This window comes from Pogona vitticeps, chromosome 13, assembly GCF_051106095.1.
Source record: "Pogona vitticeps strain Pit_001003342236 chromosome 13, PviZW2.1, whole genome shotgun sequence".
Taxonomy (NCBI): domain Eukaryota; kingdom Metazoa; phylum Chordata; class Lepidosauria; order Squamata; family Agamidae; genus Pogona; species Pogona vitticeps.
The window spans coordinates 9384295-9528473 of record NC_135795.1 but is presented as its reverse complement, the minus strand read 5'-3'; the positions used below and the strand labels follow the sequence as shown (position 1 = coordinate 9528473).

General features: G+C 45.1%; 2 protein-coding genes and 1 long non-coding RNA gene across 3 annotated transcripts in view; 1 reads left to right on the top strand and 2 right to left on the bottom strand.

The window, feature by feature from the left end:
- Window positions 1-54645: 54645 nt before the first annotated feature.
- Window positions 54646-109012, bottom strand: PDGFA (platelet derived growth factor subunit A). The gene is made up of 6 exons (XM_020813996.3): window positions 108797-109012; window positions 106008-106104; window positions 73917-74021; window positions 71747-71934; window positions 58020-58146; window positions 54646-56383 (listed from the first exon to the last, which is right to left on the bottom strand). Exons 1-6 carry the CDS (start codon window positions 108857-108859, stop codon window positions 56373-56375), a joined length of 591 nt encoding a protein of 196 aa, XP_020669655.1. The 5' UTR covers window positions 108860-109012; the 3' UTR covers window positions 54646-56372.
- Window positions 109013-114528: 5516 nt separating this feature from the next.
- LOC144584722 (uncharacterized) lies at window positions 114529-123785 on the top strand. Its single transcript, XR_013539153.1, has 2 exons — window positions 114529-114699; window positions 123037-123785. It is a non-coding gene; the product is annotated as an uncharacterized LOC144584722 (long non-coding RNA).
- A 16290-nt stretch (window positions 123786-140075) lies between these two features.
- Window positions 140076-144179, bottom strand: part of PRKAR1B (protein kinase cAMP-dependent type I regulatory subunit beta) — a 95668-nt gene continuing 91564 nt past the window's right edge. Inside the window, exon 11 of the mRNA XM_072983003.2 lies at window positions 140076-143831. Within this exon, the coding sequence (XP_072839104.1) occupies window positions 143659-143831 (173 nt within the window). The 3' untranslated portion in view covers window positions 140076-143658. The remainder of the gene's footprint in view (window positions 143832-144179) is intronic.

Below are 144179 nucleotides of genomic sequence, written 5' to 3'. Positions count from 1 at the left end.
CCCTTGCCAGAGTTTCCAAGGTCTATTCAGAAGTGGGTTTTCCCTTCCCTGGGACTATCCAGCATACACAAGGCTACACAGGCTGGCTCTTGTTCTGGGAGGTACAATTGATCAGACTCCTGACTCTCCTGATTCTGCTTCAACTCACTGAGATACCCAGCCAAACAACCTTAGGGCAGATTAATAGATGCTTCTGGTTTAAACATGGATCTGGTGGCTACAGGGTCAGCGGAGCAGCTGATCTACTCTGGATTTTAGTGGGAATAGCCAAAGGTTCAAACTAAAATTCAGTGTACCTTCACTTCCCCATTGTCATCAAAGCCTTAAACTATTTTGGGTATGTCGTCATCGTCGTTTAGTCGTTTAGTCGTGTCCGACTCTTCGTGACTCCATGGACCAGAGCACGCCAGGCCCTCCTGTCTTCCACTGCCTCCCAGAGTTGGGTCAAGTTCATACTGGTTGCTTCAATGACCCTGTCCAACCATCTCATCCTCTGTCGTCCCCTTCTCCTCTTGCCTTCACACTTTCCTAACATCAAGGTCTTTTCCAAGGAGTCTTCTCTTCTCATGAGATGGCCAAAGTACTGGGTATGTACAGATCAGCAATGACCTAAAACGAATGACTAGACCCAACTAGAGTAGGCATCCTGAAACACAGAGATTTATATAAGTGTTGACTTCACCTTCTACAATCAAGTCAACAGATCCACTGGAGGCAAGACTAGCAGTCAACACAGGCCCATATTCATGGTGCTGTAGTTTTGCTTCTGCTCCGTAATAAATCCATTTCTTCCAATTTCTTTCTGCAAATATTTTGTCAACAATGTGAATGGGAGCAGGAGGAGGAGCTTCATGGCACAGTGGTCAAACTGCGGTACTCTGCATCCTTCCTGAGTTGGATCTTGAGTGCAGGTAGCTGTCTTGAGGTTGACTCAGCCTTCCCTCCTTCTGAGGTCAGTAAATTTGGTACCCAGTTCACCGGGGGAGGGCCGCAATGTGTAGCCTGCATAATAGAATTGTAAACTGCCTATAGAGTGTTTTAAGCACCATGGGGTGGTATATAAGCAGCACGCTTTGCTTTTGCATTGTTAAGATTAAGAATTAACGTTAAGATTAAGGATTAGCATTGAAATTAATGTTAAGGAACCGGTGGACCCCACAGCAGTTTAGATATCTGGCTGAACATTGAGAATTAATGTTAAGATTAAAGATTAACATTAAGATTAACATTAGGGAAACTGCTAGATAGCTCAGTGGTTTAGGCATCTGGGTGTGGAGCAGATATTGAGATTTTGATTCCACACTTTATCTCCTTCACAGGGGCTGGATTTGATGATCCATAAGGTCCCTTTGAGTTCTGCAGTTCAAAGATTATTATTCAAAAATGCCAAGCATGGTTAATCAAAATTATCAGACATTGATTGGTATTATCTGACAGATAGAAGTTTTAACCAAAAACCTAAGTACGTTACATAGTGGCACAGTATGCATGCTGTTCCCAATATTGCTGTTTTCTGAGATTTGTAACTGCTTATAATACTATGTGAAATTTCTTGCTATTGTTCTCGAAGCCCCAATGACTAAGGTGACCACTGAAGTGTGTTTCATACACAAGTGAGATGTTTTCTGTATTTTGATAGTCTTTCCAGTTCTTTATTTTCATCTCTGGCTCCCCCTGTTTTTTATTTTTGTTGTTGTTGTTGTTGTTGTTGTTGTTGTTGTTGTTGTTGTTGTTGTTGTTGTTGTTGTTGTCATTGTCGTTGTCGTTGTCGTTGTTGATCTTTGTGTACCCAATTTACAAATATAAACAATATTCCCTAAAATACATATTTTTCCAGTGAACATATTTTTTAAATGTCCATTGGGTTAGCCTTCTTCACAGCCCAGAACTGTTGCACAAAATTCAGAGAATATAGAATTATCGGGAGAATCGTGGCCTAGCCTCCACTTCTCTGAGAAGCACGGATTAGGTTCTCACGAAATTAAAATTGTCCCAGCCAAACACCAGGCCGTGGAAGGTTAGTGTGATAACCTTAATTTCTGTCCACCTGTCCATGGCATGGAAGAATCAAATAGATGTTTCCCGGGCTGACTGGGATTCCCTGAAATAATTAGCAGTTGTCACCAATTTGACAGAAGCAGCGGAATATCTTGGCTCCTTTCCAACCACAATAAACCATTTCAGATGATTCCTGGATCCTGGCCAAGATCTTCCCCACCCAAGGGGGAGGGGCAGAAAGAATTTAGCTAGCCCCCCACCCTGCTCAAATCCAGCCAAGTTGGCTGCTATTTTCATGCAACGGGTTCACCCTGCTTCTTAGGTCAAGTACAGGTCTCGATTAAATCGAATCAATGCAAAGACCTGAAAATTGGCTTTGTCCATGATTTAATATAAAACCATCCACCGCTGCTTTTAGCATATGGCTGCTGTCAGCAAAGGCGTCACCTCCATCCAGTTCACTCTTTCGTGAAATGGAATGACAAGTGTGTCCTATATATATGTGCCAAAGACCGTCTCCGTCTCAAAATAGACACAGCAAAGCAGAAACACCGACAGATCCTGTGGCTCGTTTACATTTAGAATGAATGGTTGCAGTAATAGAAAACCAGTTTCTTCCAAATTTGCAGATACCGTATTTTTCCATGGATAAGACTATACTTTTGTCTAAAATCTTTAGCCTAAAAATTGAGGCTCGTCTTATACACAGAAGTAAGCTGAGGAGAGAAAAAACACAAGTGGAGGGGAAAGCAGGGATCAAAGCGATCCTGCAGGGCTTTGATCCCTTTCCCCCTACACTTGCTAAGCTCCGCTTAAGATTTCTTAATTTTGCATTAGAAAAGTGGGGGTGTCTTATACATGGAGGCATCTTATACACAGAAAAATTATTTGAAAGAAGCTATCAGATCCCCTCTTCCATGTGTTCTGTGTAGGACAAACAAACCATTCTCAACACACCACCTTTTATATGTTATTATGTGGCCTATTCAATCCTCATTTGGCCAATACAGTGGTGCCTCACACAACGGGCGCCTCGTAGAGCGATGAATTCACTCTACAAGGCCGGTTTTGTGATTGCAAATGCGATCGCAAAACGGTGCCTGCATAGGGCGAAAATCGCAGAGCAAAGGTCGGTAAGCGGTCCGCTTACCAACCTTCGCTTTGCGACCCGCCGATCAGCTGTTAGGCAGCTTCAAAATGGCTGCCAGAAGCCACAAAATGGCCACGCGCAGCACTTTCGCGCCCTCGTTAAGCAAGGGGAGGGCGCGAAAATGGCTGCCGGCCATCGGAGAAACATCGCTGTACGGTGAGTAAAGCTGCTATTGGAATGGCTTTTTTTGATCCGTACAGCAATGTTTTCACACAGCGAGGATTAATCCGGAACGGATTAACCTGGTTGTGCGAGGCACCACTGTATTTCTTTCATACTGTGTTCATGGCTGTGGCCAAAAAGAAAAGGTTAATAATGGCTGATTGGATCAATGGATCTCTCCAGTAGATTCTGGTGGGCAGATCTTCTTGTACTTTTTTCCCAGCCTTGTCAAACTCAACAAGCACTAATTATCTTTTTAAAGAAACTTGTGTCTCCTTGTCATTTGCACAGGGTAGAGAGGGCTTCAAGGCATTCCCGAAGGGAGGCATCATCCAGCAGACATAAATTAAGCGGGAAAATTACGACAGATTAGAATTAATCACACTGTTAAAAGATTGAGGCAGGCTGATACAGAACCTTCCGAAAAGCTCATCCGTCCTGTACGGGGATCGCATGTCGCCTGAACGTAAAGAGTGAAATTCCTGCTACCGTAAATTGTATAATTGGGAAATTAGAAAGAATACTCAGAAGTCCTTCTTTTACTTTCCTCCCATCCCTCCCTTTCTGTGTAACAAAGCAGCCAGTGTTTAGGCTTCTGACAACAAAGGCAGAAAAGACTGAATGATGAAAGTCATGTCTGTGGGATTTCTTTTATGGGTAGATTTGGTTAGGAGACAGTGTTCCTGAAACGGTCTTTTCCCTGAGCGCCTGTAAACTTGAGAGGGGAAAATTCTTGGGAATTGACAAGAAGGTGGCTGAAAAGCGGGACGTGCATGTAGATGCAGGCTGATGCTGTACAATTTTGAGGGAGCAGGACAGGACAAGCTGGGATAGGTCCCTCGCAGGATTTGGGGTCAAAAGGCTGAGGGGATGACAGCCAAACACAAAGAGGCAGGGAATATAAAAACAGACCAGGTGAAAATCAGTACGGCGCCAAGATCTGAGAGGAATTGCATGGGTCTGAACAGCATCGCTTGGGTTATACAAGGATTTTTTTTCAATGAACCAACAAATGAACGAATGAACGAACAAACGAACAAACAAGCAAACAAATAATCAATAAATAATATTCAATAAATACTGTGCCCCTGGCCACTCATGAGGTCAACACTGATGGTCCACCGCTGATGGTCCTCTGAAGATGCCAGCCACAGAGACTGGCGAAACATCAGGAAGAACAACCTTCAGAACACGGCCAAAGAGCCTGAAAAACCCACAATAACCATTTCTCTTGGTTGTTTCTTAATGGATAGTATATATATTACTTCTCACTAGAAGTGTCAACTGGATTTGGACTGAATTGGTTTGATTCAGAAGGATTCATACGAGAGTTTACAGACTCTGAGATTATAGCGGAGTTTGTTAAGTTCAGTTTTGGTCAAAGCAACATAAATTTACAAATACATTTGGATCCCGGGCCCAAAAAAGAATCATATAGGATGCAAACTGCTTCTGCGTAATGATTTTTTAAAGCCACTTTTAAATATGCCTGTTTGCAAGGCTATTACGTAGCTGGTTGGATTACTCAGTGGTTTAAGTATCTGGCTGTGGAGTCAGAAACTGAGAGTTCGATTCCCCACTGTCTCTCCTAGGAAAAGAGCCAACCTGGGTGGCCTTGGGCCAGCTGCACCGTCCCAAGGTTGCCCCCTAGAGGAAGGGAACAACAAACCACTTGTGAGTATTCTCTCCCTGGAAAACCCTGGAAAGGGTCATCATAAATCAGAATCTACTTGACGGCGCACAATTGTTGTTATTATTCGCAAAGCCTCTGAAGCAACCTTTATGCTGAATTTATTCCCCTCTTTAGGATCTGTGGTGTCTCCAAAGTTCAGGTATACGAGCATAAAAACAAAACAAAACAAAGTTGTTGCCATTTTGGTTTTTTAACAGATGTCAACAGACTGCGTTGAAAATTTGGGAACTAAAAACCCAAAAGGATTTGCGCGGGACACAAACTGCTCTGGGCAAAATCCAGATGCTCTCATTTTTGCACAGAATGCTGTGTTTTTAAAAAAATCTGTTCAACTGTGAGTAAATGAAATGATTTATTCTTTCTCTTACCAATGTTTCAGACTGCCAGTGCCAGTTGGCCTCCAGACCAGACCAGGTAGCCCAGGTGGTCTCCTCTTTTCTTTCAGACCCTCTGCATGTGTGATGTTGATATAATCTGCTAGCTCACTCAAGCCATTCCTCTGGCGGTGCACATTTGATGAGATCCTTGGAACAAAACCAAACTTATATAGACTGGTGGTCCAGAGCACAGCTGGAATCTAGATATATAAAAGACAAAACAGAAGGTTTCTACTCAGAACAAACGATGTTCGATAAGCTTTTACTAGGTTCAAAAGATAAAATAGTTTAAAAAATGTATAACTACCTGTTAGAAATCAAAATGCAAGATGAAATGGTTAAAGAATGTATGATTAAGTGGGCACAAAACATAGGGCATAATATCGATATTGATCAATGGTTGAAAATATGGCAAAATAATATATACAAGATGTTTTACAGGTGGCATATGACTCCAGAAAAATTGTCAAAGATGTATACAGATGTATCAAATGTGTGTTGGAAATGTGAAGCACATGTGGGAAGCTATTATCATATGTGGTGGTCATGTAGAGTAGCGAAACAGTATTGGAAAAGAGTACGTGCTGTGTTGCAACAAATATTGCTCTGTAAGGTGCCATTGACCCCAGAACTGTTTTTATTGAGTATGATACCTGATAACATAGATAAGACAAAGGAGTATATAGTTATATACATAGTCACTGCAGACAGAATTCTTTATGCCAAAAATTGGAAAAGTCCGACGGTACCGAAACAAGAAGATCTCATAGAGAAGATACAGGAAACAGCGGAAATGGACATGTTATCAGAAGTGATGAAGGACTGTCCTTTACAAAAGGCAACTGAAAGATGGGACTTATTCTATAAATGGATTGAGTCAACAGACATCGCATACATTGAAATGAGAACTTAAATTTGGAAAGCAGAAAATAGTAAAAAGAGTAATTTGGAATTTTGACATGGCAATATGTATAGAATGGATGTTAATATGTCATTGTTTCTCCTTTTCCCCCTTAACCTCAATCCCCTTTTTTCCTTTTTGTCGCCCTTTGTTAAAAATAAAATATATTTTTTTTAAAAAAAGATCCTTGGAACAAAACCAGCCCCCTTTCCCTGCCCTGAGCCTCAGCCCCCCCCCCTTTGCAGTTTTGCTCCATACCCCTTCCATCTGTTCATGCTCAGATCCTTGGAATTCTAGAGCAGCATATCACGGGTGGGTGGGGAAGTCCATGATGACTTCATAGGTCAACCCTATCTTTAAGTTTGCTATTCAAAATAGAAGCTGGTGCTTGCCAGGCCCTTCTGAAAGTTGCCATTGTGAGCAAAAAAAATGGGACAGGGTTCGCTAACCTTTCCTTTTCTCGGGGAAGTTTTCCCCAAGAATGTGTCATCGGAATATTTAAAGCGATGCAATGTGACAGATGCAGAGACTTGAGCCATCAGGAAAGGTCATAATCCCCCCTGGTACAGAGAACACCGGGTTTTCGAAACTCTGCTGAATCCCTTATAGTGTATTTTGGTTTTATTTTAATTTTAAAAAACACACACTCCTTTTTTATGTCAAGGTCCACCAACCAAGCCAACAATATTGCTGGAATCTTTCTTAGCTCCTTTGCCATATATTATTAAAGACAGAGATATGGACCCTTATTGCTTGTATCTAATTGCGTTTGCTAAACTCAGAAAAGGACAGACAACAAATATGATTATAATCATACTGCAAAATCATCATCAGCATGTGCTGTCAAGTCAATTTTGATGGATGTCAACCCTTTTCAGAGTTTACCAGGTAGAGAGTACTCAGAAGTGGTTTCCCCTTCCCTTTCCTCTAGGGGGAGCCCTGGGACAGTGCAGCTTGCCCAAGGCTACCCAGGTTGGCTCTAATCAAAGGAAGCCCAGCGGGGGAATCGAACTCACAACCTCTGGCTCCACAGCCAGATATCTAAACCAATGAATTCCTATGCATAAAGCATAACATAACAGACCTGATGAAAATAGCTGGCAGTTTCTCAAGATGCAGCCAAAAGTATATTTGCTTGGGGTAATGGTGCCTTACAGTACTGGAAACCAGGTCTGACGGCGCAATGAGATAGCAAGACAAGATTGTATCTTATCGCACTGCTTTAAATATTCCAATCGGATCTCCTTTTCAGCAGCTCGTCTGTCTGTCTGGGAATCACTCCAGCCTGGTCCCCCCAAAAAGAGTATCTTTGCCAGAGTGCTGTCCTCTGAAGACGCCAGCCACAGAGACTGGCGAAATGTTGGGAAGAACAACCTTCAGAACACGGCCCAAGAGCCCGAAAAAACCACAACAGCCAGTATCTTTGCCACTGGGCCCAAAATGTCCAGCTTGGGCACAAATCAAGGTTGGGTTGGAGCGCTATTAAGTCTACATCATGCGATCGTCAGGGAATAGCTTGCATTGGACCGTGCCACAAGCGGGACAAAATGTGAAGCATTTCCTCCTCTAATCGCACCCTGATGTTGAATTCTTTCCCGTTTGATAGACCCTGTGATAAACCCTAAGATGCAGCTGGAAGCAGAGTAGCACAGTCTTTGGAAATGCATTGCTTCTCCCACTCTCCAGGTCGGAGACAAATCTCGGAGCGCATGTTGCCAGAGCAAGAAAGGGTTTGATTTTATCCCCCATGGTTTGCTGACACCAGGGCTCACGGACTGGACATGAAGATTTTTGTGTGTATGATATTCCAGATGGAAGGCTGAACTGAAATGCAGCTCTCCATTAGCTCTATGCCCATTGTCCGTCACCCTTGTTCCTTGTCCTGTGTTAGAACTGCAGAACAAGAAGGGATCTTAAAGATCATCATGTCCAGCGCCTGTCAATGAGGCCCACGGAGGAATTGAACTTCCAACCTCTGGCTCTGCAGCCGGATACTTAATAAAAAAAAAAACCCACATGATGGCCCATCTTCTCTTACCATTTCTCACCCACCACCCTGCCCACAAGGTACCATTGGAAACGAAGATGGCAGCCAGAAATCAAAGCTTCCTTCCATACGAAGACTATTTTTTAAATTATTATTAAATGTCCATCTTCCCTTTGGAGAACACAAAGAGGAATGCTTGGCTGTCGTCCTTCCCACTTCTCATGTGCGACAGCCCTGTGATGTATCTCAACCAGAGGAAGACTGGTTGTTTCATTGTACCAGCCCCCTTGGTGCTCTTTTGAAGAAGAACAGGTTTCCGTGTTGCAACTCCTGAGCCTTCTTGTCGCACGAGTGACAGTGATATCAAGCCTGGATGCCACCTCTTTCTCCTTTGCTCGCCTCTGTGTCATCCCATAGACCCACCCCTTGTCTCACGCGTTGGCTCTCAAATCTCAGGTCTGGCTTGGCAACCATAACGGGAAAGAATAAATGCGAAACCCAAAGAAGTCCAAGAGCGTTGGAGGTCATCCTCTAATCAGCTGAAATGGCTTTACAGGAAGGTCTGTGTCAAGAACACTACCTTAGCGAGAGGGACACTTGTTTATTCCTCTGGACCCTGTCCACATCCTTCCCCGGGGGGGGGGAGAGACGAGCACTGACTTTACGTACCACTCAAGCCAGATGGATCTCAGTTGGCAGAGAGACAGAACTGGCAAAGAGGAATACAGGTTGGCAATGAGCCTACATTTCAGACAACAGGGCGAGAAGGCACATTTCCAACTGAGGTCAACATTCGGTCAAGGGGGGAGGAGGGAGAGAAACCAGTTTCTAGAAACGCATTAGCAAATAGTTACGCCAGTGACTAAATTAGCTTCCTCATCCATCACCAGACCCAATGGCAGCAGCCTATTCAACTTACAGAAGAAGGCAGAGAGAGATGTTCTCCGGAGACGTCTTATCCAGCAGAACGAACAACAGCATCTAGTGGTGACGTTCTGTTGTTGTTATGTGTCATCCAATTGCCTCCAACTTATGGTGACCCCATGGAAGAACGATCTCCAAAATGCCCTATCCTCAATAGCCATGATCACCTCTTGCAAACTCAAGTCTGTAGCTTCCTTTGGGGAGCCAGTCCATCTCACATTTTGTCTTCCTCTTTTCCTGCTGCCTTCAACTTTTCCTACCATTATTGTCTTTTCCAGAGAATCCTGCCTTCTCATGATGTGCCCAAAGTACATTTACATTTCTAAGGAATAGAAAAGGTTGCTTTTCGAATGAGGACGCCCATAATAGTCCAGTGGGTATAAACATGAATCAGATGGCTAGAGAGATTCTGGAAGCTACCATTTTTTAAAAAAAAAAGACTTTTCCATAGAACTGTTCATTTAAGAGATCCTGGTTTAATGTTCCTTCAGTACATCTGTACTTCTATCATGGTTTGTTATTTAAATTTTAGTTTTATGCTTAGGTTTTGTCTCCAAGAATTTTAAGAAGTGTGTTTCGGTAGACTATTTGCCAGAAAGACAAATCAGTATGTTCTAGATCAAATCAAGATTGAATTCTAGAAGCTAAAACTGAAGCTACTGTATTTTGAATATATCAGTGAAGAGACAATATTCGGGGGAAGGGGGGCAATAATGCTAGGAAATGTAGAAAGCAACGGGAGAAGAGGTAGATTAAACATGGGTGGATTGAGTTAATAAAATGAGACCTATAAAACGTGCCTGTAAAACCTGTTCCTCTGAAAGCAAAAATGACTAAATCGAGGCTGTTGTACTTAGGCACATTGTATTTCAGGAACAAGAGCAAGAGTTGTTGGAAGAGATAATAATGCTAGGAAAAGTTGAAGGCAGCAGGAAAAGAGGAAGACCAGATATGAGATGGATTAATTCTAAAAAGGAAGGCACCATTTTGAGTTTAAGGGAGCTAAGCAAGGTTGTGGTGTACAAGAAATTGTGGAGGTCACCCATTCAAAGGGTCACCAAAAGTTGGAGGAAACGTGATAGTACAGAACAGCAAATCCTCCAGGCTTTCAATACTTGGGTCTTCTAAGATTAAGATTTATTTTAAGATTAAGACTAAATTTTAGCTTTGTAGGACTGAATGGGGGGGGGTGTTAGAAAAACATTTCTGCAGGGTAGCTGTTTAAGTTGGTCATCTGTTCCAGTGAAAACAGGTGTCTCGTGGCATCCTAAAAACCATGTTTTATTGGGCATCCTCTTTCATAGACTGTAACCCACTTCTTCAGATACATGTGTCCGAAGAAGTGAGCAGCCGCCTGCAAAAGTTTCACATCTGATAAAACCTGATCAGACGCTGAGATGTCACCAAGACTCTTATCGTGCAGAAAGAGGGATCCATAAGTAGGAGCAGAGCAATTCATAATTCCCTTGTCCATTCCATTTAACCGTGTCTTGTCCTCTCAGCCAGGAACGGCAGCTAAAATGTAAGAAAACACAGCCCATCATCCGCTGAGGCAGAAATGGCCTGTGGGGAAACCAGTGGACGCAGAAGAGCACAATCTAGTGTATGCGAACAGCTGTACTGCACTTGGAGCTGCTGCTGTTAGCATTTTTCAGCCCAGTACAGTACGAGTCCCTAAACAATAGCAGGCCATTAAAATAGGAGGCTTTTTTGAGAAGTGGTGTCGATTACCATTCTTCACAGCACAGTTGGCACAAATGACCTCTGAGGGACCATCGTCTACCTGATGAAGCAGCAAAATATGGAGACACCGCAGCATCTCCCTCATCAGCTTCTTCTCCCTCTCAAATAATAATAATAATAATTTTAGAACTGCAGAGCTGTTCTTTGGCTTTGTAGCCTAAACTACTGAGTTATCGAAGATTATTTGGAGTTGGGGGGGGGTAATATGTCGTAAAAGTTGCTTTTCAGTTGATCCTGTCCTTCCCCTTCCTTTTCTTTTGAACAACGAGCCCCAGTTTTATTATTTTTAATATCCTCAAGACAATGAGGTAAACATTGCATTTTTGGGGGGTACCAAATAACATTTGCTTATTACTCGGACACGGTTTGTGGGGTATGTGACAGGGAGTGGTTTAGCATGGCTAACCCTCTCCCATGAGTGTGCATGGCCATGTCAGGATTTGAACCCAGGTCTCCAACTATACCATACCAATTGTCCTGTTGAATAGTGTTTTAAACATTAATGGTAATATCAGTTCTTATTAACATGTCACTGATGAGTAATGCAGATATCCAGTGTGGTTGGGGTGAATAGAGTGAAGTCCTGGGTTTGAATCTCTGCTCAGCCATGGATACTCACGAAAGCTCACTGGTAAAATCACTTCTTGAATACATTGCTGCCTCGCTAGAGAGTTACCCCGCATGACAGTTTTTAGCTAGACATTGGTTTTTTGCGATCGCTATAGCGATTCGCAAAACAGTGATTCCTATGGGGGAATTTCGCTGGACAATATTTGGCCCCTGCTTCGCAAACCGATTTTCGCTAGACGACAATTTTGACAGCTTCCTCCGTGCTCGCAAAACAGGTGTTTTCGGGACCTAAGCTTCGCAAGACAGCGATTTAAACAGGGGATCGGCGGTTCGCAAAGCAGCTTTCCTATGGCCAATCTTCACTAGACAATGACGATTCTTCCCCATTGGAACACATTAAACAGGTTTCAATGCATTCCAATGGGGAAATGCTTTTCGCTAGACAATGATTTCGCTAAACAGAGATTTCAGTGGAATGGATTATCATCGTCTAGCGAGGCACCACTGTATCTCATTTGTCTTGAAATAAAGTCACTATAAGTTAGTCCCACCTTGAAGGCACATAACAACAACAAATAACAAACAAGGAGCAACATGCTACCTTTTCGCCAGGTACTAACTCACCCATAACAAACTCCCCACACACACACTTTTTAACACATGGAGATGCTTTCGCTTTTGAAATACTTCCAAGCTGTCACTCTGCCAGGAGACAGAGGCAAGCTGGCATTTCTGGATGGGCAGTGCAAACCCTGTGGGCGTGTAATTACAGAATCGTAAAAAGGATCTAGACAAGCTAACGACCGAGGAGAAGAAAAATGGGATGCCTTGTGGATTCGTATCAAAATAAAGAGCCTTCCTGGATCGGGTTCAGGCTCTGCTTAGAGACTAACATTATCTGCCCGCAGCAGCCAACCGGATGCCCATGGGAAGCCCGTCGGATAAGGCTTCAGGGCAACAGACATCTCCACCCGTCCTTCCCCAGGAAGCGACATTCCTTTGATATCTGACTTCATTGACTGCTGGGTAGCTCCGTGTTTTAGATCTCTGGCTGCAGATCCTGAGGTTGGGGGTTCGATTCCCCGCTGTGCCTCCTTGGCAGGGGCTGGACTTGATGATCTACAGGGTCCCTTCCAGTTCTATGGTCCTAAGATGGTTGTTATTGTTGTCTTCCTTAAACACACATGCACACACATTCCCAAGACTCTGAATCAATGCTGAGCCACTCTTTGATTTAATTATGTCGCATTCATTTCCCGTCTTTATTTATATCCCATCTTACAGCGTACAAGATCCTATGATGACACCCCATATTTTAATTTATTTCTGAATTACAATTTTTTTTAAAAAAATGGGGTGATCCCTGATCCTGATGTAGCAGATTGAAAGTCCATTTAGCCAAACATTCTGTTTCCCTCCCTAGCCCGGCTGGGTGGACTCCTGGTTTTGCCCCTCTAATGCTACCCTCGTTCAAAAAGGTAAAGGTAAAGGTTCTCCTTGACAATTTTTTGTCCAGTCGTGTTCGACTCTAGGGGGCGGTGCTCATCCCCATTTCCAAGCCATAGAGCCAGCGTTTTTGTCTGAAGACAATCTTCCATGGTCACATGGCCAGTGCGACTTAGACACGGAACGCTGTTACCTTCCCACCGAGGTGGTCCCTATTTATCTACTTGCATTTGCATGCTTTCGAACTGTTAGGTTGGCGGGAGCTGGGACAAGCGATGGGAGCTCACTCCGTCGCGTGGATTCGATCTTACGACTGCTTGGTCTTCTGACCTTGCAGCACAGAGGCTTCTGCGGTTTAGCCCGCAGCGCCACCACGTCCCTGCGAAATGGAATTCCTAAGAGGTAAACCCTCGTTTACCTCTTAGGAATTCCATTTCGCAGCTAGCCATCAGGGTAGGGATCCATTGAAACCAAAACATAGAGCAGTGCTTCCATTTATTCTACCTTTCTTACACAGCCGTCTCCCCAACTCAGATGCCCAAGTCTGGTAGCTAAGACAGCCACATTGCTGCCCAGGAAAGCGATAATTCTGGGATATAAAGTATGCATTTCCTGAATGGTCAAGAAAGTGGAATCCAGGGAGGGGAACTCAAGTTCCGGGACTTAATGTAGAGTCGGACTTAAGTAACACTGGCAACATGACTCGAACTCAACATGGGGGGCGGGAGTGTCTCCGATTTGACTCACAACTCACACCCATTTTCCAAGTCACGTTTTCAAGTCCCTATCCTTTTTAATGAAGTACTCTCTAAACCCAGAAGGAGCTGGTCGGCGAGCCTCGAACCTCCACACACCCACGCCATACAGAACCCACCCACCCCATCCCTTTTCCCCCCCTAATAAAGGAACAATTTAAGAGTCGTTTAAAGACTTGGCTCTTTAGGCAGGCCTTCCCTCCAGTCAACACCTGATTCTCTTAAGTTCTCTTTTTCCTCCATCTTGAACTTTTAAATGTATTGATTTAATCATGTGATTGTTTCACGATATATTTTGATAGTTAGAATGATGATTTTATATTATTATATTTTATGATTTATAACTGTTTGTAAGCCACCCCGAGTAGACTCTGTCTAGAGGGGTGGGGTAGAAGTCAATCAATCAATCGATCATTGATCGATCGATTGATTGGTTGGTTGGTTGGTTGGTTGGTTGGTTGGTTGATTGGTTGGTTGGTTGGTTGGTTGATTGATTGATTGATTGATTGATTGATTGATTGATTGATTGATTGATTGATTGATTGATTGATTAAAATATAAATAATAGGGACTCAGACTTGGGGCTTGGGGCTTGGTACCCAAGACTCAGACTCAGAATCGGGACCCCAAGACTTGCCAACAGCTTGGTGGCATTGAAGGAGGGCTGAGCTTCTTCTCTCCCAAAGGGAAAAGCTGCAGTAGGAAAGCTGCAGTTGGGCAAAGCTCACCGTTTTATAATTGTAAACGTTTCACACAGGCTATAAGGCCTGAAATGGATTTTGAGATGAAAGAAGGTTTGCCGTTACAGAGGCACAAATAATGTCTGCTTGTTCGCTCGCTCTGACATTTTGCTTAACAGCGTCTTCTTGAATGGGTTTTTCCGTGCCTATCGGAAACAGTTTTCTGCAGAGACATCTTGATTCATACGACGTTTTTCAGAAAATGAGTCTATGGAGGAAGATTCCCTCTGCACCAAGCTACCCCCTTTTTTTAAAAAAAAAAATGTATTGAGAGTCGTCTGGAGTCTTGAGCAATCGCGTTATAAAATTTAATAGTATGAAAAGGGATTGTATCTGTAGCTCATTTTCCACTGCGGTAAATATTATATCCGCAGGTAGCAATTGAACAGCCATGAACATCTTATTTCTCATTCAAGGAGCGGGGAAGGGGGGGGGGAGCTTCCGAAACTCTCTGCCACCTGCTGCAGTTAAGATAGCAGAAGGAAATCCGCATGCCGGCTACCAACACAGCAAGGAAGTCTGTAGTAGTATTAACAACATGGTCCTAGTAGAGATGAAAAAAGTTACCTTTTTGGAATTTCGAGAATCTCCCACTGAGGATGGCGATTGGGGGGTTGTGATGCCGAAAAAGTAACTTTGCCCATCTCTGAAGGAATGACTTGTTCCAATGCAAGACCCACTGTTTCCTGTTGGGCTTACTCATTAGCAAGTGACCATGCATTGCAACCACACACAATCAAGGGATTATATGCACGGACAGATGGTTGGTTTGTTTGTTTGATTGATTATGGATTGATGAAATGTGTTTTGATCAATGGAATTCAGCTGATTCCCGAAAGTGGTCAAGGTAGATTGTTGGTGACCAAATGCCTTGTTTTACAAAGTGCAGTTCTCAACCTATAACAGTCTCTTACTTGAAAAATTATGGTCTCCACTGGGATTTGGAGGAGACTTTTGAAGCCTCTGTCCCTCCTACCTCTACTTCTTCTTTTTTGCCCCATCTCATGGACCTCCCATTAATGCATAAATGCCCCCGATTCAATGCCCTTGTACACATCTGTTTGAAGGTACACCCCCACTTTCTCTTGCTGTCCTGATTTGACTGAGTTAAACAATTCTTAAGTGGAAATGGACTTGACATGGACCAGAGAGCCACACCTCTCTGCTAAAGTGTCCTTTTCCCTCCCCTTTGTGTCAGTTTGCAGTTTGTCCGAGTAGAATATAGTCTGTAGGAGTCTATTGGAGGCAGGCCATGAGTCTATTAAGGTCTGTTGCTGAATGCAAGCAGTCATTTTTTAAAAAAACAGTGTGCTGTTGTTTAATTTAACTGTGAGTAAATGAAACCTTTTTATTCTTTCTCTTACCAGTCTTTCATAGTGAGCGACTGAGACTGTAAGCGCCAGCTGATGAGACAATAAGGGCCGATCTACTTCAGGGAGACATGAAGCCAATTCTGCTCTGTATGTTTCTGTACATCTGCTGTTCAACTACAAGTTTTTAACCAAAATTCAAAACTCTGCAACAGACTAGTTTCAGAAGAAATCTGGCTAACCGAATCCTGGTGCTGAAGGGAAAGGATGATAATTTTTATTGTGTGCGATAGCTTTCATGTCTAGGCAGTCATCTCCTCCTCACTCCTACAGGGTTCATACACAATATTTCTTTAGGAAGCAGTGTAGGAAATCCACACCGGCCATCTCACCCTGTCGTGCATTCACACAGATCACGGAGGAACGCATGACTGCATATGGATGAATGCTCCAATGCTGGAAGCATTCAAGAAAAAAAATTGGACAACCCTCTGCCTGATCTGCATTGATTTAGATGCCTGCACAGAGCAAGGGGTTGGGCTCAATGGCCTTATAGGCCCCTTCCAACCCCATTATTCCATGATTATTTTTCACTTGTTACGCAGCACTTCCCACAGTATCAGAAATGTACATGCCCACCCCCAACCTGATCTTGCAGGGAATGAGAAACTGCTAACCTAGCAACCCTGAATACCAGCAATTTTAAAAAAAGGTCTGTGATGCTTCTTAATCTATTGATATGTAGCTATTTATGTAAATTCAATTTACCCCTTTCATCTCTGTCTTACAAAGACGTTGTTGCTGTTTCCCAGGAAAAAAAAGCCCAATGAAAATTGACTCACAATTGACTCAGAAGGAGCAACAGCCTTCTGATCTTGAGAGACATTCTCCCTTCCGGGAGAAATTGCACCCACAAGGACTGGCAAGGGATGTGCTTGATCTGAGAATACTTATCAATGGGCAGAATGTGTCTCCAACCATTTCATTTGAAGCTGGAAGCAAAGGAAGCTCCCCCCGAACACCACCAGATCTCCTGATGCCTTATATGGCAAAATGTTAGAGAAATGGGGAGTTATTTATATCGCTCTCCCTTCCCCCTGTTGTGGATTTTTAGAAGGGAAAGCTGGAATGTTTGCAGTTCAACTGAAGTATCACAAATGAAATAGAAATCTTCCAACAGCAGCTGCTCCTACAGCCCTATAACATGGTGAGCTGCCATCTCCTTGGTCATTAAAATGTTTGTGGTCGTGGCATTGCCGTCCTAGGAACAGACTTTAAAAGCACAGTTCATAGGAGATACAGTCAGTCATGGTACATGATTTATTTGCATGCTTTTTGGGAAAGGATTGTGAGAGATACTGGCCAAGGCCTTGCTTGTTTCATCTTTCACTACATTCCCGGGTCCCTTGTAAAGATAATATAGGCTCTCTTGCAAAATTAGGAACCAGCCTAAAGGACGCAAGCTCTCATAACACTGACAACTTCTCTCTTTTCCTTGTTGATCTAAACCATGGTTTAGTGTCACCCCTGTGCCGATGCAAACCATAGTTTATTTGCGCAAACCATGATTCGTCACTTTCTGTCTTGGCCAAGTCTAATTGACAAGGTTGCCACGACAGTTTTGCGAATTTTGAAGTTTGTGCTTCAAAAGGCAAAAAATGAGGTTAGTTTTAATGGGGGGGGGGGTGTTCCCACACAGGTTCTAATCAGCACAGAGCAGCTAAGTCTTGGATGCCCTGTGTTTTCACTGTGTCCATGGCCTGGCAGAGAAGTAAAGCACTATGGGAATTTGAAATGAAGGCACTCCATTCCTCCATTGAAGGCTACTGCCGACATTTCTCTCAGTGTATTGTGGAGACATTTCCCAAAATATCTTTGAGAAAATTTAAAGCGGTGGTATCCATAACACCACCCAGTGCTGTCAAGAACAATTGGGAGGAAATATACTTAAAAGTGGTAGATGGGAGAGGCAAACTCTGGCAACTATACAAGGTTCTTAGTTATTCCTTAAAACGAATCCCATTTACAGTACTTAAATAAAAACGCATGACCTTTTTTCCCCTTAATAGCAAGAAGGTTATCCAAGCCAAGGACATGTCTCAGAAGATTCTAGAAACCCTTGCCCGGTTACCCTTTCCAAACGTCAGCTACTTTTCTGCTCACTCTGAGACACAATTCATGATTCTGGCAATTTTCTTCTGAAACTCTCCTCGGTTTTGGTGCAGAAGCTTAGCTGAAAAAGTGATTTTCTCCATGCTCCATGATGTAGTGGACCCTGGGCTTCCAGGGTCAAAGGCCTCAGACATTCTGAGATGTAGGATCTACGGCATCAACCAACAGTCCCTCACCTTTCCAACAACCTTAGTTGCAATCCTCAAAGGAGATGGAAGAGAAACTGATTTTCCCAAAGTATTCCTGCAGAAATGCAAAGTATTCGAGGGCAGCTTGGTCTTGAACAGGCAATTAAGTGCCGTTGACTTTACAAAAGACTTGTTCCACAAATTGTTCATGCACACCAATCTAGCTGCTTGCATGTTTGAACTCTCCCTATAGGGTGGAGCAGCTGTGGAGACTATCAAAGGGAACATTCAAACATCCAAATTTACTACTACACCCCTATCTCCCCCCCCAAATAAAACCCCATGTCTATAGAGACCTACAGAGGAGGCCCTCCACCAAAACCCATACAGTGGCTAGTGAACCAAACAAGGTATGATGTATCCCCACATTTCAGGGTGAGACATCTTCCTTATTCCCCCCGGTCCCTCCCACCACCTTTATCCACTTCAGTGGGTTGGACTGTTAGATCAGGCAGATGAATCTTACCATGGCTGTCTTGTTAGTCGAATTTTCTTAAGGGACTGGCCACAAATTTATAACATGACAAATGAAACATCACCACACATATTGGATTTATATCCAACAAGGGAGACTTGGAACAAAATGCTACAAGAGAGAGTATTTCTGTTCAGAGTTCATTCTAGGGGGTGTTCCTATGGACCTTCCATCTCTTCACCTTTCCACTTCATTTCCAGTAAAATTGTCCTCTTGAAAAATAATGGGGAGATGGTGTGCAAAAATAAATATTTCATGGAGGAAGGAAGGCAAAAAGCTTGAAAGGGTGCTTTTAATAGTAACTATGGATGAAAAATTTCTTAGGTGATTAGACAGGCACAGAGTGAAATTAAGGTTACCTTAAGACCCTGATGTTGGGAAAGTGTGAAGGCAGGAGAAGAAGGGGATGGCAGAGGATGAGATGGTTGGACAGTGTCACCGAAGCGACCAACACAAATTTGACCCAACTCCGGGAGGCAGTGGAAGACAGGAGGGCCTGGCGTGCTCTGGTCCATGGGGTCACGAAGAGTGGGACACGACTTAACAGCTAAACAAAAACAACAATCATAACCTGTGGAAGCTATTCATAAATGATCAGGAATGGGACGATGCTTTGAATGCCACAGTCTCATCCTCAGAGTGCCATCTAACCAGAGTTATGAATAGTTGTTGCGGGTTTTTTGGGCTCTTTTATGTTATGAATGTTACGATGAGACAAGACTCTAGAGAGAGTTGCAGCCTGCCCTGGAAACCCTTTTAACCTCTCCAGGAACCATCACCGGGCTGAAGAGAGGAGCATGCCAATGGATAAACTTTTAAAAAAACCACTTTCCATTGCTCACCTCGGAACATCAGTGGTAGGGCACCTGCTTGGCGTGCCCCAGGATCCATTTTCAGCCCTCAGCATCTCGCTGGAGGCCTGGATAATCTCGTACCTCAGTAGTTGCTCACCTTGGGTCCCCAGACGTTCTTGGACAAACTCCCAGAAGCCTTCCCCACTAGGTATGCTGGCTAGTGTTACATACAGCACTGATGTTACCTGTCTGTCATGGGTTTGGAGGGAAAGTTCCATCCTATGGGGAGTGGAAGGCGGGACATCAGGAGGAGGGGCTGTACTGTATATATATGTGAAGCGTGTGTGGAGAGATGCTGAAGAGACGCTGAGAGACACTGGGAAGTGACGAAGCAGCAGCTGGGAAGAAGAAGCTGTTGTGGGAGTCTGTGTGTCAGACAGGGTACTACTGTGTGTCAGAGTACCAACCTGATAGGTTCAGGTGTCTGTTGGTTAGCCAGAACTGATAGGTTCAGGGTCTGTGCTTTAAGTTAAGGTTCTGTGTGAACCAAACTGTGTGTATGTATGAGTGAAACTAAGCCACGTTACTTTATTTTATTCACCTGATCGTTTTATTTTGCCTGTGTGTATTTAAAATAAACCTTAGTCTTTTTATTGTTTGAAAATCCATCCCTGGTCTGTGTGACTTCTTAAAGGGAATGGTTGGTGGCAGCTTAGTAACTGTGTGACATATCCCAGTAGGTCTGGGTTTGTCACATTGATTGGTGTCCAGCGTGTGGGATACGACTGGTCCAGTTGTCCAGCGGTCCAGCAAAGCCTTGGCAAGTGTGCCCAGAGCAAGGGGGGTCTAGTCAGGGACAGTCTGAGGCGCGTAGGTAATCTTCTAGGTGTACCTCACGGGGAGGTGCGCTAGTAGAAGAACGTGCCAACTGGGGAGACTTAGATTAAGGTGCTCTGAGGCAGCCTAGTTTTGGCGGGAAAAAGCTGAGGCAAAACTGCGTAGTAACAGCGAGCTAGCTTGCCAGCTGAGAGGCCCAGCAGAGGGGGGTAGGCTCTGACTCGATACTGTTGCAAGTTAGTGCTGAAGAACAGCAGCAATCTCTAGGGAAAGCTGGTTCTGAGGCAAGAAGGAAAAAAGTGGTCGTTTTATTTTGAGGCTTGACTTTTAAAGCAGCCTGTTCTGAGGGGGGATTATGCCCTTGACTCGAAGCCAGATGGCCGAAATGAGTGAAGTGAAAGACCCCCAGATTGAACAAGGTTCTGAGGATGAATGTGGCTCAGTGCAGGGTGACAGCACAGGAGAGCAGGACCCAGAACTCAGAAAAATACTCCTAGCCCAACAGCATGAACTGAGGGTGAGGGAAATGGAGGAAAGATTAGAGAGAGAGAGAATGGAAAAGGAAGAAAGATTAGAGAGACAGAGAATTGAATTGGAATTGCAGAGAGAGAAAATGGCGTTTGAATTAAAAAAACTGGAACTGATGAACCAGAACAATAATAACAATAGGGATTCTGAGGGAGGCCAATTGTCTAAGGCTGACCTGAAGAAATTCCCTGTGTACCACAAGGGAGATTGTCCTGAGGTGTTCTTTTCCTTAGTGGAAAGAGCGTTTGTGGACTTCTCAGTGAGGGAAACTGAGAAGATGACCATCATGCGATCTTTAATCAGTGGTAGCCTGGCTGAGGTTTATGCCGAGATGCCTGAGGAACTGATGAAAGATTTTGCAGAGTTTAAAAAACTGGTGTTTGCCAGACATGGGATAAATGCAGAGCAGCTGAGACAAAGATTCAGGTCCCTCACCAAAAAACCAGAACAGACTTTTACCCAAGTGGGGGCCCAATTGGTGAGGTTGCTTGAGAAATGGCTATCGCAGGAGGGGACAGAGACCTATGAGCAGCTTAAAGATTTGATAGCACTGGAACAGTTCTATTCAGTCCTGCAAGGGGAATTGAAATTCCAGGTGAGGGAAAGGAAACCGAAAACTGTGGCAGCAGCCGCAGAGATCGCAGATTTTATTTCCCAAATAAGAAAGCCCTTGGGTGAGGGGAAATCTGTAGGTAAACCCAAAGAAACCTACAGCAAGTACTCTCAGGGACCAGGGAAAAGCCAGCAAGGGGGAGGGGCCCATGGTGAAGGGAAGCCCTCAGACATGAAACTAAGACCTCAGATTTTGGAGGGAAAACCAAAACAAGATGAGAGAGAATCAAAATACACCAGAAAATGTTATTTCTGTCAGGGAAAGGGTCATCTAATCTCAGAGTGTCAGAAATTAAAGCAGCTAAAAGGAATGGTGCCTCAGGAGTCTAGTGGGACCAAGCCAAAAGCTGTGTTCTGTGTCCAGAAAGAGCAAGGCTCAGTGTCACTGAGGGAGCCTGTTGCCATGGCTACTCAGTCGGGAACAGCTACCTCTGCTGATCAGGCTGAGGAAAATGGTCCTCTTATAGAGGTGAAGCGCTGCTTGCTGGTGAAAACAGATTCTCAGTTGTTTGAGACAGCCGGAGTGGACGTAGGAATACTTGACCGTCAGTATAGGGGGCTGCGGGACACTTGTTCCCAGGTAACCCTGTGCCATCCAGATATTATTCCTCGGGAGTTTATAATCCCAAATGAGAGCATGAAGGTAGCAGGGATTGAGGGGCAGGTAATCTCTCTGCCAGTAGCAGAGGTACCTGTCAACTTTCAAGGCTGGAGGGGAGATTGGCGGCTAGCGATTTCATCGACTCTGCCAGCAGCCGTGCTCGTGGGAAATGACCTGGCTGAACATGTGAAACGGGTGCTAGTGATTACACGCTCACAAGCCACCACAGGGACAGTTCAGGGGGGTAATGATGAGCCAGAGACGGAAGCAGAGGGGAGTTCAGAAGCTGTGGTGGAAACCTTAACCACAGACAGCAGATTTGGACAGGAGCAAAAGGCAGACGCCACTCTCCAAAAGTGTTTTGAACAGGTGACTGACGCCCAGCTAACACCTGAAACCCCAGTGAGATTTCTGGAGAAAAAGGGGATTTTATATAGAGAGACCCTGAGGAATATCTCAAAAGGGGGAGATGGGATCAGAAGTCAGCTGGTGGTACCTGAAAAGTATCGCCCCATGATCTTACAAAGGGGTCACTCTGACATGTTTGCTGCACACTTAGGGGTGAAAGGGCCCCTTGATTTGATCAAACAAAATTGGGAGCAGATCACCCAGGATGACCCACAAGACGTTGTGACATACATAGACACCTTGATGAATGACCTAAAGAGAAATCTAGAGCTGGCAGCAGAAAACCTGCAAGCTCAGAAGGTCAGACAGAAAACATGGTATGACCACAAAGCTAGAGAGAGGCACTTTGACCCAGGGGAGGAAGTGCTTTGGCTTAGGCCCTGCAGAGAGAATAAACTGCAGCTCAAATGGGCAGGACCATATAGGGTCATTTCCAAGATGTCAGACCTGAACTACCTAATAGAGCAGGAGGAGATCCAAGCAAGGAGGGTGGTTCATGTGAATGCCCTAAAACCCTACTACAGAGGGGAACAGAGGGTTTTATTCGCGATAAAAGCAGCTGAGAGTGAGGAAGCTGAATTACCCTTCTGGGAGGGTAGAGGGGAAGTAAAATACAACCCAGAGGAGGTAAAGATCAGTCCTACACTCACCCAAGACCAGCAGCAAGAACTAAAAATGCTGCTTAGTAAATATCAACAGGTGTTTTCTAACAAGCCGGGGATAGTGAAGGGAGTGATGCATCGGATCCACACAGGGGATGCACCCCCGCAGGCAGTATCCCCATACCGAGTAACGGGACCCTATAGGGACAAGGTGCGGAAGGAGCTGGACGAGATGCTGAGGGAGAACATAATCGTCCCCTCTTCTAGTCCTTGGTCCTCTCCGATAGTCCTTGTGGACAAGCCTGATGGGAGCATTAGGTTTTGTGTCGATTACAGGAAATTAAACCGTGTAACCACTCCTGATGCCTACCCAATGCCCAGGCTAGACAACCTGATTGAAACCATAGGGGGTTGTCGGTTCATCTCATCATTGGACCTGGTGAAGGGATATTGGCAATTAAGAATTGATCCCAGGGATCAAGAAAAGACTGCTTTTTGCAGCCCTTTTGGTCTCTATGAGTTTCGAGTCCTGAGCTTTGGTCTCAGAAATGCACCAGCCACATTCCAAAGGCTGATGGACCAGACCTTGGCAGGGCTCAGTGACTTTACAGTGGCCTACATTGACGACATAGGGATCTTCAGTAATACCTGGGAAGATCACCTGTTACACCTGGAGTTAGTGCTGCAGAGGTTAAGTGCAGCAGGGCTAACAGTAAAGGCCAGCAAGTGTCAGCTGGGTAGCCCAGAAATAAAATACTTGGGTCACATGGTAGGGGGAGGAATGATAAAACCCCTGGAGGCCAAAATAGAAGCAGTTCGTGATTGGCCTAGACCCAACACCAAGAAAAAGGTCAAATCATTTCTTGGGTTGGTGGGCTACTACAGAAAGTTCATCCCGAAGTTTAGCGAGATTGCGGCTCCGCTGACCGATCTGACGAGGAAGAAGGCTGATGACCGCATCCCGTGGACCAGCGACTGTGAGGCGGCGTTCCAGAGGTTGAAGGAGGCGTTAATCAACTATCCTGTCCTGCGTGCTCCAGACTTCGACCGGGAGTTCATCATCTACACCGATGCATCTAACAGCGGGGTAGGAGCAGTTCTGTGCCAGGAGGATGAGAATGGTGACCAGCATCCAGTGTCCTACCTGAGTAGGAAACTTCAAAAAGGTGAGAGACATTTGGCAACCGTGGAGAAGGAGTGTTTGGCCATAGTCTACGCGATCCAGAAGGCCAAGCCTTACATCTGGGGAAGACATTTTATTCTGTGTACTGACCATTCACCATTGCAATGGTTAAAGACAATGAAAACCCACAATAGCAAACTTATGAGGTGGGCTTTAAACCTACAGGACTATGACTTTGAAGTGAAGGTGGTCAGAGGGTCAGTGAACTGTGTTGCTGACGCCTTATCAAGAAGACCTGAAGAATGAAGACGACGAAAGAACATGGACTATGTGTATATAATGTTGACAAAAAGTAAATGTACCTGGTTTTGAATTTGGTTTGTATGAATAAAGGTAAATGGATGTATTGTATATGGTAAATGTTTAAATGCCTAATTGCTATGTTTAACTTAGAATGTAAGTATGAGTAAGTATAATATGGTATGTATAACTGTTGTTGTATGTTTTATTCAGGTTGTTTTTTTGGTGAAAAGCACCTTAGCTTTCCCCCTACAAAACAACTTATAAAGAGGGGAGGTGTTACATACAGCACTGATGTTACCTGTCTGTCATGGGTTTGGAGGGAAAGTTCCATCCTATGGGGAGTGGAAGGCGGGACATCAGGAGGAGGGGCTGTACTGTATATATATGTGAAGCGTGTGTGGAGAGATGCTGAAGAGACGCTGAGAGACACTGGGAAGTGACGAAGCAGCAGCTGGGAAGAAGAAGCTGTTGTGGGAGTCTGTGTGTCAGACAGGGTACTACTGTGTGTCAGAGTACCAACCTGATAGGTTCAGGTGTCTGTTGGTTAGCCAGAACTGATAGGTTCAGGGTCTGTGCTTTAAGTTAAGGTTCTGTGTGAACCAAACTGTGTGTATGTATGAGTGAAACTAAGCCACGTTACTTTATTTTATTCACCTGATCGTTTTATTTTGCCTGTGTGTATTTAAAATAAACCTTAGTCTTTTTATTGTTTGAAAATCCATCCCTGGTCTGTGTGACTTCTTAAAGGGAATGGTTGGTGGCAGCTTAGTGAATGTGTGACATATCCCAGTAGGTCTGGGTTTGTCACAGCTAGGACTTCTGGGAGTTGTAGTCTAAAAACATCTGGGGACCCAAGGATGGGAACCACTGTCCTACCTGAATCTGGGAAGAACCTCTGCCAGTCACGGGCAACAAAACTGGTATAGCTCAGCAGTTCCAAAACTTCTAAGCATTTCTTTTTAAAAAATTGCAAACATTCCTACTTTCTCACCTCTTCTTTATCATCCTCCAACTCTTTTTCAATGAAAACGTCATTTCATAACTTGAGAGATAAATGCAAAAGCATAGTTTTAAAATGTTTTAAATTGCAGATAAGGGCAAATCCTAAGTATACATCTCAAAAAAGCCTGTAATCTAGTACTGAGGTCTGTCATAAATATTTATTTAAGCTGATAAAGATGTGTGTGTGTGTTTATATATACATCTTTATGAATATCTCACAATCTCCTTCCCCTCCTCGCAATTGTTTTTACACATTTTGAGGAGAGGAACGTCTCCCATTGTTACCAATGATCTCAGCCTTGGGAATCCAGATGTTCTTGGACTACAACTCCCAGAAATCTTAGCCAGCACAGCTAGTGGCAAAGACTCCTGGGAGTTTTAGTCTGAGAACATCTGGAGAAATCCAAGATTGGGAACCACTGGTCTAAATGAACGACAGTTCCGAAGCATTTTAAGACAGGTTCATATGTTAGAGAGGGTGAAGGTCAAGACTTTGGAGGAATGCTAATTTTTCAGACCACTTAGGAAGCAGCCACCCTTGAACCCTGGGAAAAGGTATATGAGCACATCGGCAGGATGAATATTGCCCCAGATCAGAAATTCCATCAGTCCAACTGCCAAACGCAGACAATTTTAACAAGTAAAAAAGAAAAAGCTTAACACAGCCATAAATCTCTGAATGTCTGCATACTTTGAGAAGGAAAGCAACCAACCCTTGCAACCCTTCAGATTAGAACAGCTCTGCACTCAACATATCCTAGCATGTAGTCAACGCTAGATCATTCCGAATTAATGGATGCATCATTTCAGTTCTTGCTCCCGTTTTTCTCTCTCCCTTCTGTCCAAGGCAGGCCAAATAAAACAATCAAAGCCTCCAGACCCAAACTTACATGGTTACCATGGTGAGGTGGCCAGCTTCTCGGGTTTGTGTATCCCGACATGGCAAAGGTTATGTATGTTCATGGGAAAATGGAGACATCACAGAGGATTGAGGACTCCAGTTGTTGTTGTTGTTGTTGTTGTTGTTGTTGTTGTTGTTGTTGTTGTTGTTGTTGTTGTTGTTGTTGTTGTTGTTTGTTTAATTTATATCCCGCCTGTCTAGTCACGGTGGACTACTCTAGGCGGCCAACAACAGAGATAAAATACAGTAACATAAAACAGCATAATTACAACAACAATTAAAAGTAGGGAAACAATAAAGGAGAGAAGAAAATCAAGAGTAATCTGGTGAGAAGGCCTGCCGAAACATCCAAGTCTTTAACAGGTTCTTAAAGGTGCCCAGCGAGGGAGCTCCGCGAATACCAGGAGGTAAGTTATTCCAGAGGCGAGGAGCCACCGCCGAGAAGGCCCTATTTCTTGTTTTCTCTTTTCGGGCCTCCCTCGGCGTTAAGCTCCTCAGCCTCACCTCCTCAGCCTCACCTTGTTGTTGTTGTTGTTGTTGAAGAAAGAGAGGGGAAAATATGAGGGGAGGTCTACCTTGATCAACGACAACACCTTACATGGATGTTAGGTGGAAGCTAAACTAGGAATGTTTCAATATGCAGGATTAGAATTATGAAACTGGAGAAGCAGAAGGCCCTAGAGGTCAACCAGTTTGAATCCTCATCCAGACCCTGCACCTTCCCTACAGAAACATACACACAGAGAGAGCATTTTAATAACACTTAAGGCAAAGCTGCTGAGGACTCAACTGTTTGCAGACTCCTGTAGAATATCAGTTGGACCTAAAAATCAAAAAAGCTCTTCAAGGCTCAGTCAGTTTCCTCACAATCCCAGCCTCAACTCTGTGGGGCGAACTACATGTTACAAGTAGGTAATGCACAGATTATAGCTCGGTGGTTTCGGCATGTGGCTACAGAGCCCAGAGTTTGGGAGTTCGATTCCCCCCACGGTAATTCCTTGACAGGGGCTGGGCTCAATTATCCATAAAGGTCCCTTCCAGCTCCCGAGTGCTAAGATTATTGTTATTAGATTCTTACTAAAAGTTGGCTTTCCTTAAATTCTGATTACACCTCCTGTAGCTTGCAAACTAATCAGCTTTGTTTCTGATTGGTCTTCAGGCCGTAAGCAGAGTCTTTTGTGGTAAGTCTCGGGCAGGGAAGACTAACCTGGTCTCATCTCTTAAACACTAATATCTGAAGCTCTAATAACAGGGATCTGATGCTGCTAAGCTGGCACCCATCTAGCAGACAGACGTGCCTGCTTTAAAGCCACTACTTATACCAATATCGAACTATCTCATTCTCCAGGGCCTGTCACCCTGAGATGTTATTCTCTGACTGGAAATCCAGGGAAGCATTGCAACTTCCAGATATATAAGCCAACATCCCTAAAAACAGAGAGATCTGGACGTTTAGTTATACTAATTGAACCCTATGGGCAGTTTAAGATGTGAGTTTATTCTGCACCAGGTTGATCTTATTTGTGATGATATGTTGGTAATATTCTCTTTGACTCCTTCTCTTCCACCTCTCCTTTCCATCTGTCAATCCATCTGGAATATATGTAGTTTCACACAAACGCAAACACAGAGAGAGAGAGAGACCGACAGAGTGACCAAAAAAATGCATCAATGAGTTATTTTTGGTTTGAAAAATAATCTGGTCTCCCACCTTAATGCACAGCTGTGGTGGGCAAAGCAAAACAGGATACAAGGGTTGTAATGTCAAGAGGAACTGAATGTAAATCAACAATGACAAGGCTGTTTCTATAAATTGTGCTGGGTAAGCCTTACTTGGGAGCAAAATAAAAGATGTTTCGATGTAGGTCCTTGCTTGAACACAGCCTTGCCAGTATCTGGTCTTGGAGGGAAATATTGGGGTTGAAAACCAGGAGGCCTATAACAGACCCCTTGCCTGATGGATTCTTTCCATAAAATCATCACAAACAGACATGCACCACATGCATGCATGCCCAGTTCCACCCCTCCTCCTTGCCAGCCTTCCAGGGTTACATCCCCCCTGTTGAAGAAGCAATGACCAACGTGGGATTCAAAGCGACTGCTCCCATATATAAAGGGTCCCAAAGTCCTGCAAGGAGCCACCCCAACAATGTTCCACACTGTTGAGGGTGCCTGCTTTGCTGACAATTAAACCATTGTTGTTGCTGCGGCGTGCTGTCCCCAACTTCCCTGCTCAGCTCCTACAAACTCAAGCCTTGTGGCTTCCTTAAGGGAGCCAGTCCATCTCACATTTGGTCTTCCTCTCTTCCTGCTGCCTTCAACTTGTCCCAACAGTATTGTCTTTTCCAGAGAATCCTGCCTTCTCATAATTAAGGAAAAAGGCAGGGTAAAAATATTTCAAATAAATAAATAAATAAATGCATTAGATGCAATAGATAGATAGATAGATAGATAGATAGATAGATAGATAGATAGATAGATAGATAGATAGATAGATAGATAGATAGATAGATAGATAGATAGACAGACAGACAGACAGACAGACAGACAGACAGACAGACAGACAGATGATGGATGGATGGATGGATGGATGGATGGATGGATGGATGGATGGATGGATGGATGGATGGATGGATAGATAGATAGATAGATAGATAGATAGATAGATAGATAGATAGATAGATAGATAGATAGATAGATAGATAGATAGATAGATAGATAGATAGATAGATAGATAGATAGATACTTCCTATGTCCATGATTGGTCTATCTTTTGATCCATCACACCATCTTGGCTTTCTCTACCTCTTACTCTCTTCCTTTCCTCCCTTTGGGCTTTGCTCCTCACCAGCCACATAACCCTGGTCTGTTCCATGCAGCCTTCTTTTTCTGTGTCCCCCCCCCCGCCCCTTTGCTTGGCAAATTGCAAACCCCCAACTGCTGCCTTCAAAAGCAGGTTGCCATGGGAATGAGGACTATGCTGATGTAAATAAAAAATATTGCAGAACCAACCGGGCCTGCAAAAAGAGGGGAAAGATAGCTTTGAGGCTGATGGCGGTGTGTGTGTTTTTTTGGGGGGGATACTGCTTGTGGGTACCATACAGGGAAGCGTTTGAGCAGCTTGCCTATGCAGGAGGACACGTCGAGTGTGTGTGCATGCGTGCGTTTGATAAGTTATCATCAAGGGCTCCAAATCTGCAGAAATATTATAAGCTGGGTGCAAACCATAAAACTCCATTTAAACACACATCTACAAACATGTCAAAATTCTTGCCTCCTAGCAATGATATTCAGACAGATTGCAAGCAAGAACCGCCAGTTTGTGCCAGGAAAAAGATGAGCCCAAGGACGATGAGAGGCACAGACAACACCAGAATCCGAAGCCAGAGTGGTTGTCATTGTGTTGTTGTGTGCCATCAAACCACCTCCAACCCACGGCAACCCTAGGAGTGAGCAAAGCTCCGAAAAGGTCCTGATCCTCAACTGCCCAGCTTGGCTCTTACAAACTCAAGTCTTGTGGCTTCCTTTAGAGGGTCCGTCTATCTCACATTTGGTCTTCCTCTCTTCCTGCTGCCTTCAGCTTTTCCCAACATTATTGTCTTTTCCAGAAAATCCTACCTTCTCATGATGTGCACAGAGTGGGACAACCTCGGTTTCAACGTTTTTCCCTCCAGTCTTGACAGGCTCTCGGACCTATTTGTCCGTCTGTTGGGCAGCTACCGAAAGCCCACTGCCGCCCAAAGTCAAGAAGACACCCAAAGGGGGTACCTGCAATGTATCTTGGTGGAATCCTTTCGTCAGTGATTTCCCCCAAACTGTGGTCCAAACAACCATGGCATTCTTCCCAAGTTGATCACAAAGATCCGATGGGAGTACGAGGGAAGTAATCCTAAGAATATCAGTCTAGGCTAGGGGTTCCCAACCTTGGGTCCCCAGATGTTCTTGGACTGCTACTCCTAGAAATCCTGGCCAACACAGGTAGTGATGAAGACTTCGAGGAGTTTTAGTCCAAGAACATCTGGGAACCCAAGACTGAGAACTTCATCCTCATCATCATCTTAGAATGGCAGAGCTGGAAGGGATCTTATGGATCATTGAGTCCAGCCCAGTCAAGCAGGCACAGTGGGGAAATCAAACTCCCAACCTCTGGTTCCACAGCTGGATGCCTAAACTAGACTCCTCCACCACCCACTGGCACTGTAGGCACACAGCCCATCGTGCTAATATTGTTGCATATCACTTCGGACCTCTGGGCGTATGTATATGTCATCACCTTGCTGTCTCGTTTGCAAAGGCACTGGTGGAAAAAAAAAACCACCATTAGGTTTCAAAGGTTATCCCAAATGATTGATCAGTGGGAGAAATTTCCATTCAGCCCCGTCAGATCCAAGCCAAGAGGAGGAGGAGGGGAAGCCTCTCGCTTTCCGTGTGTTGCCAAAAAGGTTAGCATAAATCATCCCTAATCAATAATGGGCAAATGTTATTTAAAGAGTGCACTTGAAGACTGTCTCTCCTGTAACTCATTAGCTGGCTGGATGCTGAAGCCACTTCCTGAACAGATGGGCATCTTGTATTGGAAACAGAGCTTTCAAAATGACCCACCTCCTTCTGTCCCATGTCCGTCCTTTCCAAGTTGGCATGAGACAGAGGTTTAGCATTAGGATGTTACTTGTTTCCCACCTATTGTTTCATCAGGTCAAAAGTTCTTGAAGAGCAGCATTTTATATATATAATATTATTGTCGTCGTTTAGTCGTTTAGACGTATCTGACTCTTCGTGGCCCCATGGACCAGAGCACACCAGGCCCTCCTATCTTCCACTGCCTCCCGGAGTTGGGTCAAATTCATGTTGGTTGCTTCGCAGACACTGTCCAGCCATCTCATCCTTGGTCGTCCCCTTCTCCTCTTGCCGTCGCACTTTCCTAACATCAAGGTTTTTTCGAAGGAGTCTTCTCTTCTCATGAGATGGTCAAAGTACTGGAGCCTCAGCTTCAGGATCTGTCCTTCCAGGGAGCACTCAGGGTTGATTTCCTTTAGAATTGATAGGTTTGTTCTCCTTGCAGTCCAGGGGACTCTCAAGAGCCTCCTCCAGCACCACAATTCAAAGGCATCAATTCTTCGGCGGTCTGCTTTCTTTATGGTCCAGCTCTCACTTCCATACATCACGACAGGAAAAACCATAGCTTTGACTATTCGGACTTTTGTTGGCAAGGTGATGTCTCTGCTTTTTAAGATGCTGTCAAGATTTGTCATCGCTTTCCTCCCAAGAAACAGGCGTCTTTTAATTTTGTGGCTGCTGTCTCCATCTGCCACGAAATTAAAATATATTATAATTTATAATCTATTATAATATTATATTATATATTATATAATAATATATTATAATTTAATATATTGCAGGGACTCCCTCCACCCCGAAATTTTATTTATATATTTAATATTTTTGAAGAACTAATAGAACTCTGCAGATTTCTTTGTATTGGCTTAGGTCTCTGGCTGCGGGGTCAGAGGTTGGGAGTTTGATTCCTCACCGGGTCTTCTTGACAGGGGCTGGACTGGATGATCCATAGGGTCCCTTCCAGCTCTGTAGTTCTACGATGATGATGATAAAGGAGAAGAAAAAGAAGAAAGTCCTCTTATTTGGTACTTGAGAGCTAAAGACCTTATAGCATGTACACATCATTTGCACTGATCTGGTGCTAAGGAACTCTACAGAATCTGATATTTAAGAGATCTCTCTTCTCAGAGGTGACCCAAAGGTACGAAAGCCACTCTTAAACAAAACTGCTACCAAAACAGAGAACTACCCTCAGTTATTAACTGATGCCTTCATGGATTCATGGATTTATTTACATTCACTGCCAAGCTGTCTGCCGACCGAATCACAGCTCAGACTTGCTAATTTTCGAACGGCAGCTCCCATAATTAACCAGCCACTGGTGTTAAAAAAACCGAGCTTCAGGATCTGAATTTTATTATGCTGCTAGAGGCGCCATGTTTTGGAAACAAAGAAAGTGAATAGGTCAGGCAGGTATTGGCTAGGGATGGGATTTTCTGAGTTCTCAGACTACAAATCCCATAATACTCCATTCTAAGAGCTCTCTTTGACTTACACTCACATTACAGATACTTAAATGTGTCTCGCCTGGGAGAAAAGGGCCTAAACTGGAAAGTTTTAAGGCATAGCTTGGCCTTCCTATATAGAAAAGAAAGGCTCCTAGTTAGCACTGGGGAAGGAAAAGGAAGTTAGGCCTAGCTCACTTCAACTTCCTGTTGAGGCCTTATCTCCCAGGTGAGACACATTTAAGTGTCTGTAAGTCAGATAGAAACCCCAGAATGGGGAACTATGAGCCCTGTAGTACAAGAAATCAGAAAATTCCATCTCTGGTGTTGTTCTTCATTTTCCTAACATCTACCAATAGATGTTGGTGGCGCTGTGGGCTAAACCGCAGAAGCCTGTGCTGCAGGGTCAGAAGACCAAGCAGTCGTAAGATCGAATCCACGCGACGGAGTGAGCGCCCGTCGCTTGTCCCAGCTCCCGCCAACCTAGCGGTTCGAAAGCATGCACATGCGAGTAGATAAATAGGTACCATCTCGGTGGGAAGGTAAACAGCGTTCCGTGTCTAAATCACACTGGCCATGTGACCACGGAAAGATTGTCTTCGGACAAACGCTGGCTCTATGGCTTGAAGAGCGGGATGAGCACCGCCCCCTAGAGTCGGACACGACTGGACAAAAATTGTCAAGGGGAACCTTTACCTTTACCAATAGATTCACCTCTAAATTTAGGTGCCTCGGGGCAAAATCTCAGTTGCTCCAGCCTAGTGACTGCCTTGCCTGCAGGAAGATGATGGACTGTAACTTCCACCCATGTTCAACCAGTTGGTGGACGGTAATGTCCGTCAACCACTGGCCGTACCAGCTCGAGTTGACAAGAATTGCTGACCAACATCTGGCACTCACCTTTTGCTCACTCTGATGATAAATAAACAAGAATAAATTAAGCTGAAGTCCAGCTCTTTCCACAAATTTAAAGTCATCCCTCTTGTTGTTCTTTAGTCGTTAAGTTGTTTCTGACTCTTTGGGACCCCATGGACCAGAGCACGCCAGGCCCTCCTATCTTCCGCTGCCTCCCGGAGTTGTGTCAAATTCATGTTGGTCGCTTTGGTGACACTGTCCAACCATCTCGTCCTCTGTCGTCCCCTTCTCCTCTTGCCTTCACACTTTCCCAACATTAGGGTCTTTTCCAGGGAGTCTTCTCATGAGATGGCCAAAGTATTGGAGTCTCAGCTTCAGGATCTGTCCTTCCAGTGAGCACTCAGGGTTGATTTCCTTCAAAATGGATAGGTTTGATCTCCTTGCAGTCCAGGGGACTCTCACGAGCCTCCTCCAGCACCACAATTCAAAAGCATCAATTTTTCAGTGGTCAGCCTCCTTTATGGTCCAGCTCTCACTTCCATACATCGCTACCGGAAAAACCATAGCTTTGACGATGCGGACCTTTGTCGACAAGGTGATGTCTCTGCTTTTTCAGATGCTGTCCAGGTTTGTCCCTCTTTTAGCAGACTCCAACTCATCTGTGTCCTCAATTAATTTCCTAAAAGTATCTGTAGGACAGTGTTTTCCTACAGACTGTTTTACCTGCCTGCCTGTCATCTAATGAACTGACAGCAAGCATTTCCTGCCTGGGTGAATGCGAAACATTCTCCTTTTTATGTATTAATAGCTGTTCTTTTGTGTTGCCGTCATTCCCTGCTAAGTGTGCTGCCACAAGATTCTGTGTGTTTGACAGTCATGAAAGAGAAACCCTCTCACTCCGATAAAGCAATTAATATAGTTTGCTAGTTGAAAGGGATTTACAAAAGAAACCTGTCTGCAGATGGGTTCATTATTCCGACATAACAAGGTGGCAGATTTGTAGCCGCACTTTCTGCTTCGCTCACCGTTCCCATCTTGACAGTGAGCAAACACAACTGTTAAATTTGTTCCAGGGATTATAGAAGGATAGAACATCGGGTTCAAGCACCACCACTTCACCCTTAATAAACATGATGGAGCCAATGATGATTGTTGATTATTGATCTCCGGGGAAATACCCATTGCCTTAGAGTTACACACCGTTTGTGCATCCCCTAAATTTGCAAGATGTTTTCTATCGACTGCAATTGTGGGAAAGCTGGGGAGCCCATCTTTGGAAGCATTTTGATTTTCTTTTAAAAAATGCTGCTTAAATTATTCTCGTTGCCAACCGTGATCAAGTAGAAAATGAACTAGAAGGTTCCAGCTTGATTTCTAGGACGGCTGCCAACTGCTGGCAAACTGTTCAATATTCTTTCCATACAGAACGATGTAGCTAGGTTTTTTTTCGCCATAAAAGGACGGAATGGAAGATAGTAAGGTACATCTGAAAAAAAAAATGCTATTAGCTCTCCTTTCCACCATCGCACTAATCATCAGTCCAATTAATCTGCTACTGAAGGTAATGCTGCTCATCCAGGCAAAATTTTCACGTTCTCCCACCTTCTGCGTGCTTCAGTGCTCACATTGTCTCTTTAACCTCTTCCCTTTCCTCCGGCAGCTCTCGGCGTCCCTGAAAATCAGCTCCAAAGGTCTTCCAAGAGGATCTTTAGGGCGGACAGGAAACTGTGGGAAGCTATGACTCCGAACCCATAGTTCTCAACCTTGGGTAACCCAGGTGTTCTTGGCCTGCAATTCCCAGAAGCCATCTCTCCCCCCAGCTGTCCTGGCCGGGGTTTCTGGGAGTTGCAGTCCAAGAACATCTGGATTACCCAAGATTCTGAATCGCTGCTCTAAACCTTAGATGTCAGATCGACATACATGCTGCTATTCCATTTTATTTTATTTTTACCTTTTCTGACAAACTTGTGAGTTATATTAAGCTGAGAGATATATGTTTCTAAGGCCATTAATAACTAATTAGTGTCTAACTCCTCTTTTTTTTTACCACGTTTCCATTACACCAGGGGCGAGAAGATACCAGGGGCGCTTTATCCACTCTCTCCACACCAGCCCCATAAAATGGAATGGGATTTGGAGCTAAAATAAGGTACAATGCACCCTATTTAGAGGAGAATCATGGCCCAAAAGGTGTGAAGCTCCCATTTAAAGGGAAAAGAACATAATTAAAATGTGGTATTCTTGTAGAGGTCTGATCTGGCGATGGCAACACAGGCCTTGATTACATACCAGCTGGATTGTTATAATGTGCATTACGTGGGACTGTCTCTGGATAGTGTCCAGAAACTTCAGTGGGTCCAAAACTCAGCAGCCAGATTGCTAACGGGGCCTGGTCACAGGGATCCCATAATCCCCCTGTTACAGCAGCTCCACTGGCTGCCAGTCCATTTTCAGGCAGAATTCAGAGTGCTGATTCTAACCTATAAAGCCCTAAAGGACCACATCTCCGTTTATAAACCTGCTCAATGTTAAGATCATCAGGAGAGGCCCTTCCCTTGGTCCTGCCACCTTCACAAGTGTGTTTGGTGGGGATGCAAGAGAGGACCCTCAGACTCTGGAACTCCCTCCCACTGGAGGCCCACCTGGCCCCCTCTTGGCTGTCCTTCCACAAAGCAGGCAAAAGACCCTCCTCTTCAGGTGAGCTTTCCCTCAGCGACTGGCTACCTGAGTGGGGTTTTTTAATGGATAGTTGTGCCTTGTTGCTTTGAATGCATTTTTTGTGTTGCTTTGGTTTACTGTCTTTTTGTGTGGTATTCATTTAATTCTTTTCAACATTTCTGTACTCACTGTTTTTAACTTTAAATATTGTCTTTTAATAATGTCAACCATCCTGAGTTCTTTTCAAGGAGAAAGGTGGGGTATGTATGTATGAATGAAAGAACAGGATAGGTAGGTAGGTAGGTAGGTAGGTAGGTAGGTAGGTAGGTAGGTAGGTAGGTAGGTAGGTAGGTAGGTAGGTAGGTAGGTAGGTTGGTTGGTTGGTTGGTTGGTTGGTTGGTTGGTTGGTTGGTTGGTTGGTTGGTTGGTTGGTTGGTTGGTTGGTTGGTTGGTTGGTTGGTTGATAAGCAAAGCATGTAAGCAAACAAGCAAGCTTTCCCACTCTCAATCAGCCTTAGGGGTCTCCTGCTACCTGTGGGTCTGCCAGATTCCCATTCATCCCTTAGTACTGCTGAATGGCTGCCATGCGCTTAATGCTGCTTCTGTCTAAGTGTCTTAACAGGCTAAGTGCAAGCTGTCATCTTCATGGTGAATGGTTCCTAGCACAACGAGAGAGAAGAGTGGAAGTTAGACACACACTCACAAACTTGTGCTGCCCCCATCATCCAAGTCAGGGAGCCCTGCAGCTATTTTCTGCAGAGGAAGCTGCATTGGGAATTCAAAACAGAGTCCCGCTCATTGAACAAGTAATTTGGCCCCTTTGTTGTGATCTTTTGTTGCCGTACGCAGACAGCACGGTGGCTTCCAGACAGAGGCATTTTCTCAAAATGAAATCTCTGTTTCCAGAGGCACCAGAAACAAAACCATAGAATATTAATGGAACATCGTCAACACTAAAGGCATGAAATTCCAATTACATAAAGAGCAGACAGCTGCATGTTCTGATAAAACAGGCTCTTAATTTTCTTTTTCCTCTCTCTCTTTCTCTCTCTTTCTGTCTTGTTCATTTCTTTCACGTTGTCTGTGGATGCGAATGAATATAATTATTTTTATTGGCACCAAAGGACAACAATAATTCGGAAAGCTGCATTAGGCCCCCCCAAAAAAGACTCTGCAGTGTGGGAGATAAAACTGGGAAAAAGAACTCAGACATTGTCAGGACTGGAAGCCAGCATGGGCGATTGGGCCAAAATCCAGTTTAGGGTTGCCTCTAGAGATGGGTATGAACCGCCATTCAGTGGTTCAGTGGCATCGCTTCTCCCAGTTGCCGCTGCCTCTGAGTGGCCACCCACGGCTTGGAAGCTGCGAGGTGCCCACAAAAGAAGTTGTACAACCAAACCATGCTGGACCACAGAAAGGGCGGTTTGTGCCCATCTCTCGTTTCCGCCATTTTTACTGCCACCACTTCTGGATGGGGGTCAGATCAACCTTTCAATGAGAAAGTTGATCTGAAAAAAACTGGAACACGTTCAGAGGAGGGCAATAAGGACTATCAGGAGATTGGAAACCAAGCCCTATGAAGAAAGACTGAAAGGACTGAGCAGGTTTAGCCTTGAGAAAAGAGGATTGAGGGGAGATAAGATAGCTTTTTTCAAATACTTGGAAGGTAGTTATCCAGAGGAAGAGCAGAATCTGTTCTCGCTCATCCCAGAGTACATGGCATGCAACAGTGGGCTCACAGTACAAGAAGTCAGATTTCAGTTGAATACTGTCGTGCCCCGCTTAACGATTGCCCCGTATAACGACAAATCTACATTACGTTGATGTTTTTGCGATCACAAAAGCAATCGCAAAACAATGTTTTAATGGGTTTTTTTTTTTTTTTTTTTTTTTTTTTTTTTTTTTTGCTTAGCGATGATCGGTTCTCTGCTTCGGGAACCGATTTTTCACTTTATGACGATCAAAACAGCTGATTGTCAGGTTTTCAAAATGGCCGCCATTTTTCACTATACAGGCACCGAAAATGGCCGCCGTATGGAGGATCTTCACTGGACGGTGAGTTCTCAGCCCATTGGAATGCATTGAGGGGTTTTCAATGCGTTTCAATGGGGTTTTTTTCCGTTTTGTTTGACGACATTTTCGTTTTACAGTGATTTCGCTGGAACGAATTAACGTCATCAAGCGAGGCACCACTGTATCAGGAAAAACTTCCTAACTGTTTTAGCAGTACAACAATGGAACCAGTTCAAGAGAAATGTAAACAACCCTCTGTCAGATCTGCTTTGCTTTGGATTTCTGTGTTGAGCAGGGGGTTGGACTCAATGGCCTTTTAGGCCCCTTCCAACCCCATTATTCTAAGAGTCTATGATTCTATGATTTGTAGTGTTGTGAAACAGCAGAAAAGGAAAATGGAAGGAAGAAAAGAAGAGAGGAGAGGAGAGGAGAGAGAAGAGGAGAGGAGAGAAGAGAAGCTTATGGAATTCTGAAGTCTAACCAATATATTTCAGCATGACCTTTCAAGACTATGTTTCATGCGTTATAATCCACAAATAGTCCTGCTAAAAGAATCTGTGGATTTCAAAGATGCAATTAGTTCCCCCTACCCTTTTTTTGGTCTGGTCAGTTGGTTTTTGAGTGAAATTAATCAGCATTAGTAAATTTCATATTAGTGTCCGAAAGCACTTTTAAAAGAGGTCTGTTTAGGGAGGGGAGTATGAAGGTAAGAAAAATGGAATTGTCAGCTTCACCCATCCACGCGTAGAGTCCAAGGTATAGCCCCCCCCCCCCAAAAAAAGCATAAAACACACCCCACCCCAGGAAAGTACTCATCAGCATCTGTCTAAAGAGGGTAGACCTGCTTTGGGGTGCCAGAACTTGAATGTCCCAAATATGATACGTGAAAGTCTGTGGTTCGTGAATAGAAACGAACCCTGAATTATCAGCAATCGGTTCCTGCCTGTCTCTCTCTCTGAATATTCCCCCTGGCTATTGCTGAATTTGTGTCGTCCTCGCTCTGCCTCAGCAGTTTCTCGTCTTGAATATCTGCGTCATAGGAAGGTACAAAGACTTCTCTCCTTCCCAGGTATAGCTATACCTTCCCTTTTGCCTGATGCAAAGGAATAATTTCCTTTCCTTTCATTTTTGAAGAACTAACAGAACTCTGCAGATTTCTTTGTATTGGCTTAGGTCTCTGGCTGTGGGGTCAGAGGCTGGGAGTTCGATTCTCCTACTGCGCCTCCATGACACGGGCTGGACTCAATGATCCAGAGGGTCCCTTCCAGCTCTGCTGTTCTAAGAGGATGATGAAGATTAAGAACCTAAGGCTCTGGCAGGAAAAAAAATCATGCATAGTGGAAAGCTAAAATCATGCATAGTGGAAACAGGATCCTTTGTCCTAGACAGATAATATCTCTTACACACTTTTTAAAATCACACCGAACATGAGTATGACAAGACGGTTAATCGATGGTAAACCAAATTAATCCATGTCAAGTGATTATGAAAAAGCAACTTTTAGGAACCGGAGGTGTCGGACTGAGTCTATTGAGGCAACATTTCCAAAGCAACCAGAAACTGGGATGTCCTTCTTTTGGGGAAAATCATTTCCAATTTCCAAACTGTCACACTTACGTCTGTCCTCGTTGCTCATGTCTTTACTTGGTTCCAAGACAAATGGGGAGTTCTCCCCAAAATGATGGCTCAATCTACCCTGCGGAGCAGGGGAGAGCAGCAGAGCAAATCGGCCCTTCTCAGATCTTTGACAGCTGCAGAAATAACTATTTTTCATTCTTTCCCTGAAAAAACAGTTATAGTCTTTGACATTATTATAGCAGTGACTTTGTTGTATTCCCTTTGTTTCAATTTGGTGTAGAGGACTTTTATTTATCGTGTTTGGGACAATAATAGTATTTTTCTATTTTATATATATATATGTCTTTTTTACGAATGAAGTAAAAGGAATATTAATTATTCTCTTTCCCTTGCATCCTTTTGTACCTCTAAAGTTCCTTCTGAAGTTTCATGAAACAAAGTTTGATTACAAGCCAACCCTGTCCACCCAAGCGATGACAGATTAGGGACACAGGGTCTTCTTACTGGTGGCTCCCTGTTTTTGGAATTCCATTAAACTTGAACTTGTGCACGGCCCCTATGCAGAACTGGGAAAAGTCATGTTTTCAGACTGAAGCACTCCAGTCCGCAAAGAAGTCCAAACAAGCAGCTTTCCCCATTTCTGTATAGGTGCCTTGTGAGAGCAGCGTTCTAAAAGGTGGCACTAAGTATTTAATCAGTCCAAAGGGAGACTGCAGCCAAGAAATCAGAAGAAGACTGACATGACAAGGGGAAGCAATGAAAGACTTTGGAAAGATCATTAAGTGTAAGGAGGAATCACTGAAGACCAACATCAAGATTATCCATGCTCTTGTATTTCTGGTCACCATATATGGGTTAAGAAAGCTGACAGGGGAAAAACTGATTTGTTTGACATGTGGTGCTGGAGGAGAGCTTTGCTGATGCCATGGATTGCCAGAAAGACCCACAAGTGGGTCCTAGATCAAATCAAGCCTGAACTATCTCTGGAGGCCAAAATGTCGAAGCTGCAGCTGTCCTACTTTGGGCACATCGTGAGAAGGCTGGATTCTCTGGCAAAGACAATAATGCTGGGAAAGGTGGAAAGCAGCAAATACCAGATGGGTGGACTCCCTAAAGGAAGCCACAAGGTTGAGTCTACAAGAGATGATCAGGGCTGTTGAGGACAGGGCCTTTTGGAGATGGCTCAACCATAAGGTCTCCATGGGTTGGAGGTGACTTGAGAGCACATATCAATAACAAATATTTGAAACAGATAAATAGAAAGGGGGGGGAGAAAATAAGACAAGGGATCTGCAGGGATGATCTGCAAAGGATCACGTCACTGAGATGGTTTCTATCTTTTGACATTCTTTGAGTTCCTTAGCAAATGAAGATTATGGCAGGGGAAAAAAAACATAGTACCACTTGGAATGTCTTGGTGATGCCCTCTACTCTGGATTGTGGCTGCCAAATCGTGACCGATCTTGCCGATTTTGCACGACGATCCGGTCTATTTGAGTTTGTGTGACTTTTGTCCAGCACATCCTCAGAATCACATTTAAATAAATTGTCCTACGAAAGGGAAAAACAAAATACTGGGAGAAATATAAATCAGAGGCAGCCTTCCAGCTCAGCATTAAGAGACGAAGGTCAGGAAAAGTTCAACCGTGTTAAAACGCTCCTACATGATATGAAATTACACCAGAGGGTTTTCTTTCAAGTTGCAGCCCCTGAAAACAGGTGGTAGCAGTGGCGTCGGTGACACCTCGACAAGTCACGGCAAGTCTCCTTCATTCTCTCCCACCTTCAGAAGTTTTGCCGTCCGTCAAGTTGCAGATAATTGCAGGCCCCAGAAACTGCTTTATACCTTACTTTCTCCATCCAGTGGGAAAAGAGTTGGATGCATCTAACCCATGTTCTGATGGTTAATGTATTTTTTCCAAGCATACATTGTGTTACCACCATGGCCACAGATGTCACACATGAGCGCAGCATGAACACACACACACAGAAATAAGAGGCGAGGCAGTAATGAGCAAGAATATGCACGTGAATTGTGTGTGAATGCATCTCTGGTACAGTGGTGCCTCGCATTATGACGTTAGTTCGTTCCAGCGAAATCGCTGTAGAATGAAAATGTTATAATGCGAAAATAAAAAGCCCATTGAAATGCATTGAAACCTCTTCAATGCGTTCCAATGGGCTGGAAACTCACCGTCCAGCAAAGATCCTCCAAAGGGCGGCCATCTTCGGTGCCTGTGCAGCGAGGAATCCGTCCCAGAAAACAGTGGGGAGCCATTTTATTTACCTGGTGGCCATTTTGAAACCGCCGATCAGCTGTCCAAAAATCATCGTTTTGCGAAGAATCTGTTCCCGAAGCAGGGAACCAATCGGCACAAAGCGAAAAACCGCTATTCAGACCATCGTTTTGCGATTGCAATTACGATCACAAAAAGATCATCGTAATGCGGTTTCATCGTAATGTGGGACAATCATAAAGCGGGGCATGACTGTATAGGAAAATAACCCTAACATACTTGTAATGGGTAGCTTCAAGACAGTGTTGTGCTCCAACTCTCATAAAGAGTGCAGGGGGAGTCAAAGAAACACGTTTGTTTAGATGGTTCTTGCTGCGTGCCATCAACTCACCTCTAACACTTGGCAACTCCATGAATGATCAATCTCCAAAATGTCCTGTCCTCAACAGCTCAGCTCAGCTCTTGTAAACTCACGCCTACAGCTTCTTTTAAGGAGTCAGTCCATCTCATACTTAGCCTTCTGCTTTTCCTGCTGCCTTCCACCTTTCCCAACATTATTGTCTTTTCCAGAGAATCCTGTCTTCTCAAGATGTGCCTAAAGCAGGACAGCCTCAATGCCCCTAGAGACCATGAATTCACAGACCCTGGAGGACTCGGGTCGGGATGGAGGTCAAACCAGGAGTATCGCTAAATGGAGATGGGCGTGAATGTCTGGTTCAGTGCCTTGTGTCACTTCGTTCTTTGGCTGAATAGGCGTTTGGTGGTTCCAGCCCTGCCTCCTCCAGCAGGCACCCACTCAGAGGCAGTGCCCTGGCTTCCCTTCCCTTCCTCCTCTGGGTGCTGCTTCTGAGTGGGCGCCTGCCAGAGGAGGCAGGGCAAGGAAGGCGGGGCACTGCTTCTGAATCGGTCGCCATTGGTGGAGACGGGGCTGGGAACTGCCGAACCATTGTTTGGCCAAGAAACGAACTGGCACAAGTCACTGAACGGGAGGTCCACACCCATCTGTCGCTAACCCTACTTCACTCCAATTCTGCAAACTGCAACAGGTCAAAATCTCCTTTCTGTAATGTGGAAATCTTCACAAAAGGGGTTCCTACTAAGGGCATGATTTCCCAGCCACAATGCCCAGGCATAAAATTCTGCTATAGGCAACTCTTTGGATTCTTCCTGCTCGTCTCTTTCACACGCATGTGGATTTTCAGTGTTGCTGTTTTGCAAAGAAAATCAGAGCGACTCAGTATCTCTTGAAGCTGGGCCTTTCCGCGGCCTCTTCCTCGCCACCAAAGGAGGCAGAAGGGCAGCTTTAGAAGCTGCAGGCAAGCTTATTAGTACCTCATTAACATCCACCAATGCTTCTGGGACACTACTGTTGCACAGCAACTGCTTGGTAGGCAGGTATTAATGAGCTGTTCTTAAGGCAATTGGGCAGAAGGTGAGCAAACTCGCCCAGCACTGTTTCCTGTGATTTCTTTTTTGAGAGCAATGCATGTTTTCGTGGAGCCTTTGTTTTTTAACATTTTGCAGAGTTTTTTGAAAACACCTCTTTCCAGTTCCATCTCTGCCACCCACTAGGCTGTGTCTCTCTGCAGAGTTGAACCCGAAACAGGCTTTGCTGCTTGGTTCCACACGGTAACAAATTTTTTTCCCACCAAAGTCTGTCGTTCCTATGAACTACATACAGTGGTGCCTCACATTACGACGTTAATTCGTTCCAGCGAAATTGCTGTAGAACGAAAATGTCGTAATGTGAAAATAAAAAGCCCATTGAAATGCATTGAAACCCCTTCAATGCATTTCAATGGGCTGGAAACTCACCGTCCAGCGAAGATCCTCCATAGGGCGGCCATTTTCAGTGCCTGTGCAGCGAGGAATCCGTCCCAGAAAACAGCGGGGAGCCATTTTATTTAACCGGTGGCCATTTTGAAACCGCCGATCAGCTCTCCGAAAATCGTCGTTTTGCGAAGAATCGTTTCCCAAAGCAGGGAACTGATCATCGCAAATCGAAAAAAACCCCATTCAGACCATTGTTTTGTGATCGCAAAAGTGGTTCCTATGAACTACATACAGTGGTGCCTCGCATTACAACGTTAATTCGTCTAATGCGGTTTTGTCGTAATGCGGGGCAATCGTAAAGCGGGGCACGGCTGTATATTGCAATGATCTGTGCATTCATCCGCTCTGGTTCAACCACAACATTAACATCTCCTCTGAGGCCATTTAGATGTTTTAGGGGTTTTTTTTGGCGGGGGGGATAAAGCTTTGGATATGACTGGCAGCACTTAGAAGGAGCAGCAACTTTATTCCCCTGTAAGATGCCATATTCAGTTGCCAAAGCTGAATATAGAAATAAACCATAAATAAATGGTTTGTAACCATTAAGTGTCAGAGTTTAGCTCAGCAGAATGAAGATCAACAGGCAGATCTGTGGGTGACTAGCAATAGACTGGCCAAGATTTCTGATTTTCGAGTTTTCAAACCATCGGCACACCAAAAGAACCCCATTCAACGCAAACACTAAAATGAAGAGAGCTTGAAGTCACGTATAAGGGTTCCGTTTTGGTACTCAGATTTCTCGGCTCCAAATTCTTCCCTACGATGCATGTTTGCTTTTGACCAAGCTGATCTGTGGATCTCAAGGTTCAGGTTAACAGGTTTTGGGAGCCCAGCTGATGCCTCGCAGAACGGCTATGATGACTGGGGGCGTCCGGACAGACAGACAGACGCATCCGGGAGCAAGCAGCCCTGGAAAAACAAGAAAATCATTTTTTTTGTGGGTGACTCTTCCACCTCTACACTTTCTTTGAGCCAGAAGGCAAGCTCGCAGGCTCGTGCAAAGGTGTTAGATGCGTGTTGTGCCAGCGATGAGACAATGAAAGGCCAGGAGGAAGTGAAGGGAGCTGGGGAGAAAGCCAGTAAGTGCATGCAGCTGGAACTTCTCATGGGAAGAGTCAAGAGCCTTTTGACTCATATGAACCAAGACTGGGGAAACAAATGCCTCCATGGGCCTAGTAGTAACCCTTTCTCGAATCCCAGCAGCAAGAAAGGATGTGGGGGAACTCCCCAAGCACCCCATGCCTTGTGGGTAAGCCCACATGCACTCTGAACCCTACCAGGAATGGCTGTAACCACTACGCCTGGTTGTTAATTTTTAACCAACTGCTTGGTCTCACACACACACAAAATCGCCTTCCCCGCTAGTTCTAGATCCCCAGTGTGGTGTAGTGGAGAGATGGGTGGACTAGGACTCAGGAGGCCTGGGTTCAAATCCCCGCTAGCCATGGACACTCACTGGGGATGTGGAACGGGCCAAAACACTCCTTAAATACTTCACTTACTTTGAAAGCCCCGTTAGGGTCATTAGACGTTGGTTCTGACTTGAGGGCACCTAACAGACGGAGTTGCTATAGTGTTGTGGTTGACTTGCTTTTAGCTTGATTCCGAATCCGTTCTTGCGATTCCCTTTGCCCTCGTTCCCGCAAGCAGCTGGCCATGAAAAACGGTTAACCCTCCCACCTTTTTCCGCCCCACATCTGTAACATCACAAGAAACGTCCCGTTCTCTTAGCCAGCTCCAGGTTTTGTTCCTGAAATCTGAAAGAATGAAGTGCCACCAACTTGGAAACTCTGTTTCAGAGTCCTACAGGGCTGGTTTTTTTGTTTTGTTTTGGGTTTTTTGGGGGGAGCGTAGGGGGAAAGACCCACCGTAGGTCCTCTAAGGCAGTGGTCCCCAACCTTGGGCCTCCAGGTGTTCTTGGACTACAACTCCCAGAAGCCCCCGCCACCATCTCTGCTAGCCAGGATTTCTGGGAATTGAAGTTCAAGAACATCTGGAGGCCCAAGGTTGGAGACCAATGCTGTAAGGTAGTGGTCTCCAACCTTGGGCCTCCAGATGTTCTTGGACTTCATGTCCCATAAATTCTGACCAGCGGAGGTGGTGGTGAAGGCTTCTGGGAGTTGTAGTCCAAGAACATCTGGAGGCCCAAGGTTGGGGACCACTGCTCTAAGGAACACTTGAGGATGTGAAAATCAGAATACCTACAAGCATGTCCCCTTTACATCTGTCAGATGCTGGACACCAGGGTTTCCCTTCTGAATGAAGGAAACTAGTGTTTGTTTCCCGAACTGCATACATGAAATGGTAAAGAAGCATTCCCCTGACGCGCTGAATAATGAAGGGGGCTGCAGGAAAATACAGTAACTTGAGCTCTTTCCGTATGGCCTAGGTCTGTGGGAATAAATTCTTCTTTCACACGGGACATGCTGAACGTATTGACTTTCGTTCCGCGCTTGGAAGCAAAACAAACCAAACTTGCCGGAGTTTTCCGACTTGCTAATTGGGAGGAACGTCTGATAACAAATACTTAACATATTTTGCAAAGCACAAAGGGCCTCCTTGCACAAAGTGGTTGTTGGGGGGGGGAGTTTTGCTTTTCTTTCGTTTAGTAAAAAAAAACAAAACACTGGACTTTTCTGTTTGCTTGACGTCCAAGAAGGCGGGAATTGGTCTCATCCTATCAGTTGTGCGATCAAGTCCAATGCAGCTTCGAGAAGCCTCAGTGGGAAAGTTATATCATTCTTTGCTATTTGGAACAGTCTGGGAAATGATTCTATTTTGATAGTACTAATAATATCAAGAAAATGTAAGCAGGGAATCATTTCTAAGTAGATGCTTTCAAAAAGGAATCAATCTTTGGGTGTTCATAGTGCAAAGCAACGGTAATTGGTGCCCTTTACACGCAGTGATCTTCTCACAACAATCTTATGAGGCAGGTTACGGTGAATGATTGCACCATGCCTGGGGCTGGCTGGCTGGCTGGTAAATTACGTGGGAGATCAGAGAGATGAACCAACCTCCCTTGAGGGCAAAACGGATACTCTGATTAAGACTCAAAATGCCAATGAGTAATTTTTCTGAGAAAACAAAGTTTCTCAGGGTGACTTTTTCCAGAGCATATAAAAAAACTGCAACAAATATACTGTGACGCCTTAAAGATGAACAGCCTTACTTCGGTGTGATCTTTCCTAGGTCACCATCCCTCAGTCACGGCAGTAGATTGTAATCCCCCCAAGCCAACGATGGTTGGTCCCCATTTTGTCGATGGTTTGTGCCAGTCCTAACGTAATGGTGTGAATGGAGGGGGCAAACTGGACTCATGAACAAGTCGCAGCTCCTGTCCTTAGCTCTCCAACCCCCTCTTTCCCATTAGGTGTGTGACTCGGTGTGGAAAAACCTTCTCTGTTTAAGGCCTCCCCTCCTGATTTTGTGGGGTGCAACGTCTGGACGTCTGCTCTGGAGTCCTGCGTGAAATATCATCAATCCAGTGGAGCCCTAAATTAGGCCATCAGTAAAACGGGACATTCATAAGGCAGGCCTAAGATTATGAAGGTCCTCTGCCTCCAGTAGCGTGTTCTAATCTGAGTTTTTTGGACATGCAGACCCGGACTTTTCCTACAAGGAAGCCCAACAGTCTTTTCAACGTGGCCGAAGTGCTCCCGTCCATCTGCTAGAAGCAAGACGATCCAGCAGTTTCTCAACAAAATGACTTGCTCTCTCGCTGGCTGGCTTGTTAGTGAAAGAAATAGTAAATAAAACACCTGTAGGCCAACCTGCCTTTCCCTCTCGCCTTCCTCTCCATTCCCGCTCCATCACTGCTGAGCTCCCGGGCTGTTTTTCTCTTTTTTCTCGTTAATTGCTTTTGGCATGTGGGACCCAGGGCTGTCATGGGGGGCGCCATTCTTTCTGACGCTGCAGGTACGTAGTAGTGCTTCGGTAGTCAGGGCTGGAGAATGGGCCGCCTCAGGTCAACAGGTGTGTGGAAGAAGCGATGTCATAAAAACCATAGTGGCGGAAGGCGTCTCCGCTTACAACTGTGTGGAGTTTTCTTTCCTTCTCCAAAGAAGCCTGAAAAGCAGACAATTTTAGTCAGGGAAGAAGTTGACAGGCCGCCATGTCATGCTGCCTGTTTCTAGCGGCCAGGTGTCACCGACCCTCAGAACACGAAAGAGTCGGCTTACTTAAATCCGCAGAAAGGTACGGATGCTGACGACACCTCGTTGAACAAGCGCAAAAGTCTTCAAGGGCGAGCTTCTGAGGAGGGTCTTGGAAACCCACCCAACAGGGCTGCGGCCATTTTCTTCTTCACCCTGAGACGAGTGTTTTGTTTGCATTCTGCCTCTTAAGCACCACACAGACAGGCGAGAGGATGAATAATGGCTGAATGGAAGGGGAGTGTGTGTAGGCAGACGGCTCTTCTGCTGAGTCCCAGGAAGTACGAGTCTGAATTTGCTGAGCTGGCGCTACCGTTGCACGCCTCACTGCCACAGGAGTCGTGGGAGAGCGGGAATTTTGATGTAGCGGGAATGACTAGCCGATGATAGCATCGAGGCCTGGCTCATCAACACATTATTTTTATTTGGCATGAAAAAACGGGGCCAACTGTTGGATTTTCCGTGAAGGTATCTCATGGATTCCAATCTTTAAATACCATGTGGTGGTGACCCACAATGCACAGCATGCGTTGAAAGAAAGAGCATAATGCTCCAGGTTCAGACAAATCCTCTGTATTAGAAGCAGAGCCTGGAAATTCATTAAAAAAAATTGAACAGCTAACCAAATTTATTGGATGTTTTCAGTAGCAGATTTAAGGGTTTTTTTATACTTTAAAAATGGCAAACACAATTTCCTTTTTTTTTTTTCCTATTTGTGTTATGGTCATTTTTCAACAATTCTAAGCAATCATTTGAAGTTCAAACAGCTGAAATGAATGGCTCCACCAACAAATTAAATTTCTTGATACTGTAAGGGCGACAGATTGAAACAGCTTAATGCTTTAGCTTTAATGGACTGATTCTGCCACTGTTATTTCTAGGCTGTCTTCAAAAACATGCCTGAAGGAGTTGGAGAATCATATTCCCCATGAAGAGGGGGGTGCTAGGCAAGGAAAGATTGCTGATACTCAATGTTATTATTTCTTAGTAAAGTTACACGGTCCTACAAACACCTGGAACATTTCTCCAAGTCAGTAATAAAAAGAGGAGTCACAAAGAAAGCATCAATGGGTGTTTGTTTGCTTTTATGTATTCCCCCTCTTCCCTCCCACCACACACACAAGACATTAAATGAGTTTTCGTAAACTTTAAGAATCTAAACAGTCAGTAGATAAGATGAAATATTCAACTAGTGTAGTAATCCTATTTCCAAATGCAGCCAACCCACTTGTGGAAACCCTGTCGGGTGAGTTCAGTCTGTGCAATGGGAATGACATCATTAGCGTTGGCAGACTGCCAGTGATTAAAGACTCCCTTTTCCAATCTTGGGGTGCATGCACCTTGTCTGATTGCACGTGAGCTGTGTGCACTCTGAGACTGAAAAGGGATATCTTCACTTGACAGCAACCTGCTGCTGATGATGGCGATGTCACTCACTAAATATCTCTTTTTTTCAGTTTCAGAGTGCACACCATTAATAGACATCCCATGCCATTAGGACCCCAGCCCCACTGGTATTCAGTGGCGTACTGGTTTAGGACCTATAAAACTAAATAATCTGCACTGCCAAGCAAAACAGCAGTTTCTGTTTTTAAGAGAATCCATTGTACCTTCATACAGAAATTGGGATAGTATAGCTTTTCCAGTCAGACTGTTGCACTACTAGAAGGCATAACTGTCTTAAGCATTGAAACCTGAAATGTTTGTCCTCGTTTTGTTTTTATTTTATTGTTTGATTTGTTGGAAGGAAGGAAGGAAGGAAGGAAGGAAGGAAGGAAGGAAGGAAGGAAGGAAGGAAGGAAGGAAGGAAGGAAGGAAGGAAGGAAGGAAGGAAGGAAGGAAGGAAGGAAGGAAGGAAGGAAGGAAAATTAAATTTCATTTGTGTGCAATGCCTTTAGGTAAAGGCAATCCACCCCTTAGCCATAGCTATGGTTTTTCCTGTCGTGATGTATGGAAGTGAGAGCTGGACCATAAAGAAAGCAGACCGCCGAAGAATTGATGCCTTTGAATTGTGGTACTGGAGGAGACTCTTGAGAGTCCCCTGGACTGCAAGGAGAACAAACCTATCAGTTCTAAAGGAAATCAACCCTGAATGCTCACTTGAAGGACAGATCCTGAAGCTGAGGCTCCAGTACTTTGGCCATCTCATGAGAAGAAAAGAGTCCTTGGAAAAAACCTTGATGTTAGGAAGGTGTGATGGCAAGAGGAGAAGGGGACGACCGAGGATGAGATGGCTGGACAGTGTCTGCGAAGCGACCAACATGAACCTGACACAACTCCGGGAGGCAGTAGAAGACAGGAGGGCCTGGCGTGCTCTGGTCCATGGGGTCACGAAGAGTCGGACACGACTAAACGACTAAACAAACAATCCACCCCTACCAAACCATCTGGACCATTTGCTGGTTTTCTCCAGGTCATAGAAAAAGATGATGGAACTGTCTGCACTATTTCAAAGTGCAGACAGGGGTGCTATATTGAACGCCCCTCCCCCCCACACACACACAAATAAAAACAGAAACTAGATCTCCTCTTATAGAAATGTAGTATGGCAGGGGAAGAGTTCTAGCTTCTGTGCTATGCTTGTTTTCTAAAACAGAATATCCTCCATCTTCAGTCTAAAGTGATGGTCCATTCTAATCTGCCAAACAGCAAAGACCTTAATTTTCAGACAGGATTTTAATTGATTTGGACAAGCAAATGCTATTATGGGATGGTATTTTCCCTCAAATGCTTGCTTGCTGTCTGTCTGTCTTGTCTATCAATCAGGCTAGCTCGCTCTGTGTTGAAAGTATTTTTAAATGTCAGTTTTGAATTCAAAACTTCAATTTTTGAACATTTTTATATTTTAAAATATCTGTTATATCCCATTGTGTATGATTATATTGTTTTAATTAATTGTGACCATCTTTGAGTCCCTCTGTTAGGAGAAATGTGACACATGATAGATAGATAGATAGATAGATAGATAGATAGATAGATAGATAGATAGATAGATAGATAGATAGATAGATAGATAGATAGATAGATAGATAGATAGATAGATAGATAGATAGATAGATAGATAGGTAGATAGGTAGGTAGGTAGGTAGGTAGGTAGGTAGGTAGGTAGGTAGGTAGGTAGGTAGGTAGGTAGGTAGGTAGGTAGGTAGGTAGATAGATAGATAGATAGATAGATAGATAGATAGATAGATAGATAGATAGATAGATAGATAGATAGATAGATAGATAGATAGATAGATAGATAGATAGATAGATAGATAGATAGATAGATAGATAGATAGATAGATACTTCTGAAAGTTGACACCAGAGAAAGAATCTAGGCACTTTATCACACCAGTAAACAATTCCTCCACGTCTGGAAGTGTTGTACAGCACATAAATCAACCAACCAAGCTGGCCGTTTTGTTTAAAAAAACCATCAAAGTGGAACATGAATAGAATACACATTAGTAATTCTGTTCCTCACCTTTTTTTATTCCTTGAGAACTATGCTTCCTGCTTCAAAGTATTAACCTGGGAGGGGGAACTGTACCTGTTCAGTTTTGATACTGACCTTGAAAGAACATGATAATTCATGTCACCCAGGAATCCCGTTGCCCTGAATGGGTAAACCAACCCTTTATCCCTCGACCTACGATACTAGGGAAAAGTCCCACTGCCTTAAGACTGGTTTGCTTATCAGCCAGAAGAAGAACCGAAGAGCTTTGCTACAGACTTCAAGAGAGCCAACAGGCGTTTGGCTGCTCTTTTACATATATTGGTACTGAAATTGCTTGAGGCTTTCTGGCTCAGACACATAATTACTGAAAAGCTCCTTCATCCAGTCTTCAATTTCCTATTCCTTTGAAGGCAAAAATCTTGGACCGGCACTGATAAAGTACATGCATTTACTTGCTCCTTCGTTTCCCTTCGGAGGTACAATGCAGGGGGAGGGAATGCCATCCTTAATGCTGCAATCCTATACATACTTATCTAGAAGCAAGCCACCAGGAACTCATGAGTCCCTCTCAATAAATATGTGTGGTACCGCCAGCCAGTGTGGTGTTGTGGTGTGTCAGACTAAGACTCAGGAAATCTGGGTTCAAATCTCAGCCATGGAAATCTCCTGGGGTTGCCTGCCATCAACAACTCCTTGAACATCTCATGTACTTTGAAGACCTTCTTAGGTTAAGTCAGAAGCATCTTGATACCCCATAAAACCAAGACCAACGTATATAGGATTGTGTGTCTAATACCCACTGGTTTCCGATCCTGGGCACTCAGACTGGGATCCATGTAACCAAACTCTTCCGAACCATTCCCAGGCTCCCGTTGTATTCTTATAATGCAGTGGTTCCTAATCTTGAGCCCCTAGGTATTCTTGGACTGCCACTCCCAGAAGCCTTGGCCAGGGCAGCCTGTGGTGACGGCTTCTGGGAGTTTCAGTTCAAGAACATCTGGGGATCCAAGGTTCGGAACCATTGTTATCATGCATCAATGCTGTGTTATTTACAGTACCACGAAAAGTTTTGAGCCCATTTGAGTGACAATGGTTTCTTCTAAACCCTTCGCAGCCTTGCATTTAAATCTACTTGTTTTTTAATTGATCTATGAGCTACATTTTAGATGGCTAATCAAGGTCAAAGCAAAATTACCGTTCCACTCAGACATAAATAAGAAAATTACATTTTATATACGTTTCCTTTTTTCATGTAGATATGTGTATATATGTAACACTTTCTCCCGGCCTAAATATCCACCCCTAATGGACAACACTTTGACGTGAAAGCAAAGTTTTAGTAAACCTAATCCAGGTTGGTTCTGACCAAATGGGCAGCTAATCATCCTTACAGACACCTCAATAGGAAAGGAGGCATTTTTTCTCATCTTTCATGAAAGGTTTAACTTTGAAAATGAGACCCTCTCTAGCACAAGGGTCTCACATAGACCTGGAAGAGGTGAATTATTCGGGGTTTTGGTTTCAAAAGGCCAGAGACAGTTAACACATAGAATGAGGCAGAAAAACGGAGTTTATACGGGTTGAGAATTTAAAATCTGTGGGCAGAATGAGGACAAAGAACAAAGAGATGAAGTGATGCAACCTAAGGCCTGTCTGATCTCCCATTCAGCGGCCATGGTGGCCAGTGAAAATGACTCTAGAAAGTCCCCAAGCAACATGTGAATTCAACAGCATCCTCCTGCAGTAGAGATTGGTAATGGCAAGACCAGGACTCTCTGACAGTGGGAATAACGCATAGCTATTGGGAAATGTAGTTGTTTTCATAAGCCCAATTGAAAGCCATCCAAGAGAGGCAGTGCAGTGGAGTGGGTAGAGTGCTGGCACAGGACTTAACAGACCTGGCTTCAAATCCCTGCTTGACCATCGGAAAGTTCTTGGAAGGGTGGACAACAGTACTCCACTCCCTGAGTGTTTCCTGTAACTCAAAAAATTGACTAGGGTCGGCATAAACCAGAAGCAAGTCAACACTTAAGTTGGTAATCATGACAGGGATCGCCCTAACCGCTCTGAATGTTGGAAAGTTAACAGAGGGACTAAATTAAAACATAATGGGGAGAATCCTTTTCTGGCATATCCGAGAACGGCAGGAGTTAAATGCCTCCATTACTCCTGCATTCCACCCAAGAACTGCATGAACAGGTAAGTCTTTCCCATCCCCTAACCAGCCTATCTTAATTCCATCTGATGGCCAACAGATAAGGGAGCCGTGTGTATACAAGTGCTCCTTTGCAATGAATCCACAATATGGGAAAGGTACCTCCTTGTTCCCATTGCATCAGAGTCAACCCTTTGTAGGGGACACTTTCGTTTCGTCTGGCCTGACTACACAAATGTATTGTGGCCTGTATTTGGGTGTAACCCAAAAAGGGTGCTAAACTAAGCCAGGAAAGAACATTAAGGAGCCCAACGAGCAGACAAACTGGGCCACGATAAAAGAACTTGCATAGTCGTATATTTTCAAAGCGGGCAAGGGTCATGTCAGAGGATTCCGGCAATTGCTGATGACTCCAGTTTCAAGAGTGCTCGAAATCCACTCCATATTGCTGCCTGCATGCCATAGGAGTTCTCCAAGGTGCTGAACCCTATATAGGATCAGCAACCTGGATAACTCCTCTAAAGTGCATGCTGAAACTGGGAGTGGATTCCCAGCAGTCCCGAAACTGGAAGCAAAAGCTGCCATGGGAAGATCACAGCTGAAATCAAGGAGGGAGAAACGCAGGATTGCCCCAGTGTGTGTGCTCAGAACTCCATGAGCACAAGAGCCAATGCCCTTACCAGTGGTGGAAAGATCCTTGTGGACATCTCAGAAACGGATGTGGGCAGATGCCCTTCAAGGCACCCAATCAGGGCAAATGCTCCCTCCGCCTAAGGAATGTTGAGTGAAAATACTCAGCTTGTAAGTCTGTCCTTTAAAAATACAGGGAACGAATCTTACGTTGTTTCGTTTGCCTTCCTATACAGTGGACCCTCGACTTACAGACGGCTCGACTTACAGATTTTTCGAGTTACAGACTTCTCTGGCTGCAAAATTTAGATTCGACTTGCAGCCGGAGAATCAACTTACAGACCAGAAAAAAACCAAAATGGAATAATAATAGAATAAAAACCACTGGTTATGGGATTAATCGGTTTTCATTGCATTGCAGGTCAATGGAGATTCGACTTACAGACTTTTCGACTTGCAGCCACCATTCCAATACGGATTAATTCCTTAAGTAGAGGGTCCACTGTAGTGAAAAATATATTTGAAAGCTATAGGGGCTCTTCCTCCTAGAAATATATGGCCATAAAATGCATTCCCCCGGTCCCATCCATTGATTTTCCCACCCCCTCTTGTCTTTTTGGTTCAAGAAAACATAGCAGCCATTCTCGGATATATTAAACCATTGATTTTAGATGAAAAAATACAAACGTCACCTTTACAAAAAGACACTTGTTTGGTTGAGTAACACATAAAGCATAACTTTTTTTAATACCAAAAATAAAGAATTTTAGGCTTTTTGGCAGGGTCCTCCCCACGCCGCAGTGACATCATACAATACGGATAACAAGAAGAGGTTTTTTTTACATCTCACATAGCTTAAACATGTGGAATAGCAAACGAGATCGGTTTCAGGAGAGGAACGAAAAACGCTAGCCACAATATCACTTCCTGTGGGCGGCCACCACACATCCTGTTCTCATCCCCCCTGCCCCAACCCCCCCGAAAAACTTAAAATGTATTTTCTGCTTGCATACAGCCTTCAAGGTTGCCTGGGCACGCCAGTTGCGTTTCGTCAGGTCTTGGACACACTGGCTTTTAAATCGCCCATGCTCCTCAGGAAATCCGTTCCCCCATGATTTGTCTACCAAGGAATCTTACGTACCCACAAAAACCTGTCCATGTCAGGGGTGTGTGTGGTGGATTCTGGGGAAAACATCTGGGCCCACATTAGATGCGCAAAAAGTGCCAGCCACAATGAGGAGGCCTCGCAGTTGACCAAAAACATTTAAACAGAACAAATGCGTATTCTACGGCGACCCCAAGCTTCCCTGGTCTGCTCTCCGCCCTTCTCTGTAATCCCATCCTTCACGGGGAGCAACAGAAATGGCCGCCCTGCGGTTTCCTGCTCCGCCATTACTGTTCCCCATGTTCGAGACTCGCCTGCTAACGTCAGGCCAAATCATCTGTGCAGAAACTGGGGTGGAGGGAAGGGCGAGGACTGGGCCAAGGGGGGAAGGGCACAGACATAAACCAAGAAACATTTAGAAAATGATGCATAGGTATACCGTTTTTATTTTAATACATCTCATTAGTTCGCTCCCCCCCCTCCCCACTTAGGAGTAAATTTTTCTGTAATTTGTGCCTGTGTGTTCCGTGTCATCCATACTACAGCAGTCTTCTATATGGGTTATTGGTAAATGCTGTCCAAAATGATAATAAAAAGCTAGGCAAAGAGTAAAAAGAAAGCTTAATAATAACTTTATGGTATAAAAAAAAAACAAGAACATCCACTTAAGGCGCCCCAGAAGGATTTTTCTTTCTTTCTCTCTCTCTCTCTTTTCTTTTCCTTTTTCTCCTTTGTATAGATTTTTAAAACACCACCAAGCCAAAACAGCAGAGTCCGGATTGTCCTTGTGGTGGTATTTGATACATCCCTGCTCTCTCCCTCTCTCTTTCTCTTGCGCGTGGTTTTAACATGTGCCTAAAACCTCCGTCAAGGGTCTCTCCGTCAGCGTCCGTCCCCTGTTCATCAAGAACGCAGCCACAGCTCTTGATGACCACCGCCAGAAAGAAAGCACCATTGACTGCTTTTCTAAGAGGAAATCTGCACTTAACTTAGTGTTGTGGTCGCGGCTTTTTCTTGTTGTTGTTGTTGTTGCAAAAGTACTTTGGGTATCCTCCATTCATGTCATCTTTTCTCGTTTCTTGTTTTCGGGCAGGGAAGTGTCATATTGTTTCATAAGAGTGCTACAATACTTGCTTTGATGTTGTATTAAACAAATGTACACAGTCTCTTTTGTTCTCGTGAAGTCTCTCTCTCTCTCTCTCTTTCTCTTTACGCCAGTTTCTTTTTTCCCCCCCACGTAGGAGAATGAATGAAGTATACAGTCAATAAAGCACCATACACAGTAGGTTCAGGAATGTAACAAACAATGTACATCCATGTCCCAGAGAGAAATTATTTCGTAGCTTATTTTCACCTTACATCTGCAAGAAAGAAAGAAAGAAAAATATTTATAGGCATTCTGTTAGTTCTACTTTGGGCCCATCGCGAGAAGACAGGGTTCTCTGGAAAAGACAATAATGGTAGGAAAAGTTGATGGCAGCAGGAAAAGAGGAAGACCAAATAGAAGAGGGACTGACTGCCTAAAGGAAGCCATAGGCTTGAGTCTACAAGCCTTGTGCAAGGCAGGTTAGGACAGGAGATTTTGGAGATCGCTCCTTCATGGACCAACGTGATGGCACATAACAACAACAGCAACAAACAGTTTTTGTGGTTAGACAAGTATTCTCTCACTTCGGTCATCGGAGGGAGGAACTCCAGCTATCACTAACTGAAAAGCCACTTCCTTGGGTTCTAAATGGTAATCATCATCATCATCTTAGAATTACAGAACTGAAAGGGACCCGATGGATCATCGGGTCCAGACCCTGTCAAGGAGGCACACAGTTGGAATCAAATTCCCAACCTAAATCCAGCACTCCCAACTACTACACTATAGTCAACATTTAAAGGCATGGGATCCTTCCACCTGATCTTAGGTATCCTTCAGTCTCAAGAGACTATGGTAACATGTTCTGTATGGAGGATTGTATTGGCTCTTGCCTTTCCATTGGACTATTTCAGTGAAGTGGAGAGGGGGGATTTGCTGCTTGGGTAACAGCCTATCCTCCACTTGATCACCACTCCCGATCCTACAAGGGCAACTTATTCATTGATAGGATCCATGGGATCAGCATCTTTCTACACGGGAATATCTGATTCCTTGGCTGCCCTGTGACAGTAACACGTGAGTATTTTGAAAAGCAATCAGCAAAGAGAGTGAAAATTGTTGGTAATGTTTTCCATTCCTTCTGATATTTCCAGGAGTTGCAACCAGCAGGCGCTACCTGGTTATCAAACGTTTGCTGTTGTTTTTTTAATGAGGGTCTTAAACTTTCCATACCCATTTTTAAACTTTCTCCCAGACCTTCCTGTTGACATAAAGGCAGGGTTGGTGATTTTTTTTTTTTAATGGCGAGAACAACCTTCAAAGCCAAAGCGGGAAGATGAAAGACAATGTATGCTGATTTTCTGCCATGTCATACTTGACAGCAATTGGGTACTGTTGCATACAGGCCAGAGTCCTGCTATGGACTTATAGTCCCATGAAGTGTAATGGTGTAAATTGGGGCAGTGAATTGCTGCCAATTAAGGCATTGCTGCTTCCATTCCTAGTTGTGTGGTGCTAGTCCTGCAAACAGTGACTTGCTAATTAGAGGCAACTCATTGTGACTTGCTAATTAGAGGCAACTCATTGCTAGGATTAGCAGTTCCACGGGTAAAAATCTACAATATCATTTTGTTCATGGTATCATTGGCTCCATGGAACAATTTATCCTAGAGGCAGGAGATCAAGATTTTAAATTAAGTAAATAAAATCCTAATACTGTTCCTGCCTGCAAATTATCATAGTGTCATGGCTGCAGTTCTTCTACATTGCCATCACTGCTTTCGCTATCATCTCTCCTCTTCCCCTGGGTTATTTGGCTCAAAAGCCTCCACTGTAAACTTCAGGATCTGCATCATTTCCATTGACACTGAATTAAACCCCTCCCACCCCATCCCACATTTCACACATACCAGTTTCTTCTTCACGAAAATCTGAATTGGAATTTGACGATGTACAGGTGCATTCCATGTGCTCTTCTAGCTTTACAAGGACTTCTTTTAATTTTGGCTTTTTTCTAACATATTCCACTTTTGCCACCTGTGGATTTGTTTTTTTAAAAAAAAAAAAAAAATAAAAGACATGTTAGGAAAAAAAGTCATAAAAACAATGTTGCAGGCACAGCAATGATGCCCATGGTCTACTTCTTATTAACAGCGGCTGACTCCAATTTCAGAGGTGTCGTGGATCCACTCCCAGTTTTACTGTGTACTTTCCAGGCATTATCCAAGTTGCTAAACCTATTATGGAGACAGGATTCAGCACCATGGATACCTCCTGTATACTACAGAGTGATGTCTCCTGTACTGTACCTCATGCAGAGAAAAACCTGGCATGGATTCATAGCATCCCTGAAACTGGAGTCACCAGCCAAGACGACTATTTTTTTATGACAAAATCTAGATTAAAAGTTCCCTTTTCAGGCCCTTTTTGGGTTTAGCCATCTTCACAAAGTCATATGTTGGTTTCCCGGCTTCTACAGCTTGCCAGGTTACAAGCAAAAAACTGTATTTCAGGATCCTTCATTATAAGCAGTGCTGCCTTTCTGCTTCGTTTTGTAACTTATGACATAGTTTACAAATGCATTTGGATTGTGTTTGAGTGCTGATATATCCCAGATGCAAACGTAAGACTTTTTTTTTTAAAGGAAGCCGAGAAAGGAAGTCATGCTATGCTGAGAACCCAAATCTAAATTGGATATGGCCAAGTGCCATTCATATTATAAATGCCTACCAAGCTACCTTGGATAACTTCCACCTGATGAAAGATGCTGCCTTTCTTTTCAAGGATGATTTTATCCAAACAACATACCCACTTGGCAGGAGGATGCTTTCATGCAGGCAAGCAGGACCCTGCCCTCCATATTTGGGGCAGAGAGCCAGAAGCTGACAAGGTACTTCCTCGATATGGGATTTTTAGTTTTTTGGGGGGTTTTTTCCAGAGCACCAATAACATAATTCTCCATTCTGGGAGTTCTACCTAACAGACATCTTCCAGACACCAAAATATGCTCACCTAGGAGAAAGGCCTCAAGCGGAAGGCCTCAAATCTTAGCTAGGCCTAGTTCTGCAGAAGCTTCCTGTTTCTGCAGCAGGACTAGCTCGAAACTTTCTCTCTGACCAAGAGGCTTGGGAGGAGCTTGGCCTGACTTGAACCTCATCTTCTAGTTCACTGGTTCTTAACCTTGGATTACTCAGGAGTTTTGGACTGCAACTCCCAGAAGCCTTCACCACCAACTGTGCTGGCTGGGGTTTCTGGGAGTTGCAGTTCAAAAACATCCGAGTAACAAAGGTTAAGAACCACTGTTCTAGTTTAGGACTTTCTCCCAAATGATTCAAGTATCTGTAAGGTAGGCAAGACCTCCCATAATGGGCAAGTGTGGTACTTGTAGTCCAAAATAATCAAACAATCCCATCCCTATTAAGTTCTCTTCCTGTGCCAACAAGAAGAGCTACTGTGTATGCTGACTCTCTTTAACCAATGCTCTCCAATAAACAGCAGTCATCAGAGCTCACAAGATGTCTTTGAAAGCAATATTTCCATTTTACCCATAAAAAAATAAAGTAACAGTAACACAGGAAGCTATGTTACCCTGAGTCACCCCCTTGATCCATTTACCCCAAAATGGTTAGCACTGGCTGGCAGCACTCTCTGGAGCTTCAGCATTGATTCTTTCCCACTCCTCTCTAAACCTGCTAATGTGCTCGTAGAACTGCTTGTGGGCAACAAGGAAATGCGAGCGGCGACTTGTTAATCGGTGGCCGTTTGCTTCCATAAATGTGATTATACTGACAAAAATCCTCATCAGCATTTGGATCATTGACTCAGTTCCTGAATGTTAACCAAGCGCTTGTGTTCATTATATTGATGCTCGTGACAACACACAACTGGACATAGGCAGGATTTTAGGCATCAAAAAAGGTAGGGAAGACAATGAGAACAGAGATCATCAGGTTGTGGGAACTGGTTTAAGAGGCCATAAAATATTGCACCATCAAAAGCACCAGAAAAGCAACAGCCGGACGCAAAGTCAAAAGGATTTGAAGGTCACATATTTTGGGACTTGTTTCTTTCTGGAATGCAGAGCTTTCCTTAAGTCAGATGTGTGATGCCCAGAAGAAGCACACACAACGCAAAACCAAACCAGCTTACACAAACACTCCTCATGCTGGTGTGCAAAAGAGATAGAAATAGCATGCAAGACTCCGTGTATGAGCCTACCTGGACATTAAGATAATCAGGAAAGGCCTTTCTCTTGGTTCCACCACCCTCACAGAGACCCTTCCAGTCTCTTGACCTTGAGACCCTTTGGTTGGAGATGCTTAGGATAAAGCTGGAACAGCCGACATGCAAAGCATGTGCCCTAATATGGAGCCCCTAGGCACGAGATTTTCAGAATTCATGGATTAAAACCCCACAAAGTCTGAAGGAATTCCCTCAGCCAGGCCTCTAGGGATTTAGGGGAGTGGGAAGTCCATTTAGGCATTATAAGTTTTGAACCTCTAAACAGAGGCACCCTGTATGGAGCAGAATAGGCAGGAAGACTACCAGACCCATAATGCCTTGCAGTTCCTTAGCTAGACCTCTAGGGGTTTAGGGGAGTGGGAAGTCCATTTAGGGGATGAAGACAGAGGATGTGCCTAGGCAGAGCTGAGCTCTCTGGAAACTCCAAGGCATTACAGGTTTTGAACCTCTACACAGAGGCACCCTATATGGAGCAGAACAGGCAGGAAGACTACCAGGCCCATAATGCCTTGCAGTTCCCACAGAATACAGGCTGTTCCATCCACTTCCTCTGTTTTCATCATGTCTGAGAGAAGCCACCATTCTTTCTCAGATGGAAGTGATTACAGACACATGAAAGGACTAGAGTTTGTAGCTAAGCCTCAGAAGTTTCCCTGGGGAAATTCCTGAAGACCTCTAGAAACTGTAGTCCACGAATTCTGAAAATACCAAACCTAGGAGTTACTGCTTTTTGAAGAGTGCAGGTTCCTTCCCAAGGGAAAGCATGCTATTGAAAGACTATTTTTATCTAATCTCCATTACCCAGAAGATCTTTGTTGTCTGCAAACGAGAGACTACCAGAGAAGGATCATGGGAAGCTTCTTAAAACTCATTCGGAAAGTCAAGCGAACTATTGCCAATGCCCTGGGTGATGATGACCTTCCTACGGGCAAAGCTAGTTGGCCTTTTAGTCACCCGGTGTGGCGTATGAAACATTCAGAACACCAGCACTTCCCAAAATTGTCAGTTTTCCACAGAGAAAGCTTTTCGGCAGTCTGCAACCAGTTAAGAATGCTCTCCTCCAAAGGTCAACCATGGGTTGAAGCAAGGCTTGTTCGAGCTCCTTCTGGCATGGTATCACTCTCACCAAGTGCAAAGTTGGAAAGGAAAAGTATGGTGTATGTGTGTGAGTGAGTCACCAAACATCAAAGGATGACTAATGTGTTGCATTTACAACAACAAAAGACAGAAAGAACCCTTTGTAATCAGAGAGGCAAGCAGAATCCCAAGGGGGGGGGGGAAACGGTGTAGCTTCCACATCAACTGTACTTATTTCAGATGATGGAATGAATCAGCGCCGTAGAAAATTACATGTGTCAAAAATAAACTGCCATTGTTGTTGAATTCTGTATTTTTCAAGACAGATAAACTATACTCATATACATATCCCATACTCTAAAATATGCCAGGAAAGGAAAGCCAAGTGTTTTGGGGACTCCATAATGATATTGTTGAGTCAATTATTAGGTACAGCAGAGGCTGGAAAAAGCTTGGCCACAACCAAGGAAGAAGAGGCATCAATCACACACACATCCAGACAACTGGCACCTCTTCCACACAAAAAACGGGAGCTTAAAAATCTCCATCAGTTACAAGCGATGGTTTTTCCAGTCTACGCTGATGAGACTGTCCTACTATTTATGCCCATTTCTTGCAGACCCTCTTCCCATGTAAAAAAGAGATCTGAGTTGATTAATAAAGCAAGCCACAAGGAAAGCAAAGTCTATGCTGACGAGTCTATTTGCTGTTACAAATATCTGCTAGCTTCTCCATTCATCATTCTAGATGTTGTGTTGTTTTAATATATAATTTATATTGATCATCTTGACTCATCCGAAAGAAACTCAGCAAGCAATGCCCAAGTCTCGTGAGCAGTCCTCATCTCTAGAAAGACAGGATCTCTATAATAGTCCGCAGCACATGAAACTAGCATCTCGTTCAGTGTTTGTGCTCAGTCTTTGAACAAGCACAAAATGTGGCTGTTCAAAACAAGGCACCCCACTAGGTATGGGATTTTGGCATTTTTTTCACTATACAGTGGTGCCTCGCATAGCGACATTAATTGGTGCAGCAAAAAGCGCTGCAAAGCGATTTCGTCGCTATGCGATTTTTAAAAGCCCATAGGAAAGCACTGAAACCGCTTCAATGCCTTCCTATGGGCTTAAAACTGACCTTTAAGCAAAGATCCTCCATACGGCAGCCATTTTCGCTGCCTGGTAAGCGAGGAATCCATCCCTAAACACAGCAGGCAGCCATTTTGTTTACCCAGCGGCCAATTTGGAACTGCCGATCAGCTGTTAAAAAATCATCGCTTTGCGATAATCGGTAAGCGAAACAGGGTACCGATCATCGCAAAGCGATTTTTTCCCATTTAAAACATCACAATGCGATCGCAAAAGCGATTGCAAAAAGTTCGTCAGTATGTGATTTCGTCATTAAACGGGGCGCCCGTTAAGCGAGGCACCACTGTAATTGCAAAAATTCAATGGGTGGGGTTTTGTTTTGTTTTTTGAGAGCTACTGTGTACAGAGCCTAGTGAACAGAGAGACTACCAGTCGAATTTTTGCATACACACAAAAATGGTTCTCGTTCATTTCTCTTGCTGACAGCATCACCAAAAACATCTTCTTGTCTTACGGAACAAGGGAAATCTTGCAGTTCTTTGTTTTCCCTTGTGTGCAAGGATGAAACAAGTAGGAATTCACACCCCTAGTGTATGTGAAACTAGTGAGGGAGACATTCAACATCTACTTTTTGAGAAGCACAGAAAGAAAAAGAAGGAATCTCTGCAGCTCTCATATGATGGAATGCCTTTTTGAACTGGAGTCCCTTTGCTCAAAGGGCTTTTATTTGCTGTAGCTTTCAAACGGATTAACGGCAGCGCAATGGAATGAAGCTGATGGGACCGGGCCATTTCAGAAGGGTTGCAAAGGTCAGGATGGAGCGCCGGGGATACAGGCCTGGCATTCTGTTGGGGTTTAAATAGACAACACAAAAGTCAGCAGGACACAAAAGCAACAGCTGGGAGATCCGAAGGTGTTTGTGTAAAGTGGTTCCAGGAGTGATCACCGGATTAGGGTTTAGGGAGAAAGGAATTAATTGATGGTGTTTTTTTTTGAACACAGGGTGAATTTACAAGAGCCATCCATCCTTACAGAAATGCGGAGCAGAAGACAGCACCTTAATGACACCACATGGGAGGAAGATCTAGGTAATAGCAGGGATAAAGGGACTGAATTATCCGAAGGCAATTTGGTAGATGGAAGGCCTTAATTTATTGAATCATGAATAACCAGTTGCTAAGACCTGCTAATGCAGTTGTTCAGCTTGGTGCCCTGCGGATACCTTAATCTCCAACTTCTGTCAAATCACGCTTGCGGGTTAGATCACACTATTTGGGACCTTAATCTCAATATGCTGAGTTGTGTATGTGTGTGTGTGAAAGAGAGAGAACATAGTCTCATATCTCTTATAAGCAACATGGATGTAACGCTACATCTATACACTTTCCTACTTCCATCAGTGGATCATGGGACTGGTAGCTCTCTCAACTCACAGAACAAGCCTGGATGAGGAACATGGGATTCTAAGGAAATCTGGCTTAACTCACTGGATGAAATCCTATTACGTAGCATTAGCAAGTTGCAAGAGAGTAGGCTATTTAAATCAATGGGACTTACAGAGGAGTTGACTCGCCAAATCTCCATTGATTTAATGGGCCTATTTTCAGTTTGGCTTACTATGCTAAGCAACAGGATTTCAGCGATTTTCTGGAATAAGTGAAGGACTTTAAGTAGCTATTATAGTGGTGCCCCACATAACAAGCGCTTCGTTTAACGACGAATCCGCATAGCGATGAGGTTTTTGCGATCGCAAAAGGGATCGCATTACAATGTTTTAAATGGTAAAACATCACTTTGCGATGATCGGTAAGTGTTTCGCTTACCAATTTTCACATAGCGATGTTTTAAAAACAGCTGATCGGCGGTTCCAAAATGGCTGCCGGGTTTTAAAAAATGGCTTCCCGCAGTGTTTTCGCGCCCATTCCTCACTTACCGGGCAGTGAAAATGGCGGCCGCATGGAGGATTTTCGCAGAACGGTGAGTTTTTTGCCCATAGGAACGCATTAAACGTGTTTTAATGCATTCCTATGGGCTTCCTATGCTCACTGGAAGGACAGATCCTCAAGCTGAGGCTCCAATACTATGGCCATCTCATGAGAAGAGAGGACTCCCTGGAAAAGACCTTAATGTTGGGAAAGTGTGAAGGCAAGAGGAGAAGGGGACGACAGAGGATGAGATGGTTGGACAGTGTCACCGAAGCAACCAACATGAATCTGACACAACTCCGGGAGGCAGTGGAAGATGGGAGGGCCTGGCGTGCTCTGGTCCATGGGGTCACGAAGAGTCGGACACGACTAAACGACTAAACGAACGATGGGCTTCTTTGTTCCGTATAGCGACGAATCCATATAGCGACGGTTTTTTTGGAACGGATTATTGTCGCTATGCGGGGCACCACTGTATTTTGGCAATAAAAGGCTTGAACGAAACAAGATGGACAGACTATTTAAGCTTCATTATTACCCAGTGCTACTTAAAGCAACAGAGGTTGGCATTGTGGACACCCGCCAAGGCCCTCAATTCTGGTAGACTTCCATTGCCACATCTGGAGCCCACACAGCCCTCCTAATCCCCCTCCATGTTCTCCTACTTGTTCACCTGCACCCCATAAGACAAGGAACTGAATCAGATGAAAAAGATCACATTGGTCACATTGCCGCCCCCTCCAGGTTGTGTTCCTTTCCTTTCCTCCCTTAGAAGCTCATGAAGCACTTTTGAGCAGTAATAATAATAATAATAATAATAATAATAATAATAATAATAATAATAATAATAATAATAATAATAATAATAATAATAATAATAATAATAATAATAATAATAATAATAATAATAATAATAAAAACATGCAATTCAATTATCTTGGAGGACTGAACAGCAGCAATAAATGTTGCAACTGTTACAGAAAAATAAAGATTTTTGTCTTCTAATAGTGTAGGGGCAAGGTCTTCAGAGAACGGCATTTCCAATAAATCAAATCAAGGTTTAGCAAGACACTGTCTCGCAGTTGCTTAAAAAGGGCAAGAACAGGGTAGTGCTGCCAAATGGACAAACTCTACTCTGAGAAAGGTAGCCCTGACAATCTTCCTTGCATCTCCTTCGAAGGGACAAGTTCGGCCTCAAAGGCGGAAGGACTAGCAAGGAGGGAAGCAGCCTCTGGACCGCAGGAAAAGCCCGCCACTGACCACACTCTGCCCAGGAGCATCCTTTCCACCCAGAACGTGGGTTTAGAAGAGCAACCGAGCCAATTTCAAAACAACCACACAGATCATCAAATATCACAAGGCACAACTTCAGGCTGGCCCAGAAGCCTTGTCATGAAAGAGGAGGAAAAACCCACCAGAATGTTCACAACGAAGGAATCGAAGTGAAGCTTATCATGTACAAAAGCACCAAAACTCTGTACGTACAACACCTCCAGGAGTTCAGCCTCCTTTTGTCCCCTGATGTGAGCGTTTTGCCCACCTCCAACCTTCTGATCTGTCCCAATGTGTGGGCCTAGCAATTAACCTCTTTGTGGTGCAATGCCTCCCCCATACAAGCCGGCATTTGAGACTGTTCCTGACTGTTCAGCATGAAGACACCTGGTTCTGATTTCAGAAGTTGAAACCTAGTATGGATGTGACCTTTCTGTGTTTTCTGGACCTCTCATCCTTGCATCCCACACTGTAACCTCTCTACTAACCAGGCATTTCCAGTCCAAGTGGCCTGGCTGAAGATTATGCTATGATCTCACCCGCTTGCCCATAAAATACGGAGGAGGAATGGAAGCCTTTCATTGTGCATCCAAAAGGGGATTTTTACATCAGCTTGACATCGTGAGACGAGAACAAGAGATGCTCTCAGCTCTCGGGTGGGAAGAAGCACAACCTGTCCCCACCCTCTACCCTCAACCCTTTCTGGGTGACCCTAAAAGAAGATCCTCGGGATTATGGAACACATAAGCCATTCATCTCCCGACAGGGGAATTTCAAGCGCTTCTGAAACAATTAATTATATCAAATCCCTGAGAGCGACTGCATTCGAGGCAGGAGGAACTAAATACAGACCTTCTATGTGAAGGCTACTGGTGTGATGGTGGGGTCAAGCTGCTCTTTCCTCGTTTTTTAAAAAAAGGCTTTGACTCGTTATTTTTAATTAACATTTAGAACAGGGAGGATTTTCTCAAGACCTCTGGAGCGCTTTTTTTTTAAAAAAGGGAGGTTGTGGGCTACAATAAACCGAGGTTGTTTATGGGTTTTTAGGATAAGCGTCCAGTATAAGCAGATAAGATTCTCCCTTTCTGAGATGTAGTGTTGACATGGAGGCGAAGATTAGCTTTCCAAAGCAAAGACACCGCTTTAAGGTTATACTCAGCCACAGACGGAGTCAAGCTGTTTGTTCACCCCACTCTTTACTCTCTGATGATTAACATTTTATTGCTCTTCACCAAGGAAAGGAAGTTTAAGGACCCAATGGGTCCGAAGTCCAACCCCCTTGGGGGGTTTGTTTGGAAGGGAGCAAGGCAGGGTGAGACCGGATAGGCGGGATATAAATAAAATAAAATAAAATAAAATAATTATTTTAATCCTATGGAATTGAAATAAAGCTCAGAAACGGTCACCTGCGGTGACTTGAAACATCCTCCAGGGGACCAAGCTAAGGCGCAGCACGGAATTACCTCTGAGGACCCGACACCCCATCCATATCAAGAGAAAGAGAAGGAAAACAAGAATTAAACTTAAAGAAGAATTAACAAGGCTGCAGTCTTCTGCTTTAATACCGCTGTGTTTGCTAAACCTTTCGGTTGACTCTGGAGTCTGCAGTTTAATTAGACTGGCTTCAATCTTCCTTTGTTTTTAAAATTAATGTTTGCCAAGTTTATTGCTAGTGGGGGGGGGGGGGAGAGAAGTGGTTCACCTGAAAATGCTCCTGAAGAATGCGGAAGGATTTGCACAGCAGTGACATCTGACAGTTAAAAAAAAAAATCTCTACACTCCTGGCCCTTCTTCTTACTTTTGAACATTAAATTTCTGGGTTCGAAAATCCAGATGCATCGGTGCTAAAAGCATAGAAGGTGGGGATAAAACAGCAGGGAAGGAAGATCTTACTGTCCTTCTCCCCTGCCTCCTGGAACTAGCCAGCTGGCCAGCATGGGGGGCAAAATGTTGGACAGAAGGTCTGGCCTATACAAGTGGCAGAGAGGGGAAGGTGGCGCCGATAAGTCCTATGGGAGCCCCATGGAACACTTAGACTCTCTCTCTCTCACACACACACACACACATACACACACACACACACACACACACCATGACAATCCCCACAGTCAGCCTCCCGGTTTCCTAGATCAGTCAGCATCAGTAAATGAGGACTGTTTTTTTTTTTTTTTGTAATGCTAACAGATCTTAATTACCCACACAACAAGACACAGACCAGGATATTAGTTTTCCTGAGGAAATCCATCTCCTTCCCAGCTACTGTAAAGACTGCAGCTCAGCTGGGGGGGGGGGAGGTTGCAAAGATGGCAAATCGTGATACAGACCCTGCTGATTAAAAATCATCCTCATTCTCTCTCTCTCTCTTTTAAGAGTACCACAAAATACTTCACACCATTGGAAAGCGAAGAGAATTGCCGTTCTTTTCTGTGTATAAGACTATACTTTTGTCTAAAATCTTTAGACTAAAAATTGAGGGTCATATACATGGAAGTAAGCGAAGGAGAGAACAAAAAATAAGTGGAGGGGAATGCAGGGATCGAAGCGATCCTGCAGGGCTTTGATCCCTGCTTTCCCCTCTACTTGCTAAGCCCCACTTAGATTTCTTGATTTTGGGTTAGAAAAGTAGGGGGCGTCTTATACATGGGGTGTCTTATACATGGAAAAATATAGTATTTTGTAGTTCCTCATCCTTGTGTTGGAGTCATGACTCCTCCAGTTTCAAGAATGGCCCCCTGTTGCAGACGTTTTCTCTTTGTGGTGTTTTTCATGTTACTGTTGTTGTGGCCGCTATTGTTTTTCCTGTGGTTGTTGTTTTACAAGGAAGACCCCAGCAGTGCCCCTCAGGGCCAGATCTGGCACAAAAGCCTTCAGCTGCCGACCCTGCCCTTAGAATAACCATCCTGAGCTTCAAGAACTTGGGAGCTTCCACTGTATAAACAATGTCCAGTGGTCCAAATTTAAAGTCTGGTGAGAACAAATGCCCTCATGCCCCCACGAATCTAACCACTCAAGCGGCGCTGCTGATTTGTACCAATCAAAAAGCAACGACGGCCACAGAAGAAACACCATTCATTTTCGAAAATGTGCATTTGATAAGAGCATGTTAAGAAACAAAACTGGATTTTGCTTAATGAGTAAAGATGGCACAAAACCATTTTTAAAAGTATCTCAGATCCCCGGAGAAGAGTTGATATGAAACACGTTCCCCTCCCCTGCCCGCCCCCCGCCCAAGATCAAAAGCACAATGTTTCCACAAATAAAAGCCCAATTTTCCCGACATAATATTTAATTAAGGAAACATGGCCGTGCAGGGATTTTTATACTTGAAGCGTCCCCGGAGTTATGCTATCGTTCTAAAATCAAGAGACGGGCTGTAGGAATGTGTGGTGGGGAAAAAGGCTTAATCAGCTCTGTTTTCTTATTCACACTATTTAGCTCTCCTACACATTTTTGGGTCAGAACCAACCTCCCCTCAAGTAATATACAACAATCCGTTAAAAACCCTCCCCTAATCTATACCACTTTGTTCTTTACAGATTCCCCCTAAAATAACAGGGTGATTGTTCTACATCTTGCAAACCCCCGCCACCCTTGTTTTGCTTTGAGAGTTTCGGAACAAAAATGGTCTCGGTGAGACTCAAAATGAACCGACTAGGAATTCCAGCAGTGTGAACTCATGGTGCTAAATTGGAGCAAGTTCAGAAGAGGGCAAGCAGGATGATGGGGAGGCTGGAAACCAAGCCCTAAGAGGAAAAACCTGAAAGAACTGGGCATGTTTAGCCTTGATAAAAGAAGACAGAGGGGAGATCGGACAACACTACCCAAATACTTGAAAGTCATACAGAGGAGGGGAAGGATCTGTTCTCAATCATTCCAGAGTACAGGACACACAACAATGGGCTCAAGTTACAAGAAGCCAGATTCTGGTTGAATATCAGAAAAAACTTCCTAACTGTTTGAGCAGTGCGACAATGGAACCAATTACCTTGGGAGCTGGTGAGCTCTCGAACACTGGAAACATTCAAGAGAAAATGAGTTAATCATCTTTCTGATATACATTGATCTGGATTCCTGCCTTGAGTGGGAAATAGGACTCAATGGCCTTATAGGCCCCTTTCAACTTCATGATTCTGTGGTTTTACAGGAGGCGAGGAGAGGAAAAGCAGTAGAGTGGTGCCCCGCATGATGATGATAATACGTCCCATAGAAATCGCTGTTTAGCAAAATCTTCATAATGCGAAAACCATTTTCCCATTGGAATGCATTGAAACCCGTTTAAAGCATTCCAATGGGGAAAATACCTCATCATTTTGCAAAGATCGCCCATAGGGCAGCCATTTTGCGCAGCAACGATCAGCTGTTAAAATGGCTGCCCTGCGAAGCATGGGTACCGAAAACACAGGGCAGCCATTTTGCGAAGCCGCCGATCAGCTGTAGAAATCGCCGTCTTGCGAACAAACGGTCCACGAAGCATGGACCAAATCATCGTCAAGCGAAAATCGCCCATTGGAATGACTGTTTTGCGAATCGCTATAGCGATCGCAAAAAGTCGTTGTGCGGATTCACTGTTTAGCGGGGTCGTCATCTAGCGAAGTACCACTGTACCAAAGAATCCTGCTGCCTGAGGCAAAAGCCAAGACGCCACCCAATTCCCTCACGTCACACAGGCTGACTGCACGCCAAGCTAAACCCAGAACCTAAAGTCGTGATTCTGGGACCAAAGGCAACTAGCACTCTTGCCCATCCCACCATGGGGTGAGCCCTCCCCCACGGAAAACACTCTCCAGCAGGTTCAATTCTGACTTCTGGTGCTGTGGAGCAAGCTCTGAGGTGGCTCAAGCCTAGATAATAATGTCAGTGCTAAATCTTGCTTCACCATTGGAAAAGGTACAACAGCATCTACTATGCTAGTGTCGAGGATCAGGACCAGCTGTGTATTATGAATAGCTCTGTCATCCTGGCCAAGAGAAATGGCCAAGGAGCCACTATCTCCACTCCACCGTCAGCCATCGGAGGCAGCTACCACACTCTGCCTAATGCGACAGCTAGCCCTACTGGGGAATATAAATGTCTTACTTACAAAGTGCACCCCTGTTTGCAACATCAGATGTTCAGGAGAACCGTAACTGCCTTTTACGCTGCACGCTTAGGGTGTTTACTAGAGGGGCGAAGTCCTGTAGTTTCAGACGGCTACTCTCTGTGGAAATCTGAGAGCTGTCATCTTAAAAAAACACAAATCTATACATCTCTGGAGAGTTCTGTGGTGCTGGAGGAGGGGCTTTGTGGATACCCTGGACTGCCAGGAGTTAAGTCGTGGAAGAAATTAAGCCTGAACTTTCTCTGGAGGCCAAAACGTTGAAACTCAAGCTATCCTCCTTTGGGCACATCATGTGAAGGCAGGATTCTCTGGAGAAGACCATCATGCGGGGAAGGGTGGAAGGCAGCAGGAAAAGAGGAAGTCCAAGCATGAGATGGGCTGGCTCCCTAAAGGAAGCCACAGGTTTGAGTCTGCAGGAGCTGAGCAGGGCTGTCGAGGACAGGAGATTTTGGAGATTGCTCATTCATAGGGTCTGACCCCATGTTGAAAAATCAGGGACTGGCAGCTCAAGGCACGGAGGGCAGAAAAGGAAAGGGGAGATTTTAGTGGCCAATTGGTAAAGGCAGCTAAATAAGTTCAGATGCTCCTTACGAAAGTTCACACCCACATTCGAAGAAGAGTTCAAATAAGCAGGCAGCAAGATTGCTCCATACCAGCAAAGAAGGAGCCCGTCTTTTATAAAGTTAATGACTCTCAATTGCCCAATGAGGATCCAACCACCTTCAAACTACTTTGCATTACAGCAGAGACCGTTGGAAGAACACACTGCTCTGGAGGAAGCCCACTTCTCTTCCAGCAGCGGTGAGGGTCGCAGCTAAACTCAGAGGGACCCTAAACTGAAGGTGGGTCGGTGGGTGGGGATGTTGCCCCTATTGCCAGTTACTTGGAAAGGCCTGGGGCTTCGACCCTACAAGTCCCGGCTCCCCTATGTCACTGACCTTGACGTTTCTGTGGTGTATTCGTGACGGCTGACATTTCACGCTGCTGGTGTTGCAACACCCCGTGCAACGTTTCACTTCCACGCAGGGCGGCCATATCAGGAAGTTTGCGGACGTCGGATCAATCTGGCTCCGAGGGATCTCGTAGATCACGGTCCGTGTTTTGCAGACTGCAGGAATGGCCTCCTCTGGAAAAGCAAGTAAAGGCGTCACAGGTTAAGGGATACCCTCTGCTTTGTGCCATGTGCCAGGATCTAAGCCATGGGTAGACTCTTCGAGGTATCGCCTCAACCACTAAGATAACATGCAAACTAGGTTTTAGGTGATGTTTTAGAACTTGGGGGAGGAGGATGATTATTGGTGCTCAACTCACTGGGGAATTCTAGGAAATGAAGTCCAAGAGGATGATTTCCCCATCTCACTCCCCCAGCTCTAGCTGCTGCTTCTCCTGAAACATTACTGATCTTTTTGTTGGCATTTTTACAACCTCGCATGCTGCCTGCAGTTTGGTCAGGAGGGACGTTTTCTGGGCTGGAGTGACTGTCAATCTATCCAGCATTAACCAATTGTTCTTCCCTGCCTCTGAATCCTAAGAGAGCCCCGCCTCTTTGCTGAGTGTTCCTTTCTCTCTGTTTTATCTGCTGGAGTTTAGTTTGCCTGTTTGCTGCTGATCTGTTCACAACCACAAGTGACGAAACATTTTTCTCCTATAAATGCCTCAGTTATTGAGACCTTACATACCAGTTAATGAGAAAGGGGTGGAATGTCTGGGGAACTTGATTCTATTCTCCTCTGTGGATCCCTGTACTCTTAGGTAAAGATAAAGGTTCCCCTTGACATTTAGTCCAGTCGTGTCTGACTCTAGGGTGCGGTGCTCATCCCCGTTTCCAAGCCATAGAGCCAGCATTTGTCTGGAGACCGTTTCCACCAGTGCAACTAGACACGGAACGCCGTGACCTTCCCACCGAGGTGGTACCTATTTATCTACTTGCATTTTTACATGCTTTCAAACTGCTAGGTTGGCAGGAGCTGGGACAAGTGACGGGAGCTCACTCTGTTGCATGGATTCGATCTTACAACGGCTGGTCTTCTGACTCTGCAGCACAGAGGCTTCTGTGGTTTAACCCGCAGCACCACCACATTTCCCCAACACAGATAATCCACATAGATACAGATAAAAAGAAGTATCTCTTTGAGCCACCGTAAATCAGTGAGACTCCCCACGTGCCAACAATCCCTGTACTCTTACTGCATAGCAAAAGGAATTTTACCAGAAATTCAAAACTTTGCAACACTTTTTTGTCCTGTCTTGTGCAGCCACACACACACACACACACACCCATCCATCTACCTGGTTCGGTATGCGAAAGGCGTTAACCTTTGGAGGTGAATTGCCTCAAGCTAAGAAATCTCCATAGACATTATCTCTTGCACATCGAGTGGTATGCAACAGACATGTCTTTCATACAGCCTGTCTGGCAATTTCTAAACCAAAAGTAAGCGACACTGGAGGGCCCAGGAGCTTCTTCCCCTCCATCACAGAAGGACCAACCAGCCCTTCTGTCCTCAGACAAAGCAGAGAATAATGTCCCATCAGCCGAGCGAATCAAATTTCTGCTCTCAAACCAACCCAACCAGCACATTAAATGAGATGGGGCTGTCTTATCCTTTCCTCGTACCACAAAACATCTCGGGCGGGCTCTGCTTTGGGCTCAAGAAAAGGCCTTCACGTATTTAATTCAATTAACTCTACAAGAATGCTTATTGTCCTCTGAGGGACAGACTACCACGAGATTTTGCACACTGTTTGAGAATCATTGCACTGAACTGACATAACGCTACATTTCCTAACTCGTGTTTCACTAAGAGCATGCCATGATGTGCGGGGGGGGGGGGGTGGAATGAATGTAAAGAATTTTCCAGCTATGTCACTCCACTGGAATATGACTGACTTGTAGAGAAGAGCAGAAAATAAGAAACTGTGGGGCCTTTCATTCTGCTACCCTCACCCCCAAGGCCTTTCAATTTGCAAGATCATTTTTTTACTTTTTCTCTCCCCCCCCCCCCCAATAATGACTCATATATTTCAGGGCTGATCACAAAGCCTTTCCACTTCCCACCCCTGCTTCATGGCATTTTTATAAACACATTTCATTGCCCCATCCCTTACCAACGCTTCTTTTCCTGCGAACGGGTCTGGGCCGATTTTCTTGCGCGTGTTTTGAGGAGTGGACGCTGTGAGATATCAAGTTTGTCTCGGAGGCATCATCGTAGCCTAAGAGTAAAAGGAGAGAAAAAAGTCATACTTCCAGAGTTTCATGGATAGAAATTGGGAGTCGTTTGTTAGAAATATATATATATATCATCTCTTATGTGGAGTGATTATGACTTTTTAACAGCTTTTTTTAGTTTACAAAAGTTTGTGGAACTCATGAAATAGGTGTTTTGTATCACCATTCAATGGCTTATAGCATTTCAGAATCTTTTTGTAAGAATTTAGAGTCAACATAATCTAGAAACAGGAAGCATTTCCTCAAGAAAACATCTTTGAGAATCTGTTTTATAATAATAACTAATTGTGTGTCATCATGTCCATTCTAATTTATGGTCAACATTCCCTCTAATTTATTCACAAAGGCTTTCATGACCGGGATCTAATTATCACAACAATACACTCACAACAAAAACACACTGCTCACCATAATCACCCATCTCCTGAAAAGGACAAAAGCTGATCTCACAGCCATAAATATTCAACTCCCAAGCCAACTACACCAGAGCACAGAGTGCTGTCCTCTGAAGATGCCGGCCACAGAGACTGGCAAAACGTTAGGAAGAACAACCTTCAGAACACGGCCAAAGAGCCCGAAAAACCCACAACCATTCCCTCTAATTGTCGGCCTCAATTCGCAGGAGTCTTACCCCATGTATCGGGTGGGGGGGGCAGGGTATAATCCAAAACTAGAAATAAACAAATTGGCTGCCATTGCACAGTCCCGAAGGAGTTCTGTGTACACTTGCATGTACAGTTTAGATGGAACATGACTTTTGGTGATGCTCGGATTTGCGAGATACAAAGGTAGTTTTGCACAAGGAGAAAGTGAACAGTTACTTTTAAAAACACATACATAGAGTAACTTTTGGAGTGTATTGGAACATGAACTATATACAGTTACCTTTCAAAAGTATCTTTCCAAATACGGTATCTTTCTTTGTTAAAACAACATTAGTTGAAAGTTTTTGATTCACAAAGGAGCAATGTCGTAATCAACATTTCATTAACCAATTAACCAAACACAACCACCGATCTGTTCTTACATATTCTCTTTTTAGATCCTCCCGGGATCAAATCAACTGAGCACATCATTGCACACTGAATGACGGCATTTAGCAGACTTTTTATACACATTCCTGCTACAGTCTGCATGACCTGGGAACGGGAGGCATTTCTCAAAAAAACACCTTTGGAAATATGTTTTATAATAATAACTGTGTGGCATCATGTCAGTTCAACTTATGGTGACCCTCCCAGGATTTGCTACATACAGTGGTGCCCTGCATAGCGATGATAATCCGTGCCAAAAAAATTGTTGCTATCCGGATTCGTCGCTATGCGGGGCAAAAAACCCCATAGGAACACATTAAAACACGTTTAATGCATTCCTATGGGGGGAACTCACCTTTAAGCGAAAATCCTCCATGCGGCTGCCATTTTCGCTGCCTGGTAAGCGAGGAAAGGGCGCAAAAATGCTGCTGGCAGCCATTTTTTCTGGCGGCCATTTTGGAACCGCCAATCAGCTGTTTTTTAAACATCGTTATGCGATAATCGGTAAGCGAAATGCTTACCGATCATCGCACAGTGATTTTTAGCCATTTAAAACATCGCAATGTGATCGCTTTTGCGATCGCAAAAAAGCCATTGCTATGTGGATTCATCATTAAATGGGGTGCTCGTTATGTGGGGCACCACTGTATAATGTAGTCCGAAGTGGCTTATCATTCCTTTCTTCCAGTGGGACTATGGGAGTTCTCCCATAGGTTATGCACCAGCTGACAAGGTGCATAAGCTACCAGCTGCATGCATTTCAAGTGACCTTGGGTGGCCCTTCTCCCAGATGGCACAGTGGGAATACAAATATCTAGCCCCATAAAGATATTTCAACCCATTCCGCTATGGAATGGCAGTTGATAACTCCAACTTCAGAGGTGAGCTGAATTCATCCCAGGTTTTATTTTGACCTGTGCAGGAGCTATCCAGGGTGCTGAAGTATGAGTTCAGCCTCTTGAATAGCTTCGATAATGTGCAAACTTAAACTCAGGGTAAATTCACAGGACCTCTGTAAGTGGAGTCATCAGCTATCGCTGTCTTTATACCCAATCCTTGACCTCTTTAGAAATTGAACACAAGACTGTTGACAGCAATAACAGCATTCTTTTCCATGAAACCTAAAAGGAGAGTGCGGATCTCTCTATCTGTTGACCCTTTCATTGCCCAGCCATGATGATTATACTGGGTTGCATCAGGTTTTCCAGCACACTCCCAACAAGAGGTCAACACAGGAACCCCCATTGAGTTATTTGTAATCCTAATGTCATAAAAAGACTTCAAGGAAAGCATCTAGCCTGGTTCCTCTCTACATATCGTGAATCTAAAGTACAGAAGCTCCTGTTTGGCTGGCTTGCATTGCAAGCAATCCAAACCCCATATTTTCCAGTGTTCTTGCGCACACTGAAAGCCTATATGGAAATAGGAACATTTCCTCTCCAGAAAGCAATTGAGACAGGCCGATCTTTGACAAAACACAACTTGCCGAGTAAGGCTATGTGGGCCCAGCAGCGAGGATGATACCTAGCTCCCATTCCTCACCATACCATTACAATTCCATGGAGAGGAAGCCAATTCAAGGACTTCTGTGTCTTGCAATCCCTGGCCTTGAAGTCCACTTTTTCTTTTCAGCCCAGCTTCTGATCTCTGCCAGGGCTCGCTCGACCACACAGTAGAATGAGGCAAGTGTCTCAGGTGGCTAATGCTATAGGAGCAGCAGTCCTGTGGAAATGTGGGGGCTGGCAACCAAACCTCCATCTTTAAGCAAGCTTGCTGTCCTCTCGGGTGTGGTGGGAGACAAGGTCCCATCATCAGGCTCACAGCAAGATCCACCTAGATACCTGTCATTCTAGTGCAATGGTTCCCAACCTTGGGTCCCCAGATGTTCTTGGACTAAACACCCCAGAAGCCTTTGGCACTAGCTTTTGGCAAGATTTTTGAGAGTTGGAGTCCAAGAACATCCAGAGACCAAAGATTGGGAACCACTGATGTGCACCATCGTTTGCTTTGTTCAGATGATCCTCCAGACCATGGTTTGGAGGGTCATCTTAAAGAGCCAAAGAATGTCGTCTCATGGTCTAAAGCAGTGGTCCCCAACCTTGGGCCTCCAGATGTTCTTGGAATACAACTCCCAGAAGCCCTCACCGCCACCTCTGCTGGCCAGGATTTCTGGGAGTTGAAGTCCAAGAACATCTGGAGGCCCAAGGTTGGGGACCACTGGTCTAAAGCACAGGTCTCCAAACTACAGCCCGCGGGCCACATCTGGCCTACCTTGCATTTTTATATGGCCCAGTGGGCCAGCTGGTGAAGCAGGCAGGCAGGGAGATCTTCCTTCGGCCCTCAAAAAATGTGGAACATATATGATGTGGCCCTCATGCTGAAAAGTTTGAAGACCCCTGGTCTAAAGCATTGGTTCCCAACCTTGAATCCCCATATGTTCTTGGACGAAACATCCCAGAAGCCTTCATCATGAGCCATGCTGGCCATGATTTCTGGGAGTTGCCATCCAAGAACATCTGGGGATGTAAAGTTGGGAATCATTATTCTAGTCAGTTTCTGTGTGCCAGGTAGTGGCTGTTGCTTCACTGTTGCCCCAGTCAGCAATTACTGTGTTGTGTACTCGCATACAAGTGTGTCACCCTGCTGAGGGTGATACCTTAGGCACTGGAGGAAAGGCCACAAAAGATTATGCCTCAATAAATATTATTCTAAGGAGCAAAAAGACTTGTGTTTTGCAGCCACTCTGCCTTCTGCTTAACTGTTCCTTCACATCTGACTAGGTTTTGAACCCACTATTCAAATCATTCACACTGATAAGATGTTACCTCCATCCCTAGACGCCTAAATCATGAATGCTCTCCACACAATAGCTGGTGGTGGACGAAAAAATCACCTCCAAAGCAAAGCAGCAGCCTTCAAACTAAAAGGGTAACTGTTTTGTTTGTTTCAGGCTAATGATAAAACAACAAGTTACCATATTTTTCGCACCATAAGACGCTCTTTCCCCCCACAAAACAGGGAGGGTGGAAAGTCTGTGTGTCTTATGGAGCGAAGAAAACAGATTATATTTTACTGTTTTGTTCTCCTAAAAAATTGGTGCGTCTTATGGAAAGGTGCGTCTTATGGAGCGAAAAATACGGTAGTTAGGCAAATAACTTTTGTAAGCATGTATGGAACGTTCCTATCTAGACTGCTGTGCAGCAGTGTTTTGCTGTTTAAACAAATGGGATGTGAAGAGATCTTCCCAATTTACTTGTTATGGTGGAACAAGTGTACTCAACAGGTTGAGGTTGTCTGTTCAGAGTTCATTAGGTCCTGCATTGTTTCTTGAGTCCAGCAGGATGAGATGAGTCATTACCACCCCATTGAGCTTTCTACAGTTTGCGTAAAACGACCCTGTGCAAAATGAATGCCTTTTCCCTTCGCAAAGCAAAGCCCGTGTGCATCTACGCTGCAGGACTGGCTCAACTGTCAAAAAGACACAAGCAACCCATCCAAGGCTTTTGATGCCACAAGGCAGGAACTCTCTTTGAAGTACACAAGGTGCCTCATTTGCACACAGAAAACCCAATTCCTGAAAGCACCATCAAATCGCTTTGGGACCATCAGAAAATGTCAGAGGAAAATTTTTGCTGCTTCTCTTGAGATGAGCATTTCCAGGCTAAATGTTTGCTTGCATCACTCTGGATAGCTGAGCGTTACAATGCCTCATAGGAGGATTAAAGTGCTTTATACCATTTCATACATTTGTACAAGAAGCTCAGGCCACTCTGAGCATCTTTCTGGAAGAGCAGCCGGAAGATACCATTTAAAACACAAAGCAAATTTACAAATCTAGCACGTATCCTATTGCAAATTATATTACACCTCCCATCTCCTGGTCTCTCTCCCATCCAACGCAAGCTAAACCTGTAGCATTATAGCTCTCAAGCGGGAGACCATGTGATCCAGCAAATGAACGAAGCTGCCTGACACTGCTGTTCCCTCTAATCCAATACATTTTTCACCAATAACCCTTCAAATCCCAAGCTACTTTCTCCCCCTCCATGTTTTTCTAATGGAAAAGCTGGGGGGGGGGGTCAGGTGACCTTTGGACCTTGTAGATGGAGAGCATGCGTTCTCCTCTCCAAGTTATGGACCCAATCCAAAACAAACTGCCAGAACCGCAGGCAATGGGGCATTGTAATCAAGAAAAGTAGCTGAGCAAACAAAGCCTTATCGACACATATCCGGGCCGCTTTGGGACTGCTTTTGCAGGAACACCCTTCTAGGAAAAAATAAGGTAGTCCACCCACCTGTTTTCCCTACATGCTGTATAGCTCAGTGGTTTAGGTATCTGGCTGCAGAGCCTGAGGTGAGGAGCTCGATTCCCCACTGGACCTCCTGGGGAAAAGCCAGGCTGTGTAGTCTTGGGCAAGCTACACATCACACTCCCTGAACTGGCACTACCATCCCACAGATCTACTTAGAAATAATAATACCCATGTGCCATCAAGTCAATACTGGCTCATGGTGACCCTTTCCAGGGTTTTCTAGGTAGAGAAGACTCAGAAGTGGTTTAACCTTCCCTTCCTCTGGGGATGCCCTGGGACTGTGCAGGTGGCCCAAGGCAACACAGGCTGGCTCTTCTCCCAGGGATGTGCAGTGGGGAAATCAAACTCCCAACCTCTGGCTTCACAGCCAGAGACCTAGACCACTGAGCTATCCAGCCAGCATAGATCCTCTGTAGAAGAAGCAATTTTCAATCTTTGGCCTTCAAATATTTTGGACTCAATTCCCAGAACCCCTGACTGTTGGCCAAGATGCCTAAAGCTTCTAAGCATTGGAGTCCAAGACATCTAGAGAGCCAAAAATTGCAAGGGATCTTTGAGTGGTAGCATTGAACGAATTATGCCACAGGACGAGGGGGGGGAAACAAACAGCAAAAAAACCCTTTATGTATTTACTTCTTCCTACATTTCTCCCTATGCATCTTTTCAGAAAGAAATTATTTGTGCCCTTCTTCCCAAAACCAACTTCTAAACTAGGCTTACCACGATAACAAGTAGAACTACAGTGGTGCCCTGCATAGCAACGATAATCCGTTCCGAAAAAATCATTGCTATACGGATTCGTCGCTATGTGGGACAAAGAAGCCCATAGGAATGCATTAAAACACGTTTAATGCGTTCCTATGGGCAAAAAACTCACTGTTATGCGGAAATCCTCCATACGGCCACCATTTTCGCTGCCCGGTAAGCGAGGAAAGGGCACAAAAACACTGCAGGCGGCCATTTTTCATTTATCCGGCAGCCATTTTGGAACCACCAATCAGCTGTTTTAAAAACATCGCTATGCGAAAATCGGTAAGCGAAACGCTTACCGATCATCGCAAAGCGATGTTTTACCATTTAAAACATCGCAATGTGATCGCTTTTGCGATTGCAAAAAACACATCGCTATGCGGATTCGTCGTTAAACGAATCGCTCGTTATGCGGGGCACCACTGTATAACCACGATGACAGAAACAGATAAAATGCGAAACCGTTATAAAATGACGGGGCCAGAATCCACGTGAATAAATGAATGACGCCTGCATGGGCACAATCGCAAATGGTGAAAAGCTCTGAATTAACAAGTCACCAGTTGAATTCCTACTTGTATGGTCAGTATTTATATTTCCACGTGATTAATTACCTGTCTTGAGTGTCCACATCACCAAAATGGAGTAGGCGCATCATCTCATAGAGAAGAGAAACTGGTTTGCACCACCAAGGTCCCCGATTGCTCTCCTTCTCACCTTTTATCTTTAAATCAAACCTGGACTGGACAACATTTCAAATGCCAGACACCTCCAAAAACAACATCATCCTCTCGGAGGCCTTCAAATGGATATTCTCTGCTCCCTGAAAAGAGGCTACATGGCCACTCTAAGCTTGAACGGATCCATAATTACAACGGTGATTTTAGAAAGAACTTCATCCTAATCTGTTTTTAATAAGGAAAAGTGCTTTCTGTTCATACACATGACCTATGTCTACATTATAGAGTTATGGCAATTTGTTAACACTCTAACTCATCATTGTTTCCATTCTATGAGCCCATCCATAGAATTCCCTGCTGTAGTTCACGAGATTCCACCAGCCCTCTCTCTTGCAGAGATAAATCACTGAAAAGCAAATGCCAGAATTCCATATGATGGAATTAAATATCAAATGGCTATAGTGGAGAAGCCAAAATACACTCACAATTGCTTCAATCCAAACCAAATTTCCTCAAACCTCTTTCGAGGAGGAGAATTTGCATGACGAATGTGTCCTTCTATTCATAGACAAGCATCCAACTGAAACGCAGAGAGAATAAACTCCTATTGCTAGGTTGAAGTTCTACAGGTTACGTTCCACACCAGTGAGGAAAGGGTACCCTTCAGAACCATTTGGTTCTTTTCCTGCCCAAATTTGGTCTTAATTCCAGTTTTTAGCAAATGCAAATTCTGTAGTCACAGCTAAACATTTCCTGAATGGGACACGGAAAAGGATCTTTACAGGAAGTATATATTCAACATACAATAATAAATGAAAATTGTCTCCATGACTACTTTCCCAAATCACGCCATTCTAACCCATACATTTAGTTTTCTTTGGGGTTTTTTTTCCCCTTTGTGATTGCCAAAGTTAAGATCAAGGATCAAGATCACAACCTGAACAGCAGCTCCCTACTCTAACACACAGGCAATCAGCCACCATGTTCAAATCACTGTGAACATCCTTGGTCCAAAGATAAGACTATACAGTGGTGCCTCACTTGACGACGTTAATTTGTTCCAGCGAAATCGCTGTAGAGCGAAAACGTCATCAAACGAAACAAAAAAGCCCATTGAAATGCATTGGAAACCCTTCAATGCGTTCCAATGGGCTGAATACCTGCTCATTTTGCGGAGATCCTTCATACAGTGGCCATTTTCAGTGCCTGTAAAGCGAGGAATCCGTCCCTAGAAAACAGCAGGGGGCCATTTTGAAAGCTGGGGGCCATTTTGAAGCCGCCGATCAGCTGTTCAAAAAACATTGTTTTGCGAAGAATCAGTTTCCGAAGCAGGGAACCGATCATCGCAAAGTGAAAAACTCCCATTTAAAACATCGTTTTGCGATCGCTTTTGCGATTGCAAAAACCCCATTGTAAAGCGATTTCCTCGTTAAGCGAGGCAATCGTTAAGCGGGGCACAACTGTATAAGGTGAATGATGATTACCATTTAATGACAGCCATTTCTAGAGACTTGGCATTTTCCCATCCAGGTTGCCCCTCGGGACACTGACAAGCTGTGTGACCAGCATCAATCTGGGGCACAATGGGGTTTCAGCACGGTGTGCCACAAGAAAAGAGCCCACTTCTTCCCCCTCCCATTTTGATGAACAAGGATCATTTGGCCCCAACTACAGTTATAAGCCTGTTCCCACAATGTCATCTCCATCGTATCTGCTCAGACCAACAAGGCTCTGAACTCGTGGATCTACAAATAGCATTTCTCAGACTACAATACCCACCCAACATGGTAAAAGAAAAAAGACCCAGAAGAGAAAATGACAGAATATCATCAGTAGTCACCTTCAGCCTGCAACTCAGACCACTAACACACATCATACATGATCTACAACTAAAGATGGGCCTGAACTGCTGGTTGCCCATTTTTAGTTATAGCTCAGCGGATGCCCACCGGAGGAGGCGGGGCTATGAAGCACTGAACGAACTGGCACGAACTCCCGAACCACAAGTTCGTGCCCATCTCTATCTACAAACCACTCTTGACAAGAATACTTCACTCACCCAAGGCCTTGGTGGCAGGCCCATACTTACTCACAGACAAACTCCCCCCTGCCCCAATCTCAAGCAGCTATTGACACACAAAATGGTCTACACAACATGAGAACTAAACTCCACTGCAAACCTAGATTCCCCCCACATGTATGGCAACATGATTACAGGCCCGACAAGGTCACACACAACATCAAGGGCATGTTTACTTGGTTCCTCTGCTAATGTGACCTGCAGCATCCTTTGTCAACAACGCTCCTCTGCACTCTACATTGGAGGACTAACGCAAAAGGACTGATAGACATCGATCAGACATCAGGAACGGCAACACATAAAAACCGGTTTCAGAACATTTCGGTCTACCTAGACACTCTCTGAATGACCTGAAAATGACTGGCTTAGGACGGTCAAAAACCCACTACAGAACTAGACTTGAAAGAGAAATGGCTGAGATAAGATACATATACATGCTGGAGATCCACTCAAAAGGATTAAACATCAGTCAAGGGTTCCTAATTCATCTGAGGTTGTATTTACCTAATTTTCAGACCTGCTAAGAACCAGATGATTTTTATTATGTCCCGATACATAAACACATAGAATTCATAGAGGGTGTACTTTCATTTTCACGTGACTTTATGCACGTCATTATAGTATTACTTCGACATCAGTATATCTTCAGTGCACATATTCCATGCTAATGCAGCTCAGGCTGTAATAAGCCTGTTCGTCTCAACGGAACATAGTTACCATGTAAAAACTGAGACTATTTGACCATCTAGGCCAATGATTCCCAACCTTGGGTCCCCAGATGTTCTTGGTTTACAACACCCAGAAATCCTGGCCAGCCCAGCTAGTGGCGAAGAATTCCTGGGAATTATAGTCCAGGGACATCTGGTGATCTGAGGCTCCCAACCCTGCGTCCCCAGATGTTCATGGGCTAAAACTCCCTTCACCACTTGTTGTGCTGGTCAGGATTTCTGTGAGCTGTAGACCAAGAACATCGGGGGACCCAAGGTTGGAAAACACTGATCTAAGCCAATGCTGCTTACACTAACCAGCAGCCTTTCTTTAGAGTGTTCTACAACAGTGGTCCCCAACCTTGGGCCTCCAGATGTTCTTGGGCTACAATTCCCAGAAGCCTTCACCACTACCTCCGCTGGCCAGGATTTCTGGGAGCTGAAGTCCAAGAACATCTGGAAGCCCAAGGTTGGGGACCACTGTTCTACAAGATGGTCAGGATGGGATTTGGGACCCTCTCCATGCAAAGTAGGTGTTTTGCCACTGAACTACAGCCCCTCACGATCATTGGATATCATCTCTAGCCCAACCTCCATTGAGAACGATATCCACAGACGGTCCTCCAGAGTGTGTTTCAGCCGAGAAGCCCCCCGACGATTCAGGCTTACTCCTTAAGTATGAGTCAAATCGGGCAGATTTTTGCGAGGGAAAGCCTGAGGGTGAGGCCTCGTGATGTTTAATTAGAACTGCACGGCACCTACTATCTCCTTTCAACGCTTTAAAAAATAAGACACTGATTTTGCACTTCTCCCCGCACAATATCAATGCTGTCTCTATCATTGCTTTCCTCTCCCGCTTCCCTCCATGCTTCAGAAAATCCAAATTAATTCACCCAGCAAGCAGCAACTTGTGTGAGCCTTCCCTTCCAGCTCCGACGGCAGAACCCGTCCTTTACGGAGAGCCGTAACCTTTCTGAGTGGCATCTGAAACCACTGCAGGCTCTGGGACCGGATCCAGAGATGTCCTGTTCCTTAAATAATCCAACCACTGGTAGAGGGGGGGGGGGGATGAGAAAAACCAGATAAAAAAAGTTGCCGTTTTGATTATCGGAAGAAGACAACAATTCAGCCGGGGAGCAGGAATAACTCTGTTGACGGCAGAAGTTTAGGCTACTATATATGGGGGGGGGGGGGCAGGAGGAATAGGGGAGGGAGAGAAACATAGCTTGATTCCTGTGCATTGACAGGAAACGTATTCCTATTGCTTGGGTACAGAAAACGCCCTTTACAATACCAAACGATGCAACAGATAATGTGCTTGCGAGAACCAGTTGGCTCTAGTTAGAACCCTTAGAGATAACGTGTTCTGTAAGAGATGATGGCCCCAATTTCCTTTAAGCTTTGGAGGCAACAGTGATGAAGCTTCATCAACACACATATACTTTCTCCTCTTTCTCTCTCTCTCTCTCACACACACACACACAAACACACGCAAACTCCTTGCAGTTCCTAAAACAAACCTTGCGATTTTGGGGGGGGGGGGGCGGATTCACCGTGTTGAACGTTTACACCGCCTGGTCCCCCCCCCCCACGAGCGGGAGGACGACTGATTCACGCCACGCTTTTAGAACAGGCGCAAGCGAGGCCGTCATAAACAGCACGGCAACACACCCAGAATAAAACTGTGCATGATACAGCAAAGAGGCTGGGCGGCAGGCCAAACGCTGGCAAGAGAGAAGGTCTCCGAACCCCGCTGCGGTATTATATCAAGACTGAGAAGCAAAAGGATGAGAATTGGGAAGGGCTACGAAAGAATACAACTAGCCCGGGTGGTGTTAGCAACTCACGCCCCAGACTAAGGCACACTCAAGCATGATGCGCCTCTATTTATTTTTATTTATTTAAAATATTTGTTTTAATCCTTCCTCTCTCCTTTAAAAGGATCGGAGGCCGCTCGCGTCCTTAAAAGGCAACATTTAAAGCTAAAAACAGCAAGTATACATATACTAAAAAGGATCAAACAAATGCCACGCTAAAATAAACCAAAGCAACACCAAAAACGCATTCAAAGCAGAAAAAGCACAACTATCCATTTGAGAACTCGACTCAGGCAGCCGGTCAGTGAGGGAAAGCTTGCCTGAAGAGAAAGGCCTCTGCCTGCTGGCGGGAGGACGGCAAAGATGCAGCCGGGCTGGCCTCCAGTGGGAGGGAGTTCCAAATGCTCACTAGATCATCTTTGCCTACCTCGCACAGTTGTCAAGACACAGGGAAAAGATGGAGAGCCATGAGGGCCACCTTATGCTCTCTGGAGTAAAAGCAAGATATAAAAGGAAAACAAAATGAACATTATGACATTCTTATTTTCTTGAAGGATCAGATAATGAAAGAAAGTGTGGGCTTGTCTACATATTAACAGCCATTCCACAGTCCTGTGTTCGCTCCTCCTCCATTCATGCATTCTAAAACCTGTGGAGGGGTTGGCCATCTAGATGTTTTGGACTACAGCTCCCATAATCCTTTCCCAGTAGGGCAGATGGAAGTTGTTAGCCCATATCACATGGAAGGCCATACATCTGGAAAGGAGTAATGACGAAGGGTTTTCCCCAGATTGGTAACATGATGGTTCTAGCTAATATTTGGAAACAACACGTTAATTTAACATGTTAACACTAAAAGAATAAGGTTCGCATTCAGCAAGAGGACAAGGCACCTGATACAGCTGATGAACAATTTTATCTCTAATGCACTACTTTCACTATTTTTATTTCATGCGCTGTTTTCAAATTTTTATTTTAAGACTCCATGCATTCCTTCCATCCAATGAGGATTTTTAAATATAAACACATCAAATGAAACACATTCACATTCCAAATTCGGACTCTTAACCAAGATCCTCTGCTTTCTTTCCTTAAAACTAGCATCCTTCTTTCAACCATGAAATATGTTGAAACACGACATCAAACTTAGTACAGTACATCACAAACTTTTATGTGGCGAGCCACACACTAGGGGCCTATTCACAAGGCATTTCACAAAACCAGCCAGAAATGGTCAGAGATGTTTTCCCCACCAAAGCAAAAAATAAAAATGTGAGACCAGGTCTCAAAGAGCATGAGCAGATCAAACTTTCCCACAATGCCAATATTTATGGAATGATAAGAAAGAAAGCTTGGGGGGGGAGAGAGAGTTAGAAAAGAAAGATAAGAGACTGTCTTATGGAAGGCATTTCAATATACAGTGGTGCCTCGCATAACGATGTTAATTGGTTCCATTAAAAACATCGTTATGTGAAAACATCGTTAAGCGAAACACCATTTCCCATAGGAATGCACTGAAAACCGGTTAATCCGTTCCAATAGGAGCCTATTCAATACATTTCAGTGGTGAAAAAAAAATCACCAAAAATTCAAAAAGACTCAGAATGAAGCCAAATTACTTTAATGAAGGTTTTATTAGGTGCACTAACGATTCCAAGCATTTTAAACATTTTAGAATATTTTTAAAATAGCGAAAACAGGGCTGTCAAAAAAAACATTAAGCGAAACAGGGGACCTAAAACTGTCATCGTTAAGTGAAGCAAGGTCCCAAACATCGTTATGCGAAAATCCCCCATAGGAAACACTGTTAGGTGAGGCGGCAAAATTTCCAGCAAAGGCCATCGTTATGCGAATTCATCGTTGAGCGAGGCACTCATTAAGCGAGGCACCACTGTATTCATCATAATGAACTGCCCATAGCTCAGATGCTGATGTTCTCCTCTGCCATACAGGCTGGCAACACAAACGTGGCAGTCTGCGGATATCAGAGAAGGCCATCCTAATCCTTAACCTCTACTGACAATAAAGAGAACATGGCTGGCTGAATAGCTCAGTGGTGGAGGTATCTGGTTGCAGAGCTAGATGTAGGGAGTTCAATTCCCCACTGTGCCCCCTTTGAGTACAGCCAGCCTGGGTGGCCTTGGGCCAGCTGCACAGCCCCAGGACGCCCCCAGTGGAAGGGAATGGGAAACCACTTCTGAGTCCTCTCTATCCAGAAAACTCTGCGAAGGGAATTGATCTGACAGGACATAATGACTCTTGTTATTATTATGCACCAGAATTCCCCATCAGAATTCTTGCATTAGCTCCCATCCAGCAAGCCCAGCTGATGGACAGGAATATAGGGGGTTGAGATCCAAAACATCTGGAGAAGGAGTCTGAGAAGACTATTATGCTTGCATCTGTTTAGATGTTGTTGGTTTGCTACTCCCATAAATCCTATGGCAAAGAGCGATGGAAACAGACGTACATCAACATCCAAAGGACAGATGTGGCCCACCCCCTGAGGTTACGTGGGACCTGATGACCGTCTTCAAAGCAATGTAAAAGCAGCCCTACTTTTAAAAAAAAAAGCACACTATTGCACAGTGGTAAAGACGGAAATGTTGAGTACTAAGGCTTAGTTGTTCAATTTATAAATCAGAGTTGTATTTGCAGAGTCATATAAAAGGATAAGGAATGGCCTTACTCCATTTCTCCTTGCCTGCTGTCTTCTTGAAAGCCTTGGCATCCCTCATCAGATTGGAGGCAGCCGGTCTGCCATATTGCTATATTGGTAAGCCACACCTCCTTCGAAACAGACAAGACGGATGCCCGAGAGAAGAGTCCACCATCTCCTAATGCAGCTTCCACCACGGCTGCAAACAAATTGCTCTTCCCAGTGTTTAACCTCCATCTGTATCCCTCTTGATAAAAACCCACAACCTCCGGTCCTATCAAGGAGAGGCGGACAGGCTGTTTGCTTTCTTTTCCTCTGGACAAAAGCATCCGAGGGGGGGGGCAGCCCTGCCCCGATCCCATTGTGTTTTCCATGACCCCACCCTTGGCTTCAAAAAGTCTAGAAATAAGTTCAAGGCAAAAGGATAGTGTGCCAGTGTGCCTTATGCAACTGGGTGGCACGGGGGGGGGGGGGGAGAAAGGAAGGAAGGAAGGAAGGAAGGAAGGAAGGAAGGAAGGAAGGAAAGAAGGAAGGAAGGAAGGAAGGAAGGAAGGAAGGAAGGAAGGAAGGAAAAGAGAGAAAGAGAGAAAGGAAGGAAGGAAGGAAGGAAGGAAGGAAGGAAGGAAGGAAGGAAGGAAGGAAGGAAGGAAGGAAGGAAGGAAGGAAGGAAGGAAGGAAGGAAGGAAGGAAAAGAGAGAAAGAGAGAAAGGAAGGAAGGAAGGAAGGAAGGAAGGAAGGAAGGAAGGAAGGAAGGAAGGAAGGAAGGAAGGAAGGAAAAGAAAGAAAGAAAGAAAGAAAGAAAGAAAGAAAGAAAGAAAGAAAGAAGGAAGGAAGGAAGGAAGGAAGGAAGGAAGGAAGGAAGGAAGGAAGGAAGGAAGGAAGGAAGGAAGGAAGGAAGGAAGGAAGGAAGTCAATTATGCTCTGCGCATTAAGAGAACATATAGTCATCTCCGCCTTTTGCTCTCCTAAACTTTTTCCCCTTTCCCCCTGCTAAACCCATTTGCATGCATATTTTACAAGGCACTCAAATTAGGCCAGCCTACTGTTTGGCGTCTGACTTATATTAACAGCAAAGTTCACACCCGCCTCGCTCTGTAAATAAACCAACCCCTTTCCTTTTACTTTTCTGAAGGATCACACCCAACCAAGCCTGTGGTCATGAAACCCTTGAAAGCTTCAGATGTGCAGTGAGATAAACAGCTGCGGCCCAGGTGCCTTTACAAAAAGAAAAAAAAACATGCCCTCTAGGGTAGAATTCTTCTTTTTTCACCCTCATCACTTTTCTTTCAAAACCGGTTACGGATCTGCCATCCAGAGGCAGACAAGCAGCAGTGATGCCATCTTGACTAGGCTGTAACTAGTGTTCACTCTTTTGGAAGGCACAAAACATTCATTTTAAGGCTGTCTAGCAATGTGGACGTGGTGGCGCTGAGGGATAAACCACAGAAGCCTCTGTGCTGCAGGGTCAGAAGACCAGCCGTTGTGAGATCGAATCCACACGACCGCGGGAGCGCCCGTCGCTTGTCCCAGCTCCTGCCAACCTAGCAGTTTGAAAGCATGTAAATGTGAGTAGATAAATAGGTACCTCGGTGGGAAGGTAACGGCATTCCGTGTCTAGTCACGCTGGCCACGTGACCACGGAAACTGTCTTCAGACAAATGCTGGCTTGGAGATGAGGATGAGCACCACGCCCTATAGTCAGACATGACTGGACTAAATGTCAAGGGGAACCTTTACCTAGCAATGTGGAAAGTTTCTAGCTGATCAATCACCTGCCTTTGGATCTAATATTCTAACTTTATATATCACTAGTATGTTGCCCACCATGATTAAGAACAGGGTTTCTGGATTTTCTGGACTACAAATACCACAATTCTCCATTCCAGGAGTTCTACCTACCTTACAGACCCCTTACAAACGAGAAGCTAGGCCTAGCCAGGCCTCAAGCAAGTCCAAGCCCACCTTTCCCAGGTGAGCCACATTAGGTGTGAGTTGGTCAGGGAGGACTCCCAAAATGGAGAATTACAGGATTTGTAGTCCAAGATATCTGAAGAAGCTCATCTCTAATTGCATATCAGTATTTCTGTTCTAGCCCTCAGAAAGAATGTGGATATATGAGAGCTTATAGGCCAAAATTCCCATAGGGAAAAAAAACATGCCCATAAAGGGCATCACACAACCATTTCCCCCTCATCACATACTCCTTATTATGCAAATGAGTGTACAAGTGGGTATATGACCACTGAGGAAGCTGAAGAGCACAACAGGCAGCTAGCAACACAAGTAAATTTGTTGGTGTAACTGCTTGCATAAGCTCCACAAGATTTGGGCCGTAGGGTTCCAGTTGCCTTATTTGACCCCGGGCCCTTTGATGAATGATCCAGCCCACTTTGTCCACTTCTGACCCCACATAAATAAGCAAAAGACATCAACGAATTATATTGTGTACAATTAATCCAAAATGGTACACCAAAAAAAATATAGACAGTATGCTCGACTCACGAAGAGTCGGACACGACTAAACGACTGAACAAATGCTTTTTGCAAATGACAGGAGTGGCACCAGAGAACAAATAGCTTATGACTAGAGATGAGCACAAATCACTAGTGCTGGTTTGTCAGTTGGCCAAACAGGGGTTGGGCGCTTCTCTGCCCTGCCTCCTCTGGCAGGCATCCAGGTGTTGCCTCCAAGTGGGCAGCTGCTGGAGGAGGTGGAACTGGGAAGCACCAAACACCCATTTGGCCAACCAACGAACTGGTACAAGTCGCCAAAAAGTAGTTCATGCTCATCTTTACTTACAAATTTACAGGCAACAGACAAAATTATTACACAGGTTTGCTTTAAAAAAAAAAGCCCTGGACATAATATTTCGATGTGTGGAGTCCCTTGACGGTTCTCAAGCCTGTAAATGCAACCCCGCAGTTGAAGCTGTTTTGTTATTTGTTATGTTTTCTAAATAACCAAAATATTCCTTATTTCAAAGAAACTACAGTGGTGCTTCGCTTAACGAGCACCCCATTTAACGACGATTTCACATAGCGACGGGGCATTTGCAATCGCTTTCCCGATCGCATAACGATGTTCCCTATAGGGGGAAATCGCTTTGCGAAGATCGGTAAGCTGTTACACTTACCGATTTTCGCATAGTGATGTCAGGGGAAACAGCTAATTGGCAGTTCCAAAATGGCGGCCGGAAAAAGCAGAGACGGATTCCTCGCATACCGGGCAGCTAAAATGGCTGCTGTATGGAAGAATTTCGCTTAAAAGGTAAATTTTATCCCATAGGAATGCATTAAACCTGTTTTAAGGCATTCCTATGGGCTTTTTTGCCCCGTATAGCAACGAATCCGGATAGTGACGCTTTTCCTGGAACAGATTATCGTCGCTATACGGGACATCACTGTACAAGATTCCTGAGAAGACAGGCCACGACAATGCTACATTTTCTGGTCTGGCAAACGTACCAGATGGAAATCCAGATCACTAACAGCAGCCCAGATTCAAGTAGGAAACCAACAATCCGCTGATGCTCTTTGGCTGGGTCCATTTTTCCTTCTCTGTTTTCTTCCATTTCTTTGGTGGCTTTTCTGATCTTCCCTATCTCTGCCTCTCTTGATTATATCACCGTCTTGTCGACTCTCTCCCTGGCAGCCACTGGCTTGGCTGCCTGGATGTCACAGGGGTGGTACTGAGGCAGCCCAGAGCAGGGCTGATGTGTCCAAAGGAAGATTTGGACTCAATTCGGTTGGGGGAAAAAAATTCACCTATCGCCTCTTCATTACAGAAGTTCCCAAAGGGAGAATGTAAACACAGCTCTGCTGAAATATACCAAGTGTCCATTTTTGCCAACAAGCACAACGGTCTTAAGAAAGTCCCTTTCTGTGTGGTTGTGCTCTGCGCTGTCAAGTTGGAACTGACGTACACTGACCCCAATAGGGCTTCTAAGATAAATGATATATTTAAGGAGTGGCTTCACCAGTTGAACTCCCCTAGGGAGCTTCCATGGCTGAGCGGGGATTCGAACTCTGTTCTCCAGAGTCCAAGACTTTTCTAGACTACAGCTGCCCAAATCCCTAGCTAACTTCCACGATAGCTGGGAGCCCAATAAGAAAATGGCCTCCAAAGCTCCACACCAGTTTCTGTTTCCAACTGGTTGCAACGGGCGGAAAAAGAAGATGATCAATTCCAAAGCTTATCAGTGCAAGGGACACGGGACATTGACTGACAAAATAATTTTCCTGTACTAATCAGTACGTCTGGCTTTACCTATTTTGGAAACCCATTCGTTCTACAGATCCAGCAACCATTCTCTCTTCTTCTTCATGCCCAACGTTTTTCCATGCGTGTCTCTTTTCTCTCTCTGCCCTCGTAGTCGCTAGAGTCCCCTATTTCAAATTTTGGGGATACCACCTAGGCCAGTGATTCCCAACCTTGGGTCGCCAGATGTTCTTCGACTACAACTCCCAGAGCTCTTTCTAGCACAACTAACAATGAAGGCTTCTGGGAGTTTTGGTCCAGGGCCATATGGGGACCCAAGGATGGCTACCACTGGCCTAGACAATGGCATTGATCCAGTCAGTACATATAAAAGAACAGGATAGTAATGTTTTGAGCTTCCTTCGAAAGGACAACCCCACCAGCATAATAAACAGGGCTGAACCACTCACGTACACAGTAGCCTGTACAATGAAACCTTACCCTCTGATTATACAATGGTAGCAATAACCGTATTTTTTCATGTATAAGACGCCCCCCTCACTTTTCTAACCCAAAATTAAGAAATCTAAGTGGGGCTTAGCAAGTGGAGGGGAAAGCAGGGATCAAAGCCCTGCAAGATCACTTTGATCCCTGCTCTTCCCTCCACTTATTTTTGTTTTCTACTCAGCCTACTTCCGAGTAGAAGACGACCCTCAATTTTTATTCTAAAGATTTTAGACAAAACTATAGTCTTATACATGGAAAAATACGGTATGCATGTGGTCTCATCTCACATCATTGTACTCATGGGACCTTTCATTCTGTCGAAGCTCAACAGGAGATCAGCCATGGAATTTTCACTCTATATCATCTGTAACATGGTTTCACGTCTCACGGCATCATCATTCAAGCGACTTTTTTTGAAATACAGATTTCAGGTACACATTGTTGTGTTGACATCAGTCTTGCAGGCAACAGGTAAACTACTTACAGTGGGGTCTTGACTTAAGAACGGCTCGAGTTAAGAACATTTTGACTTAAGAACCGCTCTCATAGGAAAATATTGACTTGACTTAAGTACTTAGATTTGAGTTAAGAACTGGGAAAAAACCACGTGGGAGGCAGGGAAAGTGCAAAATTTGAACTTTCAGTTAACTGTTGGCCAGTGAAAAGGCTGCCTGTCTGCTTCCTCACTCCTCCCACCGTTTAGAGAGTGGATTGGGAGACAGTCTTCAGACTGCCTGGTACTGAACTGCCTGGACTGTATTTTCCCTGCCTTCCCTGAACCTTTCTTGACCTAAGAAAAAAAAGAAACAAAATATCCCCCTCTATTGGTCGAAGGCAGAATAGCAGCTTCCCATTAGTTTCTATGGACGGAAAAGAGCAGATACGGATCAAATGGTTTTCAATGCATTCCTATGGGAAATGCAGATTTGACTTGAGAACTTTTTGACTTGAGAACCGCCTTCCAATACAGATTAAGTTCTCAAGTCAAGACCCCACTGTAATTTGTAGCCAGAGGGGAAAGATCTCAGAGGCACAGCTAAAATCAAACTATCCAGTATGTCCACTTGGGGTTCTGGAGGAATCAATTTTGAGATACAACCAATCCAGTCACTGAAGTTGAGAACGCACAAGTATCTGTGCCGGAGACAGTGTTTCTAGCTCTTACTATTTCAGAGTTCTTTGGATTAAAATCAAACAAAATTGATTCTGAAAACATTTCTGATGCACCACAGAGCAAGTGTGAAGAAATGCAGCAACTAGCACGGTAAGGGAAGGTGGGACACCTCTACCGTGAACTAGCAACAAGAGACCACATCTGGGACGAGAGACAACTGCAGCACCATATCGTTAGTGCAAGAAAGTCCATTTAATGTTTCTAATGCAGAGCAGCCCCTAAAAACATACTCAGGGCAGCCCGTAAAAGCAAAAAAACAGAGGACAGCATGAGCGATCACACAACTTGTCCCTATTCCATCGGGAACGGAGATTCAGAGACCGCTCCCTGCCTTCTTTGCAGGTGTCTTGAAGCTATCTCTCCATGATCACCAAAGCTTCCATTGTGTAATGCAGGGATGCTAACAAAATCTGCTTCCAGGACTCAGGAGAGGCTGAAGGTGATAAGAAGTCAGGGACGACACATCATCCTCTGGCAAATTCATGCAAAAAGAAGAGTCGAAGCTGGTTGTTTCACCCCTTTTGACCAGTCCTGTTTGTTCCGGCTGGAAATCAGCTCTTCAGAGTCTCCGACAGATGCCTTGCTGAACACTAGACAATGGACTGACGCTTGCTAGGGCCGGCTCTACTGTTATAGAGACTGAAGTATCTGCCCCAGGCAGACAATCTGGGCTGTCATGAAAGTCCAGGGAGCTGTAAGAGAGCCAGTGAGTTCTCGCTTTATATTTATCGGCAGGAACGGAGAGAAGAGCTTGTGGCACGCTGAACCCCATGTGCCAAAATAACTTCTCTGGCTTTAGATAGTACATATTTTGATTTAAGGCGGGAGGGGCTTTGGCGTCTTTCTTTCAGAAATATCTTGTGGCAGCCGTAGACTGAACGTGGGGTTTTCTATGTGCAGCACATATATCCCACCAAAGAAATATGTTTCATTCCCACAATGATAGAAACTGGGGAACAAAGAAATCAGATCGGAGCTAGATGTTTTACACAAAGCATTCAGGTCTACTTGAACCAACACAGTGTGAAAGCCAAAGCTTCCAGAAAGATTCTAGGCTTCAATCAGGAACCTGAAATTAATCTCAGAACTACAGAGCTGGAAGGGATCCTAGTGATCATCAAGTCCAGCCCCGGTCAAAGATGCACAGTGTAGACTCCAACTGCAGCCAGATGCCAAAATCACTGAGCTATCCAAATTGCCCAAGTTTTTTTAAGACCTAACCCAGAGGGCCGGTGCGGGCTATGCTTTCACCTCCAAACACTGACCTCTCTGACCGAGAGGAATGGGTGCAATTGTTTCTATGAATGGGCATCTGGTCAAACTCTTCAGGATTAGCTAGACCTTCGGTATAAATATCAGGAACTTAGCTTTTATGTCCCAGACTGGCCAAGGGAGTAGAATCTTCTATGTCAGAAATAAAAGGTAAAGGTAAAGGTTCCCCTTGACAATTTTTGTCCAGTCGTGTTCAACTCTAGGGGGCGGTGCTCATCCCCGTTTCCAAGCCATAGAGCCAGCGTTTTGTCCGAAGACAATCTTCCGTGGTCACGTGGCCAGTGCGACATAGACATGGAACGCTGTTACCTTCCCACCGAGGTGGTACCTATTTATCTACTCGCATTTACATGCTTTCGAACCGCTAGGTTGGCGGGAGCTGGGACAAGCGACGGGCGCTCACTCCGTCTCGTGGATTCGATCTTACGACTGCTTGGTCTTCTGACCCTGCAGCACAGGCTTCTGCGATTTAGCCCACAGCGCCACCACGTCCCATGTCAGAAATGTTTAGGCTCAATTACTGCTCTTGAAATTACAGACCCCATAATTCTGAGAGTTTCAATTGACAGACACCTTCCAGAGGCTCTATGTGACGCACCTGGGAGAAAGACCTAATGTTGTGGACCTTCAGACCTAACCAGGCCTAGCTGCACCCAAGATTCCTGTTCCTTCCCCAGCGCTGGCTGGAAGCGCTTTTTCTGAATGTGAAGCTTGGATGGAAATAGGCCTAATTAAGCCTCAAGACCTTGCAATTTAGTCCTTTCTCCCACGTGAGCAACACTTAAGCGTCTATCCGATATACAGTCGTGCCTCGCTTAACGATTGCCTCACTTAACGAGGAAATTGCTATACGATTAGGTTTCTGCAATTGCATTTGCGATCGCAAAACAATGTTTTAAATGGTTTTTTTTTTTTTGTTTAACGATGATCGGTTCCCTGCTTCGGGAACCGATTTTTGCTTTACGATGATCAGCAAACAGCTGATCATCGGGTTTCAAAATGGCGGCTGGCTGAAGAAAATGCCCCCCACTGTTTTATACGACAGATTCCTCGCTTTACAGGCACCAAAAATGACCGCCATATGGAGGATCTTCACTGGATGAGCAGGTATTCAGCCCATTGGAACGCATTGAACAGTTTTCAATGCATTTCAATGGGTTTTTTCGTTTCGTTTGAGGATGTTTTCACTCTACAGCGATTTCGCTGGAACGAATTAACATCGTCAAGCGAGGCACCACTGTATATCTGTCTGGTAGAACTCCAAGAATGGAGAAATATGGCATTTGCAGTAAAAAAAATCCAAAAATCCCACTAAATAAAATATCTGGATTAGAAAACAAACGCACGGATGTGTGTGTTCAGAGAAAGGTGCTCAGTAGCAGACCCGCAGGACATGTGACTCTGTTTTACACATGACAGAATTCTTATAGCAAGGCAGATCTTTCTACAGAAGAATTTCTATAAGTCATTGTAAACCAGTCCTTAGTACAAAGCATTCCCATTTTAAATCCCTGAGAGATTATTATGGTGTGAATGATCATAGGACTCCGTTTAAGCTGTGTGCCGAATTAGAATATTTTGCTACAGTACTTTCTGTTCAAAAAAGAGGCTGAGAGGGGAAAATTCGGTACTAACTCCAAAGCCAACGACTGCTTTTGTTTCTGAAGTAACACCACATGTCTACTCTAAAATGTTATATTTGCACACTGTGCACCAATACAAGAGCATTAACTACTCTCTGGAGATATTCATTGCGGACAAACCTAAAGGAAACACATTCTAAGCATATCATAAATACACTCAGGATTATTGCCCTCTTAGTTAATAACATAATTATTCGGCAAATCTTCAGTGCAGCAGGGAGCGATGTTTACAGCCTGGAATTGGTTTAAAGTCTGAAAGAAACACAAAGAGGTGGTTCACCGATTCATAGCCATCATTCATTGACTTGTGTGGGTCTGCGCACATATGTGTACACACAGGATGGGAAGAAAGCTGCACAACTGAGATTAATTGATAACTAAGCCATTATTTAATTTTCACTTTCAGCTAGCAAACACACTAAGAACTGCTGGGTAGCTTCAGAAGCGACTTTTGTCCCCATTTTTTTAAAAAATGGGGGTGATCTGTCATGGAACAGCCCCAGTGAAGAAGGTAACGGTGACCCAAACCTCATTGCTGGTTGCAAAGGGGACCCCATAACAGTTCAAGAGATTCGGGGGGGGGGATATAGGTCCACTACTGGGCAATATGTTTCCCATTTTGCACACTTGTTCGTTATTTCTGACCTAGCACACACATGTGTATCCAACTTAAAACAACAACAACAACACGGACGACTCACGAAAGAGTGTCATCCTGTGCATGTGGCAATGGACATACGAGGATACGACTTTGGGTGTCACAGATTTCTCCCACTTTAAAATGAGAACAAGTTTCCTGTCTTCCAAACTGTAATACCCAAAATCGGAGGCTGGGACCGCATGTCCTCGCTCATCCCATGATCACTCTAAAACCTGAATCCTGTCGTGCGCACGGGGAAGCGACAGCTCAAACACCACCACAGATGACGTTGTCACCGCCGACGTTTCCAGAGGAAACAGTTCGTCACACTGAGCATCGTCAAGGGGACATACAAGTACACAGGACTGATGTGCGTGTCCATGGCAATGAACTCTGAGCATATTCCAGAAACATTAGAAAGCTGGATTGGCCTTAGTTTTAAGGCGGTGGTTCTCAAATATTTCGGACTCGCAGCTCCCTTGGTTTACCGGCCACTGGCTGCAGCTCCCCTTGCTCGGAGGGGCTGCTGGGGGTCTCTCTGCCACCAGGGACAGGATCTTGCCACACACAGACCCAGCCATCCCTCCTTCTCCCCACTCGGCATGCGCCTTCGCATAGATGGGGGAAAGAGAGGCCGGCAAACAGCCTCCACTTCCTATTTAACCTCGACCTATGAATTGCTCCTCTAAAGCCCTCGTCGCTCTGTGTTCTGTCCTTTGCCCCACGGTGCCCCTGATTGGGTGTGTTGGCACCCTACGGTGCTGCAACAGACCGTTTGGGAACCTCTGGCTTTAAGGAACTGAAGGGTGGAAGCCCAGGGAGCATCAGGGAGGTGTAAGGAGCATCTCGTCTTAGCTGCCTTATCTTGATGGTTGCTCAGTTTCCCACAGACGTCAACATGGAAGGGTCTGCAAGAAGACGTCGTAGTGGGTTCTACCAGCCTATCAGCCATGCCTTCTCTGGGAACTCCCTTCCACCACTACATCTTTTCCATTTTTTTTCTTCCCCTATTCATATCTAACATTCCATGATGACATCCCACAACTCAGCATCCTCCACTCTCACTGTGTGCCGTCAAGTCGGAACTGACTTACAGGGACCCTAATAGGGTTTCCAAAGCAACTGAAATGTTCGAGTGATTTTACCAGCTCCACATCCCCAATGAGTTTTCCATGGCTGAGCAGGGATTCGAACTCATAACCGCCAAGACGTAGTCCATCATTCTGCCCACTTCTGCACATGACACGCTATCAGGACCCTCAAAGTGTGCTACGTCTCCTCCTTGTTTCTTCTGATTTCCATCAGTGATGGGACTGACCACCCAAGTTCATTATTAGAGAGAGTGATAGAGGTCAGGATTCATCTAAATTTTGCATAACTTGCTGTGAAGCACTGAAAAGTTGATGGGGTGCATTTCAGGAGTGTGACCAGGCACTCCACCGACATATGCCCACACCTAGTCAATGAAGCACAGCAAAATATACAGATCTTACATGAACACGAATAAGACTCTGGTCGCAGGCTTCAAGATTGTCTAGAACAGTGGTTCTTAACCTTTGCTACTCGGATGCTTTTGAACTGCAACTCCCAGAAACCCCAGTCAGGACAGCTGGTGGTGAAGGCTTCTGGGAGTTGCAGACGTTCCTGAGTAACCCAAGGTTAAGAACCAGTGGTCTAGAACTCTTGAGCCTAGAGTTGCATATCCCAAGCCTTGAAGATGGAGGAATCAACCAAGCTGATGACATAGACCTCAATTAAAGCCATACAGTGGGGTCTTGACTTAAGAACGGCTTGAGTTAAGAACATTTTGACTTAAGAACCACTCTCATAGGAAAATATTGACTTGACTTAAGTACTTAGATTTGAGTTAAGAACTGAAAAAAAACCACGTGGGAGGCAGGGAAAGTGCAAAATGTGAACTTTCAGTTAACTGTTGGCCAGTGAAAAGGGTGCCTGTCTGCTTCCTCACTCCTCCCAGCGTTTAGAGAGTGGATTGGGAGACAGTCTTCGGACTGCCTGGTACTGTCCTGCCTGGACTGTATTTTCCCTGCCTTCCCTGAACCTTTCTTGACCTAAGAAAAAAAGAAACAAAATATCCCCCTCTAGTGGTCGAAGGCGGAATAGCAGCTTCCCATTAGTTTCTATGGACGGAAAAGAGCAGATACGGATCAAATGGTTTTCAATGCATTCCTATGGGAAATGCAGATTTGACCTGAGAACTTTTTGACTTGAGAACCGCCTTCCAATACGGATTAAGTTCTCAAGTCAAGACCCCACTGTACAACTTGCTTCCTCAAAATGTTTTCTATTCAAAAACCTTCCAAGTTAGCTTGACTTGACAGATGGACTGTATTCCGTACCGAGATCTCAAACTTTTGAGTGGTTTTGGCATCTGGCTGCAGAGCCAGAGGTTCGGGATTTCGATTCCCCCACTGGGCCTCCTTGACAGCGACCGGACTTGATGATCCATAGAGTCCCTTCCAGCCCTAAGATGAACATAATTATTAAGATTATTAAATGCCAACAAGCATTCTGACTGCTTTACAAGACCATATTGTAAGAAAAACATTTACCTTTTTAAAAAAAAAATAGAGGAAGAGAGTGAAGGGGGGATGGTTAAAATGATTCATGGATACTATGGTTTTGGACATTTCTCATTTTGTTTTTACATGGTGCCAGATGATCTGGAGGTGTGGTTTCTAATTTAACAAGACAGCATTATCAACTGTTCCCCCACTAAAACGTAGCATCAAAATATGTGGCAAAGCAAGAGAGAACATCTTTTTCTGATTCAACAAATCCTAGTGAGGGGGAGGGGTTGTTTCATTCCAAAAAAACCCACACATTATTCCCAAATTTGTTTGTATCCGTGTTTCCAAATGAAGAAATATACAGCTCTGTTGATGGTCTTTGGCAGCCCTGGAAAGTATATGGTCAAGAAAGCAGGTATTCCTTCCGTTCCAGTCCAGTTATGGCCACATACACCTGATCCGTTTTGAAAAGTAACTTTTTAAAATGATAACTCACAGATCATCGCACTCATGAACTGCAGAGCTAGATGGGATCCTATAGATCATCAAGTCCAGCCCCTCTCAAGGAGGCCCAATGAGGGAACCGAACTCCCAACCTCTGGCTCCACGGCTAGAAACCTAAAGCAGTGGTTCTTAACCATTGTTACTCGGATGCTTTTGAACTGCAACTCCCAGAAACCCCAGTCAGGACAGCTGGTGGTGAAGGCTTCTGGGAGTTGCAGTCCAAAACTCCTGAGTAACCCAAGGTTAAGAACCAGTGACCTAAAGCAGTGGTTCTTAACCTTTTTGAAAGAAACGCCCCCTTGAGCCATTGAGGAAGTTATCATCGCCCCCCTCCCTGCGGTGATATCTTATTTATTTATTTATTTATTTATTTATTTATTTATTTATTTATTTATTTATGACACTTAAATCCAGTGACCCCTGAAAACAAAATTCAATTCCAAGAAAATGAAATGCCCCCCAAAAGTAACATTTAATGATTTAGTTGCAAGCGAATTTTAAGACTCAAAAAGAAATATAAAAAGGGCATAAAAACAAACCGCTATGCAGGAACTAAAAATTTCAAGACGAAAATTCTGAAACTAAATTAAGATTGGAGGAAAATATATATTCATGCACATTGTAAAAAGGCTGCAGCCATCTTCACAGGTTTGGCTTGCTCCAGCGCCCCCCTACCGCCCCCTTCTGCTCCAGCGCCCCCACGCCGCCCCTTTTCATTCTACCGCCCCCCTGAAAAATGAAATCGCCCCCTGGGGGGCATTATCGCCCACGTTAAGAACCACTGACCTAAAGCACTGAGCTATCCAGCAGTTCTTGGAGGAAATGGAATTCGAAACATAACTTTTTGAAGCTCTAGCTTGTTTATGTGCCTCATTTGCGGAAGCCTGCGGAATCTTCAAAAATCCACACTAAATGGAACAAAACCTAATACTGACAGATTATAATTTTGGGTATATAATCAATTAGATACACGTAACCACATGGAATGTGAAAGAACCACAAACTTACTGGACATTTTAGAGTTGGGGTCTACTCATCTTCATCCTTAAGGGGTGACTACTAATACTATACAGAACTTGATTTGTTTCTTTCAAATTGCAAATTAAAACTGGTCACTTGCATTATAAGCATCCCTTGCTCAAATATATTGTGACGGAAGTCTCTTGAACATGGGACCAGTACCCAAGAAAAAGAATGGAATGTTATTTATGGAATGATCACTCCTAGAATAATTGGGCCAGCACAGCTCCCGAATAATTGTTGGAATTGTTGGAATTCAACAAGAATTGTTTGAATTTAAAAAAAGCAACTTCTCCATGCTCTTAAAAATTGCTTTGGAGCAGGACCCACATTATTGTGCCACTGACAGCAAGGTCTTGCCAGGATGGGTGTCAGAAAGCATGACAATATTGAAGCATCATCCAATTGAGAAGCTCTGGTCAAGACTTTGATCAAACCCAACTGCTATGTTTCTGATGTTATGCCATATTGATGCCATCTTGGGCAGAGTCTGATGCCAACCTGGATGGACTTGCCATTAAAAAAAGAATCATCCTTGGGTTTCCACATTCAGACATGGGACAAGTGCCAGAAGGGAAGCTGATATTGAGTGGCAGCCGCATTCCGCATTCTGTAAGCCAACTAAGAAGAGGGGTGCCCCAAACAAAAAATTGTAACTATGCAACTGGACCTCAGATCAGCACCAAATTTGGCACAGATGTAGCAGAAAGCTAGCTCTTGCTCTGTGCCAAATCTGCTAAAGAACTATCACCTATAAAAAGGGAAAGAAATGAGCACAGTATTTTGAAGTCCTCTAGGACTGTCCATCCGTATCTAGAGGGTGGAGTGGGGAGGACGAACTTGCTAAAGAGAAATCCAACAACATGCAAAATAAGAGCTCTTGTCTCCAACTCCCAAAGGAACAGCTGTCGCAGTAATTTGCATCAAGTTCAGAAGAGGCATCGAAACAACTCGTTGATGGAGGAGACGACAAAACCCGAGGAAAGTCATTGAGAAGGTTAAGCATTTCGTCACAAAAACAACTGTGGCATTGAACACAAGATGCAGCAACAACGGCCATTTTAGATTTTAGGGCAGGACTGGATAATATTGTAGAAAGAAAGGAATAAAAGTGGTTGGGAATATTAGTGGGGCTGTGGGTTTAAGCCCAAACTTTCTTGGAACTATCCATGGTGCTGGATTCTATCCCAGACAGAAGTCCCACACTTTCCAAAACTACCAATAAAGGTCAGAGAGAAAAAAAAATCCAGATTAGATTCACTTTCCCAGCCCTGCTTGTCAAAACAGAGATACACTCTGCTAGTCACCACAGATATTTATTGTTGTGGTTATGTGCCATTACGGCAGACTCAACTTTTGGCAACTCTAAGAGGGCTTTCAATATAAGTGGTTCTATCAGGTTCCACTCCTTCAGACAGGTCTCAGGGCTGAGTGTGGCTTCAAACCCAGGCCCTGAGTCCTAGTCCATCACTCTGGCCATTATACCACACTGGGTATCCAGAACGGATATACGCTGTCAATTTCACTGGGTGCCCACTGGGTTTCTGTGTGGCAGGCTCTGTCCTGTAATGATTAACAGTATCAGACAAGGATAAGGAGACCCATGTTTACGGCCGCCTCCTGAATCAAAAAGCTTCTTGATTGGCTAAGGCGGGACCACTTCCTAAGCCCAACCCACTACAGACGGCACGAGGATTGATGGAGGAAGAACATAACCCATGTATGTCCCCTGCAGATTTTTGGGGGAAGAATGGGATCTGCATAAAAACATGCAAATAAAACCTACAAACCAAATAAAAAGGAACAATAATGTCCTGTAGATCTAACAAAAGCATCTTTCCCTAGGCATTTCCATCACGCTCTGCAGAGCTGTACAAACCTCCATCATCGCCTCCTCCCTTAGCAATCCTGCACCCCAGCCCTTTCAAAAGTCAAAAGTCAAATCTCGCAAGGTACAATGCTGTCCTTCAAGCCCCCTTCTTCTGTACCATTCGTGGTTAAGAAGAGATTTGCAGAGTGCCTTGTGTCTCCTTTAAGAGGCAAGGATGATGATTCCAGAAGAAACCCAAAGCATAAGGAGAATGCCTGTTAAGACATATGCAGTACTTTTATAGTTCAAGTTCAGCTTTCAAAGCCCCCCCCCCCCGCTCCTGGATCCTTCTTCAAAAAGAAATCCAAAAAAATAAGCGTAACTATGCAGTCTTTGTTTAAACAAAGCTGCTCCACTATCCACTGCGAACCACACAAGTAACAACTTGCCAGATTCTTGGCTCGGGTTATAAGATGAGCACAGACTTCCTTGGCTTAATAATAATAATAATAAAAGTTCTCCCTGCTTCCACATTCTTGCAGAATAAACGGAGTAATCACTCGTAGCACAAGGCATCATTACGAATCTGCTTGGATTCAAAGCTGACAACTGTATGAGATCAAATATAATAACAGGATTGGTCTATTGCAGTGCAGAAATATTAGTAAACTGCACGTCGTCCTAATGATGCAGAAAATAACCTTGGGCTATTCCCCCCCCCCTTTAAATAAGTGAATGTTGATTGTTTGAAAGCTCAACAAGAAAAGCCTTCTGGTTAAAGTGGAAAGGAAAGAGTTTATTTTTCTTTCACTTAAAAAAAAAACACAACTCAACCACCATCTTGTAGAGACATGACTTCATTCATAAACACCATGTGGAATATTTGTAATAAAATGACCCCAGGGGCAGTGGATCTTAAAGATTAACAGCAGGGTGGCATAAATTACAGGCCAAACGATGGGAATTTTTACTGGTTAAGAGAAATTTCTTTGGAAATAAAAAAAAGATACAAATATGACCAAACTATAATGTCACATCCAGAAACAAGAATGGATTTCTAAGAAGCGATCTGGAGGCTTAAAATAGGGTATTTTGTAGCCCACAGGCTTGGAAGGATAGGAGGATATCTGGAACCTGCATCTATTTTGTGAAGCGGTTAGATTTTGAAATACGGATACTCTCTTACAAAAAGCAGCCAGCCAGAAATCCAATATCCAAACATCTCAGTTTTGTATTCACAAAACACCACAGAGAGAGGGGGGGAAAAATATCTCCATCAATGTTTGGCTGCGATCTCTGAAATTCAACAGGGAAAACATGCACAATCATCGCTTGATGGTCACGACACCAAGCAACCAACGTTGCACCTGTGAAACTGGTCATCCCGGAGAGAAAACGGCAACCCAAATTTCCACGTCAGTTCTACGCAAGGACAATACTCTTCAGCTGAACCCAAAGGCAGGAGATTTAGCACACTAGTCTCTGCTGCGGACAGAGCAAGCTTGTATATGTATACTCAAAAGCAAGTCCTAGTGAGTTCGACAACACTTACACCCATGTAAAGAACCTCTAGGATAACAACCTGACTTCTCATCAGGAAGACCAAACGACAGCATGTGTGGAGCAGCACTAAGATTAACCGATCAGAAGCAGGCAACGGCTTAGCCCCCAGATAAAAGGTCTTCCTGAAATCCTGAGTTCAAATTCAAACATCTCCAGACATCCTCAGTGGCCTTGAGTCTCTGCCTCAGTTCTCTGCCCATAAAATGGGGATATCAATGGAATTGCTCCTCCTCATGACTCTGAACCCCAACGGCGAGTATAAACCACGTCTCTTCTACATCCAAATGAAGAATTCAAAGTCATGTTATGCAGTGATTCGGTTACTGAGAGCCAAAACAGAAGCGTCACACGTAAAAATTGATCAAATACTGTGCAGTTCTCACGTTTCGCACTCGGCTCTATCTCTTAAAACAAGAATCCATCCAGGCACTGGATGGCAAGCCCAATGAAGATTATTTGGTGGACATTTCAGAAGCACTCCCATGCTTGGTCTGATCCAGCACATAGAGCCGTCACCTGACCGTTTGATAGAGCCTCCAGGTTCAGAGGCAGTGTATAGTACTGAATTCCAACAGCCGGAGGGACCAGGCTTGAACTGATCGACTGCTGGTGGGACACCAAGTACCCAGGACGAATGCTCACTCGTCCTGACCCCATTCCAACCCTTACACCCCGGGTGCCGTTTCAAAGCACAGCCATAAGAACACAGGCCTTACGGGAATGCCCAAGGCTCTGTCACGTTAGGCTCGGGGTTCAGAGGCCGAAATGTTCTCAGTCGCTCAGAAAAATGCCTCGCTCAGCCGCCCGCGCCCTGCAAGCTGACCTCCGGGCTATGCGGCCGCCATGCGACCCATAGCAGATGAGGAGTGGATTGAAACGCCTGCAGCCTCGATGCCGTTCTGAAAACTGACTTCTGCCAAGCTCCTGGCCTTCCCCACACCCCGTGCTTTAAAAATAACTCGCCACTCCCTAAAGCAGAAGTCTTTCCTTTTTTTGCATCTGCCGTCCTCCTCCTCATCATCACCAAGGTTTTTTTTCCGAAAGTAGAAAAGCATGGCAATAATTTACCTACGGAGTCAATCTCCAGGAGGCGCTGGAGGTCCCGAATGCTGTGGATTTCACTGTGAGCCAGTCTTTCGATCACCTCTTGAGGGATTTCGGCTTCCTTGTTTTCCAAGAAAAGAGACAGAGAAGAGACAGAACCGGGTCAGTCACCTTCCATGCAAAGCCACCTTTTCAGTCTGCTGCATCGCTGGCAAAAGCTTGGCACGGAGGCTTGCCCATCCGTCTCTCCCTCTTCCACCCCAAACTGGGGGGGGGGGGACCCCAAATCCCACCCCTCCAAAAAAAAAAAACCCTCAATGTGGCATCCAACTATGTAACAGACCATACAAATCCTTGTAAAGTTGCCTCTGCATGCTGGCAGGTTCCCCCCTTGTCAAGGAAACACCAAAGGCCAACCACCCTCTTCCTCGTAGGGAGAGTGTTTCTAAGGAAATGTGGGTGGGCTGGATGCATGTGTCCCCCCCCCACAATTATCTTCCTTCCTCCATTTCTAAGATGTTCTGAAAGTACAATGGGAAAAGGGGGGTGGGGAGCAGGAGAGAAATATACTGTTTTAAAGGCATATTGTCTGTGATTTGGGCAGATCCTGCCTATGGAGTAAATAGTATTTAAAAAGAAAAAAGAAAACCTGCTCAGTTGGCCTTCCATGCACATTTACTCAGGAGTAAAGCTCATGCCACATAGATGGGGCTGACTTCCGAGGAAGCCGGTTTAAAACTGGGCTGTATTGAGAAGACTGTTGCTGGGTCCCTGTGCTTTTTTTGTTGTTGTTGTTTTAAAAGAGAGAGAGAGAGAGTAAAACTAAAAAAAATTGAAACCAGCAGCAGGAAACAAGACCCAGTGGACATGGGCCAGCCCAACTGGGATCCTGTAAGGGTGCTGAGCCCAGTCGGTCCTCCCCTGGACTCAGAACAGCTCTGTCATGGTAGGATTTGTATGCTGTAAACCGCCCCCCAACGAGGGGCCTTCGGCAGATGGGCAGGAGAGAAAGAGGCAAATAAATAAATAAATAAATAAATAAATAAATAAATAAATAAATAAATAAATAAATGTGAGTGTGTGAGAGAGGGGGGAACACACACAGGGTCACATGCTATTTCCACGTAATAAATAATTTCTAAGTAAAGGCAGGTTCCTCCGAGCAAATCTTTACAGCAGCAGGAAAACTTCAAAGTTGGAGGCTCTTAGGGTGTCCACGTACGAGTGAACTTCCCCGTGTGGTCTCCCTTGGCCCCACATCTCCCAGATCTGTCTTGGGGGGGAAGGGAGGACAGGTATGGGTTCTAGTGGCAAAGCCCCACGACCAAGCCCACCTTAGCAGGTCTTCCATGCCGGAAACCTGCAGGAGAAGCTTGCATGCCAGCTTCCAACAGAAGATCCTGTGCCCACAAACCATGCAATCTCTAAAATAATAATAATAATAACAACTACAGTACTACAACCAAATTCCAAGGGGTCACTGAATTCTCAAGACACCCCCCCCCAAACAGGAAATGGACACCTGTAATAATCCTCAGGTTTTGGAAAGGTGGAGAGAAGGAATAAGACAGGAGAGGAATTCACCCTCTGTTTGATCTGGCCACTTCTAGGGGGGCCTGCCCTCTCCATGCTCACCCACCGACCCACCCACCCACTCCAAAAAAAGGCTATGATCCTGCACAAGCAGATTTTACTCCGGAGGAGCAACTGGCAACGTTGCTGAGTCAACGTGCCTGGTTCTAGTAGGGGAAAGGCAGAGGGAAAGAGTATTATTATTATTATTATTATTATTATTATTATTATTATTATTATTATTATTATTATTATTATTATTATTATTATTATTATTATTATTATTATGATGTGGAAAATTGGAGCGCATTCCGAAAGTGGCGGCGGATCAAGGGCCTCTCCCTCCGGAACGCCGAAGCACCGATCCGAGCTCAATTAGAAAACCCACTATTTTAATTGCTTCCTTATTCTATTTTAGCAGTTTCGCACTCGTTTCTCATTAACAGGACAGGGCGCGATGAAATCCCTCGGCTTCTCGGCGCTTTCCGCCACCCCAGCCTCCCCCCCCCCCGCTCGCCTTTGCCGGCCGGCCCAACGCAGCCTCGTCACGCGTTCCCACGGCCGGACGTCGACACGCGTGTCCTCACGTTCACACCGGGAGAGAGCAAAAAGAAGGGTGCCGGGAGCAGGCAGCCTGCCCATAGCGAGCCTCACTTAAAAAAAAGAAGACTCAGGCTTGCAGAAGGACTTCACAGGATTTTTTTATCCTCCTGGGAGGAAGGAAAACTAAAGCAACATCGACCCCACTTCGCGATGGATTGATTTATTTATTATTTTGAAGGGGAGGGGGAAATTGCAAGCACATTTTTGCTTGCAATTCTCTGCCTCTTTTCCGCTCGCCCACCCACCCACCCCCAATGCATCTTTTTTTTTCTCCTTCTTCCAGGCTGGGGATTTTGTTAAAAAATCTCGATTTTTCTCGTTAGAGAAGCAGATCGGGATGTTGCCGGGGGAAGGGGTGGAGGAGAGAGAAAATATTGCTCCCCAAAAAAAGAAGGGAAAAAAAAAAGCAAACAGGGGAAAACGAAGGGGGGGGAAGGAATCCCACCTGTCATGTCCAGATGCAAAAAAAATAAAAACTACAGAAATAGTTCAGAGGGGAAAATAAGATGCCCCACTGCCTGATTTCTCTCCCGGATCGGATATTCTCCCTTCTTTTACTACCCCCCCCCCGCTCTCCTGCCAAGCCCCGTTCCGGCAGACACGCGTCCGTCCTTCCCCACGCCAGGCGCCCGCCTTACCTCCGCCGCCACGAAAGCCAAGGAGCAAACGCCTATGAGCCAAAATCCTGCCCAGGTCCTCATCGCGGTCTCGAGCACCCGAGCCTGGCAGACGCTTCGACGACGGGGCCGCGAAGGAGGAGCCCCAGCCCGCCTCCAGGAGCTGGGAGAGGCAGAACCATCCCTCCCGAAGAGGGCCAAGCCGTGCCGCCGCCGCCGGTGCGTCTGGAAAGAAGGGAAGGGGGGGGGTCCGGTATTTTGGGGAAGGGAGGGCGCGATCGCCTGGGATCTGGGCACACTGGGCGCGGCGCTCGGCTCCCAAGATCCGTCCTCCGCAATCTACTCTTTAGCCATGGCCAAGGATCCGGGGAAGGCGATCGGAGCGGGCTTGCTTGGAGACGGAGAGGGCTCTTCTTGGCGCGCCCGGGGGTCCCTGGAGAAGCGCAACCGGGAAAGGAAAAAGGTGGAGAGATCGCCTTGATTTTATTTTTTTTTTCCTCCCCGCTTCCTTCTCCCTCTTTCTCTATTCCAAGGGGGAGGGAAAAAGAAAAGGGGAAAAAAATAATAAGGAGGGAATTAAAAAAAAAGAACAGCGCCAAGAGGGGCGGGGGGGGTGCGCGCAGCTGGCTGCCGGTGCCTCTCCGCCTGCGCGCTGCCTCCGTTGGCGCAGCCCGACTAGCCTAGCCGGTACTTCTGCATATTTGCTTAGATCAGGGCGAAGTGAAACCCAAGGAGGAGAGGCGGCAGCCGCCGCCGCCGCAGCCGCCGCCGCCGCCGCCGAGCAGGCCGCCTCGAAACGCCCATCACCTGTCTGGAGACAGCTCGCCCCCTTCCAGACACGCAGTGACTTACCAGTCCCCTCCTCTCTCTCTCTCTCTCTTTCTAAATACCCACCCACCTACCCTGCCGGGAAAAGCCGAGCCGAGCTGGAGAGGAGATTTTTTTTGGGGGGGGGGGAGGATTTGAAATGAAAAAAACAATAAAATAAAAATTACAAACGCAACTCAAATGAAATCAGTTGCAAAAAAGAAACGCGCGCCCTTCCCAAGGCGCGCGCGCGCACACACACACCCCTCTCTTTGCACGGGGCAGGGGAGCGTTCACACGTATTGCGGGAGGAGGGTGTGCGCTGGGAAATCCGTGCGCCCTAATCGATCTCCCGCCGTGCCGCCTGCTCTCCCCTTTGCAAGAGGGAAAAGGCGCTGTGCTTGGCCACCCTCTCCAATTTTTTTTTTTTACATTTTTGCAGAAAAGCTTCGTTTAAAAAAAAAGGGGGGGGAGAAGGGAAGGAAGCTGACTGATTTTATTGCGTTTTTATTTTCTTTTTAAGGAAGTCGAGCCGCCGCTTGGCAAGACGCCTGTGTGTGTGTGCGCGCGCGCGCGCGTGCCTCGCTAGGTACACGCATCCATGGAATCAGATCGTCTTGAAGCGTTGTGCAGGATTTCAGCCTCTTCTTGCACACACACACACACACACCCAGCACACACACCTTAAGAAAGCAGGCTTCGTGAGCTTGGAGCAGGATTTGGGGGGGGGGTCTGGGGAAGGTATGTGTGTATGTGCGCGTAGGGGAGAAGGGGGTGTCTGGGCAGTGCAAACTCTTCTTGAGGAGTCGGCCGCGATTCGCAGGGGAGGCGCGTCTCGGGAGAGGCAGGGGGTGCGCCCAGGGGTGGGAGCCGGGGGTGCAGGGGGGGTGTGGGTCAGCCCTTGCGTCCCAGCCCGTTAGGCACCTCCTCTCTGCCTTCCTTGCTCAGCGATCCTCTCCTCCCCACACCCAAACCCTACCCCGGGCGCACCCTTGGTCTCCTCCCAGCAGGCGGCCCCAAATGTTTTCAAAACTGATTTTATTTCTTCTCCCTTTTTTTTTTTAAGGCTGGCTTTTTCCTCTGGCAAGAGCAGAGAGGCAAGGCCGGCCTGCTGGGCGTTTCGTACTGCATTGGAGGGGGGTGGGAGAAATAAATTAACAAGCCGACCCGCACCACGCCAAGGTGCGCATACACACGAGACGTGGGCACGCAAGTACGCCGCCCTTCCGGGAGGGGGAAAAAAAACACCGTGCCAAGCTCAGCCAGGAAGGGAGAGAGACAGGAGCTAAAGACCAAGGAGGGGACCCCAATATTCTCAGCTCTCCGGGCCCCCCCCAACTCTCTTGGAAGGCGTGAAACGCGTGTGCGGGATCCTTCTTCTATGCGGCACCGGCCCGGGAGGGGGGAGAGGAGGAGGAGGAGGGAGAGGAGGGATCAACAGCCAGCGAAGCTACTGCGTAGATCTCGCATCCCCCCCCCCTCCGCGCCGTCGTTTAACCTCAAGCAATCCACCTTGTGTAAGATGATGGGGCTCGCCATGATTGCAAAGATCCAGCAGACGTGTTGTCCTTCCCACCCTTCTCAGGAACAGCTGATTTGCACTGTGTGTGTGAGAGAGGGGGGGGGGGAGAGAGAGAGGGAGGGAGGGAGGAACCTGTTATCTGTGTGCTGGTCTTAACCAGAGAGTCGCTGTTCTGCTGTCAAGTCACATCCCACTTAAGGCCACCCAAAAAGGGCTTTCAAAGCGGGTGGGGATGGGCAAGGAGCACTTTTAACAGTGCCAACAGCTGTGCTCCCCAAGGGCAGAGCTGGGATTCGAACCCAGGTCTTCTGAGTCCTAGTTGGTCCCTCCATTCACTAGGCCACACTGGCACTCATTGGTCAGAGAGCAGAAATGTAGATCTGGGATAATCTTAGAACTGGAGAGATGGAAGGGACCCTGTGGATCATCCAGTCCACCCCCCATCAGGGAAGAACAGTGGGGGGAATCAAACTCCCAACCTTTGGCTCTGCAGCCAGAGAGCTAAAGCACGGAGCTGTCCAGCAGGCAGATGTTCCCCGCGTGTCGATATCAGTCATGCTGGATGAAATCTCCCAAAGGTGATACCAAATAAAAAATGCTGGCTATAAGCTTACACTTGGGTAAGGGAAAGTGCATAAGGGATCTGAGCACACAGCCTGATCAACAGTAGGATTTCTGCCTGATCGGAGGACTGCCACAGGATGCTGGTTATTGTTGTTGCAACAGAGTAACAGGATTCTTCCTCCCAAATAATATATACATGTTAATATGTAGCGGTGGCGGTGCTCTAAATGCATTATTAGACCCAACTAGAGTAAACCTAGTCTTTTCAATCTTATATGTGCTTAGTGAATACAGTAAGACTGAATCCTGACTAAATGGGTATAGGATCATGAAAGGTTGCCATGTTGCTTGGCGCTTCTGCTCCAAGATAGCGCAGGAGCCACGGATAGTTCCCCAAGGGAGTGGCAAGCCATCGCCTACATAGATGAAAAAAGGCAAACCATTTTATGTCCCCTAAGGCAGTGGTCCCCAGCCTTGGGCATCCAGATGTTCTTGGACTACAACTCCCATAAGCCTTCACCACCACCCCTGCTGGCCAGGAATTCTGGGATTTGAAGTCTAAGAACATCTGGAGGCCCAAGGTTGGGGACCACTGCCCTAAGATAAAACATGATGCCATCACACCCCAGGCTGAGATTCTTTGGTGGACCTTTAACTATAGATCCTGCAGCTTCAACCTCTAAGAGTTGGGGGATATGCTCTTCCCAAAACTCAAACTTTGCAGCCACCAGCCCGAAACAAAAGTCTTGCAGACTTCTTTTGTATGATATTTTAGCGGTCCAATAAAGGGAGAGTAATTCAAAGGTAGAGTGACATTTGAGGGTTTCCAATCCTAAACCGTGGAAATTCGCTAGAAGGTGGCATTAGTAGAGCTACATCTTAAACATCTCACAGGCCATGGAAACCCTATGAACGTTACCATAAGTCAGATGAAACTCAACAAGCACATAACAGACAGACCTCTTAACACACGGCTGGATAACAATGAAGCACAAGACTGGCGTGGTGATCAAGGATCAGTCAGTTTCTGTTCTGCTGAAGAAGATCAGAAGGACCTCTTGGGTGGGCAGACCTGCCTGCTTCGCCCATCTTTCATGTCTGCGCTTGCAAGAATGCTATGACATTTGGGCACATGTTCTGAAAACAGAATGGCCAGCTGAGTGAAGTGTTTGCGTGCATAACTTGCAGTGGCTAATTGCGGCTAATTGTCATGCCCCAGCTTACTGAGTCATTTTTAGAGGGGGGCGGGGAGAGACCAGTGTAAAGGGGAAATCCAATGCTCCAGCTGTCAATGTTCTTGGGAAGAAGAATGGAGAAGGTATGACAGATGGAAGACCCATAAGTCAAACGGAGAGGCGGAGACTGGAGGTATAAGATTTTAAAAAAACTCCATGTCTTAAGGATCCCAGAGTGATAAGAACATCTGGATGTCAGGGAAGGGTTAGCAGAGAAGAGTGAACAAGTGGGTCTTCCTAGATCAAATCAAGCTTGAATTATCTCCAGAGGCCAAAGTGTTGAAACGGAGGCTGTCCTTTGGGCACATCATAAGAAGATGAGATTCACGGGGGGGGGGGGGGGGAACAATATTGGCAAAGGTGAAAGGCAGCAGGAAAAGAGGAAGGCCAAGCATGAGACGGACTGTCTCCCTAAAGGAAGCCACAGGTTTGAGTCTACAAGAGCTGTGCAGGGCTATTGAGGACAGCTTTGAAGAGCACTTATTCATAGGGTCCCCGTAAGTCCGAGGCAACTTAATCGCACGCATCTCAGCTGCACCACGGTGTGCAAGCAAAGCTACCTTGATGCTTTATCAATTAGCTGCAAGTAGCCCCAAAAATCACACCGACCCTACGCAATCACCAGTAGGTTTCTAGCCAATGTATACTACTTGCCTGCATGCAAAGTTCTACCCGTGTAACAAATAGCAATAAGCTCATTTGGTTACTTAATGAACGTTTCCTCCATAGGGCTGAAACCCAATGGGACACGTTTTCCTCCAACCTATCTATTAGGCTCTGGGGTTTCGAGGACAGGGTGTTCCCCCTTACTCTGAATAGACGTTTTCTGTGTTTGTTGCTACCTTTCCTTGGGTGTCCTGTAGACTTTGGGTTGGGGCATGGCTAGAAAGAGTTCAAAGTCAACACCCCACCCTCTGAGTTACCTATTAAACCCATCTTGTATTGACTCAGCCCCTCCTTGGTTTCTGGGAGCTAAGAACCCAGCCAGAGTTTACTCAACTCAATGGAGGCAAACCTCCCCCCCTTCACTTCTACACCAGCCTGTTAAAGATTAATATTTCAGCATTTTCTCGAGAGCTGTTTTTCATTTCCTTGTCCAGGTGAGACCTGTTACCTGTCCACTCTGCCCCAGACAGAAATGCCAGTTTCCGCAGTACAGATAATTAACCACAGAGGTATATCCCTTCTTTCCTTTGCCAGACAAAAAGAAATACATTTGTTTTATCGTTAGTAAGGCTGTGGGTTTATTTTATTGTCAACAAGGCTGCAAGTGTTAGTTCAATGGGTTTTAACTGATGCAAATCTCAATAAATTGACATGTGGATCAATAGAGTGGTCATTGAAATACATAGGATTTGAGCATCGCGTGCAGTCAAGTTAATTCAGATTTATGGGCACCCTTTCCAGGAGAGAATACTCAGAAGTAGTTTGCCTTGCCTTTCTTCTGGGGGGCGCCCTGGGGACTGCACAGCTTGCCCAAGGCCTCACAGGCTGGCTATACTTCCAGGAGGTGCAGTGGGGAATCCAGGTCCCAAACTCTGGCTCCACTGAGCAATCCAGCCAGCAAAATAACCACGTTCCGTCAAGTCCATTCTGCCTTACGGTGACCCTTCTCACGATTTTCCAGGTACAGATTACTCAGAAGTGGTTTCCCCTTCTCTTCCTCTAAGGGGCGCCCTGGGATTGTGCAGCTGGCCCAAGGCCCCCCAGGCTGGCTGTATTCACAATGGCTGCTCCACCGCCAGATAACCCAAACCACCAAACTATCCAGCCAGCTATGTAGGAATTATTCCAAGGTAAATTTGTATTCCAAGGTAATTTTTTTTAAAATATACACAGCTATTTGGGTGCTTGGAGTTTTGTCTATATATCTATGCTGTATGGAGGCTAGTGATTCTGTTACATCCATCACCTACTTCTAGGGCACTGCGAGATTTGGTGTATCCTTCTCTCCTGTTGCCTTTATTTTGCTTCGCTGATGGCTGCTTACTGTTGTGTAAGAGGAAATGCAAAATGCTTCTTCTATGATGATGCCTAAAGTTTTTTTTTAAAAAAAATACACAAGGCATATTGTCCGCTCAGTTGGAGCTACCCTTTCTATAAATCGTTTTAAAATCAATCTAACTCCGGAGTTCTGGTCCATCGATCTACCCACTACACCACATTGGGCGTCCAGTATATATGTTTAGAGGTCCCCCAAATCCATGTACCTTCCGATGTGTGAAATCATGGACGTGGCTTCCAAACACAGCGCTACAGCGCTGTATATGTGTGAACAACGTTTTGTATTCGTGCCAACAGCGCAGAACGATAAAGAGTTTAATGGTAATGTATACATTGGTGCATATCGATTTCAAGTGTCAGGGCGGGGAAACATTTCTTCCTGTGATCCTGCAGAGCAGTTCAGAAGAAGCTGCATTCTGCAGTTGATATAAATTATGCAACATGAACAGCGCCTCACAGATTTGCTTGCTTGCTTTCAGCATCCTCTGCCATACTATTTTTTTTCTAGTTCCCAAACACCAGCCAAGTCTGAGCAGGTAGGAAATCCTGCTTTTTTATTCCCCATCCCATGAGGTCCAGTTTCTCTACCACCTTGAGGACTAGAAACTTGTTCAAGGGAGGTTTAATGAGCACCAGTAGGGGCCATTGGGTTGAATTTTGGATTGACTACTAAATTGTTTGAGTTTTTATATTACAGACCGGCAGTAAAAGAATATCATCTCAGGCAAAGCAGCAATGCTTTGGATATCATTCTCTACTCCCTAGCATGGGAATGTAAGCCCTTGACTGAAAGAGGGACTTAATTCCATATAAATATGCATAGAAATGTGCTGTTAGTTAAATGTGCACAAGTTATGATAATCAATTAACAGGCCTTAACATTGACTAAAGAGGGTGATGAACGGGACTGCTGATTTAAAACGTGAATTACATTAATGCAAGGACTTAAACCTGGATGGCAAGTGCCAGCTTATTAATATGCAAGGGAGTGAATGCCTTGTTTGAAACAGAGCATGTTGGGACTTACCGTATTTTTCGCACCATAAGACGCACTTTTTTCCCCACAAAACAGGGCGGTGGAAAGTCTGTGCGTCTTATGGAGCGAAGAAAACAGATTATATTTTCCTGTTTTCTTCTCCTAAAAAATTGGTGTGTCTTATGGAAAGGTGCATCTTATGGGGCGAAAAATATGGTATGCATCCAGTCATTGAGAGAAAGGGCAAAGAATATGTGGCCCTCCAGATACTCATAGAATCATAAAATAATGGAGTTGGAAGGGGCCTCTAAGCTTAACCCCATTGAGCTGAACCCCCTGCTCAAGGCAGGAATCCAAAGCAGAGCAGATCTGGCCAATCGTGGTCCAATTTTCCTCGAAGACCTCCGGTTTTCAACAGCTCACTACCTCCTGAAGTCATGGGTTCCATCATCGTACTGCTCTAACAGTTAAGATCTTTTTTTCCTGATCTTTCTGTTAAAGCTGGCTCCCTGTTGCTTAAACCCATGGATGTGTGTATGTTGCTGGAAGGAAGTCCCAGCCTCCACCACCATTAGTTCTACTAGTCTTTGGATGATGGGAATTGCAGTTCAGCAAGATCTAGAGGGCCACTCCTTTCTCTATCCTCCCCCAACACACATAGTATCATCTTAGGCCAAAATCTAGTTTTGCAAGACAGCGTATGTAAATTGGATTCTGGCATGATGTCCTATTGGTGTTTATCTGTTAATCAAAGACAAGTGTATGAAGGATTTTTGTAGGTTGCCATAGCCTGATAGTAAGGAATGGGGAACCTATAGGCCAGCTGAGGTCTTCCAGGCCTCCCCACCTGTCGTGAAGCTGGCCCTGCTCATCATCTCAGCAACCGGAGTCATTTTAAAGCCCACTCTCCCCGAGGGAGGGAGAGGGTTCGTTTTCAGGTGAGGAGGCTCAGAGCTAGGAAGGGAAAAGGCCCACTTTAAGAAAGTGTGGCTGCGACCGACTACATTCACTTTGCCTGCAGCATCATGCTTTTTTCGAATTCTACATTCTAAGAAGAAATAAGTTGGGTTCCCCCCACCACCACCACCAGTGGCATTCAAGACTCCTTGGGAGCAGGCCAGCAGGTTAAATCACAGCAGAGCGCCAGATGTGGAAAAGCAGATGCTCAAAAGCTGAGGAGCCAAAACAACATAGATCTCATTCCCAGCTCAGAATTTTCCATACCCATGCATGGGGCTTCAGACCATTCCCCGAATCCTTTTCGGACCAAAAGCTTAGCCACAGAAGACCGCTTGGAGAGAAGAAAGTCCAAGGATCAAACCGGGGCATCTCTGGATTCCAAAAATTATGGAACTTTTGAGTTGGCAGCCCCTCCAACCATCCTAACATTTTGGAGAGCCAGTGTCAGTCTGTACACACCAAGGATGGGTAGAAAGCACATCTGGGCAATGGCTGATTTCTAGTGCCACGATCCTGTTGCCACGTTCAACGCTCTGCAGGGCAAGGCCACATCCGATTCCCCCCGTTGGCAGCTCCCCTCCCCACTCTGTGGTTCATCCTGTGGCGGGTCACACACCTGACCTTGCAACCAGCATGAGACCAGGTGTGCAAACCTGGCCCAAGGCTACCCGGGCTGGCTTTTCGCTTGGGAGGTGCAGTTTGAACCAAACTGCTAACCTCTGGCTGTGTAGCCAGGTAGCCACGTCACTCAGCCATTCAGCCAGTTCCGGCAACCTCAGTCAGTAGCCACTAAGACGGCCATAACCTCCATGAATTTACCTCTCGTTTAAAGCCATCCACATAGGCAGCCTTCACACCTTGTGGCACGGAGTCCCCCTGATTTACCATGGCTCAAAAAGATACCCTATTTTGCCATGTATAAGAGTATACTTTTATCTAAAAATCTTTAGACTAAAAATTGAGGGTCATCTTATACACGGAAGCAAGCCGAGGAGAGAACAAAAACAAGTGGAGGGGAAAGCAGGGATCAAAGCGATCCTGTTGGGTTTTGATCCCTGCTTTCTCCTCCACTTGCTAAGCCCCACTTAGATTTCTTAATTTTGGGCTAGAAAAGTGGGGGTGTCTTATACATGGAGGAAAATATGGTACTTCTTTTTATCTGTACCTATGTGGATTAGATCTCTCCCTCTCCATTCAGACCCTCAAGATTCTAGCGTCTCTGGGATTCACAATCTCCATACGATGCTGAATTTGGGGGCCTCCTTTCTTATCAGCGCTGGCTGGATAGCTCAGTGAGTTAGGCATTTGGCTACAGAACCAGAGGTGGGGAGTTCAATTCCCTACTAGGTATCTCAGAAGAGCCAGCCTGTGAAGCCTTGGGCCAATTGCACAAGTCCCACTCTGCACCCCAGCCGAGGGCATAACATAACATAAAATCAGTTTGTATGCGATTGAAGGCTGGCTGCCCTTTTTAAGGCGGGCATCTCTTCCTGGGCTTCCTATCTCCGAAGACCACTTGTGTTTTGTTGGGGGGCTTGCAAAGTGGCCTATTAAAAGGCGCTTCCTTCTTGTGTTTGTGTGTTTTAATTGAGTTGGCAGAGAGGGAGGGCAGGGAAGAACATGCTCAGTCCAGCCGCTACCTGTGGGACCAAACCCCCCACTCCGGTAGAAGCTTCCCTCCCAACGAGAGAGAAAGAAGGAAAACACAAAGCCGAAGAAAAGCCGGAGAGGAAAGCTTGGGGCTGTGCGTTTTTTACAGCCAATTGTCTCATCCACGGGGTTGTGTTATTTTAGTTAATCCACTTAAACGCTCACAGGGCCTTGTCAAACTCACCGCAGAACACCTTGTTCCCTCAATTAGAGTTAAGAGAAAGGAAATGAAAGTCGTTGTTTTTTTAAAAAATACTTTGTTTTCAGCCGAAGGATATGGATGAGGTTCATAACTGTTGTGGTTCATCTTTACACTGAAAGGTGCAGAGGCTTCTGTCTGCCTGGCCTCACAGTTTCTTAGGCCTAGCAGGATTGCCCCTTGAGAGGTTCTTTCACATTGGTTGCACAACAGCCCTTTCGGGTGGGACAGTGGGGTGATTTTCATAGTATTGAGGCTGGGGTGGGAGACTGAGAACAGACTGGCAAAGGAGACTGGGTGCATCCGGGGCAGAAGATGGATCCGCACCGTTGTTGGAAGGGGTGCTTACTCAGGAGCCTCAGTGAACATCCCGGGGCTTATTTACCAGGGACCATGCATGGGGGTTGTGGAGGAAATCCAAGCAAAAGGATCATCTGTCCTCAAGACGAGAAGTCCCTTTCCGCCCACCTGTCCCTCTATGGTGCAGGGCAGTGTGGTGCAATCATCGCCATCTTAGAACTGCAGTGCTAGAAGGGACCCTCTAGATCATCAAGACTAGACCCTGTCAAGAGGGAGGCACCCACTAGGGAAATGAACTCCCAACCTTAAACCACTGAGCTATCCAGCAGTTCTAATAATAATCATAGAGCTGGAAGGGACCCTACAGATCATCAAGTCCACCCTCTGTCAAGGAGGCACAGAGGGGAATCTTAACTCCCACAGAGTGTCAGATTTGGACTCAGGAGGCCTGGGTTCAAATCCCCGTCCAGCCATGGAAACTCACCAGGGGTTGATGGCAATGATAAACCTCTACTTCAATGTCTCATGTACACTGAATGAGTGGAGTACAGTGGGGAGAGCGCACTGGTGTTGGGGAAGAGTGAATATTCTCTCTCTCTCTCTCTCTCTCACACACACACACACACACACACACACACACACACACACAGGTATCCACATACACATTCACAGACACACAGACCCCAAAGCAGACCAGCAGCAAACAAACATTCACACCTACGAAGATCTCTGGATGGAGTGGTTCCAGGACGGATCACAATTTTTTTAAAAAAAATATGTGGGTTAAAGTCACTTCTGGGGCCCCTCCAGGATTAGGACCCTAAAGCTTAAGCATTAGTTTCAAAGTTGGTTTGTTCCTGCCCTTGGTTCTGCCCGCCCTAGACTTCTGGGTCTTTCCATCAACACAGCCAACCACTGTGGGCGCTGGCCATTATCTCCAGGAAGAAAAAGTGTGTTGAAAATGTAATACGCCATTCAAAAACTAAAGGTGAACAGGGTTGTGCAGGCTACTTTTTAAAATGTAACCATATCATTCAGCAGTAAATTCTGCAAAATGCTTAAGAACCGAGTATGTGTGCTTTTTGATGGATAGGGCAAGAAGGGTCTCCCGTCAACGAAAAGCTGTTTTTTAAAAATTTAAATTCATTTTCTTCTTACACAGGGAATGGGGGATGTGAGGTTTTGTGATAAGGCTCAAATAAGTTGGATTTTTCCATCTGGCCGACAGTATATTAACACACGGAGGGACTCACGCCAGGCAGACGGACAGTTATCATCTTTCTCACCCACCACCTGGGTGATACAGATGACATCACGCACAAAGATGAATCATAAAGATGTCTGGCCTTCCATAATCGTGCTCAGAGGTTAAAAAGTCTAAAGCCGTCGCCCGGCTCCTTATGATTAGGGTTGCCATAGTAGTAACAACAACAGCCACTCCTTCCGATGAAGGCTTGAAAGTTGTCATAACAGGAGCCTCATGGAACAATGATTCGTTCCCCCCACATTAGTTCATTGGCAGAGGCTTATCTGGAAACACTATTAGCTGGAAATATAACAAGGAGGAGGACGTTGTTGATAGGGGGTTTCTGTTTTGGAGGAGGTGGAAAAGTTGGAACCCACATTACCAGCAATTTTAACTGCTTAATTTAAAAATATATATTAATAATATGGAAGATGCTGGACCCTTGTTCCATCATGGCTGGATTTGTGGGGGCAGAAATCCAGGGAGAAGGAGTGGATGGGGCCTCACGTGCAGTTGGATGAACCATTTGGAGATGGGTGAAGCCTTGGGAGATGTCGGAGACATAAACGTAGTGGTAGCTTTACATACCAACTGCAGATCATGGCGTTCGGTTTTAATGGGTTTGCAAGTCGTTAAGGACAAACAAATAACAATTTCCTGTTTTACAGAATTTACCTTTTTAAAATAAGGCTACGTTGGCTCCTCAGTGTAACTTCAGCATGTCTTAATATGTGGTACCCAGTGCTGTGTAGCTGTTCCGACTTGTCACATACTTTGGTGCACGGAAACCAGGAATTTTTCCACCTTTCAGATTTTTCAGCTTGAAGGACCTGTTCTTTTGTAGGTAATGTTTGGGAAGAGGGAGAGGGTGAAGAGGGAAGACCCAAATCAAAAATGGTCAAAGTAACATCCAGCCCATTCACATAAACCCAATCCATCATCACATAATCCAGAGTTAAGAACTTCAGATGCATGAAGGACGGAGCTTGAAGTGTTATGGGGAGAGGAGTGGGTCCCTCAGGTAACATATGTAGGATGCATGGATGCAACTTGAGAAGGAGATGTAAGCAAGCTTTCCTATCTTTGCTGTTTGCATTGTGTTGCTTCAGAGGGATGGCCACCATAGCATAGCTTCAGTCCTTCTGAAGATGATAAAGTCTGCAGGAAACCAACCACCGTAAAATCACACCTGATTTGGCAACCGTATCAAGGACAGGAGATGGAAGAGGAAGGCAGAGAAGTGTCTCTTGCACTGCAAGCAAACTTCTCAGATCAATGCCAAGGATGAGGACGTTCAGAAGCCCTGTGGCCAATCTGGAGCCTATTCTGTGGTTGGGAACATTTGCTCTCCTGTATGGTCAACACCACATCTGCCTGCCATAGGGAAATATTTGGTATGGGTGAAATTCGGCATTTTCACCAGGAACATAAGAAGCTATTCTGTTCTACTCAAACCCAAGGAGTCATCCAACTCACTGCTGCATATTTCAGTGGGTAATTGATCTCCAGAAGATCCTGGGAGGTTGGATGGGGGACCATCTTCGTGCAAAGCATGGCTTCCTCCCCAGGTCAATTGCTTTTCCCTTCAATATTCTTTCCCCTTTTTAGCAGATACACAGGAGGTGGCAGTTCCATAACCCTTAATGTACTGCGACTTGCTCACCTATAGAAAAGTCTGAAGGACAGGCAGAGTGTGCTTCTCTGTCAGCCCTCGCAACCATGACAGGTGACAATGGTTGCAAACCAAATCTGGTGGACTGTGCTTTGTCCACTCTGGTATAAAACATGCTGGGAGACCCAAGGTTGCCTCTGTATGCTCTGGACTTCAACTCCCCTCAGACTCTGCCCACAGACCCAACGGTTAGGAATGCTAGAAGTTGTAGTCCAAAACATGAGGGGGTAGGTGTCAATTGAGGGAAAGCTGCTGTAGGCCATTTGCCATGGAGGTAAAAGAATGCTGGAGGCCTTGAGAGATCATACCCTCAAACCTGACCTTAAAAGCCTAAAATTTACTCAAAATCTTAAAACAACCTGGGCCAGAATCCTGTTGGGAAAAAATTGTTTAAGCCGTCTGCACAATTCCAAGCAATGTCCTTTGTGTTACCAACCCCAGCCAGAGCGTTGCTGGTTGGCAGCCATATTGGAGACCATATTTACTGGTTGTCGGCCATATTGGAGACCATATTGACTGGTTGGCAGCCATATTGGAGACCATATTGACTGGTTGGCGGCCATATTGGAGACCATATTGACTGGTTGGCGGCCATATTGGAGACTCAGTGAGACGACACAAACCCCTTTCACAATTACAACTGCCTGCACTTTTCTTTTCCCAGCTCCACAGGATTCCGGCCATAGGTATGGACTATCTCAGAAACCGCCCATCTTGTTGTAAACCTGTCCAGTGACTACATTCTGCAAAAGAAGACTTTCTGAAAATATGAACGCTTGCCAAGAACTGCCAGAGGATGTTCCTCAACCGAGGAATGTTTCCACCTCAAGAGCTACAACTTTCTCCACATTAAAAAAGAGAGAGTTAAACACACATCTTTGACCTTGACCTTATTTTTTAAAAATTCGAAGTCATTTATACAGAATATTTTTTAAAAATATTTTCACAAGGCTGTCATTTTCATAGTTTCCTTGCATTTCCTCTATGCCAGCTTGGTTCCTCTGGCAGAGAAATGGTGTAAAAACAGTAATGAAAACCTAATGTGGAGAATCAAGCTTCTGCGAGGCTTTTACCAGGTTCTCAAAGTTGTTCCTTAAATGTAGGTTTTCCTCTTGTTGCCTCATAGGACTGTATTGTCATGAGTGCAGCTGAAGACCTGGAACCAGAAGGGTAAACTGAGGCTGAGGAGAGTGCTGAGCGATCAGAAACACCTGAATCGCCTCCAGATTCACCTTCCCCAGCAGACAAGCTTTGGGCCAGACTTATGGCAAAAAGGTCAGAGGATCACTGGAAGGCTGTCCACAGAAATATCTGTTCAACTAGCCCTGAGTATTGAAAGGATGGAAAGGTTTCCAGCAGCTCAAGGAGCTGTTTTGCTATAAAAACAGCTCCTAGTCAGCTAAGAATTCTGTGGAAGCAACAAGTCAAAACCCCTGGCTTGCATCCATGCTCCTACAACCTTGAACCATGTTCCTGACTCTGGACTCTGACCTTGGACTACGTTCTGCAAGTTGGTTTGGTAATTGGATATCGGCTTTGCATTCTTGGTATTCCTGACCTTGGACTGGTTTATCGGACTTCGGCTGTTGTAACCCCTGGGAACGTGACATGTATCCCATAATATGGCAGTTTTTAATAGGGCCAGCTCTACCAGTAGACAGGGTGAGGAGGGAGCCGTCCCAACTAACAAATACTGAGGGGTGTTAAACCGATAGAACTGTATATAGTCTGTATGCTCTGCCCTATAATCTCCATATTACTCTGCTGTCCTCAGCTGCACCCGTGGGTGAAATTAATTGCAAAATTCTGATAAATGTTCTTAGTTTTTTGCTTTGATTTAAAAAAAATACAGAACTGGCCTGTGGGTCAAGACACCATCTTACCCTTTTCCTCGTGTGGAAGAACAGCTGGGGTTGGCAAAATGTTTCAGGTCTGAATGCGCCTTTTTAAATTAGCTATATTGGTTTATTGACACATTTTCCCCCCCCCTCCAAAAAAAAGGTTCAACAAACAGGTTCAAGAGAAACTGGAACCCCTCGTGATCCCATCTCTTTCGGGAACTCCCTGGGCCGTTGCCACAGTTCAGTAAAGTACTTGATGTGCTTTCCTCTCATTTCTTTTGCTGAAAGAAAGACTCAAAGTGGGGTGGGTTCCCCCCCTCTTTCTTTCTCCTTTTCCAAGTGTTGCGAGACAAGGAATTTCCCCCCTTTTTCGCCAATTCCACATACTTTTTGTCATAGGAGACGATGAGGAGTGAAGGCTTTTGCAGAGGCTGAGAAGTGGGGGAACCGCCAGGGTATATTTTTTGGTCTGAAATCAAGCAAACAGAAAAGCAATTGAAAAAGGCCAGGAGGAAGGGGTGGGGGGGGAGAGAGAAAGACCAAAGCCAGCTGTCCAGATCTGGTTGGACCAGAGGTCATGAAAGGTCCTCTTATGAGCAATGGCTAGTCGAGAAAGAGCCATCTATCTTGAACTGAATACTAAAAAATACATTAATTAAAGGCGTCAGCAACATTTCGGTAGAGATTTGTGTCTTCCAACAGTCTCTGCTTTGGGGCAAGTAATTCCTCTGTCCTTTTTTTTCATCTCGTACAGTTAAATCATCCCACCTCCCCTTGTCTCCCTGCTTTGGAAAAGAATAACAGAAAATGTTTACCCACGGTTAATGTCGAGCTCCAGTGGGTTGGCAGGCTGGGGCTCATCCAGAGCATGGACAAGCTACTTTGTTTTTGGATCGCACTTCACAGAATCTCAAGGCCAGGTGGGTAAACTGTAGTTTTAACCACTAGAATTCACACACATGCTAAGCAAGCTACACCTTGATCATTACCATCACCGACACCTAACAACAACAACAACAACAACATGCCATGAAGTTGATTCTGACTTATGGTGAGTGACTGTTTTCAAGGTTTTCGAGATAGAGAGTAATCAGAAGTGATTTACCCTTCCCTTCCTCTAGGGGGCAACCATGGGACCGTGCAGCTGGCCCAAGGCCACCCAGGCTGGCTCTTCTTGCAGGAGGAACAGCGGAGAATTGAACTCCTGACCTCTGGCTTCCCAGTCAGGTATGCATAGGGTTGCCAGATGTCAGGCAAAAGGAGGACATGTCCTCCTTTTTAGCCTAATGTCCTCCATCAGGCAGGCAAAGATAAAATGTCAGGCTTTTGTATATTTTATGTTATAATTTTGGATGGGAGGGGGAGAGATGGAAGGGCCCCCTTCCCCCTGGCTTCCCCCACCCCCACCTGCCTGCCCACTCCCGGTATTTTGAAAAAAAAGCCTCCATTGAATTTATTTTAATTTTTTAACATGACTGTTTCTTGGTCGGTTCACTAAAAGACATTTATTGGCAGCTATTGTAATAAAATTGCATAGATTGTGGGTTTAATCTGGAACGATTCAAATGAAACATTCAATATGGCCTCCTTTGTCCTCCTTTTTGTTTTTCTATGTCCTCCTTTTAGTACCCGTGTATCTGGCAACCCTAGGTATGCAACTCACTGAGCTATCCATCCAACTTTGTTGCTGAGGAAAGTTTTTTGAAGGAGAGCCACCCCTTAAATAGGCCTTCCCTCCAGGTTTCCAGGTGAGCCTCATGAGTGGCCCAGCAGCTGCTACACAGGCCAGGGCCTGATCCTGCACACACCTGGCCCTTCCTGGGTCAGGCTGGCCCTGGTCCTGCAGCTGCCAGGGCAATATGGGCTAGTTGATAGACACCCTCTGGCTCTCCTCTTCCCTATGTTACGCTTGTAACTATGGGTTACTATGAGTGAGGTCAAGCTGAAAAATTGGACAGGCCCAAATTCACCTGGGGAATTTCACAGCTCTGGGGGTAGGAATTTCTACCAAGGCCTCCCAAGCACTCCTTGAAAGCTATAACCACTAGACCACAAGTGGACCTAAGAAGAAGACTGGCACTGGCAGACATGGGAGAAAGAGTGAAAATTAGCTTGCTTAAGAACCACCAGCTGAGAAAAAGGAGGAGAATAAATTCAGATCAAATGCAGACAACATCAAATAAATAAAGCATATCTCCCTCCCCCCCTCTCTCTTTTAAACAGCTGGAAAGCTGCAGTGTAAAGCCATTTCCTGGATTTTTCAGGCAAAAGTGAGAAAATGACAGAAGGACGGATCTGTAACCTTTGCCACTGCCAAGCAGCCGCTTCTGTGCGCTCACTAATCTCTCTCCAGCGGCTTGACTTGTGCCTGTCATAGTAACTGAACGATGAACGAGGCCTGTCCGTGGTTTCTGCTGATCCAGAAGTGTAGCAACTGCTTTCCTGCCCATTAAGGGAACTGCCAGCCATAAAGAGATAATTGAAGTATTCAGGTTGGCTATAAAAGGAGCTCAGGGTGATAAATCTTTAGGGCATGTGGCATTAAATTCCTCACGCTGTCTCTGATGACTCTTTTATGGTGAATTTTTCCCTCTCTGCCTAAGCCGCACGTCTGCCATTTGAATTTTTATATGGTCACCGAATGTAGGATTGGCAGCTGGCAGACCAGCATCCCCCTCTGGCCCTGGGGGGGGGGTCTTCCTTGCCATCTTATTATGCACTCCATCTCCTTCCCCATGAAGAAAAAAAAGGGATAGGCAACATGGGAGAGACATGGCTTGGGGTTCGAGTCCACAGAGCAAATACGTCTCATCTCTAGCGTAGCAGTAAATTTTGAGGGACGGGCCTTGATCGTAGGAATTCTCCATAGCAGAACTGGAACTAGTCATTTTGGGACCCGGGCAAGCATCGCAAAAAAGGGGCCCCAAGACCAACTTTTAATTTTTGATGTGAAAATGACACAAGGTGCAATTACACCACCGAACGCCTGGCCAACATCTTACACATGATCAGCAGCACTTCCAAAGAAGTCTAAAATGTGACTGATAGACAGACATAGAGAGAGATTGTATATTAATCATAATTGCATGCTGTCAAGTCAGTTGTGACTTATGGCCACACTTTCCAAGGTTTTCTAGATAGATAGTACTTAGAAGTTGTTTAGCATTCCCTTCTTCTGGGGGATCCCTGGGACAGTGCAGCTTGCCCAAGGCTACCCAGGCTGGCTCTTCTCTCAAACTCCCAGCTTCTGGGTCTGCAGCCAGAGACCTAAACCACTTGAGCAGCCAGTTCTGCCCTATATCAACAATTGAAGTCTATAGGAAAGGGTACATGTTCTAAATTCAACATGCTGGGGGAACAGCACCCATCCTTTTTATGGCTGTGTCCCGGAACTACGCAATTCAAGAGCAGTCCCCAAGTTGCAGACCGTTGTGCTCACCCACCATCAGTAAAGCAGTTCTGGCCATTTCCATCTCTGGCAAGGAGGTTTCTCTGATTTTGTAAAGCTAATGGCTCTTAATGGTCCATTCAAGACCAAGCCACTCCCATGTACTTTGCATTATAACAGGAGCAGCTCATAATAAGGTACCATTATTATGAAGATTCACCCAAAACCTGATGGTAGAACTGGCCAGCCTGTCTCAAGAGAGGCTGATGACTACAATTTCTCCAGGCTGGCAGTGCCAATCTTGAGTTACTGGAGCTCTCCCAGGTGCTGAATTTATTTGGGGCCTATAGGCCTAGGGTTCTTTGGCTGGCTGGATAGCTCAGTGGCTTAGGTCCTTGGCTGTGGAGCCATAGGTTGGGCGTTCGATTCTCCACTGGGCCTTCTGGAAAAATTTTTTGGCTCTCTAGATGTCTTGGACTCCAATGCTTAGAAGCTTTAGCCATCTTGGTCAAGGGTCAGGGGTTCTGGGAATTGAGTCCAAAATATTTGAGGGCATTCCTTCCTGGAATAAAATCAGACGTGCTATGAAGAAAGTGTTGTGTCCTGAATCTTAATTGCAAGCTAATTAGGGAAGGATGGGAGGTGAGAAAAGGCCCTGCTGTGACAACGAGGCATCATCAGCACTTCAGGCATGGCCTCTTCTGAAGATGATCCATCTATAATGTACAGTTTGGCCCTCAACATGCAGAAACAATAGTGTAAACATAACCAGAAGCTGCCTTTGCAAAGCAAAATCCCCTTTTGAATGGATGGCTCTCCAGAAATCTTTTACACCAGGCCAACAAATAAATGGTTTCTGGTATATGTGTATGTGTACACAACTCACTCATAAGCAGACATGTTTCTTACTCCCCCTTCAAGGGTGGATTAATTAACCCCGAAATGTCCCCAAATGCCACTTCACCATTGCTTCTTTTACTGCCACCCTAGAAACGATGCAGATGGCATTCCGTACGTTATGTCACTCCATCTGCCAGCCGCGGCCTGACATGGCTCGTTTTCACACGTGTTGTGTAAATAACGTGACAATAAAATATGTAAATGAGTCATCAACCCCCCCAACGCAGGACATGAATCCATTGGGGTGCCCAGTGTTAACTGAGGAACTGGAGGGGGGGGCTCCTTTCTCTTTAAGAGCTGTGTAGGAGAGAACATTTCAGCATGCGTCCTGCTGGAAGAGTAAAACTGTCATGTCAGCTTGCGAGGCTGAAATTTCTCCTCCTGCCCAACTATTAATACAAAGGTCAGAAACAAAGACTTATTGTGAAGGCAGAGAGAATTGAGAAGCAAGTACACGCGGATTTTACAAAATAGCAGAAACTTTGTGTTGGTGCTTGATAAACCTTCCAGACAATTTAAATTATATTTCATGGACCCAAATAGATTCCCCCAGTGCTAGACAAGAGTTTAATTTTCTGGACTGTGTACGATGATGTGATCTGCATCCTTAAGACACACACACATACATTACGCATGCTTAATGGATCAAGTCTTTCCAAAGAATTAACTTCAGTGGTACCTATTCCCAGGTAAAAGTGGTTAGTGATGGAAACCATTTCTGGAGAATCTATACTCTAAGGAGATTGTATTTTTTTCAATAAGACTTTTCAGAGCTTATATGTTACCAAATCCCAGGTGATGCCAAATAAAAGAGTTTGGTTTAAGTGATCCAGCCCTGTTGCTTTCTTAATCATCAGTTTTGACACCATTTACAGTACTGGTTTTAGCTGTAAATTGAATTGTGGTGCTGGAAGAGGCTCTTGAGAGTCCCCTGGACTGCAAGGAGAACAAACCTCTCCATTCTGAAGGAAATCAACCCTGAGTGCTCCCTGGAAGGACAGATCCTGAAGCTGAGGCTCCAAGACTTTGGCCATCTCATGAGGAGAGAAGACTCCTTGGAAAAGACCCTGATGTTGGGAAAGTGTGAAGGCAAGAGGAGACGAGGACGACAGAGGACGAGATGGTTGGACACTCCAGTGGAGGTCTGTTCACCGGATTCCACAAGTCAGGTGAGACACGGACAAATGCACAAATAATACACACATTTAGAAACTTTCCTACCTGCCATGGCTTCCTTCCGCTGGCCGTACTGGGATTATACAGGACTTTGGGCCAGAAAAATAATTGTTGCCAAAAGCCTGGCAGGTGTATTCTTTGCGCCTGGCGAATCATGCATATCCCCATGTATTCTTCCATTCCCCCCCCCCCGTTCCCCGAAGAGCCTTCTTTCTCTCACCCCACGCCGTGGCCCAGCTCCAGAACCTACAGCTGCCGTTCCTGGTGTTGTTCTTTGAGCGTTGACCAAGAAAGCAAACACGGTTGAATGCGCTCCTGGCACGGCGCTTTAGTTTTTCCCATCCACCCACCCACCCACCAACAAAGCGAAAGGAGTATTTTGTTCACAGCGCTTTGGACAGGGGAGAACTTTGATCCGCGGCCAAGTTCCGCTACAATTTGCTGCCCCGTCTCCCCCACTACCCTCCCAAGGAATGGGCCAGACGGTTCTCATGCGCTTGGAGAACAGCTGAACATCGTCATCGTCATCATCCTGGAACTGCAAAGCCGGATGGGACCCGAGAGATCATCAAGTCCAGCTCCTGTCAAGGAGGCACAGCGGAGAACTGAAAACCCAACCTCTGTCAGCATCAAATTGCTGGATAGCTCGGCGGTTGAGGTCTCTGGCTGTGGAGCCAGAAGTTGGGAGTTTGATTCTCCGTTGGTGCCTCCTTGACAGGGGCTGGACTGGATGATCCATATGGTCCTTTCTGCAGTCCTAAGAGTGTTATTCTAAGATTATTATCATTAATTAAAAACCAACACAGTTTTGGCTTTGCAGACAGAGTGTGTGACTCAGCACCTGATGAATCCAGTACAGGCACCACACCATCTACAAATATAGTAATTGTTTGGAGAGAGGTATTGTGAGCATTCGTGCTTGCTTTCAGCTGCTATACAGTGGTGCCCCGCGATGATAATCTGTGAAGCAAAAATCGCTTTAAAGCGATTTTGTCGCTATGCGGTTTTAAAAAGCCCATAGGAATGCATTGAAACCCCTTCAATGTGTTCCTAAGTGCTTAAAACTCACCTTTAAGCGAAAATCCTCCATACGGCTGCCATTTTCACTGCCTGGTAAGCGAGGAATCCGGGCGAAAACACAGCAGGTGGCCATTTTTTTACCTGGCGGCCATTTTGGAACTGCCAATCAGCTGTTGGAAAATCATCGCTATGCGATGATCGGTAAGCGAAACAGGGTGCCGATCATCGAACAGTGATTTTTTCCTATTTAAAACATCGCAATGCGATCACTTTTGCTATCGCAAAATCTTCATCACTATGCAGATTCGTCGTTAAACGGGGTGCCCGTTAAGCGAGGCATCCATGTAAGCCTCCAAATGTTATGATACACTTAAAACGAAACATCTGCCTTTAAGACTTCCGTCTTATGAGGAGATAAGAATCCCTTGAGTGAATACAGCTTGGGGGTGGAGGGGGGCAGGCTGTGAAGTCCCCAGTCTCCTGACCCAGGGGAGGGGCTAGACAAAATCACCCAGAGCGTTTGTGGCTAATGGGGTTGCATACACTGCCACCCAAGAAGCCTTGGGAAAGCTGTGCAGTCCTTAAGCACCGCCAGTAGGAGGGCTGGCAAACCCTGAGGTGTATTTTATACCTAGATAGCCCTGGGAAGGTCACCACAAATCGGAATTGGCTTGATGGTTCATCATTGTTGTCATTAGAATTCTTAACAACAAATAAGAAGGTGGTCAAAAGGCCTTCTAATCCGGTGGTCTTTGACCTCTGATTCCCCAGAGTTTTTGGACTTTAGCTCCTGGACTTTTGACTGTGGGTCATTCTGGCTGAGGTTTCTAGAACTTCAAATCCAAAGCACACGGAGGACCACAGGAGAGGACCTATGATCCCATTCAGTTCCCATGATGGCCTACCAGATGCCTGCAGAAAAGCAACAGATGCCTGACATGAAGACCATGGGCATGTCCTGTGGTTGTTCTCCTGCCTGGGCACCATTTGAGATGCCAAGGAGATGGGCATCCAGACATTAAAATCACTCTATGCCATAAGCTTATTTTCTTCTCTAGTGCTATTTGCCTGGGATGGAGCAACGATCCATAGGGTCCCTCCTAAATTCTGCAGCTCTAAGATGATGATGATGATGATGGCTCAGCAATTTAGGTCTCTGGCTGCAGAGTCATAGGTTGGGAGCTGGATTTCCCACAATGCCTTCTTGACAGGGGCTGGATTTGATGGGGTCCCTTCCAGTTGAGATGATGATGATGATGATGATGATGATGATGATGATGATGATGATGATGATGATGATGATGATGATTTGTCGCTCTTCCTGGAAAGCATAGCAAGTCTCTATGACTTCAACTGACAAGACCTGAGAATCCTAGCAGAGCATTGTGTTACGTGTGGCAGGGGACACCTAACTAAGGAGCCTAAGAAAATGTGAAACATTTCCTCAAAATACTTTAGTCACTTCTCTTGTTCATGAATTTGTGTACCTTGGCTCAACGATCTCCGACACTCTCTCCCTAGATGTCGAACTGGATAAACGCATTGGCAAAGTAGCTACCATGTTCTCAAGACTCACAAAGAGAGTATGGCTCAATAAGAAGCTGACGGCATACACCAAGACCCAAGTCTATAGAGCCTGTGTCCTGAGCACACTCCTATACTGCAGCGAGTCCTGGACCCTTTGTGCACGGCAGGAGAGGAAGCTGAACACGTTCCATATGCATTGTCTCCGATGCATTTTTGGTATCACCTGGCAGGACAAAGTTCCAAGTAGAGTAGTCCATGAATACATTACTGAAACAGCAACGTCTACGTTGGCTGGGACATGTCATGAGAATGGCTGGTGGTCGGATTCCAAAAGATCTCCTGTACGGAGAATTAGTGCAGGGAAATCACCCCTAAGGGAGATCACAGCTGTGATACAAGGATATCTGCAAGCGGGATCTGAAGGCCTTAGAAATGGACATCAACAGATGGGAAACCCTGACATCTGACCGTTCAGCCTGGAGGCAGGCGGTGCAGCATGGCCTCTCCCAATTTTAAGAGACCCTTGTCCAGCAGGCCGAGGCAAAGAGGCAGTCCTGAAACCAGCAAAACCAGGGAGCTGGACAGGGGACAGATTGTATTTGTCTCCAGTGTGGAAGGGATGGTCCCTCTCGAATTGGCCTTCTCAGCCACACTAGACGCTGTTCCAAGTCCTCCGTTCAGAGCACGACACCATAGTCTCTCGAGACTGAAGGATGCCTAATCTCTAATCTCACCTTTCTGGTTACAGCTGGAGCACTGAACACATGGGAAAACCTTGTCCAGACAGAGCTTTTGGATATAAGAAAGCCTGTCATTCCAAACCCAAGAGTGGAATTAGAAAGCAGGGTTGCGTAACGTCAGAAAGAGTTAATGAAATAATCCATGTTTTCTTGCATCCAGCGTACAGCTGGGCCATGAAGGCAGCTTTCTGATCCCATCTTAGTTTCTTCTCAGAATAGCCCCCGCTCTCTGTCTTGGCTGGGGGGAAAAACACTTAGCCCCTCTGGGACTGGGCTAAAGTGGATTTGCCTGAGGCCACAGTTATGTGTGGTTTTGACGCCTGTGCTTGATTTTTTTTTCCAATTTAATTTTTCTGCTTTTGCTCCGATTTTAGGAACGGGGGTGTGAGAGAAATAAAACCCGCTGGAAATACAGTTCACCAGCAGATTATCTTAAAACACATGGCAATGTAATAAAGCCACTCTACAACCCATATAAATTCCACCCTTACAAAAGAATGCGAAGCAGCTATGGGGAACAAAACTCTAATCAGATTCTTTCCCATTCTTTTTTTTGGGGGGGGGGGATCACGGTGGAAAACACGTCTATTGGAAACCACATACTCTGCTGCGGAGTTAGTGCGCTCTTAGATCAATGCTGTAGCTTTGCGAGCTTTCTGAGATTCTGGTGGCGCCGTTCTCTGAAGAAAGGATATTTCTCAGCGTGCTGTATCCCCTATGAACTTCCCTGAAATTTGAGATTTCCTCATGGGGTCTTCATTCATGTGTTTGCTTACTGACATTATTTATTCTGATGATCCCGCATACATGATGCTCAGAATGGTAAGAAGCATTACAGTAATGAAATACATAAGAACATGTATAAATATCATAGTTTCAAAATGTCAGACCAGCTTCCAGAAAAAGCAGGACCTTCTTCGTGGTGGCTCTTGCACTCTGGAACACCCTTCTGTGCAATAATTATATTCATTGCCTGCCTGCCTGCCTGCCTGCCTTCCTTCCTTCCTTCCTTCCTTCCTTTCTTTCTTTCTTCTTTCTTTCTTTCTTTCTTTCTTTCTTTCTTTCTTTCTTTCTTTCTTTCTTTCTTCCTTCCTTCCTTCCTTCCTTCCTTCCTTCCTTCCTTCCTTCCTTCCTTCCTTTCTTTCTCTCTTTCTCTATTTACTTCCTTCCTTCCTTCATTTATTTATTTCTCTCTTTCCTTCTTTCTTTCTTTCTCCCTTCCTTCCTTCGTTTCTTCCTTCCTTCCTTCCTTCCTTCCTTCCTTCCTTCCTTCCTTCCTTCCTTTCTTTCTTTCTTTCTTTCTTTCTTTCTTTCTTTCTTCCTTCCTTCCTTCCTTCCTTCCTTCCTTCCTTCCTTCCTTCCTTCCTTCCTTCCTTCCTTTCCTTTCTTTCTTTCTTTCTTTCTTTCTTTCTTTCTTTCTTTCTTTCTTTCTTTCTTCCTTCCTTCCTTCCTTCCTTCCTTCCTTCCTTCCTTCCTTCCTTTCTTTATCTCTTTCTCTATTTACTTCCTTCCTTCCTTCATTTATTTATTTCTCTCTTTCCTTCTTTCTTTCTTTCTCCCTTCCTTCCTTCGTTCTTCTTCCTTCCTTCCTTCCTTCCTTCCTTCCTTCCTTCCTTCCTTCCTTTCTTTCTTTCTTTCTTTCTTTCTTTCTTTCTTTCTTTCTTTCTTCCTTCCTTCCTTCCTTCCTTCCTTCCTTCCTTCCTTCCTTCCTTCCTTCCTTCCTTCCTTCCTTCCTTTCTTTCTTTCTTTCTTTCTTTCTTTCTTTCTTTCTTTCTCCCTTCCTCCTCCTTCCTTCCTTCCTTCCTTCCTTCCTTCCTTCCTTCCTTCCTTCCTTCCTTCCTTCCTTCCTTCCTTCCTTTCTTTCTTTCTTTCTTTCTTTCTTTCTTTCTTTCTTTCTTTCTTTCTTTCTTCTCTTCCTTCCTTCCTTCCTTCCTTCCTTCCTTCCTTCCTTCCTTCCTTCCTTCCTTCCTTTCTTTCTTTCTTTCTTTCTTTCTTTCTTTCTTTCTTTCTTTCTTTCTTTCTTCCTTCCTTCCTTCCTTCCTTCCTTCCTTCCTTCCTTCCTTTCTTTCTTTCTTTTCTTTCTTTCTTTCTTTCTTTCTTTCTTTCTTTCTTTCTTTCTTTCTTTCTTTCTTTCTTTCTTTCTTTCTTTCTTTCTTTCTTTCTTCTTCCTTCCTTCCTTCCTTCCTTCCTTCCTTCCTTCCTTCCTTTCTTTCTTTCTTTCTTTCTTTCTTTCTTTCTTTCTTTCTTTCTTTCTTTCTTTCTTTCTTCCTTCCTTCCTTCCTTCCTTCCTTCCTTCCTTCCTTCCTTCCTTTCTTTCTCTCTTTCTCTATTTACTTCCTTCCTTCCTTCATTTATTTATTTCTCTCTTTCCTTCTTTCTTTCTTTCCTTCCTTCCTTCCTTCCTTCCTTCCTTCCTTCCTTCCTTCCTTCCTTCCTTCCTTCCTTCCTTCCTTCCTTCCTTCCTTCCTTCCTTCCTTCCTGTGCATGTCACTTTGCAGGCAGAGGAAGCTGGCCTTCTTCTGTCACACTTTGCTGATTCTCATAAACTGTATTAGACATTTATAGCCCAGAAATGTGTAAGACTGGGCTAGAAATGTAGACATATCTAGGCTTATAATACTAGAGGAAATTGTGTGCATTCTTCCTCAGACTGACCAGATGCCTTGCTATGTAAGAAGGCAAATATGTCTTGCTCCCAATGGGTGCCCAAATTCAGAAGTCACCCAGATTTTCAATTGTCTGTGTAATTTTAGCCCCATCATCCTCAAAGGAAGCAGCCCAGGTAGCATGATTCAAAAAGACACACTCTCTCCAGAATGTGTTTACATGAAAACCCCAGCCCAGCCCCAAATTACGGGTTTTGCATATTTCTATCCTCATATTTTGGCAGGGAATCTTACAGCCCCAGATTCACCATCCTTGCCTATAGATGAATCCATTAAACAATGCAGTCCTACCTAATCATCTGCCAGCGATGACCCACTATGGCTTGCAGAGCATCATATGGTGTGGATGCTTATTTAGTTCATACAGACCAGCCGATGGTACCTATAGGGCTCATTTTGCCCCAGGTGGACCGAAATCCCCTTCTCCAGAAAGATGGATAAACCCCTTCGCAGCTGCACATTTCATGGGAAATTGAGTTATCACCGGGTGAGCTTTCTATGCACGAAAGCTAATTTCCCATTACCAATCTTTCCCCCAAGAGAACCCCTTGGGAAAAGCAGAGGCAACCCCAGAGATTACTGGAACACAGTCGGAAAAAGAGGGCTGTAAAGCTTTGACCGAGGCTGTCGTAAATTTCGGTCCAAAGAGCAGGTCAGTTGGAAAATGGAATTCAGGTGCCAGACTCATAACTGGCTTGTCGCGCGAGACGGAGTGAACCGCCCAGACACCTGCCAAATCATTCCTCACTACTGGCGGGCACACTAACATGACATGTTTGGCTATGTTCACATCTGGCGCACCCAACTTCCTCTTTTCTAAGAGAACTTTGAAATCCCCAGTCCCCTCGTGTGCTCTTAAAGGGAGAGCTGCAGGTTGCTTTTTGGCTACTCTTGAAGTCAAGAGTCTGCGAGCCTCTTTTGCTTATGTGTGTTGTAAAAGAAATTTGCATTCTTCATTTTTCCTGCTCACTTGCAAACTAAAGATATCCGTCAGAAGTAGCAAAACAGGACGTCCGGTGAGTCCGGCGCAAGACCCCCGAGCACCATTTCTCCTCTCTTTTCCCATGACAAATTCATGGGGCCGGCTCTCTCGTTGGGTACCATGAAGCCGTTTCCTGCAGCAGGTTTGGGGGAAAATGATAGGGTTTATATTTGGGTGTTTGGGGTCAAAGCCCTTAACGGTTCGGGACCTCAATATTTGGCAGATCGCCTCCTCCGGCCCAGATCTACCCGAATCACCCGATATAGCCAGCGGGGTCGGCTGAGGGGTTTGACACCGAGAGAGGCCCGGAAGGAGAAAACAAGAAACCGGGCCTTCTCAGCGGTCGCCCCTCGGCTGTGGAACACACTCCCCACTGAAATTCGGCTGGCACCCTCTCTGGGTGCTTTTAAAAGCCAACTAAAAACCTGGTTATTCAAACAGGCCTTCCCCCCAGTCAACTAAGCTATTTTTTTCTTTCCTTTTCTTCTGTTTTTTGAGTTTTAGCCATCTTGAATATTATTGCTTATAATTATTGTATTATATATGTTATTTATATGTTCTTTTAATTTGTTGTAGCCTATGTAAGCCGCCCCGAGTAGATGCTGTCTAGAGGGGCGGGGTAAAAATCAAATAAATAAATAAATAAATAAATAAATTCAAGCAGCAGCTAGGAGCAAGAAACGGAAGCATAGTCATTCTGGAAAAATCCAGGGGTGTTGCATAGTGAGTAGAGACGGGCACAAAGTGAACCATGAAGCATACAAAAAAAAAACTAAATAAAAAAGCACCATGAATTGGGCTGTTTCATGATTCATTTCAGGGCGCTTTGGGGAAACATGCATACCCAAAACGAAACACCAAACTATTATGTGGGTGGGTGATTTGTATGCTTCCTATGCTTGGGAACTTCCAGGACGGTCTCTGTAGGAGTTAGAGAAGCCCAACTCACAGCACATCTTCAGCCGACTCTCTTCTCCACCCCCTCCAAGTCTGACAAAGGTTGAATTTGGAACATCCTAGTTATAGCCCCCCAAACCAGGTCACTGCCAGGAAAGTGCTTTTTAGCTAGCTGGCTAAAAGTGTATGATGGACCACCATAGCCCTTTGAGTCAGATGGAAGTTTCCCTCTATTCAACATTGGTTAGGCCTCACCTTGAGTATTGTGTCCAGTTCTGGACACTACATTCCAAAAGGATGCTGACAAATTGGAAAAAGATCAGAGGAAGGCAACAAGGATGATCAGGGGGCTGGAAACCAAGCCCTAGGAGGGAAAACTGGAGGAATCAGGCATGCTTAGCTTTGAGAAATGAAGACAGAGGGGTGATATAACATTTTTCAAATACTTAAAAGGTATGCGATGGACCACAGAGGAGGGGCAGGATCTGTTCTCGGACATCCCAGAGTGCAGGACATGCAACAATGGGCTCCAATTACAGGAAGCCAGATTTTGGTTGAATATCAGGAAAAACTTCCTAATTGTTAGAGCAGTACAACGATGGAACCAATGACTTTCAGAGGTGGTGAGTGCTCTAATACTGGAGGCATTCAAAAGAAAGTTAGACAACCACCTGGCAGAAAACTTTTGATTTGTATTTCTGCATCAAGGAGAGGGTTGGACTTGATGACCTTGTGGACCCCTTCCGACTTCACTGTTCTATGATTCTTTGATTCAAAAGGGATAATTTCTGGGAAACCTCAAGGAGGGACTCTCATTTATTCATTCATTCATTCATTCATTCATTCGTTCATTCATTCATTCATTCATTCATTCATTCATTCATTCGAAATATTTTTACCCCACCTTTCTTCTTGAATGGATCCAAAGTGGGTTAGGTACTGTATGACTGTGGTCCATCGCATACCCTTGTTGTTGCTCCTGACATATGGTGACTCTACTGAGTGAGTCACTGAAGTCTGTGACTTCTGTTATGGAGTCAATTCATCTCATATTGGGTCTTCCCCTTTTCAACCTGGCTTCAACTTTTCCTAGCATCCTTGTCTTTACCAGCAAATCATGTCCTCTCACGGTGTGGCTGAAGTAGGAAAGCCTCAGTTTGGTGATTTTTGCTCCCAGAAAAAGACACGTTTTCCTTCCAAATCAGGCCATAAAGAAGTTTTCCAGAATTGCAGTTTCTTGGCATGTGCTTTGACATCACAAAGCAGCTTGTTCAGGACACCGTTTCCAGTTCTCTCCTGCCATCAAGGTTCACATCTGAGTCTTAATCATGACCTTCAAACACCAAAAAGGCTCAGGACCTTGACATTTCAGGCAGCCCCTCTCCCTGTACCTACATCACTGCCTGATCTTTAAAATCTGCTGGGAGAGATGGGTTCCTCCAGATCCCCTACCACATTGAGAGTGGTGCGTTATGTACAGACGTAGGCAAGATGCAGCACTGGGTTGAGGAGCACCTTCTCCATAGACTTGGACTCCTTGGAAGACCAAGTCGAAGTCTTTGAGTCTGAGTCCCGAGCCAGAGGGGCACATGCGCAGATGGCAGGCCTGGAAGGGAAGCTGGGCGGGCACATGCGCAGGTCCCAAGGCACCAGGCTGGCTTCCCTTCCCAGAGCCAGCTCCTGCCTCTATGTCTGTGCCAGCCTATCTTTGTGGGCAGAGGCAGCAGCCAGCGCCTGGAAGGGAAGCAGCTATGGCCCATTCCTAAGAGGCGCATGACAACATGACTCAGGAAAATGGGTCTTAGACATGGGGCGAGTTCGAGTCTTCCCCCAAGACTCAAGTCCGAATCAAGGTGTGATTCGCAAGCAACGGCACAGAAGGCCATGATGACACACACGGGCACACGTTAATGCCGAAGAAAGGTGGGGTGTGTACGTTTTGATCATAAGAGCTTGTTATTCTTACAAGATTTGCAAGCTTAAAAAAAAATCCTTCCAGAGAGGAGAGACATCTCAGCCTTGCCCCTTACTCTTCTGGCAAGTGGCCCAGAAGCCCCCTCCCGTTCCCCTCCCCCAAAAAAGCCAGGTGGGTTTCTTTATGGCCCACTGGCAACCCTAATTAAAAAGCAGCAGCTCCTCGGTTTATTGCATTGACTATTATAGTTTTACCAGTGGCTCTGGCGGGAAGGCAATTCCGAGGGGCACCGTTTGGATTCTGCTACCTTAGGCAGCAAAATTATCTCAGGCCATCTGTGCGAAAAGGGGCGTGCAGGCAGCCGTCCCGGCAGAAGGTTAGGCCCGGCGTTTGCACACCAGCACCAGAATGAGGCTCCTGCGGCCACAGTTCTGTCACCGTTACCATGGCCACGTCTCTGAGCCAGACGAAAACTGACAGCCCTTTGCATCAAATTCCGCAAGGAGGATTCTGCCAAATGTTTGCGAAGCGAGTTCGGTCTCCGCATTTCACCGAATGTATTCTCTGCTTTAATCCCCCGACTCCCATGTGGGGAATGTCACAATGGAAGGTGTAGAAACATCCAAGGATCCTCCAGAGTCTCATGCCAAGGACGATTCCTTCCCAAACAAATTTGACCAAGCGTTGAGATCCCTATTGGAAGTTTGTGAACCCATCCGTTGGACATCTGATGTAAGCTATGTATGACCCAGGACGGGGCCTTTGTTCCTTATATGACCTTGAACATCATTAGACCCATGATCCATCCAGTTCATCATGGTCAACTCTTACTGACAGCAATGTGTATTGGGCAGGATTCTTTCCTAGTCTTGCCTGAAGATTGATATTCCCAGCAATGTCCCGTTTGGCTTGAGGTTCTCTCTCAATGGGGCTTGGGCAACCCAATTTTCATCCTTCTTGTTCCTAAATTCTACCCCGTCTTTCTGAATCTGTAAACTTTCCCCTTGTGAGTCTGAAACTCTGCACAACGCAGTGGCGACCTAATGTCACCTACATATTACACCATTTAAAACAAACAAACAAACGCCGCTACAGAAACACAAGAAGCGGAAGAAAAGGAGAAAATCAATATTCGTCTTTAAAAGAAATTCACACAGAATCAAATGCCAAACAATTCACAGGAAATCAGGTTTACATGGATGTGATTTTCAAATGATCTTCTTCAGAGCGTGCCATCGTCATGACCGGCCATCTAACAGAGCATCTGGCGTTCCACATGAGCCGCAACTAAGGCACGGCAAGAAGGGCTTCATCCCACAGCACTGAAATTTGGAGGGTGCGAATGTTTGCTGTGAGAACAGCAGCCCTCTGCCACCCCCAGATGTGTAGATGACATCTAGCCACTTCCCAGGCTGAAAAGAATCCAAGACAGGTTGGCACATTATGCCCATTGCATGCCCGGGCATTCCTGTCTCTTCCTCCATCCTTTCCCTGCATATCTTACGTCACCCAAAGTAGAGCAACGAAGACCCGGGTTCCATCCTGTCTAGTCACAGGGCTCAGAGCGTGGTGATCAAAAGTCAGAAATAAAAATATTAAACACAGATACAACAGTCCGACAAAGTGCATGGGGGACAAAATACACCAGGCAGAAAATCTTGCAGGTAAAAAAGTGGTCCTGAAATGCACGGCGCAGGATTCACAAATCCAGTGTGACGCTGCCCTGGAGGAACCCTACTGGACAATGAAGAGAGACAATACATGGGATTCCAAAGGGCTTTTTCCTGGGGGAAATCCTGGTTAGCTTGATTCCATAGGATACCCACGGAGCTAAACGCAGAAAGACAAATCGACCCAGTGAGTTGGACGGGTAGGAAAAAACGTAACCCGAAATAGAAAAGCAGACCTTGCTTTAATTACGGGAGCATTGGAATGATATATGGTCAGCGTTGAGTCAAATTTTTGCTTTTGAAATGATCACGTCTGGCTTGGAACACAAGACAAATGGCAGCTACTAAACGCACCTTTAGGGGACAAAATGAGCAACACACTTCTATCAAGAACTCTTTCCTGTGGGTTGCCCATGTGGCCTTTTTCTGTGGCTGTCCAGTCACTTCTTACAGCAAAGCTAGGAATGAATGACTTCTGAAACATCTTTTCATCGTCTCTGCTCGGGTCTTGCACTGTCGAGGCTGTGGTTTGCAAATTCAGGGCACATGAAAAAATAACAACTGATATTTTTTTAAAAAAAGTCTCCAACTACCACAAAGCTATTTATTTCAACTCCTTCCACTCTCCTGAGCGCACACAGATGGCTAGCAGCTCGGTGGCAACTGACCACCGTGGGCAATGAGGGGTGGGCAAGGGACCTCCAGAATTTCTTGGACTACAATTCCCATCAGCTCTTGGCAGCATGGGTGATGAAAGGCAGGGCTGAGAGATGCAGTCCAACAGCACAGGAAGGACCCACCCCAGTTGCATGTATCACTCCTTCTAAATCCGTCTCTTCTTTTGCCCCGGAAGGCAGAATTTGCCTGCATTCCCCACTCGACTATAAATTCGGAAAAGCAAAATATAGGAAGGGCGAAATTCTTTGTCTTGTTGGGCAGGACAAAAATCTTGGCTTACCAAGCGGTCACCTGGGCACAACGTTTACAGATGAGTAAACCTGCCACAGAGTCACTTTCTCGGTCCTTTTAAATTTGGGGGGATTTTGCTCAGTTCTAAACAAAATCATATAAAATACTCAACCATCCCCAGAGGACGAAATGGGTTGGTCGCACATTCCCCACATTGAATAGCTATGTATGAAATCAACTCTTCATACATCCATAATAGTGAGTACGTTACCCCCGATGAAAGTTAATTTCCGTCAAAATTGCCTGATGAAGTGGGTGTGTCCCTGAAAGCTCACCTTAAAATAGAGCAGTTAATCTTTATCGCGCCATAACATGTTTCTTTTAAAAAAAATCTTTTCTTTTTGACCTGATCTACCAAGTCTCTCTCAATATCAGATTTATTTTACACCTTAATCTAGAGATGCCAAAGGTCTGCATTTTCAAGAGCAGTTCCATTTTTCTAATTACCTTATTTAATCTTTGAGACCAGAAAATACATCCTTGACTCAACAGAGCTAATGGTAGCAAAGGGGAAAAGGAAAATCTAAGTGACAAAAATGGTTCCAGTTTAACGACCCTCTTCCCCCAGGGCCACATTTCTAAACCAAATGGGAGCAAACATTGCTACTTAAAATTATAATGATTTGGTTTAAAATAAATAAATAAATAAATACAAGCTGGGGGAAATCTGGCCCTGGATTGCTCGTATCGCAACTTTTTCTCCTGAAATAAAATTGCTGGTGTGCTGGATTTGACCCTGTGGCTTCCACCTTCCTTCCTTGCCTGAGTGGTTTTAATCATATCAATACTCGGAAAGCCCAATATAAATATGCGTTTGCTATGGATCATTTCTGTGCATTAGAAGGCCTGCTGCTGCTTGGTAATGTGTTACCCAGAGGGGTCGTCACTGAGTGGCAAAGCAAATGCTTGAAATGTGGAAGGAAAACAGGTGCCATGCCCAGCATCTCCCTTAAATGGGCTTTAGAGAACAGGATCTGCAAAAAGACATCTAGGAAAGAAAAAAACACTGCCAGTAAGAAGAGGCAATAATGAGCTAACTAGGTATCAGGTCGTTCCAGGGGCAGTCCAGAGCAATGTGTTGCCTGAGGTCAAGGGACAAGATGGCCTCTTCTGCATGCCATGCGCAGTAGCAGAGCAGATGGGTGAATCCATCTGAGTGGAGGCTGGAGGGGGGTGCGTGCAAATCCGTTCCGGATTTTAGTCCAAAGGTTCGAAAACCACTGGCCAAGGCGCTGGGCTTCTTTTGGGAGGAAGAACATCCAGCACCCTGGACAGCAACTGTAGAGGTCAGGCTGAAACCCAAGTCGGAGTAACATATCCTGAGAAACTGGAGTCACCCGCTTTCGTTCTGACTTAACACTGGCTGAATCTCAATTTTGGATGCCATTCATGGCCAAGGAGAGCCCGGGTTAAATCTGGCAGCTCTCAAAGATTCATGTGCATGTCATTTCTTGCTAGACCACGGCCCCATTTATTCAGGCATTCCCACGTCTCTGTTAGAATGACATTTTTGTCATTTCAGATCTTAGTAGAACCCAACTTCCTGTAAGACTACAGTTCCCATCAGTTTCAACCTGTTTGGCCCATTGTGAGAGATGATGGGAGTTGCAGTCATCCAGCCGCCTCTGGGGTGTAGGATTCCCGGTTTTCGTAGATGCAGGTGCTTCCATTTGAGGAAACAACCCATGGCTGATTTCTTAAAAGAGCTTTAGGATTCACTGAATCCTAAACTCCGTGGTAAAATGAGGCTCTTAGGCATCACTGCTCGGTGGCTTTCCATGTTTAAAATGGCACCATCAGAATTCAAGGGAGTGAGGCAATGGGGAATCGGGAATGCAAAAAGTGACTTTCAAGCCCAGATCTGGTGGCCTACCCTTTTTTGACATGGCTGGTAATGGTCTGACATCCCGGCGGGGCTGGACATGGACGTTTGAAAAACACACACAAAAACGTACGTGCCTCTTACTCTCATCGTAAAGCTATGGAACGGCACGGCTCGCATTTTTAAGTGCACAAGTTTTAACATCAAGGGCAGCCGGGGTGGGGGTGGGGATCGCTTAAACAGTGAGGGAGATGAAGCTATTGTATCGCTGGATGTTCCTCTTCAGGATTTCCGAACAAGGGCCCAGGACCCGTTCGAAGCGGGGCCGATCCAACTTGACGCACTTCAGCGGCCCGCGAGCCACCACGGTGGCCGCCCGGGGCCTGTTCAGCAGAAGCGCAATTTCCCCTGAAAGCAAGAAGAAAGGGTCCCATGGTCAGGTCTCAGAGAACTCCCTTCTTCTGCTGCTGTGGTCAAAGTCAGGCTTCCCCTTTGTCTCTGTCACGATTTCAGAGTGCTCGTCTCCCAACCGCCCCATGCTGGCTAAGGCATTCTCAAAGTTACGGCCCCCAGAACTGATCTTTGCAAGCTCTGCTTCCTTGGTCCCTCTGAGGGGATATTTTTGCTCTCGGTGGTAACATCTCATCATACAGTGGTGCCCCGCATAGCGATGATAATCTGTTCCAGAAAAATCGTTGCTATGTGGATTCGTCGCTATGCGAAATAAAAAAGCCCATAGGAATGCATTAAAACCCG

Excerpts from the sequence above, each read along its gene's own strand:
- PDGFA (XM_020813996.3), bottom strand. The coding sequence starts at position 108,859 with ATGAGGACCTGGGCAGGATTTTGGCTCATAGGCGTTTGCTCCTTGGCT. Across the intron at positions 71,935-73,916 it reads TCGCAGGAAAAGAAGCGTTG|AGGAGGCCATTCCTGCAGTC; the intron begins GTAAGGGATGGG and ends TTGCTTTTCCAG. Across the intron at positions 58,147-71,746 it reads TACACCACAGAAACGTCAAG|GTGGCAAAAGTGGAATATGT; the intron begins GTCAGTGACATA and ends ACAAATCCACAG.